Below are 117,807 nucleotides of genomic sequence, written 5' to 3' on the forward strand. Positions count from 1 at the left end.
ATCTATATCCATGAGCAAGAGCCAGATGTTCAAATTCACCTTTTGGTTTTGTTATTAAGGAGATTATTTTCATCCCTGCATATAACCTCAAGTTAAGTTCCTGGGCTCTGCTCCAATATACAAAATTCTTGTTTCTCTTTACCAAATCAAAGGAAAGAAATTTTTGTTAGATGAGAAATATAATACTAATTTCCAGTAGAGGGAATGGGCAATTACCTTTTGATCCTTATGTGTATGTTCAAGTTTGTACATTTAATTAAGATTAAAAAAATGTGGCAGTGTTTTTATCTGAAGCAAAAACCTCTGATTATCAGTTTGCCAGTTTGATGCTAATGGTTTGAGTAGCATGAAGGTGAGTGAAGATCACTAGCCAGTTATTTTGAAGAACATCCCTCAGGGATGGGTTTGCCTGCTATTTTCTTGTGATTAGTCTCACACTATATATTTTAGAAAGAATCTCACAGAAGTGATGGTGTTTTCTTACTGTATTGTATTAGGAGGTTCAAGATTTTAACTTGCCCCAACATTGGTGAGGTTAAACGTGATAACTTCAATAAAGTGGGATCTGCCAGATTTCTCCATTATAGTAATTCGTAATTACTATTTTGCAGAGATGTTCTGAGACTATGTAATTGGCCTGTTCCTCATCAAATTTCCACACATTAGCCAGGCATGGTGACACACGCCTGTAATCCCAGAGACTCGGGAGGCTGACAAGAGGATTTTGAGTTCAAAGCGAGTCTCAGTAAAAGCGAGGCACTAAGCAGCTCAGTGAGATGCTGTCTCTAAATAAAATACAAAATAGGCTGGAGATGTGGCTCAGTGGTCAAGTGCCCCAAGTTCAATCCCTGGTACCAAAACAGACAACAAAAAACAAACAAAAACTTCCAAAAAGTACTTTTGACATTAGTCAGTGTTTCTTGGCTGGATCAAGTAATGCTATGGTGCTTGTGAAGTTTTTCTAATGTCATTTTCACATTAATCAGCTGGTACTCAGCTATAAAAGAAGAGTTTTCTCCTTAAAAATTCTTTTATGGATTCCTATTTTGTTCAGTTATTATTGCTATTTTTAAAAATGTTTTTTAGTTGTAGTTGGACACATTTATTTTTTTTGTGGTGCTGAGGATCAAACCCAGGGCCTCGCACGTGCTAGGTGAGCACTCTACTGCTGAGCCACAACCCCAGCCCGTTATTTATTTTTGATGTTCAAATCATCCCAAGATTAGTTTGCAGGAGGCCCTTCAACATGTCTGCTGTGTTCATTTCACATCTCCCCATCAGTTTTTAATTCTTCCTTTCTTTTTGGCACATCAGGATCTTTCGGACCTATCTTGTACTGCCCTGCCCTAGTCCTGAAGTTGTTGTGGTGTATTTGAAAAAAATCACTGGGTCAGTCTTGAAGTTACAAGACATGGAACCTTTCTTTATTTGCTGTTGGGTTGAAGGGCAACAGACAAGTTGCCTCTGCAATCTTCAACCCCCTGCAGAAGGTAGAGTGTACTCTTCTTGCAAAAAACTGCAAGCCACCAGTAAGTCAAAACCATAGCAACATGGGGAATGGGTCAGAATGACCCAGTACAGTCAGTCCTTTGCCTAAGAAAAATGGAAACCCAAAAGAACAATTTTATATTGTACAAGAAGGGAAACACTTTCCCAAGGCTGTCCGTTTCTAAGTAGGGTGTGCTAAGCAGGATCAGGATGGCAGAGGCAGGGTTTTCTCATGGGAGAAGCATTTCTTACATGACATGTAGTCTCAGGGTAAAATGGAGTTTCTCTGGTCAAGGCATATAGTTTGGCCCACAACACTGTCAGCCACTTCTCTTGAGTCCTGGCTCCTGTTAGTGGGGAAGAATATTTAGGCACTCAGAGCTGGGTATACAGAGGTTATTACCACATCACTACTTCCAGGTTGTCTCAGTAGAAAGAGCTGGGAAGACGTACATACAGAAATCCACATCTGCATGTGGAACTGTACTTTGAGAACTATGAATTCACGTAGATAATCCCAATTCCAAATCTTTCAGGGTTTACTCTAGTTTTTTTCCCCTTCCCATATTTACAACCTCATCTTCAACAGTGGGATACCTAACTCCCATTATCCTCAATATATTTCCTTCTGTGATCCGCCCTTCTGCATGTAATCAAACTCCTGCCACTGCTGCTGTCCTTTCCATCTCCCATCTCACTCTGCATGCTGAGACGCCCCATGCCAGGTCACTGCTTCTCGTCTAACATGTTTTCACTCCACAGGTTTCAGACTAAATTGTAAATGAGTGAAGAAAAGAAGGGAGTCCTTCTGTTAATTTTTTGCTTCTCCATTGGTGGGGTACTTAAAAAAAAAAAACTTCCTCATCCCTTAGATACTTTTCTTTCCATCTAATTATCTGGAAATTTTACATTGTTTTAATATTACTAACATTTTCTTTAAGTACTTCTACAAATATAAAAGTAACTCACATCTTAACTTTTCAGTTCAAAAGTTTAAATAGCATGGGACACTGTATTATCCCAACCTATCTGGTTTTTAAGCTATGGAGGATATATAATGAATTTATATGAAATTTTTCATTAATCTATTTAGCCCTGGAGACCACATAGTGAAAGTTAAGATAGCAAGTGTTACTCATACCTACTTAAAATTACTTTTCAAATGAAGTCAAATTATCGGTAATACTTCCTAAATAGAAATGAGACTTTGTTTGCTCTTACTGCCATCTTTCCCTGAAGCCTTACCATATTTAGAAAATTTTTATCTATCACACCTCCCGTGGAAAGAATGTAGTAACGAGGGACTTAATATTGGAGTACCCTATGTGCTGAATACTTAACTCACAGCACCTTTCTAACCCCACTATGAGACAAATATTCTCAGAGATGCCTGCTCAACTAGCTGACATCACTCATGGAACAAGTGACAGAATGAGAAAGTCCAAGTCTATCCAGCTCCATTTTGCTCTGCAGTGAATATAAAATGCAGTAGCTACAAAATTGAAAGGCCCATAGGATGTATCCCTACTTCATTTCTTTTTATTGCTACATAATATTTCTACTGTATCGATATATGGAAAAAGACCTACGCAGATCTTTAAACTCATTTTAAAAAATTGAGGTTTATTGTTGAGCTTAAGAGTCTTTTTGTGTCCTTTATCAGATAGACTTGAGTTTTCTCCGATTCCATGGGTTATTTTTTTCATAGTTAGGAGTGTATTTTAAATCACAAGTGTTTCTAATTTTGATTGGTTCAATTTGCCTGTTTTTCTGTGGTTTTTATGCTATTGATGTCATTACCTGAGACTATTGCCTAATCTGACATCACAAAGATTTACCTCTGAATTTTGTTCTAGGAGTTTTTATTTAAATTTTGGCTCTTATATTTATTTATTATTTATTTAAAAATATTTTAGTTGTAGATGGACATAATACCTTTATTTATTTTATGTGTACACAATACATTTGTTTATGAGGATCAAACCCAGTGCCTCACACATGCTAGATGAACGCTCTACCACTGAGCCACAACCCCAGCCTGGCTCTTATATTTAGATTTTAAAAATCAACAGTGACACATGCCTATAATCCCAATGGCTCTGGAAGCTAAGGCAGGAGGACTGCAAGTTCAAAGTCAGACTCAGCGACTTAGTGAAATCCTGTCTCAACAAAGGGCTAGAGATGTCACCCAGTGGTTAAGAGCCCCTGGATTCAATCTCTGATACCAAAAACAAATATTTTGAGGTAATTTTTGTATATGCTATGAGAAGGAAGTCCAACTGAGTCCACCTTCATTTGCATGTGAATATCCAATTGTCGTATCATTGTTTATTGAAATGTAGAATTTGAAACCCTATTAAAACAAAAAACAAACAACAACAACAAAAAACTTTGCCTATTATGTTAGATATTTCACTCATGTATCATTTTAAAATGCAATTTGTGGGTCATTTGGAAAACACTGGTTATGCATTGGAAAATATTAGTTATGTGGATCTCCCAAATCTCATTTTACACTATTAAAAAATCTCATTTTACTATTAAAACAACAACAAACAAACACTGTTTTTAATACCAACAAATTTCTTTAGAAAGTAATTGGAAAGCTATCATGCTACTGGTGTTAAGAGGCAAGTTTTCCAAAATTCTAATTTTGTTTGAAATCTCAAATTTTAGCATTAGCAAAAAATAAGTCTTCTGCTAAATATTCAAGTCTGAATATGGTGGGTTTTTTCCCTGCCAGTCATTCTTTCAATCAACGATCAATCAATCAATGAGTAGTTCTGTTTGTAACTCATATAATTGCTTAAGTATGTGAGAGTAATCCAAGGCAATGACCATCCAAACATAAGTGGGTATTTATTGTGTAGTGAAGTATACTTGACCATCAATGAAGCATTCTTCATTGATATGCAGAAAACAGAGAAATAATAGCAAGATTCCAAATGTGGAAAACTTCTTAAATACATCAGTTCTTCCAAAAACAAACAGAAAAAAAGATGGAAGGGGAAATCTACATATTGGAGACTTTAAAAACAAATCAAGCAATTTCAATGTGTGAACCCTATCTGAATCCTAACTAAAATTATTTTTAAAAAATTGTTAAGAACAAAGACTATGTATCTGATGATAATAAGGAATTGTAAATTTTTTAGGTGCGATAATATAGTTCTTAATATTTTACGAACATATACTGAGATATTTATAATTCAAATGAGAGAAAAATTCCATAATGTAGGAAAGCATGGAAATTGCCTGGGAAAAACAAATGAAGGAATGCTAATGTTGGGTGGGGAGTGCCCTCTTGTTTGGTATTGTCCACTATCAGTGGACATGTGTAGCTTTTCTGAAGAATAATTATATCCTCTCCCATCTCCATGACCAACAAGACCCCAGGGAAAGAACTCTGCTTAAAGGAATTTCCAAAAAGCCTACAAAAGGAAAACATATTCTAGAGAGGATCAGAAGCTTGGCTTAGAATTTGCCTAAGAGAAAGCTAACATCATCTGGGACCTATAATACAGATGCCTTGTGTAAAAACAACAACAGATACAATAAATAAGGATGATTAAAAAATCTCTGCAGTGCAGACACACACTTTCCTGCAAATGATCTCTTTTTAAATAATAAGCAGCTGTTTATTGTGTACTCTTGCTTCAATTGTCTACTTAAATATGTAAGAGAGCATCATTGTGATCTTCCTTAAGAGAGGATGGTATTGTGAAAAAACATTTTTAACATTCATATTTTTTACTGTGCCTCCCACAAACTGTGTATCATGCAAGGGGTTAACTACCTGGTGAAAAATCTGAGGATCCTTTCTCTCTGTGAAGTGTGCAATCTACTGTGGTGAATACATAGACAGTAGCTATGAAAGCAACATAGTCTGACTTGAGGGTGAGAAAGATGTGTAATTTTCCTTTATATCTTTAAAATATTTTCTATGTCACAATAAATCAACATGCATTACTTCTAACAGAATAATGGTACACATGCATCAACAGATTGAAGAAGGCATATTATTAGAGAACATCTGCAGAAGAGAATTCCAAAAATTCAAAGAATTAATCTAGTAAAAGTGTTTCATTCTCTCCAGAGGATGAGATTAAGAAGAAAAAAATTTAGAGACTTAGCAAATGACAATTTCTGACCATGGAGTAATATAATGAGCAGTGATAATTTTTCTTTATGGTGAAAAATGCAACTTATAGATAAACTTTTACTGTCATGAATTAACCAAAAAAGTCACCCCATTAGCTCATTTAAGGAATACCTAAAAAACACAAATTGAAGGGCTGGGGATGTAGTTCAGTGGCAGAGTGTTTGCCTAGCACGTGCAAGGCCCTGGGTTCAAGCCCCAGCATCACAAACAAGCAAAATTCAAATTGTACAACAAATATATCAATCAAGGTAACTCTGAAATAAATGTTTTTTAGAGTTCTATTATTTTGAGAAAAGCAATAGGTAAATAGTAATAATATTCATTAAAGCTATTAATATTAACAAATTATATATAAGCTCTAAATTATTACTTCTGACCTATTTTAATGCACGTATATCAATTTCATTAAAATATTTTCAGAACTGAAAACTTGGGACTTAGTGGGTTAATGGAGAAGATCTGTTTCAGCAGAGTGAGCAGGAAATGGTACAGAAGCCATCAGTGATTAGGTGCTAACCACCTAGTCACTATGCTTGAGAGTCAATAAAACATGTGGCTTAAGAGCACAGAGGAAAGACAATCTGGCTGAGTTTGAATCTTAACTCTACTACATACTAAAGTACAAAAATCTCAGGAAAGCTACTTCACCTCTCTAGCACTTCGATTTTCTAATCTGCAACACAGGATAACAATCCTTAATACTTATTTAATAAAATCATTATAAGAATTAAATAAATTAATAAATACGAAATACTTAGAGCAATGCCTGACAAACAGTACAAACTAATTCTTAGCTATTATTATCTTGTGAAAATAAGCAACATGAAATTAAATGCGAACAGATAATCACCTTTTCTGATCAGCAAGAAACTTAAGGAAAAAAAAAAACAGTACAGGAAACAAGTGTCATTTAAACATCATACAAATAGGACATCAAAAAGCATAGGTGTATAAAAATGGTTCATTACTCTGAAAATAAACTGATATCCTGAAAATGTCAAATATTTTTAAAGAATGATTAAACTCACTAAACATCTGTAAACAAGAATAAATTTATTTAATTTCTTTTAAAGATTTAATGATATACAAAATGTATATAGTATAATATCTTTTAAGTAATACACTTTTTCTTTCTCCCCCCCCCATCAATATTAAACACTATTTAAACAGCTTATCTCTGCTTGCCTTGTCTGTATCTATGAGATACACTACTGAATACAAATAAGCTTTACATTGCTCCCTTCCAAATAATAATTAAAACTAGTACCTAGGAAACAACAAGAAAAAAAAAAAAAAAAGGAAAAAAATCAAAGCATAAAACTTTAGATGAAAAGCTTTTCTTGTTGTCGCTGAATATTCAAAAATATCTGGGGCAGTTAAATTACATTTTATTGGCATAGTTGCATTGCAATCTCCCGACATTACATAATGATGATCCAATTCATTTAATCTCTTAAATAAGTACCACAAACAACATTCATGTTCAGATGTTCCCACATAATTTTAAATAAAAGCAAGAGCTCACTTTTACATTCTGATTTGATATACTGGTCAATAACATCTTTGGGGAAGTATGTAACTTCCACTACAGACACAGATAGGGAAAAAGTAACTTTTCTCATTCCCTTGAAGAGCGAGTTAAATATCTCCTTTTACCATGGCTTTCTTCTGCTTAACAGTGGCTTGATAAGACAATGTTAAAAAACAAAACAAAACAAAACAAAACAAAAAACTAATACTTTTGCACAATTGGGCTCTAACAAAAAAATGGCTCTATCTTTAAATAAGGAGCCTAACCCTGATTCATAAATAAAGTCTTTCTTAGAAAATGGTCTTCAGCTGAGGCTTTTTATATTTCCATGAACCTAGAATTAGAAGTCACCTTTTTCATGTCCAACAAGCATCTAGTAGAGAGTTAGTGACATCACTGAACACAGCGAGGAAGACTTCTGACTGCCATTTAACCAAAGGCTAAGTGTTTTCTTCATTTCTCTAGCTGAATGGCAATAAACCAGCTGCCAATAAAATGTGCACAGACACCTAACTTTGGTTAATGGTATTGCACCACATAAGAGGGAATCATCACCCTCATCAGAACTAAGTAAAATGACACCCTCTGCTTAAGAGCCCTTCAAAATTTTTAAATATTAATTTTCCATTACCTTTAAAATTTCTTCAGCTGTCCACTGAATCCTATAGGGAGTTTCTAATTGACTAATTAGGTCAAAAGAATATTGACCTTTAAACTGTGCTGGGGTCAACAAATTCAATTTGCACACACCTTTTCTATATTAACAATTTCTTCCTGAAGGAAAGTGACATAGTAACATTGAGGGAAGTGTAGGCAAAACCAATGATTCAGTAATATTATAACATCAAACGAACAGAATTAGTTGATTCTGATTCTTTGGTGGAATTTCCAGGCTGAAGATTCAAATCTGAAGGTTCTTCCTGAGGAAATATAATCTTATCAGGTGTATAGTCATTCCTCTTCAGATCTACATTCACCAACCCGAACAACAACAACAAAAAAAAGTCAGTATTTCTTAGAAATGGAGAATTAAGAACATTTTATTAATAAATTTTCCTCTAAACATTAGACCTTATTTTCTGCAGTTATATATTTAATGATCACAAAATTTATATACATAAAAATGAAATCATTCATTGAACAAACACAATTATTACACACTGATCATTATTAATCAGCAGCCATTCATATAAATTTGGAAATATACAAACGAAAAGGCAGACAAGGTCCTTGTTCATGGAGCCTATATTATAGTGGATGATAGAAAATAAGCAAATTGAAAAACAATACAATTAGAAACAGTAACAAGTGCTTTGAAGAGAAGAATATGATGAAGTATGATAAGGGCCAGATGAGAGGGTGATTCTTTCAGACAGGGCTGGGCAGAAAAGCCTGAGGAAGAGACTCTCTTGAGTACAGACCTGAATATTGAGAAGTAAATTAAAATTCTAAAAGGAATGTTCTAGGAAGATAGAAGGTTAACTATAAAGACTAAGAAAGAATTAAGACTTGATATACTCTAACAGTGGCATGTAGACAGTGTGACTTATGTATAGCAAGTGAGAAGACTAGCAGAAAATGAGGTCAAGCAGCAGTTGATGGCCAAGCATTGTCAAACTATAACCTGTGGGCTAAATTTGGCCTGTTGCATATTTTTATAAATAATTTTGCTGCAATGCAGCCAAGTTCTTTGTTTATTGTCTACAACTGTTTCTGCACTGTGATGGTATAATTAGGTAGCTGAGACACAGACCGCATGGCCACAAAGTAGAAAACACTTACCTGTCCTTTATAAAAGTTCACCAACCCTTGATTTAGGGAATGTAAACTATGATGTATAACACAGATTAAAATAAATCTACTGGAAGGTTTTAAGCAGTCTCACGGGAGAACTATAATCTGATTTGTTTTAAATAAATATTCTAATGGACATGTGAAGTTAGGGGTAAATGGCAGCCATCCAAGAAACAAGATGGTGCCAATTAAAATGAAAAAGAAATGATGAATTTTAGGGGAGATTTCAGAATAAGAGTATATAGAACTTGATGGATTGGTCATGAAAAGTGAGGGAAAAGACACTGGATAGTTTTAATTTAGAGGTTGAGCAGCTAGCTGGGTCAGGCATTAGTGAAATGTAGAAGTGGAGACTTGTGTGTAGGGGTGGGAGATGAAAAATCAAGAGCTCTGGAATAGATATGTTACTATAAAGATACTTTAGGATATCAGAAACAGGAGCACAAGAAAGTAGTTAAGTCTTTAGATAAACTTGGTACAGTCAGTATGTAAAATGCATTTATAGCCATGAGACAGGATGAAATCACTTAACCCTTAAACCATCAAGTTCTAAGTTTTCAATTCTGTGAACATTTCAATGAAATTGACACAGGTGTATTAAAATAAGTTGGAAATATTGTATTTAAATATGTCAGAAATATAATCACATTATAATCATTAAAATATTCTTACTATAATCTATATCATATTATATATACTATATCCATGTTTTTATAAGTGTTCCACATTTGGGATAATGGGACAAAACAGGTTAAGGAGTTATGACAGATGAGAATAGAATTAGAAACCTTTATGCAGTAATATCAAATTTATAATTTAAATCAAGCATGGTCATGCTTACACTCTTGTACCTTTACATGAATATAAAAAAGAACTGATACTCAAAATATGAACTGTTATTTTAATCTGAAAAATAGTCTACATAAAATGACCCAAATACATGTTCACAACTACATGCATTTTTTTTTTTTAATTAAATTTTACTTCAAGACTATGCAGTATGGCCTTAGGGAATACAAACTAATATGTAGCTGTACTATACCAAGAATAGTAGAGAGATATGCAATTATAGCTCAGTTTTGATTGTGTTATTAACCAATGGGTGTAATCATAAGTAATCTCAACTAATTACACTATCTACAAAAGAAGGGAACTGGATTGGGTTGCTGCTGAGGTTGAAAAAATTAGAGACCATTAAATCAAATATTTGTACCTCTAGCCTTAGCCTTAACTTGGCCAAATTAGTTGGCTACCTAACCTTAGCCAAGTAGTTATTACTATTGGCTATTACTATTGTAGTAACTACCTTGGCTAACAATTTATGTACTATATTAAGACATTTTTTTACCTGGAAGTTTAAGCTTTCTACAGCAAGAATTACAGTGATGTTTTGCTCTAAAGTTTTTAATTGCATCTTCTCCTAGATTCGCTGGGCCAAAAACCATATCACAGGATCTGTGAAATTGATTAAAAAAAAAAAAAGAAAATTTATGCAAACAGAAATGTAGAATCTGAAAATATGCCTTAATGAAATTGTTAAAACTTATTACCTCTTTTCTTCTGCTTTTATCACAGATGGGTCAGTCAAATTTTCACCCACACCTTTATGTATATGTAAAAAAGACAAAAATTTTTATTACATAATTGATATTAACATTGACGTTTGCATAATAAAAGTCTAGAGGTTATTTTACCACATCATCCATCATTACAATGTTAAAATTATTCAAAGGAGTATAAGTTCTTCTCTCTTAATATTTCATAACTTGATTTATAACCTCGGCATCCCACCAGGAACAGACATAGATCCTGTGATGTGAATGAGAGTTAAATGTCAAAGTGAGAAAGTAGGCATGTAAGCTCCTATTGGTACCCAGTTTCTGATTCAACAGGGCCTTATGTGAAAGGTCTATACAGTCTGCCCTTGATCCACCTTAGTTATTAGCAAAGGACAATTTGGTACATAAAGAAGCATAAATCCATAGGACTTTTAAAAGAAACATTTTTGATTTAAGAAAAAAAAATCACATGTTAATATGTAATAAAATTATAAAGATATTCAGAACATAAAAAGTAAGATTATGAACATCTTCAGCTCTAGCCCCCTCCAGAGTTATTACAAGCATGGTTAAATCTTTCTAGTCTCTCATATTCATATATAAATACCACCTACTGACATTTTGAATAATCAGCAAATTTAACCTATTAGAATGAAACCTAATTAAATGGTTTATCCACAAAAGAAAAAAAACATCAGAATTAAAATGCAATACTCTTTTCCACCCAACAGATTGGCAAAGATAAGGAATATTCAACACTGGAGAGTCTGTAAAGAAATGGGCATTTGAATACAATGCTGAATATAAATTCAGCTTTCTATGGAGGTACTTTCAAAAACTGCTTTTTCTTTTTACTAAGCCCATTTAGGAACCTACTTTATGGAAATAAAAGTAGCAAGCAATGCATGTGTATGTTTGCAGCAGCACTGTTTATAGTGTCAATAAAGGCTATAAATGCTATACAGACTATCACAAAACTATTAAAAGAAATAACTTAGATTTAATAAATAACAACCTAAAATATATCCATGGTATATTGTTAGGTGGCAAAAACAAGTGAAAAAAAATATACATCTCCTGATCGCAGTTTTGGGAAAACCATCACAACACAACAAAATGATAAAAAATTAAGGAGGGGGTATTTTCATTTGTGTGTGTCTTTATGGAAGTAAAGAAACATTAAGGATGGGAACACTTTGTTGTTTATATTTTTAATGTTAAATTATATAGGAATCATCTAAAATATTCCTTCAAAAATGGCTTTATGGGGCTGGGGCTCAGTGGCAGAGCACTTGCCTGGCGTATGTGAAGCACTGGGTTCAATCCTCTGCACCACATAAAAATAAAGGTATTGTGTCCATCAAAAAAAAAAAAAAAGGCTTTATGAACACATTAATTATATAAAGAAAATCACAATTATAGATCACCTTTGAATGATGTAAGGGTAGGGGTACTGATTTCCTGTGCAGTCAAATATATGCACATAATATTTTCAAAAGTTTTTCCAGGTCTTTCTTTATTAACAAGTGCTTGCTGTTTGTTAACTTTAAAAAAAAAAAAAATTGCTGCAAACTTTCATTATAAGTTAAAAATGAGGTCCCTAAAAATCTTGACCAGATATGAGCAAGTTTTAAAAACCTTTAAAAGTGTATTGAGAAAAACTAGATCAAACAAAAACAAACATATTTCTTATTACCAAAAAGAGAAATCTTTTGGTAAAAATAAGAAAAGCCCCACACTGCATAGATAACGCAGATAGTTTTAGTTATCTGGGCAAAAGGCAAGCACTTATGGTACTCAGCTCCAATCTTTTTGTTTATTTTATTGCTGGAATTTCATATTCATTTCTTTGTGTTGAGGTGATGGTTGAGATGGTAAGCAGACATTTAATAAACCCTGTCCTGCTCAGTCTTGAAGGGAGCAAAATCTCATCTGATGGGTGAGCTGTCTCTTTGCCATCTTGTGATTTAAGATTTTTTGGGTGTCTGTGTGGGTAACCAAAATGGAAGCAGTACTGATGCTGAGATGGCTACTAACCTTGGGTCTCATCTCCTTGATTTTCCTTATCCTCTTTATTGCCGTCCTTTCTAGTATGTCTTTGGAGAGAAATCCCTGCTGAATCGTGGTCTATAACCCTGATACACATTCTGTCTCATGGGTCTACCTTGTACCCTGGTTGTCAGCACCCTCCATCACTTCTCCCTGTACAGGAGAATTGGAATACTGTGGTCGACGCATAGGGTCTCTGCATGTAATAAGGTGGGAATCTTCACCTGTAGAAGGACCAGCATTGTTGGAACTGGCCTTCAGAAATGCTCTCATATCCCTCATTCTTTTCCCACTATTTTGGTAAATCTGCTGGTAAATGCACAAAGACTATGACTGAATGGTTACGGTCTACTGTATATATTTTCCAGCCTTGAACTGGAACTCCACCAAGGACCATCACGTCTATTGCTTCTTTATCCTTTTCTCCTTTAATAACATTAAACTCCACCTTCACTCTTACACTGTAAAGGTACTTCCTTAGGTTATTCTTTATGGTAGTCTGGCATATAAATGTATCTTCCTTGATGTTATTCCTGTTAATAAAACTGTATCCATTTCTTACACTGAACCTTTATTTAACTGCTCCCAAAATTTTTCCTGTGATGAGATTCTTGTCTGCTTTTGTCTCGGCTGGTGGGTACCACTGATGTGAGGCTGCCTGCAACATGGCTCCATCTGTTATCCATGATGCCAGGCTTAGTGTTGGCAGTGACGAAGTTAGAGGCAAGGGCCAAGGCCTGCCACTCACTACCAATCAAACTCTGTGTGTGTGTATATATATATATATATATATATTTTTTTTTTTCTTTTTTGGGGTATTGATGATTGAACCCTGGGGCATTTTATAACAGCTACATCCCTAGTCCTTTTTATTTTGAGACACAATTTCATTAAGTTATTTACACCCTTGCTAAATTGCTGAAGCTGGCCTCAAATTTGCAATCCTCCTGCCTTAGCCTCCTGAATTGCTGGGATTACAGGCTCATGCCAATGCATTCAGCTTCTGTGTATAACTTCTGACTCTCCCAATACTTTAATTAATAACCTGCTGTTGACTGGAAGGCTTACTGAGAACATAGCTGATTAACATATATTATGTATTATACAGTGAAGAATATAGGAGAATGTCAAGAGATTACAATTTCTAAGATGAACTGCAGTACTCTATCTATCTATCTATCTATTGGGTGGTGGTGCTGGGGCTTGAACCAAGAGCCTCAAGCACAGTAGGCAAGTGCTCTATCACTAAGCTATACTCCCAGCCCTTTTATTTATTTTCTTATTTTGAGACATAGTCTATTAAGTTGCCCAGGCTGGTCTTGAACTTGCAATCCTCCTGAATCAGCTTCCTGAGTAGCTGGGATTATAGGTATATGTTGTCACACTAGGTCACACAGCATTTTAAATGGATGCTTGGAACATCTGAACTAGCAAGAGAAAGTGACTATAAAATTTTTATAGTAATACAATATGTGTTGTAGTTAATTTTATGCAGTTATGAGTTAATATCATGTCTTTACATTTATTAAAAATTTCTTACCTTCTTACCTTTTAAAAAATTTTTTATTTTTTTGGTACTGGGGATAGAACCTATGGCCTTGTGCAGCTAGGTAGATAAACACTACCACTGAGCTATATCCCCAGGCTGACAACTTCTTTACATTTGTTTACATTTCTCTTGACTGCAATGGCACCATGTGCACCCTGTATGCATAAATACTGATAAATTCTAGCTCTTTATCATAAATTTGAATATATTTTATGGTAGTAAAATGATAAAATAGACTATTTCCTACAGATATTTTATACATTCATGACATACCTAACATTTTCTTATTTTTTTGGTAACTCTACACTATATGGTTCATCTGTGAATTTTTAAAAATTATCACAAACCTGCAAAAAAGAAATCCATATTTAAGTAGATCTGTGTAGTTAAAATTCATGTTGTTTAAGGGTCAATTCAACTGTACTTTGCTCACTGAAAATAATTACCACCCTTTTAATTAAATAAAAATAAAGCAGGAAATTTTGTTTGGTCTCATTTACTTGCAACTTGAAGAAAATTAAGAGATACATACTGAAGAATCTTATTAGAATATTATAAGAATATAGCTGACCTAACTAATAAAAGAGCAAGTTTTTACTATATACTACACACCAAGTTAGTAAGGTACATAAAATGATGAACTACTGAAAAAGTTATATTTACACAAATTTTCACTGAGCTGAATCAATAAACTGTTTGCTTTTAAATAAATTTAAAAAAATATTTTTAGTTGTAGATGGACACAATGCTTTTATTTATTTACTTACTTAAAAAAAATATCTTTAGTTGAGGATGGACACAATGCCTTTATTTTATTTATTTTTTTTTTGTGGTGCTGAGGATCGAACCCAGTGCCTCACATCTGTGAGGCATAACCCCAGCCCCTTAAATAAATTTTTACATTGGTATCTGTAAGTTACTGAATGATAAACATTCTAGACAATTATTCTTATGTGACTTAAAAATATGATCTGAGTTTACATTTGAAATTAAGGCTGTTCTTTATGAAGAAAAATTATATATGAAAATATTATCCAAGCAGAGGGATGCTAATTGCCTATTTAACTTTCCTTTGACACTGTTGTAAAGCTGAAGAGACATGACTTCAAGCAAAGCTGTTTTCTCACAGCTACAATTTCTTTTTCTTCTTTCACATGTACATCAGAGTTATCTTCTAAAATGGTTGTAAAGAATTTTTTCAAAAATTTTTTTAGTTGTAGATGGACACAATATCTTTATTTTTATTTATTTATTTTTATGTGGTGCTGAGGATCGAACCCAGGGCCTCATATGTGCAAGGCAAGTGCTCTACCACTGATCTACAACCCCAGCGAGGAATTTTTCATACCCTGTTTATATACTGTTCTACCACCCACCAAGTGCTGGAATATATTTTCCTTCCCCTGAATCCTAGCTGCCCTTATAACCTGCCTTGAGTGCTGGACTTGGTGGTGCTTGCCTGTAATCTCAGTGACTTGGGAGGCGGAGGCAGGAGAATCTCCAAGCTCAAAACCAGCTTTAGCAACTTAGCAAGTACCTAAGCAACTTAGTGAGACCCTGCCTCAAAATAAGAAATAAAAAGGGCTGGAGATGTAGCTCAATGGTAAAATACTTCTGGGTTCAATCCCCAGTAATAAAAACAACAATAACAACAACAACAAAAGACTTGCCTTGACCAGGAAACATGTGAAGCAAGGAATGTGGGCCTAGCCCTAAGTATTTCTACTTTCTCCCTAACAGAAAACAATTGCCGTGTAAAAAGTCCAAATACCTGAAACTACCATGCTATGTGAGAAAGCCCAAGCTACTTAGCCATGTGGAGAGACCACTTGGGAAACTGAGAAATTCAGCTGATGAAATACTAAAGGCTGCATATGCTTATCAAAATGTTTTACCTTTACAACAATTAAGATAGCCAAATTTCATTATTCAAAGCCCTGATGGCCATATTCTACTGCTGATTGACTTATTTTATAGCTTCTATCAATCTAAGATTTTAAATTAGCAGATTCAATAACACATAAATAGGTAAGAACTTATTACACAATTTCACCATAGCAATATTTTAATAAACTTACCTTGTAAATCAAGTACCAGCAATTCCCCTCTGGTATATTCATAAGTCCAATGGCTAAAGGCTAGCATGATCTCTTCTAACGTATTAGTTGGAATAATCTCATCGCCATTATTATTGTTGTATTTTCTAAATTCTCCAGTCATACATTCTTCCACAGCAAACCACTGTCCTGCTGAATGGCAATACAGCAGGAAAACTTCAAGGAACCTTACGAAAAACAGTTACAGATATTACCACCAGTTTGGTTAAGAAAATTCTAATTGATCTGGATCATGAATAAATTATTTAACATTAATAATGAAGGTCAAGAAACTGCTAGCCACATAATTCTAAAATATTACAGAAAAATATCATAGAAAAATGTAAAGGTTTACCTTGGAGAATATGGTATGGATTTGGGTTTCATTTGATTGAAGGCAAATGTGAGTTTCTGTGCTGCTCTCTGTTGTTGAATTTCCTATAGAAGAAGGGAAATCCCTTGATTAATATTTAAACTAAAAATGGATTTTGCTTATTCACTCTAGAAGTGAAAAAACAAAGTTCTTACATTACACAGTTATATATTCACTGATACTTACTCTGAGACAGAGATGCAGAACTGTATCCTCTTTATAAATACTTGACCATGTGTTAACCACCTCAGGAAGAAAAGATTTAATAATATAAAGATGCCCTGATTTGAGGATATCATGTTCTGACCAGGTACACTGAACTTTAACAGCTCTTCGTAAACCTCCTCCCATCTCCTCTTTACTTAAAAACTCTATTTTGGCACAGAGGCCTAGTTGTGACCAAGAAGACATGCTGTTATTTAATATGCTGGGTGAACTCTCTTCCAATCGGTACACCGTGACAGGCTCACCTGCAATGTGAATGGACAGAGTTTAAAATCAAATTATGAGTCCTTAAAAATGACAAAGTAGAATAAAAATTTGCAGGTATCTTTGGGTAAGTAAGGAATAAATAGAAGATAAAATGAAAGAAGTATAGTTTTTTAGAAGTTTAGTATGATGAATGACAGGAAATCAATATTCTTCCTTAATATCTCTGAATTCATGTATAAAGACAAAACATTTTTGAAATAATGAACATTTTAAAGATAAACTTAGAGAAAGCAACTGAAATTCTAAACATCTCGGAGTTAAATTTTAGGAGGAAGTTAGAGCTATCTGTTCCACAGATCCTGTGATATAAATTTATCTATGCTTTTGTTATTAGGCAGAACTTTCCTGAATTACAGTACACCTTTCTTTGTGGGTATGCCAGTAATAGAGAAATTAAAAACTTCTAATTTTTTTTCTACTTAAGTATACCTCTCTTATGTAGTAGACTAATTAAGAATTTATATGAAATTGACATTTCTTAGTGATCCTTTTTCTTTTTGTCCCCACCCATGTTCTATGCTATAACTAAAAAATCAGTGAAAAATTTACTTTCCCTTTCATCTCCTTATTTTTGAGATTTACCTCTTGGAGGCACAGGTGTGAATGGAATGCTCTGGGATAATCTCATCAAGTTATTTCTTTCCACAGCTGCATAAAAATAAGAGAAATAATGAAATCTCTAAAAGTTCACAATATTACTAAATTTTGTCTTTTATATTACTGACCTGAATAATAATAATTTGTATCCATGACAGGCTTAAATGGAGAAGCAAGACCTAAAATGCAAATACACAAATGAGACTATTTTTAAAAGTACTAGTGCAACATTATTTTTTGTTCAGACATTTTCATATAATACCCTATATATCCTTTATGTAACCTCTCCTCATAAAAATAGAAAAAAATAAGTAAAGAAATACGACCATTATGTGCCTTATTTCCCCATTATGCCAGATTAGATGGTTACTATACACCAGACACCTGAAAGGGAAGAAGTGCGTGATGCTTCACATTCTCTTGCCACAAACCGTACTCTTCCAATTCCTCCCACTCAAAAAAGAGTTTTTATTTATGACTTTTGGGGTTTGAGGTATGTAACCATGTAACCATTTTAGCAAGTCCGTCATGAGAAGATGAACTTCAGGAATGTGAAATACATTTCTCCAGAGAGACACTCTCATCTCTAAATTTTCTGAAGTTTTCACTTTTAAATGGAACAAGAAGATGCAAAGGTATGAAAGTATTAAACTGAACACTACATTGGGAAATGATTTAATATGAACTGAACTAATTTATATTCATCACAATGACCATAAGTGTTTTAAATTCCTCAGTGGATACAGAGACCTTAGTCCAAATTATTTCTAATTCTGTAAGTATGTATCATCATGATTGATTCTCTACAAGTGATTTGAATATGCAGCCAAGATTACAAATTAATGAGCAAGAGTATAAGCATACCTGAAGGAGGTGAAGCTACAGAAGCAAGGAATATCAACTTGTTAAGAGCCTAATATGCCACACTAGAAAGCAAATAGATTTTATTGACTGACAGTGAGAAAAATATGGAGCAGAAGAATGACAAAATGAGATCTTTTAGAAAAAACATTTTGGTGAAGAACACAGGCTAGAAGTAAAACTAAAAGCAGGGAGCGGAAAATGGTATAACCATCTTGAAAACCTATTTGGCAGTAACCACTGAATATGAACATAGTACATACCCTACAACCCAGCAATTCCACCCCTAGGCATGTAACCAACAGAAAGGAGTACTTATGTTTACCAAACAATATGAACAAAAATGCTCATAATGACAGAAATCAGAAGAGCCATATACTGGGAGCTACTAAAATGCTCATCAAATATTAGAATGGATAAATTTAATATACTCACATAAGGAAATACATGAAGTACCAAGAATGTACAAATTACCACAATACACCCCTACATTGATAAATTTCATAAAAATAACTAGAAGCCAGACATACATAAATATTACATATTGTATGATTCCATATATATATATATACACACACACACAGCGTGCACGCGTGCACACACACACACACACACACACAACATGACTTCACTGTGTTAATACAGGGGTGTAATAAGAAGCCAGAAAAGAGCTGGGATATTGACAATATTCTGTTTTTTGGGGTGTTGATTACATGGGTATACTCTTTTTATGAGAATTCCCTGAGGGTTTATTGAATTATTCTTAATGTATATTTATACTAAAAATGATAGTCTAAACTGAAGACACAGTAGGATATACAGTAGAGGATGGATTCTAGAAATACTAAGAGGTAAATGCAATAGCACACGATTAGAAGTGCAAAGTCAAAGCAGTAAATTATAACTTCCTCAAGTTTCACATATCTGACTTAAAGAATTTACTAGAACAATGAACAGTAGAGAAGAAACAGTCTGAGCAATAGGGATAAAAGGGTGGCAGTGACAGAAAACAGATCATTGTTCATTGGTTTGTTTGCAAAACATCGGTATTAATGAGAAACTCCTGGGAAAAATTTTCTAGCTACCTTGGCTTTTTTGAACTTGGATATCTAAAATCTCTTGCTTAGGGTAAAAGGGTCACAAATGACTTTAATAGGTCATATATGATTTTCAAATTAAATTTACCACATAGACTCACCATTTAATGTTCCTTCCTCAGATGGCCTAAAAAAAAAAAAAAAAAAAAACAATAAAAAGCATAATATAAAGCTGTGTCACATTTTAGTTCTGGCTACTATTCAATTTTTCTATTTTACAGGACTATCATGAGTATTCTGACGTTTGGATTCACATTCATTTGAATATTTGCCATTTTCCCTTAGTCAACTATTAATTCATACATAGATATGTATAAATCCATATGCATCTACTATTTTATTGATTACTTGTTTTTTAAAATATATTTTTTACTTGTTATTAGTTATACATGATAGTAGAATGTATTCTGACATATTTTGTACATATATGGAGTATAACTTTTCTCATTCTTCTGGTTGTACATGATGTAGAATTACATTATTGTGTAATCATATATTCACATAGAATAGTAATGTCCAATTCATTCTATCTTTCCTGTTCTCATTCCCCCTCCCTTCCCTTCATTCCCCGTTGTCTAATCCAAAGTACTACTATTCTTCCTACCCCTTCCTTATTGTGAGTCAGTTTATTGATAAATTGTATCTTCAGTTTATTCCTATATAAACATCATTCCTAGTTTAGTGTCAAACTGAAAGTAAGATATTAACTAAGTAAAATATTTCATGACTTCTGTATTTGTAGGAGATTCATTACACTGTGATAACAATGTCTTGAAATGACTTTCCAGGATTCTAAAAATACTCCAATAGTACTGATGGGAAAGGAACTCAAGAGACCAGTAATAGATGTCATTCTGCAGAATTCAATTTCAAATGTCAATTTTTTGTACAATCTTCAAAATATTTTTAATAACAATGTCTATTTGCAACAAGTGGAAGTTCTTTTTTTTAAAAAAATATTTTTTAAATTATAGATGGACACCATACCTTTATTTATTTTTATGTGGTGCTGAGGATGGAACCCAGTACCTCACATGTGTGAGGCAGGCATTTTGCCACAGAGCCATAACCCCATCCCCATGTGGAAGTTCTTTTAATTTCAAGGATTCCAATGCAAAATAAGACACCCACATATAGTTGAAAGAAGAGTGGAATGAGAACAGAAAAATGGGTTCCAGGCTTTGCTCTACCCATATATACAGCTATGCAGCCTTGCTCAGGACTGAAAGGAAAAGATCCAAAAGGATCTTGGGAGTAAAGGGCTTATGGCAGCCTCTCTTTCCAGTTTTCATATTCCATCCAACCTTAAAGGTTGATTTTTACCTTAATAGCATATAACTATTCGCTTACAGGAATTATTTTGACACAAGCATTATCCCTTTGCCTGCTGCTAATAACCACTCTTTTTCTCAGCACTACAAAAGTCGAACTCCAACCTTTTGGATACTTCTCTGGGTCAACTGTGTTAGACAGCATTTCCTTATTAAGACACCAGAATTCAGATCAACTTCCAGTCACCTATTCTGTATTTATATCCTGTATCTTTGATTATAAAAGATAACAGTCCCTGAAGAGGTCTGAATGAAGGTAGGTCTTCTAAATGCCACTCAGGGCTAGGCTACTCAAACATTTTGAAGAGCTGCTTACCTATGTAGCACATGGTTTATTTTCTTCTCTATATATTCACAACCATTTCAGATTCTTACTGGAATGTATAATTTCTTCAAATTCTCAAGTGGTCTGTATCAGAGAGTTAACCCTCCATGCTTCCAGGATCAAATTAGTGTCAAAACAAGACTTTAAAAATTTGCTTAGAAAACCTAAAATACTACTTCCTAGTTAGGCACACAGAAGTTATCTTTGATTCTTTTTTATCCTTAAGTTTTATCTGTAGTAAAAAATTTCACTTTCCAAGGACAGTTATCTGTCAGGTTTCCTTTTGTTCCCACCTTTTGATTCTGGATTACCTATCAGTTTTTTAGTGAATCTTCCTATATACAGACTCTCTAATGTACACTGTGTATTACTGCTCTAATCATCAAAGTATTTTCCAAAAGAAACTGCAAAGTTTGATTAGAATGACGGACAGAGAAGTTAATCATATATAAAACTTAAGTACTGAACTTCAACAAATTTATTCAAGAAAAAGTTGGAAACAAGACTAAGTAATCATGGATGGTAGGGCACTTGCATAGCATGTATGAGGAGGCCCTGGGTCCAATCCTCAGTATTAAAAAAAAAAATCAAATCAAAATTGTTTCACTATTAGGAAGATTTAGTAGAATGTAATTATAAAGTATAACTATGTTTCCCAATCTCATCTATATAAAGATATGAGATGCTAGAATAATAATCACCTATAAATAAAGGAGCATTAAAGAGATAATGCAAAGAGCTGAAAAAAGGATTACTTACATTTCTCTGTTTGATGGCCTATCTTGTAACCAATCCTGTAGTTAAAAACAAACACAAACAAAAACTCAAAAACCAAAAATCTCTAGATGAAACATAAGTGCTTAACACTTTTGTTTCTTATAGTATGTTTCAAGAATGAGGGGTTAAAAATTCAATATGAAGTCCTTGTGTCATATAAATGAACTTATAAGACAATAAATGTATATAACTACCATAAGGTGGAATAAAGAATTTCAGAAGTCTTATTTCCCACAGCATAGTTTTTCTAGTTCTACAAATTGTTTGATGACAATCTTACTGTAACAAAATATACATTTGTTTCTATGATTCTAAAAATAATGTGCCCCTTGCCAAAAGAATATCAAAGTACAAACAGAAAAATTAAAATCATGCAAACAATGAAATTCAAAAACAATTGCTAATGATATATAGGCATTTTATCTTAGCCTTCTTTGTATATATAATGGTTTTTATCCAGCAGATTTGGTGATGTTTCTAGGTATAAATATTTTTATTTCTCTAGTTTGGATCCTGAATTTGAATTTTTACATATTCTAAGTCATTTATAGTTCTTCAAATTTTGTCTAATAGATACACTTCCCATGTATCTTCACATTCAACGTATTTTCCACCTATCCATTTTGTTTTCTGATGTATTCTGATGCAGTTTAGTAATCTCTTTGGATAAGAGATTATCTAACCCCTATTGAGTATTTATTTATTATTTGTGTCAGTGGTGCTTATTAACTACTAAGCCAAATCTCCAGACCTTTTTATGTTTTATTTTGAGACAGGGCCTTGCTAAGTTGCTGAGGCTGGCTTTGAACTTGTGATTTTCTTGCCCAAGCCACAGAAGCTGCTGGGATTATAGGGTGTGCCACCACACCCATTTTAATTCTTAATTTCTAGATTCTTTTCAAATTTGGCAGTCTTTTAGCACAGTATCTTTTTTCCTTTCCTCATGTCTTGAAATATGTTCCTTTATGCCTTTTAACCACTTTAGATGTAGTTATTTTATTATCTACAACCCAAAACACTACTATTGTTATTAGGTGTCTGATACTGTTAATATAAATTTCTAATTTGGCATTGTGAGGTCATCTTCAAGGGGACTTTGTTGCAATAGCATGCAGTTTAGGTTCAGGATGTATTTCTCCAAAAAGGAGGATCGGTTACTGTGAAAATCCATCGGCCAACTCCTTTTCATTGATGTAAATTTGTTTAATAACATGATTTTTAGCAACACAATCTATCAAGTTAATATTTTATATTAACACTGCTTTCTTCATATCTGACTATAAAAGAAATTTTTATTTCTCCTAAGCTATTTGTTTTGGATGTCAGATGTCTTACTTTTAAAGGGAATTTGCAAAATCAAATGGCTAGGAATAAGCTCATGAAATTATTTTTTTTAACTCAAACAAAAAGGTCCAGCCCTTCTTTCTTCTGCAAAAATTTTTCCTGACTATATACTACAAAAGAAATTTTCTCTATAACTGCCACTAAACATTGATTAAAGTTTTCAAAGGTAAATTTTTTTTGAAATTTTCATATAGAACAGCACCACCAATTAACTTTTCTTTAATAAATATGTATTCATTTACATGTATTTGTTTCATAGAAATCTACAAACCGGTAGTAAAGCTGCTTTGGAATCTACATCCTGAGTATCTTCTGTAGATGGTCTTCTACCACTGCTTTCTGCTGAAAGAAATTTAGAAAAGATAAAAACTCAAACAACTAAAATTTAAAAAAATATTGACTAATCAAATGAAAAGTGTTTCTAGGTATACTATATATAATCTTCATAAAATAATTTATTACCAACACTATGGAACACAAGAGTTGCACGAGGCTCAACAAACCCCCAAATTATTCAATTTATTTTGAGTATTCAAATTTATGTGTTGCAGGGCTGGGGATATAGCTCAATTGGTAGAGTCCTTGCCTTCCATGCACAAGGCCCTGGGTTCAATCTCCAGCACCACACATACACCAAACAAACAAAAAAAGTGTACAAATTTATGTGTTACAAAAAAAAGTATGAGTAAAAGTTGTTTCCCTCTTGTTCCTAGAGAAGTCAAGAAACTCCTACTAGTAGATATTTGGTCTGTTTCCAATTTCTTGCTATAACAAAGACTGTTCCACTGCCCCCCGCCCCCCGCCAAGTGAAGGCACCTAGAACTTGCCCATTTTCCCATGAGACAGAATGAAATAACTGAAGAGCAGATGCAAATAAAGGTGACGGTGGGAGAATGGTGAAGTTCAATAGTGGACAGAGACTTCGGATGGTTGAACAGGGTAAAACAAAGCACCCAGGATGGGAAGTGGGAGGATGGGTGAATGAGGCAGAGGCCCAGTGAGCACCATACTCAGGAATAGTCACCTGGTAGAAATACAGTCAATGCCCTTGGGATCTGCACGGCAAACTGGCTCTGGAAGTTCTCTACACTTCATAGCATATCCTCCTGGTGCTGTAATAGGTAGTCATCTTGAGAAGGTCTTATCTGAGCATACTGCTTAGTCAAAGACTCTTGCATTTTTCCGTCTTTAGGTCCCATGTCAATATTACTACAGTAGCTCAGTGGGGAGATGCCCTAAGTGTCAGTTTGGTCCAGGGACAGAGCCTCTGATATAAACTGTTTTGAGAATTCTATGCAGTGAAAAATTGGACTGCTATGCTTAAAGGACAGAGGAAACACAGGAGAACAAGATGTTTCCCCTTTAAAACTAGCACTTTGGGAAGCCAGCTGTAGGAATCTGGGGAACTTGATTTTGTTTGGGAGCTAGAGAGCCAAGTCTCAGGAACACCAGAGTTAAGGGCAGTGGACTACACTGAGTCCACTGTCTACTCCCCCAGCACAGAGAGCAAGATCTCCATAGACTCTCCCCATTCAAAAGAGTGCAGCACAAAAAGCGCCAGAGTCATCTGACATAATACAGAACCTGTCAGCACTGCCCTTGGAGTGCACAATGCAAAAGGCACCAGAGGGAACCTATGCCAGACGAATTTCACTCCATGCTCCATTGACATTCTATAACCTTGGCATCTGCCCCATTCTTGGAGTGTGCAACACAAGTAATTCCAGAGTAAATCTTTCCTGGGGAGGTCTGAGTTTCACCTTAGTTTATTTTAGTATGTAGGGTAGCTGAGAGATATTCCAACTGGCTCTTGTCAGAAACCATTCACACTGAAAGCCTGGCACCAAAAAGGAAAGGAGGAGACAAAAATTCTCAGACTGAAGTTCTTGCATAGGCTGCAGGTAATCCGCTCTTACCTGCACAATCTGTGCATACCAACAGGGAGGAAGTTATTAATGTTTTAACCACTATTTTTCCTTTGTGTATATATATTTTCTCTTTCTCTGTGTCTGGAACTGAAGATTCAACCCAGGGGTGCTTTACTACTGGGCTATATCTCCAGTCCTTTTTATTTTGGACAGGTTCTAAGCTGTCCAGGTTGGCCTTGAACTTGTGATCCTCCTGCATTATCCCCACCAAGTTGCTGAGACTACAAGCATGCACAGCATACCTAGCTTCTCTCTTTTTTTTCTTTTTAAGTTGTAGATGGACACAACACCTTCATTTCACCCACTTATTTCTTATGTGGTACTTAGAATCGAACACTAGTGCCTCATGTGTGGTAGTTCCACCACTGAGCTACAACCCCAGCCCTCTGTTCTCTTTAAAAATTTAATTTTTGTATTTTATTTTTTCCACTTATCTATATTTACCCTGCTTTCCTCTTTTCGCTTTAAACTTTTAGTTTTTCTTCTTTTTTCTTTTTTTAAATTAACTGTACTTAATTAATTTTAGTTTATTTGATAGTATTTTTGCCCCTTTTGTTTCTTGCTGTTGGTGCTATGGTTGTTTTTAATTTGGTTTTTACTTTATTTCTCTATTTTGTTGCTGTTGTCACTGTTACTTTCTTTTTTCCATGAAGTGCTAGGGATTAAATGTGGTACTTTTAGCATGTTGGGTGGGTGCTCTGCAGTTGAGCCACACTTCCAGCTCCGCTCAGAGAAACTGCACCTTACTCCTGCCATAACATAGTCCTGCTTGAACCTTGGTGGATCCTTCAACTTATTAAAAAAAAAGGCAGGGGGAGAAGACACCAGCGATTAATCCAGCTCCAAGTAGGTATGGCAGGGAGCTTGAAGTCCCACTCCTGATCATTCACCCCCATATCAAGAGCAGAGAGGAATAACACAATGGTTGTGGACAATGAATCTACAGGGAGCCTTCAGCATAACTCATCCCCATACCCTACCAGACCACACATTGCTGACAAGACTGAAGGAGTAACCAGGGGGCCCACCCCAATCATTCTGCTGTCTCCGTCGCACCTGCCTGAACTACTAGAGGGATCACAGGCTTGAGAGACCTACAAGAGAAAGCAGGTTATCTGAGGCTCTGTAACAGTACATATGTGTCAAAACCCACAAATCATAGCCAAGAAAGCTACAGGGAAACTAACCTATTAAGTCAAACTGGAATTAGACGCAAAACTGTAAAACCAACTGGTATCCCAGGGCACATTGTCCAGAGAAGGCTACTAATAAGAAGGCCCTCATATAAAAGTGGAAGAGACATCCATTCCAACGGAAAGGAAAAATCTCAACACAGAAACAAAAGAAAAGTATGAAAAAGTAAGGTAACATGACCCCTCGTAAAGTTATACTCTAGTAACTAATTCTAACAACAGCAAAGTGGACAAAGAACTCAAAAAGAATGATTTTTAAAAAGCTTGCTGGGCATGGTGGCACATGCCTATAATCCCAGTAACTTGGAAGGGTGAGGCAGGAAGATTGTGATTTCAAGGCCAACACTGGCAACTTAGCAAGACCCTGCTTTGAATTAAAAAATAAATAAATAAAAAGGGCTGAGAATGTAGTCCAGTGGAACAGCACTGTTGGCGCAATCTCCAGTATTGGGGGAAAAGAGCTCAATGAATTCTGAGAGGACATGAATAAACAGCTGAATGAACTAAGGAAGGCAATGCAAGATATGAATGTGCAAGTCAATACAATAGACAATTTGAAAAAGAACCAAACAAATAAATTGAAAGCACAAATTAAGTCAAATTAACTCAGTTGAAAGTATCACCAGCAGACCAGATCAAATGAAGAAAGAATACCAGAACCTGAAGACAGGTTGAAGAATTATCACATTCAGACAGTAATAAAGAGAAAAAAGAGGGAATGAAGGGAACATACAAGGTCTCTGGGACACTACTAAAAGACCAAACATGTATAACTAGAATAGACAAGGGAGAAGAACTATAAAGGCTGAAGGCCTGGAAAACCCATTTTGTGAGGGTTGTGGCTCAGAGGAAGAGCGCTCGCCTGGCACTGGGTTCAATCCTCAGCATCACATAAAAATAAAAGGTACTGTGTTCACCTACAACTGAAAAATGAATGTTAAAAAAAAAAAATCTTGTGAAATAACAATGGAAAATTTCCCAAAATCTTGGAAAACACATGGACATTCAGGTTCAGGAGGCATTTAGAACTCCAAATAGATACAACCAGAAAGAACTTTTGCACAATGTTATAAAATGTCAAAAGTACAGATCAAAGAAAGAATATTAAAAACTATAAAAGAGGAGTACCAAGTTACATTTCAAGGCAAACCCATTAGAATAACAGATTTCTCTGCAAAAATTCTAAAGGCTAGGAGAGCATGGAATGAGGTATTTTAAGTCATAAAAGAAAATAACTGCCAACTTAGATTTGTTATAACCAGAAAAGTTATCCTTCAGAATTGGATGAAAATAAAGATCTTCAATAATAAGCATAAACTAAGGGAATTCATGACTATTAAATCAGCATTACAGAATATACCTACACTCACAAGAGGAAGAAAGATAAACATGATCATGACAGCAGAGAAAGAATAAATCTTAGTAGCAGTGTAGATAAACAAATGAGAATTAGGAAAGAATAAAACATTACAAATATAGAAAACCCTCAAACAACTAAGATGAAAAAAGGAGGAAGATACAAACAAAATATTCAAAACAACCAGGAAAAAAAAATAAAACAACAAGAACAAGTTCGTGCCTTTCAATAATAACCACGAATGCAAGTGGTCTTAAATTCAATTAAAAGATGTAGACTGGCTGATTGGATTAAAAACCAAGGCCCAACAATTTGCCTGCAAGACACTCACCTTACTGGCAAAGACATACACAAACAGAAAGTGAAAGGACAAAAATGATTTTTAAATAAATGGAATTCTAAAAGAAGTAAGATGAGCAATACTCACATCTGACAAAACAGACTTTAAGCAAAAATCAGAAGAATCAAAGAAGGTCACTATGCACTGATAAAGGGAACAATTCATTAAAAAGAAATAATAATTATAAATGTGTGCACTGAACGCCAGAGCATTGATTTTTATAAAACAAACACCACTGGACATAAAGGTAGACATAGGAGGGATAGACAAAGTCCAGCACAATAATACAACAACAGTGGATGACTTCAATACCTTGCTCTTACCAACAGATATCCAAACAAAAAAAAAGTTAAATTCCACTAACGATCAAATTCTTTTTTTTTTTTTTTTAATATTTATTTTTTAGTTCTCGGCGGACACAACATCTTTGTTTGTATGTGGTGCTGAGGATCGAACCCGGGCCGCACGCATGCCAGGCGAGCGCGCTACCGCTTGAGCCACATCCCCAGCCCCGATGATCAAATTCTTAACTGACACCTCCAAAATACTTTATCCAACAGCTAAAACAGATCATATACTAGGCCATAAAGCAAGGCCTAACAAATTTGAAAAAATTAATAAATTTCTTGCAGCTTATTCATCATAATGGAATGAGACTTAAACAAAAAAAAAAAACCAAGAGATATTATAGAAACACATGGAGATTTAACAACATTTCTGAACAAACGGTGGGTCACTGAAGACAAGAAAATTTAAAAACCCTTTGAAGCATAGCTGGGGTGATGGGAGGCCCAGGCAGGAGGATGGCAAGTTTGAGGCCAAACTGGTCAACTTACTGAGACCTTGTCTCAAAATTAAAAAGGATAGGGACATAGTTCAGTGCTTGCCTGGCATGTGTAAGATTCTGGGCTCAACCTAGTAGTCTAAGGAAACAGAACAAATCAAAACAATACAACCCTAGAATATGCAGTACATAGCAAAAGCAGAATGAAAAGGAGTTCATTTAACTACATTAAGAGAGAGAGAGAGGGTGGATATATCAAATAAATAACCTAACCTAATGATATATCTCAAGGTCTTAGAAAAGCAGGAACAAACTAAACCCAAAATCAATAGAAAGAAATAATAAAGACCAGGACATAAATAAATAAACAGAAACTAAAACAACAATACAATGGGTAAATGAAACAAAGAGATGGTTCTTCAAAAAGAGCAACAAAATTGACAAATTCTTAGTTAAACTAATCAATGGAAGAAGACACAAATAGGGAGGGGGGGGGAGAGAAAGGGAGGGAGGGAGGGAGGGAGAGGGAGAGAGAGTGGGAGAGAGTATGTGTGAGTATGTGTATGTATATGTGTGTGTGTGTGTGTGTGTGTATGTCTCACACACACATTTTTTATGCCATTCTAGCGACAGAACCTAAGGACTCATGCATGCTAGGGAAGCATTCTACCACTGAGTTATATCCCCCAAGCTATACTCCCCGTCCCAGAAAAGGGGTATTAAAACAGATATTAATGAAATTCATAGGATCATTAGGGATTGTTTCAAAAATAATACATCAAAAAGACAGAAAATCTAGAGGAATGGGTAAATTTATGTACACATAAAACCTACCAAAATTGAACCAAGAGGATACAAAATTCCTCAACAGATCCATAACTACATCCACCTACTCTAGCCACACCCTACCCACCCAAGTAACCACCCATTTAACCCCTATCAGCATCTTAATACATTGATTAACTTAAGGCTCTCATAACCCAATTACTTCATCTATAAATTTTCTTGCATTGTCTCACACATGAGCTTTTAGGGGCCACCTCATATCTAAACAGTAACAAGAACCTAGAAATAAACTCATACAATAATAGCCAACTGATACTTGAAAAAGATGCAAACATACACTGGAGAAAGAGATAGCCTCTTCAACAAATGGTGTTAGGAAAACTGGATATCCACATACAAAAGACCAAAACTAGACTCTTATCTCTCATCCTGTACAAAAAACAACTCAAAATGGAACTAATATCTTAAAGTAAGATCTGAAACTCTCAAAAAATCAAAAACACTTCAAGATATTGGCATAGGCAACAATTTGCTGTATAGGACTCTAATGGCTAAGGGAACAAAATAAGAACTGACAAATGGTATTACATCATATTAACAAGCTTCTGTACAGCAAAGGAAAAAAAAATCACCAGAGTGATGAAATAATCTACAGAATGGGAGAAAATCTTTGCCAGTTATTCATCAGATAGAGGATTAATGTAAAACATACATAAAGAATGCAAAACAAAACAAAAGTGGGCTGGGATTTTGGATCAGTGGTAGAGCATTTGCCTAATATGTGTGGGGCACTGGGTTAGATTCTCAGCACCACATAAAAATAAATGAATAAAGTAAAGACATAATAATCAATGTCTAAAAAAAAATTAAAAACAAAAGTGATCCAGTCAACAAGCTAATTATCTGAGTAGACACTTCTCAAAAGAAATACAAATAAATGGTCAGTATATGAAACAATGCTATCTTTAACCACAAGGAAAACGTAAATCAAAACCACATTGAGATTCCATCTCACTTGTTATGATTAATATAAAAACAAAAAAAATGTTGGCAAGGATGTGGGGAAAAAGGAACCCTTATGCATGATGGGTGGGAATGTAAATTAGTACAGTCATTATGGAAAACAATATGGTGGCTCCTCAAAAAATTGAACTACCATTTGATCCAGCTATATCATTCCTGGGTGTCTGTCTCAAGGAAATAATGACAGCATATAAAAGAGGTATCTGGGATATGATATGTCAAGAAATTTGTAATGTTTTGAACAACCCACAATAAAAAATTAAAAAAAAAAAAAATAAATAAAAGAGGTATCTGGGGAGAAGGGGGAAAATGTGGCTGGCTGTGTTGCCACTATCTCCAATGGCCGTGTATTTTGCTGCCTGGGCCTTGGCCAGAGTCCCACATCCACCTTTTGTGAAACCTGCTCACAGGACTAGTGACACACAAATGAATGAATCCAGGTGTCGTGGGTGCGTGTGGACAAGATGAGGGGCTACGCTGAGGAGTTCATTGACTAGGGGAAGCTGAGATACACCAACAAATGAGCTATGAGCATGGCTGACTTCTGGCTCACAGAAAAGGACTTAATCCCAAAGCAGTTTCAAGTACTGACGCCTCAATTCCAAGATCAGAATGGGGGATACACAAGAATGCTGCAGATCCCAAACAGGATCAGGTCAAGATGGCAGTGATCGAATATAAAGGGAACTGCCTCTCACCCCTGCCTCTACCTCACAGAGACAGCAACCTTATAGACCTAAACCAGTTGCTTCAGGATCTGTAGCAGGACCTCTACCAGAACCAGGAAGCAAGCCTCAGCAGCTTCCAAACAGCTCAACTACCAAGGATCTAACTGGAGCAGGAAGGTCTGTGACTCTCTTCAGTGCCTGTGATCACAGGCCTTTGGAATTCTTTTAATGTATGAGAAGAACTGGAACTAGAATTGTAAAATGGACAGTCTTAATGGGGCCCAGAACCTTCTTCTGGGGAGCCACATAGCCCTCTCTTTACATAGTAGATAAAATTCCTTACATGAATATAGGTAAATTGGTCTTTCTGTCTTCCCCTAGGATTTCTAGAAAATAATAAGCTGTCATCTGGGATAATAAATTTATGGATAATTATAATAGCCAAGATATGGGGGCCATTAATAAATGAATGGATAAAGAATATATGGTATATATACACACAATGGAATATTTACTAAGCCAAAAAGAAGAATGGAAGTATGCTACTACAAGATATCAAGTTAATAAGCAAAATAAGCCAGACACAAAAAGACAAGTATCTAATGTTTACTCTCAAATGTCTCAGGTATATTAGAAGACTCAAGGCAAAACTTTTCAATATAGTGATAATGTCAGAATATATTATACTCTGAATAATTTGAAGAAATTTAGTAAAATACCAGAGAATCCAGGTTGTTGACTAACCAAAACTATGATATACTGGTTGGAAAGGGTAAAAGCATATTTGTATGATTTTGGGGAACAGATAATAGGAAAACAAAGTTCAGTCCTTGTCTTCTTTAGAACATCAATAGATGTGGCCTAAAACTGAAATGTGAGGATACAGCATTATAAGGATGCAAACTTTAGAAATAATATCCACTTAAAATACTATGGACACACTTACTTTTCCCCTCTTTACTTTTCTATCATTTGTTTTACTTGCTTTATTGCTCTCACTAGAATATAAAATATAAAAAGTAGCAGCCAGAATCTTTGTCTTGTTTTCCATTATGGGCTTTTAGTATTTCATTAAGAAATATGATGAATGGGATAAATTTTGCACATAACCTTTACTGACATTAAGAAAGTTCCTTCTATTTTTATGTTACCATGAATAGACAATGAATTTTATCAAATGGCTTTTTTGAAGCTCTTGATATGAGCTTATGACTTTCCTCCTTTTATCTACGATCATGCATCATAGTAATCATACTTCTGAATGTTAAATCAGCTTGCATTCCTGGAATAAACCCAATTTGGCCACGATATATACTGGTAAATTTAGTATATCAAAAAAGAATGAGCTAGGCATGGTGGTGCATGCTTGTAATCCCAGTGGCTTGGCTGAGACAGGAGGATCGCGGGTTCAAAGTCAGCCTCAGCAAAAGTGAAGCCCTAAGCAACTTAGTGAGACCCTGTCTCTAAATAAAATACTAAATAGGGCTGGGGATGTGGCTCAGTGGTTGAGTGTCCCTGAGTTCAATCCCTAGTCCACCCCCACTCCCCAAAAAAAAAAGTGATAAGGGGTAACTTTTATAATCATTCAACTTGTCAATTTTAGAGATACACACACACACAAAATTTTGACTCAAAAAATAACAGCTGTGTTGGACACAGTGGCATGTGCCAGTAGTCCCAGCTAGTTGGTAGGCTTCAGGAGGACTGCTTGAGCTCAGAAGTTTGAAGCCAGCCTATGCAACAATCATCTCCAAAAATATCAGAAATACCACCATGGTATAGAAAGTGCAAAACAAGTATGACAGGTTACCTTTTGTGTAAAATATGAGAGAAAAGATTTGTTATATATGACTACATAAGTATTAAATTCTAGACGCAGACAGAAATAATAGTGGCAGTACATGAGATTGGCATGAAAGGGAACTTTTCAAGTATGTATATTTTAATTTCAAATCAACAAATTTATTAGCTATTTTTAAAAGTTAAACAAAAAAATAGGTTGAATACATGATATTCAGTTTGTAAAAGCTAAAATCAGCAGATTTGTAAAGCTGAGTCTTTATATTGCATCTTTACAGACTAAACAATTTCTGAATAATATTAGAATGTTTAGGATTATATGACTTAATCTCAAGATTATAGTATGACTGGACTAGAATCTGTGTCTTCTGATTCCCAGACCATTCATTATTCAGGCATATGACAAACATACAATACATTTAAAGCTTAAATATGTTAGCTAACAACCCATCAAGTTAAACTACTCACCTTTTTCTGAATGAAGAGAAATGTTAGCCTTGTGACATTCCGTAAATCCAGCAAAAGAACTCACAGGTTTCAAAGTGTTTCCAGGAGGAATATCATTCTGTATATATTATACATGTATATAATTTTAAAATAATTGAACTGAATTTCAAGCCACTATTATAATATAAAAGAGTTTCTTGATCTACTTAGCTCAATATGCTTTATTCTACCTGGACAACAAATGTATATTTTAGATCATGATTATTTTCTTCAATGTCAAACTTCATGAAAACACCCTGCGCAATTGCTTACTGGTCATAAATTTATTTGAATGAATGCTTTCCATAGTAATACAAGTTCAAGAAAATTTTGGGAAAATTAAGAAAACTGTGGGGAAAAAAAATAAAGTCTTTATTGATTCATGGGAAGGAGAAGCTGCTGTCTTATATCAACATAGTGAAAATAGTGCTTTGGAGGAGGCCATTTCTTTTTAATGGGCTTAGTAGCTTTGTTACTGAATAAAGTATACTTGTATAAGCTATATATACCAAAGGATTTATCTTCTCATTTTTTATCAAACTTCAAATTTTCTTCAAATTTGTTCTGACTTATACAGATAATGACTTTTTAAAAAAATTTTTTAGTTATAGATGGATGAAATATCTTTATTTTTGTTTGTTTATTTTTATGTGGTGCTGACGATCAAACCCAGTGCCTCACATGTGCGAGGTAGGCGCTCCACCACTGAGCCAGAACCCCAGCCCCCAGATAAGATCTTTAAATGTCTTTACAATGTCCATTACTATTTTCTATTATTTATACATTTAGAAAATCCTGTTTGCTTTACTGACTTAAAAAATATTCCTATTTCCTTAAAATTTTTCTAAGCTTTCAATTTTTACATTTAACTCTAAAAATTCACCCAAGTTTATGATGTGATATGAGAACATAAGCAACTTTCCTGAATTTCCATCCAATTGTCCAAAGTCTTTCTCTCCTCATCAATTTCTAAGACAACATTCCTTATTAATTTTAATTTTTTGAAGGGTTATTTCTAGGTGAGATAAAATGTTTTGCTAAGTGTTCATGTTTTAACCATGCTAGCTGCAAAATATTTCAGTGTCTAACAGCTAATTCTCTTTCTTTTTTTAAATCACTTTTTCCCCCAGATGAACTCATAAATCACATTGAACAATTTGGGGAAGATCTCACACTTGCATACTATTTTGTTTTCTCAACTACAACAATACTAGGCAACCTTTAAAAAATTTCCAAACCTCTACCATCAGAAAGAGTGAATTTCAAAATGTTACTACTACAATAGAGTAGAGCTTTAATTAAATTAACTTGTATCTCAAGAAAAATCAAGCTTTTCTAGCTTTGCTCTTCACATGTAGCTAATGTATAAAAACAAGATAAAAAGTGCTGAATTACTTTCTATGGTTACAATACAGATTCTAATTTCCTTTCTGATTTGAGCTGTTTCTCCTGGAATCAGTTCAAGCTATTTCTTGTTTGCTTTATCTGTTTTAAACACTTTCTCTGATATACTCTTGGATACAATGACATATCAGTTTCCAGAACAATCTATGAAAAGGAATCCTAACCTGAAACTAATGCATAGGTTTTCAAGGCAACTGTAAAATCCTACTTTAATAGAAAAAGTATGTATCTGTGCTTTTTCTAGGAAAAGGGTCTGTAGTTTTCATCAGAAATCCACAAATGATCAAAATTGACCATCATGAGGTGAGTTCATTATTCTCTTATAGTTTTAGAAAATTACTCAAAATTGTTTAATTCAAAACATTTCAGTAGCTACCATCTTTCTACTAACTTACAGGACCTTACACTTTCTTCTTGCTTTTTCCAAGAAACCTGTCCACATGAGACTTTTTAGTGTACTCCTCTATTTTACATTTATTGTTAAAAGATAAAACCTGTTGGGAAACCTGTTGTTTCACTCTTTTCCATTAAGAGGTGTTCTTTAACTTTTTGTTCTATGTGTATCAATTGCTTTGCAACAGCAAAATGATGCCACCAGAGTGTGGTAATACAATAATAATTTGCAGATAGGAAAAAGAAGATATTATTTAAATAATTCCATATAATAAATAAACTAACTTTGATAGAGACTTATCTGTTCTACTTCTCATCTTTTCTCATTTCTTTCTCTTCTCATCATGTGTTAGCTAAGGGTAGCTACATGCACTTAATCCGTTTACTCAGCTCTTTCTTCCTAAATAATTACACATAATAGAAAATTCAGACCTTTAAAAATATGCCACAGAATTAAAATTGTTAGAAAACACTGCAAATTATGATTTTATGGTTAAGTCCACTGAAACCACACCTACATCCTATATCTAATTTTCTGACTCCCATGTATACTAATGAAACATTACCTGATATTTAGGCATCTCAGAATACTCCAAAATCGTGTTTTCAACATCATTCTGCTGTTCCTATTTGAGGCAAGAAAACTATATAACTATTTTCAAGCATAAAGGCAAATACAGAAAAAAAACCCCATAATTATTACATCTCAATTTGCATATAATCACCAACTAAATTCCAAGTTAACAATATCTAGTTAGTAGACATTATATTCAATATTTTAATCAGAATATATGTAATTAAAAATACAAATGTTAGTATAAATATCAAAGTGCATTTAAGTCTACCTTTTATATGTAAGGTAATATGTTCTGACAATTACACAATTAAGTTTGGATTATATAGGGAAGAATTACCTATAGAAACTCTAGGTTATGATTTTCTGGGGATAGCTTTAGGAAAAAAAAAAAAAAATGTTTTTGTGTGTAGTGCTGGGGATTGAACCCAGGACCTTATGCATGCAAGGCAAGCACTCTACCAACTGAACTATATCCCCAGCAGGGGAAAAAATATTTTTTTAAATTGTATTTGTCACCTGATCATTTCTACAATGTGAGTTCCTTAAGGGACTAAGAAGCATAATACTTTTCTAGGTCTTTTTAAATATCTTGGTATAGACACATTATTATTACTGGGAGGGGAGGGCAGGGATTGAATTTAGGGGCCCATGACCACTGAGCCACATCCCCAGCCCTATTTGTATTTTATTTAGAGACAGGGTCTCACTGAGTTGCATATCAACTCTTTGAACTCCTGCCTCAAGCCTCCTAAGCTGCTGGAATTATAGGTGGGTGCCACTATGCCCGGCTTAGCTACATTATTGCCCTTCAGTGTTAAAAGTAATTTGTGAAGGCAATATTAAGAAATAAAAAAACTGATTTCAGGCAGAAAACATACCCTCCTCTTTTTTCTTTTTCCCCAATTGTTCTATACATTTCAAAACTTAGAAACAAACATTTATTGAAAATCTAGCCTTTGTACATTACATATATCTCTTTATTTCTAGGCTATGGTTTTCCTTGAGCCAGGATCATGTTGTAAATAAACTTTGGGGCCAGGAAAAATTTTTGAGAAAAATGCTAAATGGGTGGTTTTTTGCTTTAATTTTACCTAATAAAAAATGCAAGCTATTTGTACATTTTTTTTCATGTTCCTCAACTGCTTCTACTTTCTTTCAAATTGTGTATAGTTTCAAATATGTGGGATTATCATGTTGGTGGTCTCTGCTAAAACTATGTATTTACTGAAAAAAAAAGTTTAATTCTACTTTGAACTAAGTATCAAAATTGTGAAATAAAAATAAATCATGCTCTTACAAGTATGTACTTACAGATAATAGTTCTTTTATTTTGTTTGATGTTTCTTTAAACCTCTGTAAATCCATGCTATCTCTGTGCCCTTTAACAGAAAAAAAAAAAAAAATCACAATAAAAAATTTTTGTTCTTCCTTATCAAGTAATGACATTGTCTAAAGTCTATAAAGGCAAATGAAGGTTGTTTTTCAAGTAATTTTGATGGCTTTGCAATTTCTTTTTGCATTTCTGCTAAATACTATTAAAATATTTGCCAACAACAACAAGTGCTGGCGAGGATGTGGGGAAAAGGGTACACTTGTACATTGCTGGTGGGACTGCAAATTGGTGCAGCCAATTTGGAAAGCACTATGGAGATTTCTTGGAAAGCTGGGAATGGAGCCACCATTTGACCCAGCTATTCCCCTTCTCCGTCTATTCCCTAAAGACCTAAAAAGAGCATGCTACAGGGACACTGCTACATCGATGTTCATAGCAGCACAATTCACAATAGCAAGACTGTGGAACCAACCTAGATGCCCTTCAATAGACGAATGGATAAAAAAAAATGTGGCATTTATACGCAATGGAGTATTACTCTGCATTAAAAAATGACAAAATCATAGAATTTGCAGGGAAATGGATGGCATTAGAGCAGATTATGCTAAGTGAAGCTAGCCAATCCCTAAAAAACAAATGCCAAATGTCTTCTTTGATATAAGGAGAGTAACTAAGAACAGAGTAGGGAGGAAGAGCAGGAGAAGAAGATTAACATTAAACAGGGATGAGAGGTGGGAGGGAAAGGGAGAGAGAAGGGAAATTGCATGGAAATGGAAGGAGACCCTCAAGGTTATACAAAAGTACATACAAGAGGAAGTGAGGGGAAAGGGAAAAATAATACAAGGGGGACAAATGAATGACGGTAGAGGGGGTAGAGAGAGAAGAGGGGAGGGGAGGGGAGGGGAGGGGGGATAGTAGAGGATAGGAAAGGCAGCAGAACACAACAGACACTAGTATGGCAATATGTAAATCAATGGATGTGTAACTGATGTGATTCTGCAATCTGTATATGGGGTAAAAATGGGAGTTCATAACCCACTTGAATCAAAGTGTAAAATATGATATATCAAGAACTATGTAATGTTTTGAACAACCAACAATAAAAAATTAAAAAAAAAATATTTGCCAAGAAGCTGATGAAGACTTGTAATTCAGTTTATATTAATAGCAAAAGTTCTTCAAACAGAACCCAACATGTTGATGTGAGTAAATAGCTTGAAATTTAAAAGAACAGGAGGAAACAATAATTCTTACTATGAATAATAAAATATAAAAACTAATTATACGTAGCCCCCACTGGTAATACATTATCAAACAGGACAAAATGTTTTTTAGGACCCTGGGTTTCATTCCCAGCACTGGAAAAAAATATTTTGTTTTAATACATTGGGATAAATTCTATGTAGGAAAAGTTATGTATCTATAACCCACAGCAAACTCCACATAGCCTAGCAGTACTAGTACATAGTACTAGTGTGTTGAGTACCTAGATAACCTTTCAGGCTGGACTTCGTATATTTTACAATGGTTTATTACACATTCCTTACACAATCATTACACATATTTCATGACTAGGTAAATTTCTATGCAGAGAAGGCTACAAAAAGTATTGAAGACAACGGTAGGAAACCACCTGATGGAAAAATAAAGGGCATTATTCATACCTTGGAACATTCTGGTTATACTCCAAACAACCCAAATTATTTACTAAAAATTCTCTGTTAAATACTTTAAAACACCATATTCTCCCAAATTACAGGAACTCGGCTAGGTCTATAAAGCATTCTCTACTCACTCACTCCCTTCCAAATGGCACACTGTCAGCATTTAAAGATGATTAAATCTCCCTTAACATTAAAAACAAAACATGATAAACACAAAAATCAAAGTCTCCCACAATCATTCCCTTTTTATTCTTTCCTCCATTTGCACTTTAATTTGGCTTTTCCTGTATCACTTCTTTATTGAAACAGTTTTCACCAAGGTCATTATGTTTTATCAACGCAAAAATAAAATATTTTTCTCTCTTCTTATCCTATTTAATCTATCATAGGTGTAAGAGTGACTCTTTCCTTTTTTAAGTGCTCTCATTTCTAGATTTATAAGATAGATCATAAACACAGACATGTATTTGGTTGGTGGGGAAGAAAGATGTGGCATGCTTAAACTGTCTAATTTTATATTTTTATTAACATTTTTAAGATTTCTCCCCATATCACCACAAAGTTTTAGCCAGTGATAGAATGCATATATAATGGTAGTCCCATAAGATTACAATGGAGCTAAAAAATGACTATTGCCTAAGTGATGTCCTATAACTCACAATTGGGGTAGTAAACAAACTTACTAAGCTGCCAATTGTATAAAAGCTTAGCAACGTGATTATATATAGTACATAATACTTGATAATAACTTTGTATCATTATGGTACATTCCTTCTATTTATAAAGTTTATTGTAGGGGCTGGGGATGTGGCTCAAGCGGTAGCGCGCTCGCTTGGCATGCGTGCGGCCCGGGTTCGATCCTCAGCACCACATACAAAGATGTTGTGTCCGCCGAGAACTAAAAAATAAATATTAAAAAATTCTCTCTCTAAAAAAAAAATAAATAAATAAAGTTTATTGTAAAACAGAATATCATTTTATGTCATCAATGACCTTATATATCATGTTTACTGTGTATCTAGGTTTGTGTAACCACACTCTTGATTTTCACATGATCAAAATGCCTAATGTATCCCATTGTTAACCAAGCTATGATTGTCTTGGTTTCACAAGTAGACTCCTGGTTTCCCAGTCAATATAATGTAATGATTAGCAATGTACCTTTCATTATAAAAACTGTCCTGGGGGAGCTGGGGTTGTGGTTCAGCAGTAGAGTTGTTGCCTAGCACGTGTGAGGCCCTGGGTTCAATCCTCAGAACCACATAAAAATAAATAAAAGGATTGTGTCCAACTACAAATAAAAAAAAAATTAAAAACTATCCTGGTTTGAATAAAAATAAAAATCATCCTATGTATATTGTTCTTTTTGCCTATTGTTTACAACTTCCCTGTACCTTCCTATTGTTCCCTATGTACCTTACATATATAAATGACTCAGGTTCTTCCAACAATTGACCAAATTCAATTAAAGATATATTCAAATTTGAAAGAGGCCAAATAATTTTTGTGTACATTGCTACTATAGTAAATTTTACTAAAGAAATATATGACAATATAACTCTTTTTTTAAATTTATTGAGTTGTAGATGAATGCATAGTATCTTTATTTATTTTTATGTGGTGCTGAGGATCGAACCCAGTGTCTCACACATGCAAAGCAAGTGTTCTACCACTGAGCTACAGCCCCATCCCTGACAATATAACTCTTAAAGCCCAAATCAACTTATTTTCCCCACTTCTAATTCCTTTAAAATGTTTAGAACTACACAAAAAACAGTCCACTTGTCCTATAATATTTTTATTAACTAGCTAATTATTTTCATTTCAAACTTACCTACAAATGCTCCAAATTCTATACTATCTCCTTCTGCAGCTTTAAAGCAAATACTTTCTTGATCTTTGGTTACAGTTTCCAAGTGGCTTTTGCAACTTGGCTGGGACGGTGTACTAACAGAGAATTTGGTTGGTGGGGATGACAGGCGTGGTGTGCTATTAGGTGAACTGCCTAATTTTTGACTTTTATTAAATAGTTTTAAAATTTCTACCCCATGTCGTCTCTGTCGCAGTTCTGGAGGAGAAACAGCACTTGGGAATAAGGCACCACAAGAGGAACCAGCCTCTGGAAAATTGAATTCTTTTCTCTGGGGTATTACAGGTAAATCTTGACCAAACATGTTACATTGGGGATCTTTTTCATCTTTCATGAAAATATTACAAAAAAAAGGATTATTACTTTCAAGATCACCTTGAGGAAGAGAGGAACTAAGTGTATTTACAACACTGTGCTTTTTCCATACAGAAGGTCTTACAGGACCATCATCAATAAGGTTCTGAGCCAAATGTTTGGATATACTCAATTCTCGTGTGATCTCGTTGTGAACTTTGCTAGCTTCTGAAGCTTTCTGGGCAGTGAGTGTTTTTAATGTATCAACTGTCAGGGCTGAAAGATCTTGCAAATGTCCAATCTGAGAATCTAATGACTGTAATGATCGTTTTATGTAGTTGACTCGATCTCCAACTTCTTTAATCTGAATGCACATCTGCTCCACTCTGTAGGGGAAAAACAGGCTTTTTATGAATATTAAAAATAAATGAAGAAATTCTCTTTGTAGTCTCAAATAAATGACAATACAAAGAAATTTTAAATGCACTGTTTTATAACAAACGAGGTAAGTTATGAAAATAAAGTCTGGCTATTTATTTATACAAGGCATTCTTTATGTTTAAGAAGAATCCAATGCTAATGATGTTATAATAAAACACAGGTTTCTAGAAATGCTTTGTTTTTTCCAATTTACTCTCCTAAATATAGATATACAGTTACATATCCAAAGATTACCATTACTGTAACTACAAAAACATCATATGCTTCCAGAATATAGCAAGGCCAATCAAAAGAAAGAAAGGCTTTAAAAATAGTGAAGATAGTTTTACTTTTCTCTCCAGAGTAGAAAAGAGCATTAACCCTGAAACTATAGTCAAAAAATTACAAGAAAGCTAGGAATGTAGCTCAAGAGGTAGAGTTCTTGCCTAGCATGTCTGAGACCCTGGGCTGGATCCCCAGCACCATTAAAAAACAACAAGGGATTGACTGAATTATATAAAGTACTAGAAGTAAAGAACTGAACTGTCTTTCCAATATATGATAAAAAGCTATTTGCTTGACAAAATAAATTAAACAATGACTAGGTATAAGATACATAACTAATATAATCAATTATAATTAAACATATTATCAATTATAATTAAACAACTTCTAAACCTTTCAAAAGTGACACGGATTCTCTCTTCACTTCCAGAATGGAATTTGTCATCTTTTTCATTAAAATACATCTCAACACACTGCTCTTCAAAGTCATGAAGTTTCTTTTGATCTTCCTCTGTTAAGAAAAGTTCTAAGGGAGGAAAGACAAAAACAAATCAATGAAGGGCTACTAGGTTTTCAAACTTAAGCTCCTAAGTCTTATAAATTATTGTGCAACTTTTTTCTCTTTTTAGTGCTGTGTTTCTGAAGCACTAGCCAACTGTCTTTCTTTTTCTTTTTTCCTCCTTCATAGTATGATATAAGTAAAATGGTTTCAGGTAAGTTATTCTCTTCTAATTTTCCTTTCCAACACTATTCGCCCTCTCTTAATCTTCCTCACATACCCAGTCAGAGGAATTTCAGAACTCAGCTAGTGGAATAGAAAGCCAATGTAAAATTTTAAGCACAATTTGACACAGTGATCAATTTCAGGTAGTTTAGATAATTGTCATGTTTCCAGAGCAGTAAAAAATGGTTTAGAAGAGCTAAAGTGTCATAATCTACATAATCCCCATTTTAATAAAAACAAACTGAGATGTCATCACCAAAGAGGAGTTTAATACTAAACCTCCTTTTATAGATCATCAAATTGCACCTAAAAATTCCTTTGGTCAGGCACATTTAACAAAAGCCTTCACAATAACATTAACCAATAATGTTAAATATTACATTGTATTGAGTAAAATCATTACTTAGTCTTCAAGGTGTTATTACATGAAGAAAACATTTGCCTTAGTTTATTTTACTTACTTGGTCCATCAGAAGTCTTATCTTTCTTTCTTCTTTTACATACACAGCAAAACAGAGAAACTACATGGCTAAGAATGATAAGTGGAGGAGGCAAAACTGGTTTCTCATGATAAGCCATAATAAAATGATAACGCTGATACTTCCATACAATATTGGAAATTGCCTTCACTTGTAAATACACATTGCTAGAATAACAAAGATTAAAAATAAACTTAGTTAATCTTATCTAAAAAAGTTTTAAATACTAAAGATTTTATTATAATTCTGGACTAAGTAAGGACAAGTACCCTTCAATAAACAAGACTAAAAAGTAAATGAAAAATTGCTGGGTACAGTAGCACATGCCCGTAATCCCAGTGACTAGAGAGGCTGAGGCAGGAGCAATTCAAGTCCAAAGCTAGCTTCAGCAACTTGGTGAGACCTGTCTCAAAATAAATAAAAAGGATTGGGAATGTGGCTCAGTGGTTAAGCACTCCTGGGTTCAATCCCTGGTACCAAAAAAAAAAAAGATCCTTTTATGTGCTATCAAATTGGCAACTATTGTGCTACGGTTGAGGCTCAGTGGCAGAACGCTTGCCTAGCACATGTGAGGCACTGGGTTCAATCCTCAGCACCACATAAAAATAAATAAATAAAATAAAGGTATTGAGTCCATCTACAACCAAAAGAAAAAAAATTTTTAAAAGGCAACCATTAAAAAATAATAATACCCAGAGTTGGCAAGAAGTTGAAGGATACACTATATTTTGACTTAAATGGGGAGAAAAAAAAAAAAAACAACTAAAAAAATCCACATACTGAACAGTTCTACTTTTAGAAAAACACTTTAAAGAAATACTTGGGTATTGTTCAAATCTCAATATGGTGTTTAAGACCAAAAAAGTACAATCTAATTGAGCAAAATAATATATTGGCTTAAAGTATTATAATTTGTATCATGGAGAATCAAGCAGTCATTAAAAATAGACTGGATAGGCACAGTGGCACATGCCTGTAATCTCAGCAATTCCTCAGGGGCTGAGGCAGAAAGATTCCAAGTTTGAGACCAGCCTCAGCAACTTAGCAAGACCCTGTCTTGAAATAAAAAAAATAAATAGGACTGAGGATGTAGCTTAGTAGTAAAGCACTTTTGATTTCAATCCCCAGTACCCACCCACTCAACACCCCCCGCAAAAATTGGAGAGAAATATTAATCAATTTGGATAATGTTCATGTTTTTCTTACTTAAAAATAGCATAGAAAATATAAGAATTTTTTTTTTCTTTTTTAGATGGGACTCTCACTGAATTGCCAAGGTTGGCCTCAAACTCATGATCCTCCTGCCTCAGTGTTCCAAGTAGCTAAGATTATAGGCCATGTATCACCACAAAATAACAAGAGTATTTTTTAAAAGAAAACATGGTTTATACATTCACTTAAAATAGATGTACCCCTAAATATTCAGAGTGGAATTAGCCAGGCATGGTGGTGCAAGCCTGTAACCCAGTGGCTTGCAATACAAAGCTAGCTTCAGCAATGGTAAGGAGCTAAGCAACTCAGTGAGACCCTGTCTCTAAATAAAATACAAAATAGGGCTGGGAATGTGGCTTACTGGTGGAGTCCCCGAGTTCAATCCCAGTACCTGTCCCCCAACCCCCACAAAAGAGTAGAATTATTGATGAATTTTATATTTGCCTTTCTGCTTTCTACATTGAAAATGCATTCCTTGGTAACATAGGAAAAATTCCAAATGAGGATCAAATTTATAAAAGAACTGTACATTGAAAGACAATAAAATCTACTTAGGTGCAGTGGCACATGCCTATAATCCCAGAGACTTGGGAGGCTGAGGCAGGAGGATTGCGAGTTCAAAGCCAGCCTCAGTAACTTAGTGAGGCCCTAAGCAACTCAGCGAGACCCTGTATCTAAATAAAATACAAAATAGGGTTGGGGTGTGGCTCAGAGGTTAAGCACCCCTGGGTTCAATCCCTGGTACCACCCCCCAAAAAAGGCAAAAAAATAATAAAATCTAAAATTTAGAATTTGAAAAAGCATGACTTCTTATATGTAATTTTTCTATGATTTGAGTACTTTACGCTGATAAAATTTTTAGATTTTAAATTCTATATATTTCCTTCAAAATGAGTAGAATGGCATATCATCAAATGATATCATAATAATACGCAATTGAATAAAATTCTTACTTGAAAAATGCAATAAGAAGATTCACCATAATGATATACTGTACAAAGAGGTAGACTGCTTGAAGAAATGGAGTCAACCATGTTCCAGGGCCACAGATTTCGGTGATAGTGGAATCATTTGCACACACTTTATGAAGAAAAAAAAAGAATTTTAAATATAGTTATCTGCCAGTAACTGCTATCAGTGTTTAATCTTTTTACTTCACTTAAAATAAGTTTTGATTACATATAAACCTGTCTCACAGATTCTAGCAGAGGACTCTGGAGAGGCAACCACAGAAACTCCAACTTAAAAGCATTCCAATATAGAGGATTTTTGTGAGGAGTGTGGACGCACTCTGTTCTACCACTCTTCCAGACAAGGAAGTATGTTTAGATATTATGTCTACTTTCAAGGCAGGGTTTGGCCTTAGAATCATTAAGGAGGATAGAAGTTTTGGACTGAGTCACGGTATAACATTATTATAAGGAAAATATTGGAATCTTAAAAGTATGGTAGACTCACAACAAAGCAAGTAAATTTATGAAAACAAGAATTATTGACTTCAATTTACAATCCCAAAAAGAGGAATGAAAAAGTTGCTAAAGTGCTTTTTAAATACATAGTGACTAGATTTTAATTCATGGCTTGTCATTATCCTCACCTACAAATGTTTCAGAAATCAGAACATAGCTAAATACAAACATGGGAGGTAATAATGTTAATACCCATCAGAGAGTCACAAGGAATACCATAAATTAATTTAGGAGGGTAAAGAGTAGAATTAAATAATCATGAATTAGTGACAATTCCTATGCAAATACTTACAGTACACTTAGCAATTCATATTTGTTATTTAAATTAGTATTACTTAAGTAAATTATTAATTAATTAACTAAAATTAGTAATTGTCTTTTCAGTGTCTTAATCATTGAGATTCTCATAATGGCTGTATTATTCCTTAAAATGATTTTAGAGGAAAATTGTGATAAAGTCCTTTTACTTTTAAACAGTTTTATAAATCAACTTCCATTCCATTCAGGTTAGTATGGGGAAGCAAATATACAAGAAAGAGATGCAGGAAACCAAAAACCATACCCAATGCTTTATTAACAACTGCCCAACTAGAGATAACATCATTAGAAAAATAGCAGACAACAAATGCCTTAAACTGAACCAAACAGGTAGCCATTAAACTCAAAATTTTACCAGATTAGTAAAAGTTACTTTTATAAATATCTGAGAATGACTATTGACCATAATCTTTGATTTAACCATCCACTAACCTAATTACAATCTTCTCTTTCTGGGCAGCCCCTGACCTAATCACCCATAAATAGATGGAAAAAAAGCAACACAGGTATGAGGCAAAGGAAGAGTGACAGAAGAAGGAAGAGAAAGAGTAAGAGAAAACTAATAAGGATTACAATTCAAATGTGGAGGTCAGCAGAAGAGTACCCCTGAAAACCGATGGTATCATCTATGTTCACAAATTATCTAGGTCATTATTTATAATCATAGGAGTCAAATGTGAATGGTAACAAAACTGTGCAACAGACAATCTTTTAATTAAGAATGGGTTGAATAGGTAGAGGTTAACTCATATATTTGCCTTACCTAGAGACAATACTCACAAATTTGATAGAATCCTAAAAACTGTTATCCCCTATATAACAACATGCTCTAAGCTCTTCAAGGTTTCCAAATGATATTATTTTTGTCATTTACTATTGAGCCGGCTCTTCAATATTCAATCCATCCTGATTGGTCTAAACTAATCATTGTACTCCCACCCCACTTGCTAGTAACCCTTTTAGAGATGGAAAGGCTGAAGTCAAGTTGAGCTAACAAGATAAAAACAAAGGTTCAAAGTGAATTTCTATAAAAGGAATTGTTTCCCTCTAAAAACAGTCAAGGATTAACAGTGTCTTTCTGTTGCTGTGACAGTCTTACACTGCGCTAAGGGAAATCTGTATGATAAACAACCCTAAAAATCATTCCACCTCTGAACTTTCTGTCCTGTGAGCTCATAATTAACTAGTCTCACTTTGTACAACAATTTGGGCCAGATTTCCACTGCTTGTAGCTAAAAAAAGATTAAAACCTTTTTCAATTACTTTTTCCCCCAGGATTAAGTAATGTATTATGCGAGGCTTACGTTATAAATCTGACTTTGAAAAATAGGCAATATAACTGATATAATATTGATTTAAAACAAATAAATTCTTACCATCAATTTCATATGCGTAAACTTCACCAAAAATCATCCAGTATGGATGAAAAACTATATCTTTAGCAAGAGTCCAAGATGGTGCTTCATGAGGATAAAGTATTGCCTTTCTAGGAACACCAAAACTAAGTAATACAAGAGCCATAATCACTACAATGTAGAACATATTGGCTACCTGTTAAAAAAAAAAAAAAAAAAAAAAAAAGCTGTTAAAATACAAGGGAATTTAAATACAATAAAAAAATTTTCATTTAAAAATGTATTTCTAAACTCTAATTGAGAAATATAATTTCTGTTTACTCCTAATAACTACATTAAAGCAAATCTTATCACTACATAAACCTTAACATCAAGGAGACTTTAAAAAAAAAAAAGAGGGCTAGGAATTTGGCTCACTGTTGGACCATCTGCCTGATAACGTATGAGGGCTTGGATTCAATCCCCAGTACCTCAAAGAAAACAAAAACAAAAGAAAATGTGAAGCTAAGAAAGTCGTAACCATCTTTATCTCTAAAATGAACTATATCACTGGTTCAAACTAGAGGCTGCCCATCTTTAGGGTCCACAAAGATCTTATAAACATGGGTAGATTTAGGGAGTCAATTTCCCTAAGAATCCTTTCCTAAAGCTTTTCCACTCTTACAATGGAGGTACAGAGTCTCTTTTCCATTCTGCCTTTGGTAAGAATCTTAGGCTCATTTTCAATAGTATGGCATTATTTCCCACCTATTCTGAACCCTACCCTCTTTTGTCTAGGAGTCAAAAACTCCCCAAACTGAATAATTAGTATGGATGCTGAAAAAATAAGTGATACCAATGTCTGGACAACAAATACTTTCACAAGTAGGATAGTGTGTAACACTTTAATTTCAACAAAATTGAAAAAGAGCCTGAGTTATCATCTATTAAATCATTGCAAAATAAATGTGGTTAAGTCACAACATGAATTTTTATGTTTTTGAAGTAATTCAAAGAATGATGTAAAATGATAATCTAATTACTATCGCTAATTGCTACTATTTACTTAAGAATACAGTTACTTTCTAAAGAGTTCAGATTACCCAATTTTCAATGTCCTATAAAATCCAGGTTAAACGTTGTCTATTCAACTGACTGCCAACTAGCTACTCTTTATTATAAAAGAAACTATAGTCAGACTACCTTTTTATTTACATCTTATGCTTTCAAACAACTCCATATCCCATTACTTTGTAAGAAAATTCTCAACAGAATGATCTTTTTCCATGAATGCCCACGTTTGGAATTCATGAATTTAATCAATAAACTATGTTGTTAGGTAAAAATCTCATAATTTCCTGAAATATTTTATATACTACAGGCTCCTCAAGTTAATTACAAAATTATAAAAAATAATTACAGGATTGGTAAAATAAAATAAAGAAATGTGGTTTCATAAAGTCTGGGGGCAATCCTGATGCTTGCTACATTGTCCTATACAGTGCGAAATAATAAACAATAAAAAGATACTTGGTTAATAACTGGAAATTTATAAAATTTATAATCTGCTGCTAAGAACATAAAAATAAGAGAAAAAAATCTTAACAAAACTATCAAAATAGTGATTGGTCATGTGTGTGTATGCATGCATTTCAATCAGCACTGGGGACTGAACCTTGGGTGCTCCACCACTGAGTCCACATCCCCACATCCCCAGCCCTTTTCATTCTTGAGACAGAATCTCACCAAGTTGTCCAGCCTGGCCTCAAACATGAGATTCTGCTGCCTCAACATCTTAAGTAGATGGGATTACACATGTACTGCTGCACCCAGTTAATGTTCAGTAATTTTTATGTAATTTCTTCCTACTTGTAATTACTTTATTCATCCAACCAACAAATACTTATTAAGGAGAGCATAGTATGTGAAGGTACTATAATAAGTACTAGAGAAATAAAAATGATCAAAGCCAGACATGATTCCTACCATAAGGAGTTTAGTCTTCTAAAGAAAAAGATAAATAATTTAGTAAGAATGTAGTTTAAAATACAGACACAGACAAAAATATTATGAAAGGAAAGAACATGTGTCCCAGAAGGATATAAAGCAAATAAACTTGATCCAGCTAGGAGGAACCAAAAAATCCTTCCCTGAAAAATACGGTGTTGGAGCAGAGATATGAAGGATAAACTCAGGTTTGTAAAAAACAACAAAATAAAGACAAAACTAAGGGTATGAATGTAGAGGACAGTGTAGTTCCAGGTAGAAAGAAGAACATGAATTATGCTATTCTACAGGGGCTGTGTTAAAAGAAAGAAGAGAAAAAAAAACTTTTTTTTTTTTGAGACAGGGTCTTGGTATGTTGCCCAAGCTGGTCTTGAACTCCTGGACTCTAGATAGACTCCCAAGCCAGATGCCCAAGTAGCTGTGACTCTAGGCCTACAACATCCTGCCTGGCTTAAAAAGAACATTTTAAAAAGCTGATGTGACTAGAGTACAGATACGAGATCAAGAATATCTAAGGTTTAGGGGCTGGGAATGTGGCTCAAGTGGTAGCACGCTTCCCTGGCATGCTAGAGGTACTGTGTTCTATTATCAGCACCACATAAAAATAAAATATTTTTTTTTAAAAAATCTAAGGTTTAGTAGTGAAGCAGAAGATGTTACCTTTGGAGGAAACAAGATAAAGGGTATAAAGGATTCTATTTCTTACAATTTCATGTGAATCTATCATTATTAACAAAATTACATTAATAACAAAATTTAAAAAGGGGAGGGTGGGGAAAAGGAAGAGAGGGAGGGGTGGAAAGGGAGATATAGAAAGAGGATTTTTAATTAAGTACACTGATCTCTTGGAGCAATGTAAACCCATTAAAATTCTTCAAGATGAGGAAGTGACATATACAAATTTGCATTTTTAAATAATCATTCTAGTTATGATGTGGATCAAAGACAAGCCAAACTGGTTGTGAGGAAACAGATCACTAGACTACTGAAGGTGCCTGATGATGTGGTTTGATATAAAATAGTAGCAGTAAAGATGAAAAGAAATATACAGATTAAAGTTATGAGTTCATATTCTTCATTGTCATGCCAAATATTCCTAGGAAGAAATATTTAAAAGTTACAAAGCATTTCAAGGAAACACAAAGTATGTTCTTTCTAACCTTATTTTATTATTTATTTATTTTTTAATGTTTTCTTTTTTTTTAGATGTAAATGTACACAATACCTTTATTTTATTTATTTATTTTTATGTGGTGCTGAGAATCAAACCCAGGGCCTCGCATGTGCTAGGTGAGCGCTCTACCACTGAGCCCCAGCCCCAGCCCCTAACCTTATTTACTGAATATTTTTTCAAAGGTTAATAAAATATCCTTAAAGAATGATAGATCTGGAGGAAGTATGAGGCAATTCATTCACTGGTTCAAATGAAACTATTTTATAACACACATTTTTATAACTTTTAAGAAATAATAAAACCCAGGAGTATTAGCAGATGTATATCAACTTACCATTTTTCCAATCATCATTACATAAGGTCCTGCCTGTTGATTTACAGCGAGAAAATCTAGCAAACGCACATACCAAAATATTATATTAAGACAGTATATTAATCTTCCAGCCACAAAAACATGATTATCATATGCATTCTCAAAGTTCCACTTGGCTCCAAATCTTAGTCCAAATCCAATGAAGAAAGAAATTATGGCAATTGTATCACTGATATTGAAATAATCACTAAACCACACTTTAATCTTCTGGCTTATTTTCCCAGCTTCAGACATAAAGATCTAAAGGTTCAACAAGAACAAAAAAGTTTAATGAATTTCTTCATATTCAAACATATACAGCACTGAATTATAACACCACAAAGGAATTTTAGTCATATTTTAATGTTTCAAAGTGCTTTTAATCTGTTATCTTTGCATTTAATAATGTACTTAATTACCAAAATAGTAAGCTGGTAAGAGATAATATGTCTTATAAATAAATGACCTGCTCAACCAAGGTCATCCAACTAAGAGGCTAAAAATCTTAAATTATAACAAAGTTCTCTAGATCTGGATGGAATGTGCAATGTTTTGGAAAAGTTGTTTTATATCATACTAAAGTCCTACTTGGGATATACTGGTAGTATCTTCCAAAGATGCCTTAGTCACAGAAATTAAATAATTCAATGGTTTAAGTAGCTGTATTTCTCTAAATTATCTAAAACATACTGCTTCTCTTGAATATGATGAATATTAGAATTAAAAAAACAACTTTTGAGAGGAATGGTATTACATTCACAACTTCAAAATGAAGTGAATTCTAAATACTGAAAAGTCTCTTGGTTCATCTCTCTTAGTCAATTAATTACTGTAGTCACTGGAGGCAACCAGAATTACTGTCATCTCATGAATCCTTGTAGACCTCTTTAACGAATACATATTTTTTTTATCATTCAACAACTTAATTTCTTCAAACACACTGGTAAGATTTTTATAAACATATGAGCCACAGCATTTAAAAATGCATGTTATTTAATAAGATAAATTTCTATATTTAAATGAGAAGTACTATACCTTCTTATTACTTTTGCAATTTCATGTGTTCTCTAAATATATAACAGAGTCATGAAATAATTCAAAAGTACTGATGCAAGTGTTATAAAACATTTATGTGGGGGGCTGGGGATGTGGCTCAAGCGGTAGCGCGCTCGCCTGGCATGCGTGCGGCCCGGGTTCGATTCTCAGCACCACATACAAACAGGGATGTTGTGTCTGCCAAATACTAAAAAATAAATGTTAAACAAAAAAAAAAAAAAAAAAAAAAAAAAAAAAAAAAACATTTATGTGGTTTTGAGTTTAAACAGAAAGTGTACAAATTTATTTAAGGAAAAAACATTTTTTCAAAATCAGGATGTTAGAAAATTATAATTTAACCTAGACAGGTTTAATGTAACTGACAGCTGGATATAAATCTAAATAATGATTTGGTGGGAAATACATATACTTTAGAGGGTAGTATAAGAAAACAGCAAAATGAAAATCTATTTATAATTTACCTACCTAATTGGATATATAAATATATGTGATACCTTTTGAGAGTAAGAGCATAAATATAAATATTGAGAAAAAAACAAAAAAATCTATGCTAAGTTTCAGAGACATATCATTGTATTTGTAATGTGACAAAGTGAACAGCATATTCACTGATTTCTATTTTTTTTTTGCCATTATTTTAAGAACAGTAAAAATAAACATGTTCTATACTTCCATAATGTTATCTCCCATTGAATTAACACACACATACACACATGCACATCTCATACAAAACAAAAAATCTTCCATGCACATAGTAAGCTACCCAGTAGGAAAAACTAAAGACATACCTCACGGACTTTCTCAATGGCATAGGTAAAAATATAAGCAATAACAATCCATTCTTGAACTGAAGGTAACCGTTCCATTTGTACAAGAACTACAAATGTATAAAGCATCAGAAATCCTAAGTATGCCAACTAATAAAAAAGAAACAAAAGTTATACGAATAAAATTGATTACAAAATAAAACATTATGGACAGTTTTATGTATATAAAAATAATTATTTGAGCTAAGGCAGCCTAGGGAAATAAAATGCAATACAAAAAAAAAAAAAAAAAAAAAGGAGAAATTTATTTGGTCACCTGGATTCTCTGTTTTTAAGTAGCCATTCACATGAATACAAATGTAAAAAAACTTACATTCTGGGGAAAGAATTCAGGGATTAGATAAATGAGATTTGTATTACCAGTGTCTAGGAGGGAAGAACAAAACATTTTCACATTGAGAAGGAAATATAGTAAATTAGTCTCGAGTTAGAAGGTATGGGTGTCAATAAAAAAAGCAATGGTTGAAAGAACAAGTTCTCAAATATTCATCTTAGCACAAAGGCATTTGTAGACTTTGGCAAGTGTCTGATAATTGATGAAAAGAACAAAATAAAAAAAAAAGTTTTCCTAGGAAGGAGAGTGTAAACTTATTTATTCAGATTCAGACGCTGGTTAAAAGTAGGGGCTGGGGCTGGGGTAGCAGCTCAGTGGTAGAGTGCTTGACTAGCATGTGTGAGGAAACGGTTCAATTTTCAGCACCATATATAAATAAATAAAGAGATATCAGCAAGAAGACCAACTAGAAGTTTCCAGAGCTCATTTGCTCTTCCCCTAACTAGAAAACCAAAACAATGAATAAGCTACTGTGCTTCAACAGTTGAGACCATATTGCTAAGGACATATGCTCTATAAACTATTAGTAAAATCCATTTTTCCATGAAGCAAGAGAAAAGCCAAGTGTACAGGTAACTAAGCACATAATTAAAGAAATAAGTCACTGATAAATAAAACCATATCAATGATCTGGATTACTCTTTATCATCACTGATTAACATAGCAAGCAGGGTCATTTCTAAACTTTTGTGTATTATCTATAAATCCTAGAGCACAAGGATTGTATCAGTTTTTTGGTTAATATTTTACTATCAGTTTCACTAGATGATCTGTATTTATTACCCACTTATACAACCAATGGTCACAACACATACGTGTTTAGTATATTTTTATTTCCAATTAGAATTAAAATTTGTTAGTGTTATCATTCCAGATGCTGGCAATTGGGATAATCTAAATTAAATGTATTGTTCTTTAAAGCGGACATACTTTCCAATGATATAAGTTAAATCAAGGTTACTATGGGATTCCAGACCAAAGGTTCCCTAAAACATATCTTCTTAAAACATTATGTCTGGGCTGGGATTGTGGCTTAGCAATAGAGTGCTCACTTAGCATGTGCGAGGCGCTGGGTTCGATCCTCAGCACAACATAAAAATAAATAAAATAAAGGTATTGTGTCCAACTACAACTAAAAATAAATTTTAAAAATTAAAAAACAAACAAAACAGAGCTGGGATTGTGGCTCAGAGGTAGAGCACTTGCCTACCATGCAGGAGGCACTGGGTTTCATCCTCAGCACTACATAAAAGTAAAATAAAGATATTGTGTCCACCTATAACTAAAAAATAAATATAAAACAAACAAACAAACAAACAAAAAACTCCCCAAAACACAACATCATGTTCTCCCTTGGGAGGGAGCGAGGGAGGGAGGGAGGGAGGGAGGGAGGGAGGGAGGGAAGGAAGGAAGGAAGGAAGGAAGGAAGGAAGGAAGGAAGGAAGGAAGGAAGGAAGGAAGGATAGATTCATGCAAATACTATTTAAAAACATACCGTATTAAACCAGAACTTTACAATTGGTGCATGATAAAAGGCATAAAATTTTCGTGTGATTGGAAGCTTTTTTGATTTTATATGCATCTCCATTTCACTCTTTCCTTCATTACTGTCCAAAATTCTTACTTCTTTAAATACTTCCTAAAATTTAAAAAAAAATTATTGTACTTTTATTCACAACAAACTTATATTACTTCAATTTTTTTTTTCTTCCTTACCATAGGGATCTCTTCTGTTATGTTTTGAAAGTTGTTTTCACTATCTTCCATTGTCATCTGATGAGCATCTTGAGATTGTGGAATATGGGACATTTCAGCCTTTGTTTTATATTCTAGCATTAATATGGCAGGTGGAACTAAAATGCTTAATATCACCTAAAATTTTTAAAGACATATAAGTTTGCATTTTAAAATCAAACTTTTAAGAATATTTAAAAAATAGCAAAGAGACATTAGATATCTTATAATTGTTAGCCATTTTGCTCCTAGAAATACAGAAAAAATAAAAATTCATTTTTTAAATGCTGTATTTAAAGAGGCCCAGGTTGAACTGTTTTAGGGAATAAAAAACATTTGGATATTATGATAATGAGCATGTTGAAGAGATTTAATAATCATTATAGACCTGTCTTTTAAATACAATCAAGTTACAATTTATACAGAAAATATATTTTTGTTTAATCAAAATTCAAGCATTATGAGGTGCTATGTGCTTAATTTTATCTTAAATCTCTTTGCAAGTGTTCCATGTCATAACGTGATTACTCAGCTTGTGCCTCTATAAACAAAAAGGCTTATTTCTAAACTTTTTCATATTACTTGCAAAATCCTAAAGCATGTAGAAATTATAATTGTACAAGAGGTTTTCTGTTAGTTAATCCTTCAACATTATTTTTAGTAGATGATTAATATTTGTTATCCACTATGGATAAAACTACTTGCCTGATTTCTGCCTTCTACTTTCTGTACCTTATTAAAAAGATATAAAAGAATAAAAATGGAAGTTTAAAGCAATATCTCACTATGACAAAACTGAAAGGACCAGCCATTTCCCCCAAATTATTAACCTTAAAAACTGGATATATGAATATACTTATTCATAAACATCAACTAGGTAAATGGATATACTTGTCCAATACACTTAAAGTAATTTAAAAGTAACAAAAAAAATTAATAGCTAGGTCCAGAATTTTGGAATTTGGAAATCAGCCTTTCACAAAGCAGCAAATCTTTTAATGGCTGGCTGTTTAGGAGTGTAAATGCCAATATTCCTCATTTGTTGTCCTTGCTGCTATCTCAGAGGGGCAATAATCATATCCACCTGAAAAAAAATTCAAGACTAAAGAACAGGAGTAAAAAAAAAACGTAGTTATGCCACTTTGAATAAAATGCCAACCACCCTTTCCCCTTCTTGCAGTCCCTCCCTCTATTATCACCCTCACAAATCAAAGCATTTTATCACATATCTAGTCTAATTTCTCTGTTCTAACTATAAACTTTAAATCCAATTATTTTTAAGGTATACCTTGTACCAAGAATTTTTTCTCATGTTCAGCCTTCCCATCCACATATCAGATAACAACATTTGTGTACAGGTGTGAGCTACAAAAGGTCTAAGTCTTGAAGAAACTGCTAATTTAAGGCAGGTTGAATTACTCCAGTTTTTCAGTTCATAAGTGAGTAATTTCATAGCCATGGTTTCATCTTGTCTGAAGGATTGCTCTAGTAATTCAACTGCCAGTTGGCCAAAATCACTACAAAAAGATAAAAGCCAAAATAAGCAGAAAAGTTTCTTTCCAAGTCTTTAAAAATATCTACATTTAAAAAATAATTTTCTTAATTATATCAATAAAATTACACACATACATTTTTCTCCATTAAGTGCTTAACACTGTAACATCCAAACACTGTATTTTGTATTTAAAATGTTTTCCAAGGATAAAATGCCACTTACTTGGAATATTGTTTCAGTTCTTCTGAAGTATCATCTACCAGGTCACTCTGCTTTGCTTCATAGGCCATTGAACGATAGATTTTACAGGCAACTAATGCTTTAGCCATTGATTCTTCACCATGCTGCCATAAAAACCGTGCCATAACCTGCCTCTTCATAAGGCAAGCCCAAATTAACAATTCATTAAGCGGATAAGGAAAGCGCTTGGTTTCTGGATCATCAATATCTACAATTTCATCTTTGGTTCTTTTTTTCTTTCCTTCTTCCATAGCTGTATCAATCTTCAATAGAAAATAAATGTTACAATGCTCATTATAATGCATGACATTCATATTAGTGAAAAATTTTATAAAATATTTTTGTTCTACTCTTCAACTTCATAACTGCCCCAAGCAAAACAGTAAAAATTTTATAAACTTTATTATTGCTTATAATTCATTTTATAAGAATTTCATTTCAACAAAAATGTCTGTAATAAGTTATCTACAACTGAAGAAAGGGCATAATATCTCAACTAGTAAAACTTTGAAAAATACATTTGTTGTACATATTAATCAAATAAAAATGGAATAAAGAACTGAAGCTATAGCTCAGTGGTATGGCACTTGCCTAGAGTATTTGAAGACCTAGGTAGGTAGGATACCCAGCTTTGCAAAGGGCAGGGAGGAGATAATGGAATAAAATGATTAAAAATTTTTAAAATTTGGTTATTACAGATAAATGTGAGAAAGCAACAAAAACATTAATTGACAATGAATATATTTATGTATGGGAAAATAGACTCAAAGTTATAAAATATCCAAAACCAAAAGATAATTCTCACTAAAACAAATAGTTTTTATTTAATAATACTAAGTAATTAAGAAAGAATAAAATCAAAATCCAGAAAGGATAATATTTACATTAAGTACCTATGGTGAACTAAATAAACATATTTTCTTTAACCAATAAACAAACCTTTGGTCTATAGGGCTGTGCTGTTTTAATGAAATGATTATGTCTCGTTTTTTCCTTTTTATCTGCTCTATTGCCAAAAGATTCGTGACTCTTTCTCAATTGAGGAGTACTGCTGGAGGTATTTCGGCCAGATCTCTGAAAATGAAAGCTCATTAACTTTTGCAGATTTAAATATTATGTTGTAAAAAATTCAACACTATTTTTATACATGCAAATATATATGTATGAACACAAACAAAATGATTGATTTAGGATTACAATTATAAATATTGCTTTCATGTTTTTTTGATATGGGGTCTTGCTATGTTGCCTTGTCTGTTCTGAAATTCAACGACTCCAATAATCTACCCACATCAGCCTCCCAAGAAGCTGGGACTACTGGTATGTACCACCATGCACAGCTTATAAAATTTCTACTTATCCTTACTTGAAATCTTATATTTTTAAAGACAATGTTACTTTCACCATTCGAATGTAACTAATTCTTAACTTAAAAAATTTGTTAATTTTTAAATACATATATAAAATTCCTGACAAATATCACATACCCGACTATTTCCACCAAGACTATTATATATTAACCGAAAACGTTTCCGAGTATAGGTGCATCTGTAGGTTCCTCCCATGAGATATTCAATAACAAGTCCTATATCAATTAGAGTGATCTTATATCCTGGAGGAAGATTTCCCTAAAACATAAAACATTAAATAGAATGTTATTTCTTAATATTGCCATGTCATGCCTATGACTAGGCCCTCTCCCCAAAATGAGAAATATTTACTCGTTTCAGGAAACTAGAGTAGCCAGCGGCTGTCTTTATAGGAGAAGAGAATGACTTATTTCTCTATTTCCTTTTATGAGAAGAGGGAATTCCAAAGTTTTAAGGTCTCAAAGGCGTGGATTAGAACAGGAATATGGCCTAAAGCAGGAAGATAACAATTTGATGCCTCTGCTGTCCTAAAAAACACAGAGGCAATGGAACTACTAGAGCCAAGTGTTTTGTTTTCATGATTATACATAGCAATTTTCCTACAAAATAATGTTATAGGTTAATTATGTTTCCAGACTGGTCCAGAAATATTTATTTATGATAAAAATCATATTGGCTCTAGTAAAGATTACATAAAGTTTTTATATCCTTATTCAGGATTCAACTACATTTATAACACTATTTAGAGCTAAGATTTCGCTTTCACGCTTTAATAGGAAACATTTTAAACTAAGGAAAATAAGGTGAGTTGTCTTAAAAAAAAAAAGTCATGTTAAACAATTTCTCAAGCTCACAAAACTCAACATAATTAATATGAACCAGAAAATAATTACTGAATTTTATTGTTTACCACTTATGGAAATAAAACAATTTAGCTTATTATCATAGCCGTCCATGTAACAATGTTAATATTTGTTTCCATAACTAAGTGTTGGGGATTTGGTGCTGGGGACTGAACAAGAGCATTCCACATGTAAGGAACATGCTGTACCACTGAGCAAGGCTCCCCACTCCTTGCCCAGTTCTGTATTTCTTGTGCTGACCTATGTAAGGAAACCATAATGCAAATGTTTTATAAACTCCTGGTCTGAAGGTTATTCAAGCTTCAGGGGAGGGGAGTTTTAATTACTAAAAGGAAAAAAAAAAAAAATCAAATCAATGGGAACTGTCCAAAATAAGCAAATTCTTATATTAATAGTTGCCTAGGGAGGAGGCAGAGATGAGGAGTAGAAAAGGAACAGAAAAAGGAGTGACTGCTAATAAGTACAGGGTCACTTTTTGAAGTATTATAATGCTCTCAAATTAAGACTATGGCAATAAGTACCATATTAAAATAGTAAGTCAAAGAGATATACACGTGAAGTGAATAAATTTTACCATGTTGTCAAATATACTTCAATAAAGTTAGAAAAGCTCATGCAAAAAATCAAAGTAAAGCAAAATTTCTTACATATAATAAGGTTTAAGTTCTTCTTATGGAATACAAATTTAGTATTAAATAAGTTACAAGGGGCTGGGGTTATGGCTCAATGGTAGAGCACCTGTCTCGCATATGTGAGGCACTGGGCTCAATCCTCAACACCATGTAAATCAATAAATAAAACAAAAGTATTGTGTTGTGTACAACTAAAAAAAAAAAAAATTTAAAAGTTACAAACCACATAATGTTTTGGCTTTTTTGATAGTGCACACAGAAAGTAAAAGTTCAAAAGAATGAGGAATTTTAGAAACTTCACAATGTTTTTCTTAATGTAATATGAGTACCATTTGAAAAAAAAAAAATAATGAGTCAATTTAGTCACTATAGAATGAGGTTAGCCCATATAACAGTGTATTTAGTTACCACCAAAAATGAATCTTATTTTATAAAGGTGAGAGAGAATTTCACTTTTTTTTTTCCTAGTCATTAAGAGTACCACTTAGTATATCTCTTAATACCCACATTTTATGACCTTTATATTAGGAAAGATTTCTAAGAAACAAATTTCTAATGAACACAGAGAAAGCTGACACATTCTATCAATGATTTTTATTTTACAGACCAAAAGCATTATAAAGTTCAACACACTGTTGCATAACCAGAGAAGTTCAGGAAACTGTTCTTAATTTCATAAACTTCCCTTTTTCTTGGTTTCTGGTACATTATCCTCTTTTATCACAAATTTAGCACTAATTTTATCTTGTCATTTCATTGCAGTTTTAAAAATGTACTTATGTACATTTTTGGAAATACATAAAGTACAAATGATATTTTTTAAATAACATTTTCAAAAACAATCTCTTACCTGTTTGACATCTCGAACAAGGTGAAATAGCATTGGATTGGTTGGACCTTGTTTCTTTAAGGAGAAAAAAAAGAACAGCAAACTATTATTTTCTTCTAAAAGAAATTTTTTGTTATTTATAGAACTTATAAGGATCTTCTTAAACAAATTATACTATTTTGGAGTTATTTCTTTAAAATTAGAACAAATATAGGACATAACCATTTTATAGTGTTATATTTAAAATTATCAAAAAGGTGAATAATTATCGGGCTGGAGTTGTAGCTCAGTGGTAGAGCGATTGTCTCCTACATGTGAGGCACTGTGTTTGATTCCCAGCACAACATATAAATAAATAAATAGATAGATAGATAGATAAATAAATAAATAAATACAGGGCCATCAACAACTAAAAAATATTTTTTTAAAAAAAGATGAATAATCACAGAGTATCACTAAAGTGATATTTTTGTTTAATAAGTCACAACAACATTATCTTTTTTTTTTTTCTTTAGTTGTAGATGGACAAAGTACTTTATTTTTACGTGGTGACTGAGGATCGAACCCAGTGATTCACACGTGCCAGGTGAGCACTCTACCATAGAACCACAACTCCCAGCCCCATTAATTAATTATACCTTAAATTTACATTTCTTTAATTGATGGCAGGGCTGTAAATTCCCTTCTTGTTAAAATGTCTGTTCCTTCTAATCATTAAGTTGTATGAGTATTTTAAATAGTTTGGGTAACAAACCTTTAACATTTATATTAATAATCATTTCCCCATTATCCTCTCTTTGTGTATACTGTGTATTAAAGTAGACTAGATACAAGTTTTATCTTTACAGTAATCTTAATTTAAGGACATTCGATATTTTGAAAAAGTGTTCAGGAATATATCCCCACGAAGACTGAGGTAAATGGATCAAAGTGTCTTCTCTAAACATTTTACGCAGAGCTCTGACTCCTGTGAAATTTATTGCAATAAATTCTATGTGGTACAAATAAAAAAAAAAACTTAGTATTTTAAATATTGTTTAAAAGAATTATCAAATGGAGAGTTTTATTCAGCCATAAAGAAATGAAATTATGCCATTTGCAGCAAAATGAATGCAACTTGAGAACATAATGTTAAGTGAAATAAGTCAAACTCAGAAGACTGTCAAATGTTTAGAGAGGAAAAAGGAAAAGAAAGTGGGGAGAGGATCTCATGAAAATCAAAGGGAGATCAGTAGAACAGAGAAGATGGACTATGGGGAGACAATATGAGAGGGAAAGGGGAAATACTGGGGAATGATACTGGCCAAATTATATTGTTATATTGTGTGCACACATGAATATGTAACAACAAACCACTACTATGCACAACTATGACACACACACTTAAAAATGTGGGGGGAAAAGTATTCCTAGTTTACATGATTATAAAGTTTCTTAGGTTTAAATCTCCAAAAGTAGAATTATTAATTTAAAAATATACACATACATAATGTAAGGATGTATATATTAAAGTTAGAACAACAATGAAGCCAACTGAAAGAAAAAAAATTTATCAAATGAGATTTAATCTCATCATGTTATTAATTTTTTAATTATTAATAAGGTTCTTAGAATAATCAATCAATCTACTTTTCCATTTTGATCATATCTCCTTGGGAATACAATTTCAAATCCAGATACACAGACCCCTCTTTCTTTGGAAAAAAATTATTTTCCTACATGTTCATGGTTTTTAAATTCCATACAATATTTAAGATTACCATAATTGATACTGCATATAACTATATTCTATCTTATTTGTTCTGTTCTCCTTTTCCTTCTTTTTTCTGGAAGTTGAACCCAGGGGTACTCTACCACTGAGCTACATCCCTAAGCCCCCTTTAAAAAATTGATTTTAAAAAAATTTGATTTTCAAGAAAGTTCCTAAGGTTGACCTCAAACCCCTTCCTGCTTTAGCCTCCTGAGTTGATGGGATTACAGACATGTGCCACTGCATCCGGCTTACTGTCTACTAGGTTATCTCTGCCTATTTTTTCTTATACATAACTTTTTAAAATAAACATGTCAGGGGCTGGGGATGTGGCTCAAGCGGTAGCGCGCTCGCCTGGCATGCGTGCGGCCCGGGTTCGATCCCAGCACCACATACAAAGATGTTGTGTCCGCCGAAAAAACTAAAAAATAAATATTAAAATTCTCTCTTTATAAAAAATAAAATAAACATGTCTTCTTAGTTAAATGAAGTATTTTAGATGATTTTAGAATACTATGAAGTTTCACTATATTTGTCTAACAGTATATAATCACAAAGAAATACACTTAATACTGTGGGGCGCGGTACTAGAGAGTGAACCAGGGGTGGTCTACCACTGAGCTATATATACCGTAGTCCTTTCCTATCACTGAACTACACTCCAGGTCTATTTTATTTTTGAGATAGGGTAAGCTAAGTTGCCAAGGATATGCGTTAAGACACCAGACATCAAAATGTATCTGGAAATACCTGAATCCCCTTACACTTCTTTTTGAGGTCCGTAGGTCAAAAGGTCAAAACTATTTTTATAATCATATTAAGATTATACATGCATTGTTGTTTCACTTTCAGGTCTTAAATGTTCAGTGGAATTTTTCAAAAATTTTTTTAAAAAGTGTGTGTGTGTATACATATATGTTGTTGCTAGTTCTTTATTTATTTATACATGGTGTTGAGAATGGAACCCATTGCCTCACACATGCCAGGCAAGTGCGCTACCGCTAAGCCGTAGTCCCAACCCTTTTCAGAGGCTTTTTGACCCGTGATATTATAAGACTAAATTCAGAAGCAAACATGAGAATCCACACTGCTTTTATGAGGTCATGCATTAAAGAGGTTTGTAAAATATAAAATTGTTTTCTTACTAATTTTCTTTAAAAATAAGCTATTGGTTGGGGATGTAGCTCTATGGTAGAATTTGTGAATTTGCATGCATTCAATCCCTAGACAGACACACAATAATTTTATGTTAACATGTATTGAGTTTATTATTGTTACATTAGTATAAATTGAGAAATGTTTGAAAATCAGTTTCACATTCTAATATTTACCAATACACATAAGTAAAATCTCTTTAGAACAGCACTTTAAAGTCCTCAATAATTCTTATGTAGAAGAACCTTGACACCAAAAGTTTGATGTTTTAACTTTTCATGTTATAAATACTCAAACTTTTGAAAATCTTTTCAATAACTGAAGCTTATAGTATCTTAACTCTTTAAGTTACACAATTTTCTAAAAATTTCATGCCTTGCTAATGAGATCAATTTTAATTTTTATTATTTTATATTTGCTTTACACTTCAGGGAGAAACCTTACTTCGCAATGAATAACCCTTTTAATTTTTATATCTAAATTAGAAAACAACAGAAAAACAACAAAATTTAAGGTAACTGTACTGGACCCCATGAAAGGGAAGGGGAATGGTTGGAAATAAAAGCATAAACCCTACTCAAAAAAAAAAAATTACAATCTACAGGAGAAAACATAAGTTTTCTTAACTATGTTAATAGGACTGGCTAGTACTCGCATGGCATTTGAACTAAGTTTTTAAACAATGAATAAAATTCTAATAAATCAGTAGAGGAAAACAAACCAGCACTATTTAAACAGAAAATGCTTTTTTAAAAAGTTTTTTGTTGTTTTTTTTTAAGAAAGTAGCAGGTAGACAATATAATTGGAACACCCAGTATTTGGAGGTAGGAGTAGGCAAGGGTTGAAGTAGGGGGGAAAGATAAAGTAAGAAATATCTAGAGCAAAATGTCAAGATTTTTGAAAATCAAGCTAAAGGTATGAGTACTATTATACACACATCAGGTGGCCATCACAGGTTTCCAAACTGCAGAAAGATATAGTAAAATGTCACTATAAAAATAAAGAACTGATTTGAGGAAAGATTAAATAAACAGATAAAGAGAAATGATTACTGAAGTAGTTGAAGTGAAGTAGACAAGCAATGATTGAGTAGTACAAAGACATTGGGAATGAAAAGGAGAGAAATAGGTGGAAACTAATGAATGTCAAATGGTTTTGTAGAGAAGTCAACATTATGAAATAAGGATGTGGTCATAGTGCTTCACAAAGCATAGCTCAGTTAAATTCATACTGGTACCATACAAAACCACAAAAAGGGTAGTATTTAATGTTAGGGATATGAAATTTGAAATAAAACGAGAAAGGGCTTTATTACAACTAAAAAGTTTTCAGGAGCCTTTTATAAGAAAAATGAAAAACTAAAAGAGGGACATAAAATCAAATCCATGAATGTAAAAACCAAAAAGAGGAAAAATAATATGTAATTTATCCATTAGACAAAAGAGTCAAAAGAAACATAACCAGACTCAAAGCAGTTCATCCTCTAGGAGATAGTTATTAAATCTGCATTACTTTCATATGTGGCTATGGAGATAGGGAAAAGCTGGTAAAACAGGAAAAACATTAAGAGTATCATACAACAATCCATACTAAGACTGGCTGTATGTTTTTCCATATAACCAGCAAGACACTGAAGGCTTTATCAATAGGAATGGACATGTTCAGGTAAAATGAAATTTCCCAAAGATGATAAAACAACAATATGTAATTCATAATAAAGAATTTGATCATAGACTTACAGTGTTGTAAAGTTCTTCCAGTCTTGGAATGGTAAGGAATTTATGCATGCTTACTCCATTTTCAATAAGAAGTTTTACAAATGCAACTCTATCCATTACAAGAGCATCAAGCATAGCTTGTTCCAAGGATCCAACCTAAGAGAGTATCAAAATTAATAAATACATTTCACATGTACTAATTATCATGACTTCTTAAAAATTTAAGTCCTTAGAATTTATACTTATTTGTTCTCAAACAGTTTTAAAACACAATTGGACAGATACAAAATAGTGAAAGGCTAGGAAGAAATAAGGTATTTAGAGACAGATAAAAAAACCTCTCTTGAAGAAAAAAGACTTTTCCAAAAGAATATTCCATAAAAGCTATTTCTGTAAGAGATCAAGTGTTACATAAGGAAAAAAAAAAAAAAACCACAAAGTACATTATCAATTAAATCTGGAGTGGAAATATCTTAGAGCAATGGTTCTCAATGTTTAGGAAAGTTTTTGAATGAGTCATTTCTCTAAGTCGGGGCCATTACTAACTTTTAAGGAGAGGACCAAGGGATACCAGAAATCACGTGATATGATGAACAATATCAAACAAATAGGAACTGTATCACATCATAAAACATTATATGCCCTGTTAGATGCTCATGAGTAAAAAATTAAAGACTTCTATTTTATATATGAACAAAATATTCTGTCTTAATTTTTGTACAATAAATAGTTCAAAAATACAATTACAAGTCAGACAAGATTGTACTTAATCTTCTTCATAATTTTAATAGAAATTATTCACCTTTAGGGGAAAAATCACATTTTTTGACAGCAATACAACCTGTGACATTTCAGCTTAATACAGATCTATCAGTCAGCATATCAGCTGTTACTTTTATAAGCCTATTTTACAAACTTCGACAGACTTCCCTATCAAATACTAACACATTAGTGAAGGCACATGATGTATAGAGATTTTATTGAGTATCATTAATAAAAGTTTTAGTAACATCTCCTATAACTGCTTTATATTTTTAGTATTGTGGCACTATATGATAAAAAGTCTTTGTAACAAAATCAGTTTCAAAATTCATTGTTTCTTCACCTGTCTTTTTTTTTTTTTTTTTAAATATTTTTTAGTTGTTGATGGACCTTTACTTTATTTATTTATGTGGTGCTGAGAATTGAACCCACTGCCTCACAAATGCTAGGCAAGAGCTCTGCCACTGAGCCACAACCCCAGCCCTTCACCTGTTATTTTTAAATCATATTCTGTCTTCAGAAATTTACCACATAACTACACAATTTCTCTACAGCAGCTTATATTTTTATTTATTTCCCCAGTCTACTTCAATTTCCATAACCTAGCAAAGGATAGGTCTCTATAAGATCTTTTTAAGTATATACTAATGAAATGAGTGTTAATGATGAAAATTCATGATGGAAGGTACGTTTTCTATGATTTTTTTCACCACTCCATTCTAACATGAAAAAATTTTATATTATCCTTAAAAATAAGACCAATTTATTATGAGAATACTTCAATTTTCTCTACATAATAGACTATAATTTGCCATGGTGTGTTTATTCCTATTTTATTTAACATTATTTCCTCTTTCTATCTATCACATATAAATTATTCTGATTTGTTATTGCTCTTTCTAGCATTATCATTTAAAATTACTCTAGTGCCCACTTGGTTCTCTCTGTTCTTTCCTTATCCTATACTTACAAGGGATATTTTTCTGTTCCCCAATGGTACTTAAATCACATAATAATAACATACACAAGTAATAACATACTTGTATGACTTCATATGCATGATTACAACGTTGACACTGATTCTTTTATAGTAAGTGCAAGTATCTAACTTATGTCTTTAAAATGCTGCCTTTCTTGAATATTTCTGTACTGATCACTTTTCTCTGACTTATTAAAATCAGGGCATCATATTTGTTTTTAAAAAATTTATTTATTATTTCTGAAATTTCATTTTGGTATAATAAAATAGGCCTAATAAAATTCTTGTTTTTATTCTTTTTGGTAGTATTAGGGACTAAATCCAGGGCCCCACACATGCTAAGCAGGCACTCTACCCATAAGCTATATTCTTAATCCTTAAACATTGTTTTTTAAAAAATGAAACATTCTATCTAATTGAGTTTATCACTATTATCCCAGAACAACGTAAGAGCTTGGCTAAATTTTCACATGAGGGAAAAAAGATGCAGTTTAAAAAAAAAAAAAAATCTATCTGCTTTGTAAGCAGCAGTTCCTCAATGTATACTAAATAATTAAAAAAAAAAATAAAACAACTGACATGTAAACTCTTAAGTAAGGAGCACAAAATAAAATAAATCTAACATTATGGAGGACAAATCCATGAGACATATGGATTTATATATGAACATATATATGCAAGACAAACACTTTATCTAATCATTTATATGTGAGGAAACTAAAAAATCCAATGAAATAAATAAAAAGTTAGTTTACAACTTTTGAGTTTTACTGCAAGAGATTAACATGAATTTCTTTCTCTACAGTCCTCCAAGGGGGAAAGTAACTAGTTTCTTTATTACTATACAGAAATTACTATACACTCATATGGTTTTTCTAAAAAAAAAATCAAACAAAACAAAACTTATCTTCTGCTAGCCTTCATCTCTTCAGCCATATTCCACTACTAGATCTAAAATTCTAAGGGGCTGAGCTTATAGCTCAGTGGTAAAGCACTTTTCAAATATGCTTGAAGCCTTGAGTTTGATCCCCAGTACTACCAAAAACAAAAAATAGAAATGCTACCATGACAGTACATGTAGAGAGGCACAGATGTTTGTGTATTCATAAAGAGAATTTGCCACAATTACAATCATATGATGCATACTTTTCTGCAATTTGCTGTTTCTATTATATAGATGAAAGAGATCTGGCTTATCCTCTCTATTATGAAGGCTGATAATACAGTTGAACATTTCATCCCCCTCCTAGGGACTCAGACAAGTATTAAGAATTTGTCAAGTGCTCATTATTTTACAAGGTTGTGTACATAGCAGTAAACAAAACTGAAAGATACACTTGCCCTAGTAAAATTTACTTTCTAGGAGTAAAAAGATAAACCATAAATAAATAGATAGCTAATTTATATGTTTTTTTCAGACGGTGATAAATGCTAGAGGGTTTAAAAAAAGAAAAAAAGGCAAGGAAGAACACAGGAAATGCTGACATAAGGGAATACTACCAAAATAGAGTAGACAGAGAAAGTTTAACTGGAGACATTTGGTTACAGTCCAAAAAGAGATGAGGAAGTAAACCCAGGTGCATATCTAGGGGAGAATGTTCCAGACAGAAGAACAGCAACAAAAGCCTAGAGATATGAGTATGCTTAGTGTGTTCAAAAACAATACCAAGAAGGCCAACAAAGCTATAAAAGAGAGCAAAAGGAACAGTGGTAGTATGTAAGAGAGGTAGTAATAGAACAAATGATACAAAGTTTTATAGGTCATCATAAAGGCTCTGGATTGTGCTCCGAATAAATGGGATGTGATCCATCTTCTGTCTGTAAAATGACAGGAAGAATAAAAGCAGGAAAATCAAAAGGAGTACTACTGAAATAACAAAGGGATGATAAGAGATTCAATCAGGATGATAAAAATTGATATTTTGAAAGAGTTGTGTGTGTGTGTGTGTATAAAGATTTCTTGATGGAACTAGATTGGAGTATATGAGAAAGAGAAAAGTAAAAGATGACACCAAAGTTTCTCATCTCAGAAGCTGCAAAATTATCGTTCCCATTTCGTTGAATGGAGAGGCTGTGGAAAGAACAGATATAAACATCCAATGAAATATTATGTATATAGAGTAAAAGTTCCAAGGCTCTTCAATTCTAGAATTTTTAGATACCAACATACCCTATAAAATGCAAGATTATCAAGAGGCAAACATAACTTTTAAAACCTAAATAGATCTGGATATTGTAGAAATGTTTAGCTAAATGAACTCTGCACCTGTGGCAAAAAGGTAAAATGTGAGGTTACGTCACAGTTTCATCAAATACTTTGTTATTATAGTTGTTCCTTATTGTTTGTGAAGGGTTGATTCCAGGACCCCTTGGCTACTGAAATTCATGGATGCTCACATTATTTATGTAAAATTAAATGCATATAACATACACATACCCTCCTGTATACTTTAATTATCTCTAAATTACTTATACCTAACATAATGTAAATATTACGCAAATAGTTGTTATGCTATACTGTTTAGGAATAACGACAAGGGAAAAAAGTGTGTACGTATTCAGTACAGATGCCATCATTGTCGGACTAACCACATAGTACACAATCTGTGGTTAGTTGAATCCCTAGTTGTGGAACTTATGGATACAGAAAACCTGTAGTACTGAGTTTAATTATATGTGTATATAGATTATTTACGTACCAGCCACTGCTGTCCATAAACAAATACATGATTTTTGGCAATGTCAACTCTATCCCATGCCAATGTAAGGATAAGCTGGTCAAATGCAGATGCATTAGTACCTATTGGAATAAAAAAAAAAGTTTGCAAGTTTATCTCCATTAATATATTAACACTTAAGAAATCTCCCTACCACCCTTTAATTAACTTACACATCTGGTGTCAGACATTGCTCAGAAATACCTGCCCCAGAGAGGTAAGAATAACCTCAGTATGGAAGCTTTTATTTTCCAACTACAGAAACTACACAGCCTCATTCATTGTAAACAATTCAGAAAGCAGAAAAGTAAGAAGAAAATGTTGATGATCTATCTCTATTACAGAGACAGTGCTGGCCGTTAAGATTCTGAAAAAATATCCTTTCATGTCCTTTTCTGTAAATATATAAGTGCATTCATATACTTCTGTTTATCTGAAAATGGGATATTATGCAAAGTGTTCAGTATTGTGTTTTGAGTACCTTACTATGTATGATATCTTAGTTTCTCAACAGTATACACATACACATATCTACTCGAGTACCTTACTATGTATGATATCTTACCAAATATATTTTAGTATATGTTTGATTACTTATATAGGATGATTTTCTAGGAACCAAATTGATGAACACAGCATACACACTTTAAGGTTTTTTTTATATACTCCCCAAATGTTTCAGAAAGCTTATATCATCCACCAAGAGCACAAGAATTTAAAATTTATTTTTACTTTCATACTATAATGTTGACCATCTTTCTTCCAAGTATTTGAATTCTTCCTCCAGTATCATTTACATAAATTTTGACTCATTTTTCCCATAAGGTATTCATCTTTTTCTTAACAATTTTGAAAAGCTCTTTGAGATTCCTCCACTTTAAAATTTCTGCTCCTTACTTTCCTCATTTATAAAATGAGAAACATAAAAGGAAATGTATCCTTTGGGGATACTATAGGGATAAAACAAGATGAGCAATATAAACCACTGAAGAACAGTGGTCAGCACACAGAAAGTATATGGCAAATACGACATGCAGATGAGGCTCTCTTTTTACCTGAATTTTGTTTTTTTATCATTCTAATTACTCTTCTTTCATGGTTTCGAGTTTTCCTGTCACTTATGATCTTTTGATCCCAAGATGATATAAATTATGGTATTTTTTTAAATACTATCACCTTTAAATACTTAATTTTAATGGGATAATTAAAATTCTGCAGGCATACACCTTGCTATAAACAATAATAATTCTACAAGATCAAAACAAAAGCTAACTTACTGCCAACAAAAACCAAGATTGTGTCTTTCACAAAGAAAAATTACTGAAAAATTTACTTTCCAAGCATTTAACCAAATTTTTAAAATCCTACCTTATATAAATAGGCTATATTTTCAAGATATTAAAGATAAAATTTTTAAAATCTTACCTTTTAGTAGTGCAGTAAGTATTGCTACATCTATATCCTGATGTTCCTCTGATCCAATGTGGAACACAGTGATCTATTTAAATATTAATTCATAATATTATGTCTTTATATTTTTAAATGTAAGACATCATAAAACAAAGTAATTTTAAGGTGTACTGTGGTGGGGGTTGAGGGGTAGGTAGGCAGGTTGATATTTGTGGGGAGGAGGCAAGAAAAACATCAATCAACCCTCAAAAAAAAAAATCCAAAAAATTAAGACTTATCATTTATTATTTACCAAAAACAATAGCAAATATATTGAAAATATTTGGTTTCATACTGTTTTTTTTAACCTATCTTATGTCAGTTATCAGAATAAGAAACTTTAGAGTGAGTCTACAGTTTACTTGTAAGAATAAATCCTGCTATTTGTTATACAGAGCAAAAACCCATTCAAGTAATACATGAATTCTTAAATGATGAGTATTTGTTTAGTTTAATTCTTTTATTGAAAATGCCTACAGATTTCCTAAAATGTAACACCATGTTATCTAAAGATATTTTTCATAAAATAAAAGATTATTTTAACCCAAATACAAATTTTTAACTGACTTCATTTCAGTGTATAAAACCTACCATGGAAGTAGACAGCAAATCAAAGGTTATCATCTATTTATAGACTATTCAAAATTTTTATCTCTAAAAACTTAAACATGATTAAAACTAAGTAGCACTGATATTTAACATACCACATTCTTAAGCACTCCCTCAGAATAAAATTGTTTAAAAATTTTTTTCACTTATTGTTAGAAAAGCCATCAAGAAGTATTTACAGTTATTTATATATACATGTATACACACACACACACACACACACACACACACACACATATTGAAAATAATCTGTTGAGACCCAGTTAAGAAACTTTTTCTAAAAGAAACATGGAAATATACTGTTTAAATACCATATAAAAAACTACAGTCCTTCTTTATCACTATGTTATCTGAAAAGACTAATAAATGAATGACATTTTACTTGGTTAAAGAAGATTTAAAAATTTAAAATCCAAATTAGAAACAAAAGTATCTCACTAATTTAGAATGTGCTTTGGAAGAAACAAAAAGCCTTATTCTGCTGAAATATACTTACAAGCTCTTTTTTCTTCATGCACTCCATCAGTGTTTGAAATAAATGAACTGCTTCACTTTGGCCAAAGTTAAATGTTTTCTTGATGGTTGAAATGATATCAACCTCTGCTGCATCAGGAAGACTTCTAGTATAAGAGGAAATATAACTTAATGCACTAGTTTCATATTCTATTGTTTATGAGATTATTACTATTAAATAGCTGACATGGGCAGAATTATTTTCTCTTCATGAGACATCCACTATAAGTCTTAAGGGAAAAAAAGAGAAATGGAGTTATTTTTCTCTTTGAATTAGTGTGTGTGTGGTATGTGTTTCTGTGTGTATGGCGGGGTGGGAAGTACCCAGGGATTGAACTCAGGGATTGACTGAGCTACAATCCCAGCCCTTTTTATATTCTATTTTATTTAAGATGGTCTAAGTTGCTTAAGGCCTTGAGAAATTGCTGAGGCTGGCTTTGAACTAGGGATCTTCCTGCATCAGCCTTCCAAGCTGTTTACATTATAGGCATGCATCACTGCATCTGGCTAGTTTATAATTTTTAAAATACAATATAAGCTGCAATCAGTACTTACATTTTATAAGATAATATGTGAAGATAATTTTAAAATATTATGGTGTATAAAGTAATATTTTGCCAAGATGTCTTGAATGTATTTACATTTTTCTTTTTATGAATAGGTTAATACATGTATATGGCCAAAAATAGAGAAAACATAAAAATATGAAAACTCATAGCAAGTGCTCTACCACTGTGCTACAAATATCTTTCATCCTTTCCACTATCTTTCATCTTCCCAATTCCATCTCAGCCCTTTACTATTACTATTGATTATGATTAGCTTGTACGACTTTCCAAGATCTCTTTTTATATATACAAATAATTAGCACCTCTTTCTCTACATAAGGAATGGCACAATTGGGATGGGGTTGTGGCTCAAAGGTGAAGCGCTCGCCTACCACGTGTGAGGCACTGAGTTCGATCCTCAGCACCATATAAAAATAAAATAAAGATATTGTATCCACCTATAACTAAAAAATAAATATTTTAAAAAAAGAGTGGCACAATTTATACACTGCTCTACATCTTCTTTTTTTCTAGGTAGACATTTTGATAATATTCATAAATCTAGCAAAAAGTACCATCTTTATTCAGCTATAAACTGCCCATTTTGTAGATATCCCACAATTTACTTATCTAGTCTTTTTCTGATGGATGTTCTACTTTATTCCAATCTCTTACTCATACAAATAACCCTATAACAGCTGAACATCTGTAGAAACAATTCCCAGATATAAACTATTGGATCAGAAGATGTGTGCTTCTATAGCCAACAACTTTCTTCTATTAATACAAAAAAAACCATATTTTACTTCATTCCAATAATGTATGAGTAGGCTATTTCCTCAAGCCTTAACAAAATGTTGTGTTGAACTCAAGATTTTCATATTCATAAACCATTAAAAGTAACCTAATACTCTAAAGACCACAAGACTCTTCAATCAGGTTATTAAAATTTGCTATACAAATATACTTACCCTCCTTCTTCTGTTTGTTTGTGAATATAAGCTAGCAAATCTGCAGCTCTGCCTGTTCCTTCACAAACAACTACAGGAACAGGGGGACTTTCTTGAAGGTATTCTAGAACTGTGAGTATAACATTTGGCCCACCCTCAAATATCAGAGCCACTACAGGAACACCTTGGCCAATTCCTAAAAGAGTAAAAGTTTAATTAGAAAATCAGATAAAATTCAGTAATTTTAGCTTTTTTTTTTTTTTTTTAAATGCAAAGTTAAAAGTCAGGACATAATTTCTTGTCAAACTGTGTTGACTTCACTTTACTCAATGTAATATCAGTCTCACATAAATAAAGTACTAAATATATTACTTTATCACCAACTGAAAATCTGTTCTAAAGACAAAATTAGAAAATCTAATATATAATTTAGTATACATTAATACAGAAATTAATGAGTCATAATTATTTAAGTGGCACTGACTGATAAAATTCTAAGACTTCTGTAAGAGTAAAAGAAAAAAGTTAGTGAAGACCAATTTTTGTTTTTACAACATGCAGTGTTGGTAACTGCGACTTATACAACATTTCTAATTTTTGTAAATGTTCTGCCTCCACCATAATCTTAATACACTGTTCAGTAATTGTGTATTTCTATTTCATTTTGTCATAGAGTTCACCTTGGTGTCCCAGGGTTACAAAATTTCTTCTAGTTGTAATAAAATTTAGATGCTGAACCAGAAGGTTCAGCCATGATTGGAAAGGAAAATTCATCACAATACAGATTTTTAAGACACACTTACCAAAGAGTGACATCTAATCATTTTATGAACTTTAAACAAGCTTATTCTTACTTTATAACAAAGTGGCTTTATTCCATTTTACTTTTCAATCTTAACTTCCAAAGCTAAGTCTTGGATATATAAGACATTAAGAATACTTGTAAATTCCTTTGGCAGCAATGACAAACAATAGCTACAAAGCTTCTAATGAGCCTTTTTGTCTTTGGCCTTGAAGCCTGAGTACCCTATTTGGCCTGGGAGATCTTCTAGGTCTTAAAATTGTCTAAGATCTGCCATTTTGGGTTGTTTTGTAGATTTCTTGCTACATAAGGAAAAGGGTACTTGACATTCAACTTTTCTAGAACATCACTAGCTTTTAATACAGCTCAAAATAACTTCCATAATAAAATTTTGGGAATTCTCTTACTAGCATGAATTCTTTGCTGATTAATAGTTTTTTCAAGTTCTCTTCTTAGTCTGACTTCTGCGCCATACTTTCCAACTGTGCCATCATCCACCAATATGAAATGGGAATGGAGATTATTCAGGACATTCAATTTGCTCAGGGGGTTCAATAAGGTTTGATAAGGAGCAACGACCTAAAAAATAGCAAACATAACAGTTAGTGGGTAGGATTAAATGTAACAGAATGTAAAATAAATTTTGAAATAATCTGTAAAGAGGTAAAATTCTATTTCACATTTAGAAATAAACAGTGAGAAAGAATACATCAAAAAACAAAAGCTAGGGACTGGGGTTGTGGCTCAGTGGTAGAGCGTTTGCTTAACGTGTGAATCCCTGGGTTAGATACTCAGCACCACATATGAATAAACAAATAAAGTAAAAAATCCATTGGCAACTAAAAAATATTAAAAAAAAAACCACAAAAGACTAATCAATTTGCAGAATTATATATTTCATTATCACACGCAAAAGGAGAAACAGTAAATAAATATACAGTGCTAAGAAACTATTATGAGATTGAGTAAACTGTAAGATATAAAGGATTTTTTTAAAAAGCAATGTCACACTGTAATTTTTCTAGCCATAAAGAAGATATTTAAAATTGATATTAGAAACTTAATAACACTTGAAAATGATTTCTTTTCAATAATCTCAATTAATATTCATATCTTTAGCCTATAGAAATAAAACATTAGCATTTGATTCCTCCTCTGAGTGACAAGATACTTTTTTTTTTCTTAATGCTTCTTCTTCTTCTTTTTTAATGGACAGAGTGCCTTTATTTTATTTGTTTATTTTATGTGGTTCTAAGGATCGAACCCAGTGCCTCACACATGCTAGGCAAGTGCTCTTCCACTGAGCTACAGCTCCAACCCCAATAAGATTAATTCCTAACGTCATAGATTCATTAAAAATGTAATTAATGGCATGATATGAAAGACATTTATCATTTATATTTATGAATGTATTTTCCAGAAGATGAGAAGAAAATCACAGGAAAATGCTTTTTAAACTTCATTTGAAAAATGTGGTATGATCATGAATATTTTAGGTTGACTTGCTCCATTTTTGCTATAATTCTGTTTATAAGTAAGTGCAAATATGAGAAACTTTAAAAACATTCTTACATCTCTCCCAACAAGATCATTTCTGTTTTCTATCACTCCCCATGGAGCTATTCCAATAGTGCAAATCTTTCGAGATGATCTGGAAGCATGTTCTTTGAGGGCATCACCAACATGTTTTGCCACACCTGTTCATGCAAAATTTTATTCATTTTAGTTCAAAGTTTTCATTATGTTAGGAACAATCCTGTGCTTAATTTTTAACATTACAATTCATGATACATTTCTTTACACATATAAGATATAAAGCAATGACGTCCAAAGCCAAGCTTTCAAAGGAATAATCTGACCAAAATGGAATGAAAAAGCAAAACACCACAACATCAAATCACTACAACTGCCTAAAACACATGAGAACTACATTCTACCATGCTCCTATAAGGCCAAGTCCTTTCTTGGACTTGTAAGTAATTTAATTTTTTGTTTTTCTATACATCATCTAGAATAAATTAAGAATATGACTCAGTGGCACAGGACCATAAGCACAACAAACACACATACAATGAACAAAAGCTGTCAAATTGAATCAAAAACATGGGGAAATGGTAGGAAAAAAAAAAACTCCAGAGAATATATACAGTAGTTCCCCCTTACCTGTGGGGGACATGATCCAAGACCCCCAGTAGATGTTGGAAACTGTGTAGTATAGAACCCTATATGTAAATATTGTGATACTATAATAGTACATCTGATGGATAATCAATCTGATAACCAAGATGGCTACCAAGTGACTAATGAGGTAGGTAATATACCAAGTATGGATATGCTGTACAAAGGGATGACTTAATCCCAGTCAAGATGGAGTGAGATGGCATGACATTTCACCATGCTACTCAGAACACAGCACAATTCAAAAACTTATAAATTGTTTCTGGAATTTTCCATTTAATATTTTCAGACCATTCACTGTTAAATACAAGTAACTGAAAACATGGATAGGAGGGCACTACTGTAACTTCTCATTACAATTTATTATGTGTCCCCTCAAATTCACATGTTGAAACTCTAATCCTGACACCTCAAAAATATGGCTCTATTTAGAGACAAGATACTTAGAGGTGATTAAGTTAAAGTGAGGCCTTGTAGAGAAAGCTCTAATCCAACTGGCTGGTGTCCTTATAAGAGGAAATATAAGCACAAAGAGATGTCAGGAATGCCTACACACAGAAAAAGGACACAGTAAGAAGGGGTCCACCTGAAAGACAAGGAGAGAGGCCTTGCAGTCAGCCAAACCTGCTGACACATTAATCTTGGACTTAGCCTCCAAAACCATAAGGAAATAATTATCTGCTGTTTAAGCCACCCCTTCTGTAGTATTTTTGTTATGGCACCTCTGACTATATCACTGTTTGCTTTTTAAAATACACTAGATCTTATCCCTCACCTGGATTATGGAAACAGCATCTTCATCTTGCTCACTGAGTCTATTTTCAAAACATTATCCATTATCTTTGCTTTTGTCAATGCCTACTTAAATCCTTCCTTTCTCATTTAGAGTAAAAGAAAAAGTTCTTTTAATAGCCCAGAAGTTCTCAGATAATTATCTATTAGCCCTGCTATTCAATATGATTTCCTGCCACTATACAACTTCTGACCCCATCATCTACCATTCCTTATTTCCCCTCAAGCTACTATAGAGCTTTCTTACTCTTTTTGTAATAGACTAGTCATTCCCCCACTTTTAATGCCCTGCCCCATGCCTTTCTTGTATTTTGCTCTCTCCTATCCTTCTATCGCTCCTCATTTGTTACCCCCTCAGTCAAATTCTCCATAACTATATACAAAATTTTATGATAATCCCTCCATCACTTCTCACTATCCACCTCTTATTCCATGGTGCTTGCATAGCACTTACACTTATCATCTAATATATTATACATTACTGAGTTATCTCTTTGTTGCCTGTATCTCTCTCACTTCACACAAGGTAACTATCTTGCCTCTGTTTTGTGAAATGATATAAACTCAGCAGCCCAAAGGACGTCTGACAGACAACGAGGCTCAAAAAATAGTTGCTGATAATGAATAAATTATATGTTTTCAAATTGATGGATGTAAATCACTATGGCTGATAATGAATAAATTAGATGTTTTCAAGTTATTGATGTAAATCACTGTTTTACTTTAGTCATTGAAATTAATTTGCACTCCTTAAAGTCAAGCTGTACACATGAAAGGAAAGACTTGGGATGAAAGGTGATAACATTAAAAATTAATATATGAAAGCTACTTTTTACCACTGCTGAGGCAATGAACTACCAATCTTCTACCAATTTACCAGTTGTCAGAAAATGATAAAAATTAATGCTCTGTAATAGGGTCAGCAAATATTTTTTAAAGGGCCAAACAGTAAATATTTTAGGCTTTGCAGGGCATTTGCCAGTCTTTGCCATAACAATTAGCTTCTGTTATTGCAGCAAAAAAATCAAACCAAACCAAAACAAAACATAAAAAAAACCCAGCCATACACAATACATAAATAAATGAGTGGATTTGTGTTCAAATAAACTTTACTCACAAAAACAAGGATTAGGCTGGCTTTGGCACATGGGCTGTAGTTTGCCAATCCCTGCTCGAAAGTGTATTACTTTTTTAAAGCCTAAATGACAACCAAACAGATTCAGTTATTTTTATCTAGGAATTGTAGACTCTTTATTAGAAGAACTGAATATATTTATACTTGGTATTGGCTATTATTTCAAATATCTAATTGATACTATGAAAAATCTCCAAACACACTAAAAATAATTAACACAATCATCTTATTACCTGTGTTTACCCCTCCTGTTAAAATCCAGGCTCCAGTTGTAACTGCAGCTTTAATAAGACCTTTTCCAAGCAACTGCTTGATTCGTGGGTGTAGCTCAAATTTCTGCATGCCCCCATGAACGGAGATAACAAGTTTGGGTAATTCCATTTGCCATTCTTTAAGCAGAAGTTGCAGAATGATTTCAGGTTTGGTGTCATATGATAGCCTCACATACTAAAATAAAAAATATTTTAAAAGGACAAAATATTTGAATGCGATCACAGATTTCATAATGCAACACTGTCTCATTTTAGAAAAAAATCACTTGAATCAGGTTATGTAAAAAGAGATTTCAAAGGCAATTTTCAATGTTTACATTCATAGGAATAAACAACAGTAATAGGTTTTAGATATTAGATGGATATTAGATCTTAGAAGCAGATACAAAAGTTACTTTCTTTATATTCAATTAACAATCCAATTTGCAACTCTATCCACAGTATTAACTTCTTTAAGTATGTACAGTTTGTGAGAAAGAAGCATTAAGAATGGATAAGATGATGGTAAAGGGGGAACTAAAAATTATATTAAAAATAGAGGGGCTGGGGTTGTAGCTCAGTGGTAAAGTGCTTGCCTCACATGTATGAGGCACTGGGTTTGATCCTCAGCACCACATAAGTAAATAAAAAGAATAAAAGTATTCATTTATCTACAACTAAAATATATATATATATATATATATATATATATATATATATTTTTTTTTTTTTTTTTAAAAGAGGCTTTAATCAAAGACTTGCTCCTATTAGGGACAAACACTTTCTATTTGAAAGCTTTGTCAGTAATCTGGAGACTATTTATAACAGAATTGTAAATACACTGTAAATTTTCAAAGGTATTTTAACTATTTTTCCCTTCACTGGAAGGGACTGGATTTTATCAAGTTGAGAAACAATCAGAAAATCTTAAGATTACAGGAGCTCCAGATGTAGTTCAGTGTAAAGTGTGCACAGGCCCTGAGTTTGATCCGTGGCACCACATTAAGCAGGATGATCGTGAGTTCAAAGCCAGCCTCAAGTAAAAGTAAGGCACTAAGCAACTCAGTGAAAACCTGTCTTTAAATAAAATACAAAATATGGCCAGAAATTTGGCTCAGTAGTCAAGAACTCCTGAGTTTAATCCCTGGTACAAAAAAAGTAATAGAGGGGATGTGGAGGCGGTTATAGCTCAGCAATAGAACATTTGCCTAGCATGTGTAAGGCTATGGGTTCAATCTACAGTACAGTAAAACAATAATAACAATAATAATAGAAAATAAGCTATCACATCTATGAAAAACTTCCTCTGCTTTGATTTAAAAATCTTTTGTTGAATTAACATCACAAAACATATTTGCAAGGACCATTTTAAATCATTCTCTTTGTCCAAAGCACATATATGAATTATTAGTTCATAAGAAACCTGAAATAGGGCTGGGACTGTAGCTCAGCAGCAGAGTGCCTGCCCTCACACGTGTGAGGCACTGGGTTCTATCCTCAACACCACATAAAAATAAGTGAGTAAAGATATCGTGTTCATGGACAACTAAAATAAAAAAAAAAAGAAAGAAAGAAACCTGAAATAGTCAAACATTGGAAAATACAATTTTTTAGACATCTCTAGAATAGGCTCTCTACAAAACAATATACTACCTGTTCCTTTACAAAGATTAAAAAAAGTCACTCATGTTAGCACAGATCTGTAATCCCAGCAATTTGGGAGGCTGAGGCAGGAGGATTGAAAGTTCAGGGCAGCCTCAGCAACTTAGTGATGTAGCAACTTAGCAAGCCCCTGTCTCAAAATGTTTTAAAAAGGGTTGATATGTATGTAGCTCAGTGGTAAAGCACCCCTGGGTTCAATTTCCAGAACAAAGTGGTAGGCTGGGCATGGGACGGGAGACACAATGGAAAATTTCTGTAACAGTATATGAAGCCCAAAGTACCAGAATTCTACATGACTAAGTACAAGACTTAAGTCCCTTAAGAATTGTTCCATACTGTCTTTTTGCATTAGTTTTATAGAAATCATTATTACACTTGAATATATAAAGAAGTGTTTGGAAGCAGTCTAAAGTTAAATTAAAAATTTGTAAAAAAGACTTGGTTAGGAATAAGTGAGGGATTTCACATCCAGTAATGATGAACTAGGTTGTTTTTATATGGTACTAAGGATTGAACCGAACCCAGAGTACTCTACCACTGGGCTATATCCCCCAGTCCTTTCTGTTTTGAGATAAGGTATCACTAAATTGCCCAGGCTATCCTCAAACTTGTGATTCTCTTGCCTCAGCCTCCAGAGTCACTGGGATTACAGGTATGCACTACTATGCCCAGCTTGACTAGGATTTTTTGGACTACTCTTCTTCGGGCAACTATAGAAACTAGAAAAAGGGTAAATAAAATGTGTTTAAGGAATCAAAGAGCAACAAAGGCAGTGAAAACTTCTGGGATTGATTCAGGAGAAAAAGAAAAGTTGTAGAGAGAATGAGCCCGCCACTTTCCAATGCTTTTCTCATCAGGTGAGGAGGTAGGCAGAACAAGGGAACATTTATAATGTTTAAATCTAAATGATAAATAATTATGTTGTAGAGGTTTAAAATACACAGAATTAAAATTCCTACAGAAGTCACAGGGGAAATAGACGCAGTTACAAATATTCTAGAAGTTCTTGGATTTTAGAAGTGGTAAAAGTATTAACTCATGATAGATAACAAGTTAAAAATGTATTTTGTAGTATTTACTATAAAGTTACAGAACAGAAAAAAAAATCATATGAATAGCATACCAATAAAAAAGGAAATAATTTTAAAAACACTTAATCCAAAAAAATACAAGAAAGGGAAAAAGAAAAAATAAATGACACAACTTGGTAACTAATACTATAAACTTAAATATAAAACATTAAATTTTTTAAAAAAAAGATATACCGCTAAAAAGACATCTCTTTCATTTGTTTGGTTTTTGAGACAGCATCTTGGTATGCTGCCCAGGCTGGTTTTAAAAGGATTCAAGTAACACACTGCCTTGGCCTTGCAGGTAGGACTACAGGCTTGCACCACCATGCTCACAAAAGACACCTCTTAACATAAGAAAAAGTTAAAAGTGAAAAAGGAGACTTGTCAAGACTAATTACAATAAAGACATTTTATAATGATAAAAAGTTCAATCCACTAAAGATCTAACAATTCTGTATTTCTAAGAGCTTAACTTTTATATATTTGAAGAAATTATTGGGACTAACTTTCTGTTAGATAATACATGTTTATTCTTTATATAACAAAGAAAATAAAGTAAAAAAAGAAAACAAAAATCAAGTACATGACACACCTTAGCTCTGTAGGAATGAGAACCCCCTTGAAAATTGATGAGTCCATAAGCATCCGTTGGGCTCTGTTCTGTATGCTTTTCCACAGACCACTCTTCTATTGCCTGATTAAAATGGTCACCCAATTTCACATCTGAGTATTTCATGGCAAGACTTGCAGTGAAACAAGCATGTTGCTTGACCAAGCGACCACAAAAACACCTAAAAGGAAAAAGTGAGATTATAAACAGACTTTTTAAAAAATTGAGTCAATGAAAAACTGAATTAAAATGAATGAACCAATAAAGATAAAGAAAATAGTATGACTCTTTGATTTTAGAATATCAGTAAATAAATGCCTTCATCAAAGTACTGAAGTAGGGTGATGATGATGTTATAACCTAAATTTCCTGTGGGGCATCCTCAAAAAGTGGTGTAGGTATATTACACAAACAATGTTTCAGCAACAGAATGAAACAAACCACCAATAGAACAATATAGATTAATCTGAAAGATCATGTTGAGCGACAGAAGTCAGGTATCAAAGATACATATTTACATGATTCTATGTGTACAGAATTCAAGAAAATGCAAACTAATCTATATAGTGACCAAAAGGTGATCAATGGTTGCCTGAGGCCAGGGATATAAAGAAGGACAGAATTCTACCTAGAACATCATGCTGGACCACAATGTAAGAAGCAAGAATCTAATAAAGCCAGAGAGTCTCACTGATTTGATATGATCTTAAAATTAGAGTTTGAGGAAATCAGAAAGCTAGAGTTTTTAGGGTAAAAAACAAAACAAAACAAAAAGGAAAGAGTTACAAAGATAAGAGTCCCAAATATCTGCAGAAGGGTCCTTCTTATTTAAAAAAAAAAAAAAAACAACAAATTACTCAAGGCAAAGGTAAGAACCACTAGATGGTAGAAGGCCAAACAATTCCTTAAGCTCATGAAGGACAGAACCCATCAACCAGAGTTATCTTTTAACACATATAGCCTAAGATAGAATTTTCAGAAAAGTTTTATCTAATTAGGATTCAATGAGACCTAGACAACATGCTTCTTGATAAAATGTAAAAGCAAGACCTGAAAGGATCAAAACAATCCAAAGTAACCTAACTGCATGCTAAAATAAGTCCAAAAGTCCCTAATTGAATATAATAAAATCCAGCACTCAAACACATAAAATTCATAATGTGAAGCACCCATTAAAAATTCTCAGACAGGGCTGGAGTTGTGGCTCAGTGGTAGTGTGCTTGCCTAGCATGCATGAGGCACTGGGTTCGATTCTCAGCACATAAAAATAAAGACAATAAAGTCCATCAACAACTAAAAAAATATAAAAAGACAATTTCATTAAATGAAGACTAAAATGACAGAAATGATGCAATCACCAGAAAATGACACTAAAACCACTATTATAAATAATCTCCATCTATTAAGTATATGCTCAGAAAAGCAGACGAAAATGTGATGAAGAAAAAAGTTAGAAGATATTTAGAAAAAAAATTTTTTTTTTTACCTGTCGGAGATTTTATTGGCAGGACTGTAGCGGCCAGTCGCAGAAGAGGGGGGTGGGGGGAGAGAGAGAGAGAGAAGAGAAGAGAAGAGGAGAGGAGAGGAGAAGAGAGGGAGAGGGAGAAGAGGGGGGGAGAGGAGAGGGGGGAGAGGGAGAAGGGGGGGGAGAGCGGAGAGGGGGGAGAGAGAAGAAGGGGGAGAGAGAGTAAGAGAGAGGGGGAGGGGGAAAGTAAGACAGGAGAAAGACAGGGTGAGAGGAGGAGAGAGAGTAAGAGTAAAAGCTAAAATTTTTTGAAAAGACACAAATAGACTATCTAGGGACAATATAATAGATAAGATGGAAGTCAAGGGAAGGGTTTTATAATGTATTGGACCCTGGGGGAGGGGGAGAGAGAGAGAAGTTGGGGGGAAGAGAGAGAGGGGAGTTAGTTCAATAAACTCAAAGATGTAGCAACAGAATCTATTCATAATGAAACCAAAAGAGAAAAAACTGTAACCTCTGGAATATCTATCATCTCAGAGCTACATGTAAATTCAAATCTCAAAAGGAATGGAAGTAAAAATTTGAAAACATGTTAGGAAAAAATTACCCAAATTTGAAAACTGTTGGATCCACAAATTTGAGAAGCTCAACAAAACATAAACAAACCAAGTATAAATAAATTACACTACGGCACTGCTGTAAGTCAATAATATAGAGGAAATCTGAAAAGCAGCCACAGTACAAAGGTTACGTTATATGCAGAAGAAAAAAGATAAGAATGATAGCAGGAATCTTCAACAACCATGCAAGCCTAAAGTTAATGGAACAATATCTTAAGAACTTAAAGGAAAAAGAAGCTAGAATTCTATATGACTTAAAACTATTAGCCAACCAAAGTGATCTAATAGATGTTTTCATGTACAGAATAAAAACCTTCTTTGAATACATGTGAAGTACTCATTAAGACTGATATATTTTGGCCTATAAAATAGGTCTCAATAAACCAATATGGAAAAAATACAAATTATATTCTCTGAACACAATGAAATTCAACTAGAAAACAGTAAGAGAAACATGGGAAATACTGAAGTATTTGGAAACTAATGACACACTTAATTTTTGAATCATAAGAAAGTCACAAAAAAAAGAAAATATTTAGAACAAAATGAAAATAAACATCAAAATCTGTGGGATACAATTAAAGCATCATATAGAAGAAAATTAGTGTTTGTGTAAATAGGTATGCTTTATACAGTACATAGCAATAAAAAATTGTGGTATATAAAGTTTAAACAGAGAACATTTGAAAACAAAAAGTAGCCTAAATTCTACCTTAAAAACTAAAAAGAACAAATTAAACCAAAAATTAAACCCAAAGTAAACAGAAGGGAAAGAAATTATAAAGACAATGAAATATAAAAAAGAGAATAACCAATGGAAAAGCAAATAAAAGAAAAAGCCTATTACTGAAAGAGCAAGAAAATTATCAGACACATAAAGCGAAAAAATTGAATAGGGAATTAAAGTTTGTTTTGAGACAAGGTCATGCTATGTTGACCAGAACTAGCTTTGAATAAGGAAATAATCTCAATTCTACATACACTCTACATAATCTCAATTCTAAAATGAAATAATCTCTATTCTACATACACTCTTCCATAAAATATAACAAGAAACATTCACCAATTCATTTCATGAGGTCAGATTCATCCTAGTTAAAAAAAAAAAAAAAAAAAAAAAGACAAAAGCATTGTAAAAACTATGAAACCCTCACTAGGATAAACTCAAAACTTTCTTAAGAAAATATTAGGAAAAAGAATCCTCTGTTATATCAAAAAAAAAAAAAAAAAAAAAAAACCATCAATTTCAAGTGAGGTTCATTCTGGGAATATAAGGTTACTCCAAAATTCCTAAAACCATTCATCAACAGGCTAAGAGAGAAAAATCTCTCAGTCATGCCAATAGATAAAGAAAAAGTATTAGATGAAATTTAACATCTATTCCTTATAGACAGAGAAAGGAGGAAACTTCCTCAACACAGTGTAGATCTTATCAATGAGTATTGTGATTCACTCTCGCTAATCACTGAACCTACGGGTGGTCTTGGAAACTACGGACAAAAAAGTGGACAAAATATATGAGATAAATGCTTTCAGGCACTGAACAAGAGGAAGCATTAAGCCCTATTTCATGCGCTAAATGAGAGTAAAACATAAAGTAACCCCCCATGACTACATAGACTAGGCACTTTCTCAACCCCTGTGCATAAAGGTGATGCTCAGGCAGAAAATGGCAAAGTTGCTGAGTTAGGCAAGGAAACAGAACAGAAATAGTTGGAATTTGTAGCAAGATACCAGAGAAAAGGGATTCCAGAGGATATAAAGAAACTTGAACGGAGATTCACAATGGGTCCTTGGCCATGGTCTAAGATTTATTTATGTCAGACAAGATTCTGTAATGCCTAGCAGAAATCTCCTTCTGTGGATGTCAGAACTGGGTCATAAGGTCTGAAAGACATTGTGCTTTTAGTTCAGAGTAAAAAGAGACCGTCAAGCATCTTAAGCATTTAGTTGAAACCCCAAAAAGGCTATACCTTAAGAGTAAAAATTTCAAAATAGGAACAGAACTGCCCTAACAAGAAAATCAAACCTCGAAGAACCAAAGAATAGCCAATAATTCAATCATCTGTCAGACTGAAATTGAATACCCTTTAAAGGAAGATAACCCAATCCAGAACTCCTAGGAGATTTTCTATAATGTCCAACCTACAATTAAAATTACTAGATACATGAAAAAACAAGAAAGTATGATTCATTATCAAGAAAAAAAGAGAAGAAATCAATAGAAAGAGACCCTAACTGATGTATATGTTGAAATTAATAAATAAAAAACTGAATACAGACTTTATAAATAAATATATTTGAGAACTTATAGGAATAGATGCTCATAATGAGGGCTGAGGTAGTGTATCTCTGTAGTGAAATGGAAACTTTAAAAAAGAATCAAATAAATTTTAAAATAAATGTACAGTAAATTTTGAAGCATACTGGCAACTGTAGAAATAAGGGTTATAAGCACAGATCAACAGAAATTATCCAATTTGATAAATAGAAAAAAGCTAAATTACAATAAAATAAAGTCACAGCAAACTGTAGAAGGTATCAGGAGTTTCAGAGGGAAGAGAGAAAAAAAAATGGGGCAGTAAAGTATTTTAAGAACAATGGCCCAAATCTTCCCAATTAGGTGAAAAGTTTGAACTTGCAGACATTTCTATAAACTGAGTAAGTACAAAGAGAATCAATATCACAGACATGTTGCTGAAAACCAAAGGTATGAAGAGAAAAACATCATCTTTAAAGTAGCCCCGAGAAAAAAGACCCATTACAAACTGGGAACAATTACACTAGTGACTGGCATCTCACTAGAAACAACAGCCAGAATATAAAATGACATCCCGTTAAGTGCTGCAATGAGAAAACTCAACTCAGAAATCTATATCCAGTGAAAATATCCTCTAAATATGAAAATAAAATATTTTCAAATATATCTGTATTTAAAAAATGCTAAAAGAAGTTCTTCAACCTGAAGGGAGAAAAGGCTGATAGAATTTCCCATCTGTAAGATGAATACCACTGGAGGAGGTAAAAATAAGGGCAAATGTAAAAGATTGTGAGTTGTTTTTTGCTGACTTTATTGACTGGGAAAAAAAATTCAATATACCTAAAAGAAACTCACTCTATACACTTGTTTCTAGCCTACCAGAGACATTATCTTCTTTCCCTACTAAACGTTACCATTTATTCAACTGCCTAACTAGGAAATAAGTCTTCCCTTTCCCTTATATCAAAAAATCTATTGCATTTACTTACTTCATAAATCCCTTCAAATGTATCTACTTCCCTTTATAATCAGAGGACTCTTAATTCAGGTTGTCATTTTTTGCCATAATTATTCCAAAACTTTCAGAACTGGCCTTTTCTCTTTATCCAATCTCCTCAAAATGCCAACTGTTAGAATGGACAGAGGGAAAAGGGAAAAACAATCTAACATATTATTCACCTATATAATACTCTTCTAATGCAAAGTCAAAAGCATGTGGCAGGGGCCAGGGTTATAGCTCAGTGGTAGAGCGGTTGCCTAGCATGCATGAGGCACTGGGTTCAATCCCCAGCACCACATAAAAATAAACAAATAAAATAAAGGCATTGTGTCCATCTACAACTAAAAATGTATTTTTTAAAAAAGCATAGTATACATGCTTATACGTGGCATAGTATACATAAAATTTAAATGACCTGGCCCATACTTATTTCTCCAGGCTTAGATCTCTCCAATCTCCACCTTACATTAAGTAGTCTCCTAAAAGAACTATGATGTCCTTAACTGTCAGGCCTTCCCTTGACCTGTTTTTTTCTGCCCAAAACCCCTTTCCTTTATTCTTTGCCCAACTAACTCACACTCAACTAATTTAGGACTCTGTTCAGGTAGCTTTAGCTGAGTTTCAAACAGCAGTGCCTGATCCTTCACCTCAAGTCTGGATAAAACATAATTAAAATACAATAGCATCCAAGTTTTACTGTCCTGTATTCTAACTCATATATCTAATACATTAGTTTTGTTTATTTTTCAAATTTTGTGCAATTATGTTAAACTTACCTGACAAGTTGCTGACAAATCTGACATCCTGGAAGGCATCTACAAAACATAAAAAAGTTAAATAACCCATAATCTCAATGGAAAACTTTTTAATTTTAAACTGAACTACATAAACCCACACAAAAGTATGAAACAAAGGTAAATAACGTATTTAGTTTTTCAATAGATATCATAGATTATGTGTACATTGACTTGTATGTAAGTTAACATTTTAAATTCACATAGCTTCCTTATTTTAAATGAAATCAGTTTTGATATAAAATCTACAAAGCATAAGAGAAAAAACACTGACAGATTTAAATACACAAAAACATATTCATACATGGCAAAAATTTGCCACTAATAAAGTCTAAAGACAAACTGAGAAAAACAATTTTGCAAAGGCCTAGTTTTCCAATATATAATTTCCTCATATCAATTTTTAAATCTAATATCAAAAAGAAAAAGTACATGGTTCACAGTAAAAGCATATATATGAAGAGATTTGATTAGCAAAGATTTTAAAACAATATTTGAGGACAATGTCTTAGTAAGAAAATAGAAAAACTGTTGCATCTATCTGGTGGGAGTTGTATACTGATATCATCTCTATGGAAGGCAATTTTGACAACACTCATCAAAATAAAAGATACAGTTTCCTCTTCACACTCTAATGCCAGTTCTAAGATCATGGATCAAAAAAGACCTGTGTATGAAACAAGACATATATAACATAATACAATGCAGCATTTTTTTCCTTATAGCAAAGAGAAAAACTGAAAATAGCCAAAATGTTCATCAATAAGGGACTACTAAAACAAATGATTCAGACATAAAATTATAACAATGTGTCACAATTAAAAACAAAGTGGTGGTCTCCAAGACAAGTAATAAACACAATAGGCTAAACAGTATATATCTTAAAGGAGGGAAGAGAATATATAAATATTTGCAAAGACATTCAAAGACTGTATCTATTTCTGGAGAGTATTTTAAGGAACGGACTGACACCAGATTATTATTATTATTTTTCAGTTTCCGGTGGACACAACATCTTTATTTTATTTTTATGTGGTGCTGAGGATCGAACCCAGCGCCCCGCGCATGCCAGGCGAGCACGCTACCGCTTGATCCACATCCCCAGCCCGACACCAGATTATTTTGGTAAGGAGAAAGCTAAAGCACAGTAGTGGAAAGGGAATTTTGATTGAAAACATTTGGTAACTTGCAAACCTTGAATCAGGTGCATGAACTACTTAGTAATATAAAATTAATTTAAAATTCCTACTAGTGTAGAAAGAATCAACCAGCTAACTGTTTGAAAGTTACATCTCATGGTTAATTTCAGCTGAAGATACTTACTAACAGCTTGAGGGGGTTTTTCCTGCTACTGGGGATTGAACCCAGGAGTGCTCTACCTCTGAGCTACAAGTTCTAGCCATATATGTATGCGTGTGTGTGTGTGTGTGTGTTTATTTATTTCTTATTCATCTATCTATCTATCTATTTATTTTGAGACAGAGTCTTCTTATTAAATTTGCCTAGGCTGGCCTCAAATTTGTAATCCACTGCCTTAGCCTCCCAAGCACCTGGGATTACAGGCATGTGCCACCACACCTGGCCATGAAGTTTTCTTTAACACCTGACAAGTGTTTTTCTTATTTGTTCTGCAAGTGAAATAAATTATAGAAAATAAACTCCTTACTGATAATATAATCTATTTTTTAATTAAGCAAAATTACAACTTCTTCAGTTTTATTTGAAAACTGGCAGACTGACCTAAGGAGACCTAAATTCTAATACCATTTTTATAATTACTAACCATGTGACCTGGTGATGTAATCATATCTTTAAAAGCAGTAAAAAAAAATCAGAATTGTACAATCTAATGATTGAATAAGACATTAATGTTATCTAATGATCTTAAAGAGTTAATCAAAATATTTACAGAATTTACTTTAAAATGGAAGGATATTGGGGCTGGGTTTATAGCTCAGCGGTAGAGTGCTCACCTAGGATGGGCAAGGTGCTGGGTCCGATCCTCAGCACCACATAAAAATAAATAAATAATAAAGGTATACAAAATGGAAGGATATTTAAATAACATACTTAACAGTAATCAAATAAGTGGAAATTTAAAACATACAATTATTGTTGATTAAAAACAAAATTTCAAGGCCAGTCTGGGCAACAAAGTGATATCCCCTCTTTAAAAAAAGGTGGGGTAAGGGGAGAAACAGGAAAAAATAAAATAAAATAATAAAAGATAGTCTATTTATTATTTATCACCTTTTCTTGAAGACAACAGAATATGTTACTTTAGTCAGGCATTCCTACTCACTACCAGTAATAATATATATTGCTTTAATCCCTTAAGAAAGTATTTGGCATTATATAAACTAAGGAAAGTGAGACATTAAACACACACAAAATAGTTTTATCCACAAAAATCTTAATTATGGCCTAAGGTTAATCTATAAAGGCCACAAACTGAAAACAACTTAAATGCCTTGTAATATAAATAGGCAAATAAACATAAACTATGGTAAATACACTAATAGAATATTAACTATCATTTTAATAAAATCTGTAATATAAAAATATTTAACATGTTTAAAACCAGATACATTTTATATAGACAGAATGGAGCAATATTTTAAAACAAAAACTAAGTGCTGAGGAAAAACTAAAAATAAATCCACCAAATTATTATTAACAATAGCTGTCTTAATGTACTGAAATTGAGTATAGCGCCAACTTTTTGCTTCTCAAGTTTTCAAAAGAAATGTGTTCATTTTAAGCAAAAAAATCATTCAAAATTAGGATCTTAACTGCTAAAATAAAGAAAAATGTTCAATCCAAATGGCAGGCTTATGTAATGTAAACAATGAAAGGCTTTATTTAGTTTGGAAATTCTATTCAACAAAGACTTACCTAGTACTCATTATGGGCAAAAACTTGTACTATAAGAGTTTGACAGTTAATAAAAATTATCTCATTTTAGCTATTTTTCATAAGAGTCACATACTTAATGGAATTAAAAGTTGCAGAGAAGGTAATCTGATAAACAGGGTTTGACAAGAGACAGAAAAAGAAAATGCAAAAATATTGTCAATGCCTTTGTCAATTTTTTTCTAAATGCTTGAGAAGAGAGGTACTATATAAAGTAAGGAAATAATCATATCTTTGATTTGCCTTTAAGCTTTTTCTATTTTTAGGTAACAGGAAAAAAATTAGCAAAAATGTTTCTTAATGTATATATCACAAAGTCAACCTTTTCTTGAATTATAGCTAATATCCTTTACTTTCAACTTTTTTCTATTATCAAACCCATTTTAAAAAAACAAAAAGACAATCAGAGATACCCACAGTCTCTGATAATAGGTTTAAAAGGTTTTCCAATAAATATTGATTTATATCCATATAATGTCAAACAAAAAAGTGACAGAGGCTGGGGGTCTAGATTACTAGTAGAATACTTGCCTCACATATGTGAAGCCTTGGGTTCATTCCCCATCAATGTCCACCCTTTGCCCCCAAAAAAGTGACTAGTAGGTCTATATTGGTTTCTTCAGCATGAACCATAGTACTGGGCATTCAGTAGATGCCCAATAAGTAGATGTACAAACATGTTTTAAGTTCTCAAGATCAGTGAATGAATAAGTTTAAGAGAGAAAGAGAGGCGTTACCTACCTATCTTTGTAATACACTAGCATAATTTGAGTTTGGAGATGGGGGAACACTTTGAGGAAAAAGTTTTATGCTGTAAATGTCATTAAGAACTCTTCCAATATCTTGTTAATCCTATCTCCTTTTCCCATTCCCAAAAGAATATTAACAATAACTACAAAAATTAACAGTGACTACAAATATTTAATAATTTTTGTTTTCAATAAATAAATAGCAATATAATTCATATCTAAATTCCTAGAAGATCCCAAAAGAAACAAAGGTATGCTTACCTGTGAGGGTCCTTGGAACTTGGTATAATGTATACACATTCCCTCTTGGTCAAAGTGCTTTCTATCCAGGATTTCTGGGACTAAAGTTTTAAAGGAAGGTTTGTAAATTAACTCATTAATACAAGAAAGAAATAATTCCATGACAAATACACAAAAATATATTTCTAAACTATTTAATTTTGTTTTAATCCACTAATTAGTGTACTCTTAATAATGATAGCACACTTAAAACATTAGAATAATTCCATTTAAATCCAATGTGATTTAACAGTGCAGTGCTGAACTGAGATTCTGACTGAGCCAAAAACTCCAGAAGGACCAGTGTGATCCTGGGATATGGACCATTTATAAACAATTAAAAGTGACTGTCAGATTGATTGATTTTTTGAGGTGTTAGGGATCAAACCCAGGGCCTCCCACATGCTAGGCAAGTGCTCTAACCCTGAATTATATCTCCAGCCCTTTTTATTTTATTTAGAGATAGGGTCTTGCTCAAAAGCATAGGCTCACTGTCAGATTTAATTTAAAAACAAGGCCCAGCTAAGATACTAGGTATTTCTAAAACAAATATCTAAATCATAAAAGCATGTAACAGTTAATGGCACAGGGGTAGAAAAGACATAAAGCAAAATTCTAAACAAAAGAAAGATAATATTTTTTAAAAAGATGCTAAACATCAATAGGGACAGAATGGGTTATTACAAGATTATAAATATTCAGTCTACCAAAACTGGAAACAAGTAAAATTAAACAAATATAAGAGCCTTAAAATACATAAAGCAAAAATTCAAGAATTAGACAAATACAGGACACAATAGATGATTAACACATTTGTCTTAATTACCAAAAAATCCATTAAACAAACAAAAATCAGGAAAGGTTTAGAAGGTTTTAACAAGCCGGACTTAATGAGTATAGCTTATTTCTGCATATAACAAACAAAAGACCCACATTTTTCTCAAGCACACATGAGGCATTTATAAAAATTGATCATGTACTTTACCATAAAGCAAACTTCAATACATTATCAGACAATAGATACCTTTCAGAAAATATTAACTTATCACAGTGCAATTAACAAAGTGTAAATAAAAAATTTTAATCTCTCAGTATCTGAAACTACTTAAATACTTTGCAAATCAAAGAAAAAGATAACTTAAAATTTAAAACTCTTAGAAGTGAAGAGTAAAAATCCTATGCATTTCAAAACCTGAGCAATGCAGTATAAATGTTGCTTGAGGGGAAATTATAGCCTTAAGGGATTATATTAGAAAACAAAGGCTGAAAGTTATTGAGCCAAGTCCATAATATTAAAAATATATTGAAAAAATATATTTAAAAAAGGAAAGAGATAAAAAGTAAAAAGTAAATGAAATTTAAAAAACAATAAAGCAAGATAAGTGAAGATCAAAGTTCTTAGGTAAAAGCTCTATTAAAGTTGAATAAGACAGGGCATAAGTAACAGTAAAAGTGAAAAGATACAATATAAAGAAAGAATAGAAAATAACAGGCCACTATCAACAACATTTAAACACATGTGAAATACACATATCCTACGGAAAGTATACAGTGCAGAAAAAAAAAGGATTATACACACACACACAAAGAGAAAGTAGTATACTAGAAAATCTTGAAGAGTTTGCAAGTATTTTTCATACTATATTTTCAATCTTCCCATAAATCTGAAATTAATTTCAACTTTTGAAATTTGATTTTTTTTAAAAAAATGAGTTCTTGATGGACCTTTATTTTATTCAGTTATTTATATCTAGTACTGAGACTCAAACTCAGTGCCTCACACATGCTAAGAAAGTGTTTCCATCACTGAGCCAGCCACAAGCTCAGTCCCTTTTTTTTTTTTAAGAGAGAGAGAAAGAGAGAATTTTTTAATATTTATTTTTTAGTTTTCGGTGGACACAACATCTTTATTTTATTTTTATGTGGCGCTGAGGATCGAACCCTGGCTCAAGCTCAGTCCTTTAACCTTTTGTTAGTTAGGCTTCTGCTTCAATCCAACTACTGATGACTGACTAGAAAGAATCATCATGATATAAAGTATCACATACTGAGAGTAAGAAAAATTCTACAAAATTGAGTAGATTAATTTTAGGTTTCGTCCTCCTCCTCTAGGCCACCAGGATAGTACAAAAAGAATTTATTTACTAAATAAATGAAACCTATGAGAAAAGAGACATTCTGGAGAAAATTATGATGAATTAAGTTTTGCAGGAGATTTTCTTGAGTCTGCATCAGGCACCCTTTTGATAAATCTTAGAAGTTATCCCCAACATTCTACTTCTGTTTTCAAAATTTTGTGTTTCCTTACTTCAATCAAAATGTCCATTTCCTAGGTAAAAAGTTCTCCTTTATGTAGGCTCACTCAGGTAGGAGCAAATTACACCATAATGCTCCAACTATCAAGAAAAAAAAAAATCAATGGATGCCCTCTAGAACTCAGGTCTCTTAATCAGCAAAATTTTCTATTTAAGAGCATGTGACATTGACATAATCTCTCCAGCACCTTCTTACTCTAAAATCTGCTTATTTCCTAAGAAGCTCCTTCTTTACATCCCTTGTCAGGTTGTGGGGGAGATCACTTTAACTTCATTATAATAGAAGTCAATTTGCTCCTGATGTACACATAGCAAATCCAATTTTGATTCAATCCAGTTCCCCACCCACTCTATGACTGCATGTATACCGCAGAGAAAACGCAATACCTGGCTGGTTTCACTTTAAAACTCTTGACCATGAACCTCAAATGCCTTTTAACAATCCCCCACCCACCCATCACCCCCTGCCAAAAAAAAAATTAACACTATTAACCAGCTTCCCTGGTCCATCTTCTCACTCTCACGGATGATTTTTTTACCATCTCTTCTCCTGAAACTTCCAACCCTCCTCCATCATTCTCATTCTTACTTTCCACTTCACTGAAGCAAACAGACAACTCTTCTACAAACTTTTATCACATCTATCCACCAATGAGTACATTCACATATTCTGCCTTCCCTTGTATAACTATCTATGCTCTAACAACCAATTCTCTTCTCATATTTTCCTTCTTTTACAGATCATTCCCATCAGCATGCAGCATGCTATTATTCTCCAAGTATTTAAAAATAAAAGGCAATCTTTTTTCTCATTTCACGACTCCCTAGGCTATCTACTCCATGTTTCTGTCTACACCTACAGTAAAGAACATGAAGAAAAGGGTTTGGGTTTTTTTTTTTTTTTTTGGGGGGGGGAGGTTGTTATTGGTTCCCCCACCCCTTTCTTCTCCTTTCATACTTTCTAAAGAACCCAGATCAGACTTTCAAGTCAACTACTCTTCTGAAATAATTTTTTGCAAAACTATCAATGATATTTCTTTAATGTCAATGAAAAACCAATTTTCAGGCCTTATCTTCAGCAGCAACTTTAACAAAGTTGATCATTACTAATTTTTCTAGTTTTTCAAACATAAAGAGGTGCTGTATTTTGTTAAATTAAAAATGTGTATTAGTGGGCTGGGGCTGTAGCTCAGTGGATAGATGAATAGATTTAAAAAATGTGGCATATAAACACAATGGAATATTACTCAGCAATAAAAAAGAATAAAATCATGATATTTGCAGGTAAATAGATGGAGTTAGAGAAGATAATGCTAAGTGAAGTTAGCTAATTCCAAAAAACCAAATGCCAAATGTTTTCTTTGATATAAGGAGGATGATTCATAGTGGGATAGGGAGAGGGAACATGGGAGGAATAGACGAACTCTAGATAGGGCAGAGGGGTTCAAGGGGAAGGGAGAGGGCATGGAGTTATAAATGATGGTGGAATGTGATGATCATTATTATCCAAAGTGCATGTATGAAGACATGAATTGGTGTGAATATACTATGTATAGAACCAGAGATATGAAAAATCGTGCTCTATATGTGTAACACGAATTGTAATGCATTCCACTGTTGTATGAAAATAAAAAAATAAAAAGATAGATTAGTGATCATACTTATTCCTTCATTTTTACTGGCTGCTTTTTCATTAATTAATGAAATTTAGATCTAGATAGTATAAAATAAGATCTGTTTGGACTTTCTCCTTTTACACTATTCAGAGACAACTAGCTAGGACCTCAGTTCAGTCCCAACTGGATTTTAATAAAGAAGCCCATACCTAGACATAATATTGGTGAAACTTTACTACATGAAGATAAAACCAAAAAATAAAAAATAAACCTTAAGGGGGCTGGTGTTGTGGCTCAGAGGTAGAATACTTGCCTAACATGCGTGAGGCACTGGGTTCTATCCTCACACCACATAACGTAAAATAAAGACACTGTGTCCACCTATAACTAACTAATAAATAAATAATTTAAAAAAAAATAAATAAACCTTAAGGGGCTGGGGTTGTGGCACAGTTTTAGAGCACTCACCTAGCAAGTGCAGGGTGCTGGGTTCAATTCTCAGCACCACATAAAAATAAAATAAAGGTATTGTGTCCAGCTACAACTAAAAAACAAAATATTTTTTAAAAAACAAACCTTAAATAGTTAATTTAGAATAAGTCAAGAGCTAAGGTATTCCATATGTGCTCTTCAGTTTCAGCTGTAAGTTACATGTAAAACACCTTAAGCCTTATGCTGCTTTCATACATGTAAAATTTCTGAAGATAGTGTTTTTTTATAAACTGCTTTATGCAACAAATGAAGGTCCTGGGACTACAAAAGCCCTCTAGGGAATCTTTTCGGGCTCAATCAAGAACAAAGACTCCCAAAATACCATAGGTTGCCCTTGGTATGGCCTCTTAGAAAAAGAGATTAAGGGTCAAAGATTGCCAACAATACAGGAAATGTTCTTCTTTGTCTCACTGTGGCACATGGTGGCACATTTCTGTAATCCCAGTGACTAAGGAGGATGAGATAAGCAGGATAACCACTTTGAAGCCAGCCAAGCAACTTAGCAAGACCCTGTCTCAAAATAATAATAATAATAATAATAATAAATAATAATAATAAAAATGGTAGAGTGTCCCTAGGTTCAATTCCCAATACTGCAAAAAATGAAAGAAAAAATTCCTCTTTGGTAAGAGTTCTTGGATCAACCATGTAGCAGACCACTTGAGTTCAAGGTAACAAGATACACATTGAGTAGATAAGTACAGATTTACCCTTGCCTCATGACCACCAAAAACCATTATTATGAATACCATAGAACGTATTCAACCTTGAAAAAAAGAAAGAGAAAGAAATACAAAATAGGACTAGAGATGTGCCTCAGGGGTCGAGTGCCCTTGAGTTTAAAACCCAGTAAATCCACCCCCCCAAGTTCCCAAAAAGAAGAGATCCTGCCATTTGCAACAACATGAATGAAACTATAAAGCCATTATCTCTTCTAACAACCTAAAAGATTCCAAAGGTCACTACAAGAGATAAGTCCAATTACAGGACTCACTGCACACAGGGAAATCCAAAGTCTCCTTTATTACTAGATATTTAGTTTCCCAATTCACAAACAGTTTACCCACAAGCAACATTAAAAATGTTGCCTAAAATCATAGTTGACACTAATATATCCTTTCAAAGTTGTCAAAGAAATAGAGTGTTAATCAAAGGTCAGTTAGTTTTGTTAACCCTTTGCTCAAAGTGAATATAACAAGAAAATAATTAGCAGATACAATATGGTTATCAGGCATTGTTCTAAACATTTTAAGTGCATTTATATGCCTTTACTCATTCTGTGCTCACAATCCTATGAAGTGGATGCTATTAATACTCCCACATTAAAGATAAGACTTAGTTAGACACAGAATTTAAAAAACTGTCCAAAGCCACACAGTTAATAGAATAGTTTGTCCTAACTTTTAGGAGATATTTAAAATAAACATTTCAAAATCACTTGAAGATATGCTTTAAATATACCACCTTTCTTACATCTTTTCTTAAATTGATGGGTAGAAATAGAATTACTTTCAAAATGAAAATTCTATAGTGATCACTCTATATATAACTTTCTGAACACAGAAAATACAAAAAAGAACAGAATGGCTAACATACTTTCCTAAACAGTGGTGTTAAATACCAACAACTGCAAACCAGCATTAAGCCTTTCTCCTTTTCTGCCTCTCAGCAATTATCTGCCTGAGCATCTCTGACTGCAATTACTCAAGCTAGGGTGGACATAGGTATGGGGAAATTTAATCAACAGACTTCAAAAATAGACTAATACCAGTAAATCACAGGTTCTAAATAGAAGCTTGCAAACTTCTGAATATTAATTAATTGAAAAATTCTTTCCAATTATCCAATGAATCAGACACACATTTTTCATAATTAATATCTTCCTAGTAACAGTAAATAAAAATATTTTCATTGACATTTTCACTTAAGACAGAGTTATATAGCAGAGAAAAATAAATTCCAAGTAGTATTTGACATAAAAATAATCAGAGTTCTCTTTATAAAGATTAGTGTGGGGCTGGGGATGTGGCTCAAGCGGTAGTGCGCTTGCCTGGCAGGCGTGAGGTCCGGGTTCAATCCTTAGCACCACATACAAACAAAGATGTTGTGTCCGCCAAAAGCTAAAAAATAATAAAATATTTTTTTTAAAAAAAAAGATTAGTGTGTAAGGAGACAACTAAAAGAATAGTTTCTAATTAGCAAATCCATCCAAAATTTTAGCAAAACTATTTGCTAAGTCACTTAAATTATGTCACTTTCATGACCACAAATTTTTACTAAATTTTGTGCCCTCAGGGACACACAACTTTAGCAAGTTTTAAGACCCTCTCCTACCACTCCTTTTACTTTATACATCAGTTTTGTATATTTCAAGAATTTACTCTCAGTGTATATAATGGCCAAATGTAAATATATTCCCCCCACACATAGTATTTTCTTCCTTCACTAGTTACAGTAGGACTGACTTCATATACCCAATATTCACACATCCCAGTTGAAAGATGTAAATCCCACCCAACGATAAATCAGTTTTATGGTTTCTGAAATTCTAAGTTTCTGTTCTGCCATTAGTTACCCAATCCATCCTGGATTACAAACACATACATAAATTCTTAATTTTCTATTTTTTTCTTCTTTTGCTAGGGTGCATTACTGAATTATACCAAGAGGTGGCAAACTACAAACACAAATCTGAAAATTCCTAAACTTCTATGTTCCAAGTAATGTAAAAACTAACTACAGGTTGAATATCCCTTATCCAAAATGCATGGGACCATACATGTCTTGAATTTTGCATTTTTTTCAGATTATAGAATATGTGAATATACATAAAGAGATACCTTAGAGAGCAAATCCAAGTCTAAACAAAAAATTTATTTGTGTTCCGCAGATACCTTAGGCACACAGAGTAAAGGCATTTTATAAACTATATCTAGTATGCCTGCATTTTGACTATGACTTAAGTCAAGTGTGAAATTTTCCAATTGTGTTATATCGACCCTTAAAAAGTTTTGAGTTCTGGGGCTAGGGACATAGCTCTGTGAGAAAGCAATTGCCTATCAGGCACAATGCCATGGGTTTGATCCCCAGCACTGAAGAAAAAAATGAAAAGAAAGAAGAGTTTGGGGTTTCGGAGCATATAAGATTTTTAAATTAGGCCATGTTCAACCTGAACATCCACAGAATGTTAGCACAGGAAGGAATCTTAAAGATTTCTTATGATCTTCAGTGGTTAAAGAGTACAGTTTCTGGAGCTGGATTAATCTGAGTTATCATCGCTATTGTTTACTTATGTGTGCAACCTTGCACAAGTTTCTGAACTGTTTCCCTACCAGTAAAATACACCAGTATCTTCCTCACAATACCCAGATTAAACAAAATAATCAGTACAAAATGGCACATAGTTAAATTCTGACCACGTTGATTATCACTTAAAATTCCATAATTTAGCCAGATGTGGTGGTGCACACCTGTAATCCCAGCAGCTTGGGAGGCTGAGGCAGGAGAATCAAAAGTTCAAAGCCAGCCTCAGCAACTTAGTGAGGCCCTAAAAACTCAGCAAGACCCTGTCTTAAAATAAGGACATGGGGCTGGGATTGTGGCTCAGTGGTAGAGCACTTGCCTAGCACATGTGAGGCCCTGGGTTCAATTCTCAGCACCATGTATAAATAAATAAAATAAATGCCCATTGACAACTAAAAAAATAAAAACATAAAAGGGCTGGGGATGTGGCCCAGTGCTTAACTCCCTGGGTTTAATCCCTAGTACGTACACACACACACACACACACACACAAAATCCATAAATTATAAATTTTTCATATCAGTCTACCAACAATAAGGGGGCACACATACAATAAATAAACCTTCTAACCACATCCTATACTCCAAACAATTTAATACTAGCACATCCTTCTACTGTGCAGATGCTGCTAGCAGCAGCATATAGCCCACTATAGGAAAAACAGAATTTGGAGTTCAGGTATACTCAAGTTAATTAATGACTATTCTAGTCTGCTTGGACTACAATGCATTTGCTTAAAAAAATTAAATGACACTAAAGACTTAGAAATTGAGTTGAGATAAATTTGTACATGGATCAATATGCCTGAAAGGATGACACAAATAATGAAAGATAAAAATAAGGTTTACCTAAATCAAAACACTAAAACACACTGGCACTCTCTGACTTCTCCTATCAGAGTTCAATTCATTTGATTCTTCTCTCACTCTTATGGGCCTAACTATAGAATTCCACTTAGTCTTAACTGCATGTGAACCCTATGAGAGAGTTTTTAAGGTATTATGAAAAAGAATCTGCAGAATGACAGTTAGCAGAAAAATTATATATATAGCAGGGCACAGTGGCACACACTTGTAATCCCAGCTACTCAAGAGGCTATGAGGCATGAGGATCAAAAGTTCAAGGTTAGGGGCTGGGGTTGTGGCTCAGAGCTTAGGCTCCTGCCGGGGTGCTAGGCTTGACCCTCAGCACCACATTAAAAAAAAAGATATTGTGTCCAACTAAAAAACAAAAAACAAGCAAACAAACAAAAAAGTCAAGGCTAGCCTCAGCAACTTAGTAAGATCCTATCTCAAAATAAAAAATGAAAAAGACTGGAGATGTAGCTCAATGGTTAAAGCACCCTAGAGCTCAATCCCCAGGGAAGAAGGGGGGAGTCGTATATACCAAAGAAACTAAACTGAATCAAATCCAGACCATGACTTTCTTGTAAAAAGGCTCCTACACCTATTTTCTGTTCGCTTTGCTTTTCTTACTGATTTCTCCAAGGAATTGCTACCCTGATTGTTTATAGACCAATAATGCCCCAGATTTGTGGGGTATAAAATGTATGATAAAGAGAACCATGAGCAGTTGCTGTTATGCCATACAGTGGGCTCCAAGATATGAAATAATTAAGTCTGGGAATAACTACATCTACAAAGTAATCAACCTCAATTTAGCCCAAACAATAATAATTTTTCCTCAGTTAGTCAACAGAAAATCTTGCCTAAAATAATTCATTTTAACATGAAAAAATTATTAGGAGAAAGAAAAGGAATTAAAAACATCTTTTAGGATAAAAAGCTAAGTATAATGGCAGAAAAAAAAATCAAACATTTTAAATTTCTTATACTAAGTCAATAAATTTTGCCTATACGTGTAAGATTGCTAAAAATCAAAACAAACAGTTGCAGGAAAGCAAATTTATTTAGAAACAAATCCACATTTAAGGAAATTTGGTGATGGAGACAGCAAAATAAATCAGTGAAAATATGAACTGCTCCAATATATGTACATGAACCACCACACTTTTTTTAAAATTTTTTAGTTGTAATTGGACACAATATCTTTATTTTATTTTTATGTGGTGCTGAGTATCGAACCCAGGGTCTCGCACATGCTAGGCAAGCGCTCTACCACTGAGCCACAATCTCAGCCCCACCACACTAAATTTTTAAAAAATTAGTACCTGGGGCTGGGGATGTGGCTCAAGGGGTAGTGCGCTCGTCTGGCATGCGTGCGGCCCGGGTTCGATCCTCAGCACCACATACAAACAAAGATGTTGTGTCCGCCGATAACTAAAAAATAAATATTAAAAAAAAAAAATTCTCTGTCTCTATCTCTCTCTCTTAAAAAAAAAAAATTAGTCACTGTAATTGTTCATGAGGACTTTGTTTTGAACCAACCATGCACATGTTAGTTGGCTTTAAAAAAAAAAAAAAAATTAGTACCAGATGGATTAAAGTCAAAATATGAAAAGCGAAACTTTAAAACTTCTACTAAAAAAAAAAAAAAAAAGATGAAGAACTTTATGACCAAAAATCACATAAAGAAAATACTGATATATGATCACACTAAAATATAGAATCAGGGTTAAGAATGGTGGTACATGTCTGCAGTCACCATTACTCAGGAGATTGAAGCAGGAAGATCCTAAATTCCATGCAACCCTTGGCAATTTAGTAAGACTCTGTAAAAAAAAAAAAAAGTGCTGGTGTTGAAGCTCAGTGGAAAAGGAACCCTACATTCGATTTCCAGTACGGCATTAAAAAAGAAATTTAAAAACTAAGGAATAGGGACATCACTAGATGGTAGAGTGCCAGCTTAGTAGGTATAAGGCCCTGGGTGTAATATCCAGCACCATGGGGGGGGGGGGGGGAGACAGTGAGCATCAACAACCCAAATAAATTAACAAATTTACCAAAGAGTAAAAAAAAAAAAAAAGGAAAACTTAGATGTACAGTTCATAAAACAAAAAAGTTAGCATTGGGGTATAAAATAGAAAACTGAAAAAGGTTAGGAAAAGGGGAGGTAACCATAGCCAAACTAAGTATGACAGTTATGTCTACAAAAGTGGAAAATATAATGGGATTTTAACACAGGAAATTTCAATTTTATCTATACTATTTCATTTCTTAAATTTGTATGTGAGTTATATTATAATCTGCCTATTGTTTATTTATATATCTGAATTCCCTAATAAAAAGCAACTACCAGGCCTGGAGTTGTAGCTCAGTGGTAAACACTTGCCTAGCATATGTGAGGCACTGGGTTTAATCCTCAGCACCACATAAAAACAAATAAATAAAATAAAGGTATTTGTCCATCTACAACTAAAAATATATTTTTAAAAAACCAACCACCAAAAAACTCAATTATATATGTTTACTTTTAAATATTATGGAATGGAAGTCAAATGATACAATTTAAATTCATTTTGTTCCTGGCTCCTGGTTCCCTGATAAAATGAGTTTTTCCCCCCTGCCAAAGCAATAAAATCTATTGAACTAAATGGATCAACAGCCACCAAAAATTTTCAGGTGATAACACAAAAATAAATCTGAAAAAGAAAAATCTAAAGAAAATATTAGGGCAATCTCTATTTAAAAACTTGGATCTTCATACAGTCAATAAGGCAATATCAACCCAGTATCTATTCCTGCCATGTGATGATACTTTACTGATACATTAATGGACAGGTTTTCACAGTTACAAATGAAGAATTCTATCCTTACAGAAATCTATTTAGTTAATGACTTCCAATCTATAAAGGATTCCCTCAACTAGTAAGTCTACACTTTAACAAAACAAAATGTATATAAGTAAGTTGCAAATAATCTATCCTAAGAACATATATACCCCTGAATATTAAGATGCATCTCCAAGTTTATATAGTTTGGCAGTTCAACACCCAGTCTGACACTTATTAGCTTTGTGACCTTAATAAATAATGGGGGATAGTGTCAACTTCTTAGAATATTCTTGAGGGGACTAGGGGTTTGGCTCAAGGCCCTGGGTTTGATCCCCAGGACCACACACACACACACACACACACACACACACACACACACGGAATTCTCTTGAAGGATTGATATATGTAAAGCATTTAGAACAAAGACCACAGTTAAATGCTAATACCTGTGAGGTAATCCTATAAAAATTTATCTAAGGCCTACTATAGACTTTTCTTGTACAAGAGTGCCTTTTGTATATTGTATATGGTAAACTATATTCTTAAAGAAAAGAAAGTATGGATTCATATACTGAAGAGTAAGGTCAAGCTTTGTAAGTCTAATTAATGTTTCTCTAGTCTCCTTATAATAAAGAATCTGCTTCTAGCTGATGCAGTGGCACATGCCTGTAATCCCAGAGGCTCAGAAGGCTGAGGCAGGAGGATCAAGAGTTCAAAGCCAGCCTCAGCAAAAGCGAGGTGCTAAGCAACTCAGTGAGACCCTATCTCTAAATAATATATAAAACAAGGCTGGGGATGTGGCTCAGTGGTCGAGTGCCCTGAGTTCGATCTCCAGTACCCCTCACCCCCAAAATCTGCTTCTTGGATCTTTCCTTCTATCATTTCTAGTGTGCTACCAAGTTGTCAGAGAAAAAAAGGTAAATAAGCCTGTTAAATTTCACTTTGCACACACTTTTCAACCACTGAACCTGGTTCTCAAGGTTGTTAGGCTCCTCATATGGCTTGGCTCAAGAGCTTTTTCTTACTTTGCATTAGGAGCTGGGTTTCCAAAAAGTATGGCAGGTGCATAGTTAACGTGTTATGTTATTAACATGTCTACATGATAGCAGGAAAGACAAAGAGTGTTTTACAGATTTTAATCCTATTATTGCTCCTGAGGTCAAGCAGAAGTAAAATCATCATATGTAGACAGAAAAGTTAACAGCGATGCTCATCAACAATCCTGACTTCAAGCCAGGCATTGTGGTGCACACCTGCAGTGAGGCTATTAGGGAGGCTGAAGCAGGAGGAATACTTGAGCCCAGAAGTTTGAGGCCACATAGTGAGACCCTTTCTTAAAACTGAAAGGGGGGGGGGTGATACTGTGACCTGGCAAAGACACTTAGGTCAAGAGACAAGTCTACCAACCTCAAAGAACTGCTTGCCTCCACATACCAAAATTCTTTAATAGGATTCTAAAATTTCTAAGTGGTAGAAAAGTAAACACAATTCACCAAAAACAGGTTAAACAGATTCAGAACAATTTTTAATTCCAAATGAACTGAACCAAGACTTAATAAAATCTCTAAAAGTAGTTATTTTAGAGCCAATCATTTTTATAAGATAAACTAGAAGAGGTCCAATTCTCCAAGTCAAACACTTCAGTCAGATTCAAATAACTGCAAAGAGCCTTCTAAAAATCCCTCCATTATTGCCATATCAATCCACACTCCACTCATTCCAAACTACATATGGTAGTTTTATATTAAAGCTCCCAGAAGAAGTAAGAAGTGATACCCATCTAAGTTCTTTTCATGGGTTCACATAAATGACAGTTAAAATCCCTATAGTCAAATGATACTTATAATCTACACTAATCTCAAACATTTTAAATTTTGGTCCCACTTAAGTTTGGTCAAATTTAAAACAGATATTTAGTGGGGAATCACTTAAGAAAAAAAAAAAAGACTGAGCAATTTATATGCTGAAAAGTTCCTCAAAGCAAAAGGTGAAAGAGGACACAAAATTGAAATAATGTATAGCTGGCAAAAATTAATGTCTCCTACTGAAAGCATTATGTGAATGACTGAAGAGATCTTCACAACTGAGAGAATAGGTGGTGAACAATAAGAATCTCCCAATCTAAAAAATTAAGGAAAAAAAAAAAAAAGGACTGGGGTTCAATGATAGAGTGGTTTGCCTAACTTTGGGTACAATCCCTAGCACAGGAAAAAAAAAAAAAAAAGTGCCTCTTAATATGATGCAGTAGAAAGTACAGAATACTACTTATTAAACCTATTAAGTAATCTTGCCAAAATATGAAACTAGAATCTGATCAAGTCTTGAGATTTACCAACAGTTTATAGTAAATACAGAGAAGAAACATGCTGCATGAAACTACGGGGATGCATTCAACAAAATCCAAAGTGTGGGAAATTTTATAGGGCAAATAATTATTCTGTTAAATATTTGACAAATGACAAGACCAAAACAAAAAAAGGGGTACCAGTGATTGAAAGAGTTATCAACCAAATGCTGAGTGTAGAATTCTTAATCCTGAATGAAACGTATCAAGGGAATAAAACATGAGATAATCAGGGATATTCATTGATTGTTCAACAATCCTAAGGAATTATTACTTTTTAGGCAAGCAAATGGTACTGTGGTTAGGAGTCCCTGTCTTTTTAGGTATACACACAATTAAGTATTTATAAATAACATGTTTATGATTTCCTTTAAAATTATCTAGTTGAGCTGGGTATAGTGGAACATGCCTATAATCCCAGCAATTTAGGAGGCTGAGGCAGGAGGATAACAAGTTCGAGGTCACCTTGGGCAACTCAGCAAGATCCTATCTCAAAATAAAAACTAAAATGGGATGGGGATGTGGCTCCGTAGTACAGTGCCCCTGGGTTCCATTTCCAATGCCACCAAACAAAAAACTATCCAGTTAAGGAGGAAAAGGAGGGATAATGTAACAAACAAAAGTCACATGCCAGTTGAAACTTGTCAAAGGATTCACGGTGGTTTGTTTTACTATATACACAATCTTTATGTTTAAAATCTCCCATGTTAGAATGTTAGAAAATCAGAGAATTAAATCAAAAAATCTATAATTGGTAGGGCTCTCCAACTGAAATTTCATAAGTGCTTGATTCAATAGTCCATTTTTAAAAAAATTTACTTGTATTAATTTAAGTACTGTTTTCAACTATAACATCTACATCCTTTAAGTAATAACTTCAATTATTATATGTTTTCATTTTATGGCTGATTACTATGAACATTATACCCACAAATTAGAGATATTATTCCACAAAAGTGACCAACTTCTCTTAACTCCTGAAGGGCAAAATCTCTTCCTTCTACCAATTATTTCAGGCCCTCAATATTTTTTCAAGAGTCTTAAAATTGCCTCCTCTATGAGTGTCTTTTACGTTCATCAATTCATCCTCCATAGTGTTGCCTAAAGTGGCAACATTTTTTTAAAAATCCAGAAAAAAAAATCCAAAACCCTATGCATGATACATATCACCTTCAGAAATCTGGTCTTGCCTATCTGTAATAGCATTACCGGTACCCCACATCTTCCCTTACTTCACTCATGTACAGTTTTGTACAAGAGTTCCCAGAAAAAAATAAATAAATAAGGATGCTCTGTTCTTGTAAAGGTCAGTTTTCTGACACATCTATTTTTAGGTTAATTTCTACTTTTTATTAACTCTTTTTAAGACTCACCTCTACCACTAGTTCCTTTTGCAAGTGTACTCAGACTTTTCCTTTCCCTGATTACCCTGTCCCAGTAATTCAAGCAAAAGTATCATATTCTTTTGTTTTTGCATATTTATATTGCCTTTCAAGATTACTAAGTATCACAATACCTGAAACACAGTAGATACTAAATATGTGCTTTATGAAGTAATGATCCATCTTCCATCAGACAACAAGTTGATCTTTTACAAATTTCTAGAATGTAAGCTGTTTAAAAGTTGTCTTGTCTAACATATCTTTCCCACTCCAGTGCCTTTCACAGTGTTTGGACTATATTATTAAATAAGTGATTTGTTGCCAACTGAATAAAACAAAAATTGGGGGTTAGTTTTCCACAAAATCTGATTCCACTACAGTTTTGTTGTTGTTTGTGGTACTGGGAATTTAACCCAGGGCTTCACACATGTTAGGCAAGCACTATAGACACTAAACTACATCTCCAATCCCCCAACTTTTAAAAAATTTTAAGTCAGGGTCCTATTATCATTGTCTAGGCCAGCCTGGAACTTGTGATCCTCCTGTCTCAGCTTCCCAAGTACCTGGGATTGTAGGTGTGCACGTGCACCACCACTCCCAACTTCTACTCCATCTTTTCCAACTTGTGTTTCTTGGTATTTTGTTTGTTTTCTATTATTGTTCAGTCAGTTGGCTTTTTAAAACCCAGAAAACATTTTTTTATGTATTTTTTTAATTTATAAGTGACAGCAGAATGCATTACAATTCTTATTACACATATACAGCACAATTTTTTATATCTCTGGTTGCATACATAGTATATTCACACCAATTCATGTCTTCATACATGTACTTTGGATAGTAATGATAATCACATTCCACCATCATTAATTACCCCATGCATCTTCCCTTCCCCTCCAACCCCTCTGTCCTATCTAGAGTTCATCTATTCCTCCCATGCTCCTTCTCCCTATCCTATTATGAATCAGCCTCCTTATATCAAAGAAAACATTTGGCATTTGGTTTCTGGGGATTGGCTAACTTCTCTTAGCATTATCTTCTCTAACTCCACCCATTTACCTGCAAATGCCATGATTTTATTCTCTTTTATTGCTGAGCAATATTCCATTGTGTATATATGCCACATTTTTAATCTACTCATCTACTGAAGGGCATCTAGGTTGGTAAAACCCAGAAAATATTTATACAATTTTTTTGGTGTCCAAGTAGAAACTGATTACCAGAAGCAAATGCCTTAAATAACTGTTTAGAATTATACATTGTAGGTACAATGTATTTAATGGACTTTTACATTCAAGTGTTGATCAAAAAGTTGAGGAAGCTAAACAAATTATCATCATTGAATAAAGAACCCCAGTTTGAGGTTATCCTCTGGTTCCATCCTAACTTAACTGGAAACAGTACCAAAAATCCCATAATTCAACCACGCCCGGTGGCTCAAGCCTGTAATCCCAGCAGCTGGGAGGCTGAGGCAGGAGTATCATGAGTTCAAAGCCAGCCTCAGCAAAAGCCAGGCTCTAAGCAACTCAGTGAGACCCTGTCTCTAAATAAAATACAAAATAGGGCTAGGGATGTGGCTCAGTGGTTCAGTACCCTGAGTTCAATCCCCAGAACCACCCCCCAACCCAAAAAATTCCATAACTCAATAGCAGTCAAGACTTAAGTAGTGTAAAAAATAAAATCAAATTCAATTTAAATTTTAAAGTGAGACTGTTTTTCCTGCAGAATCAATAGGTTTATTAACAGCATGTTCAACCAATACTAACTTCATACTATGTGCCATATATGTTGAATAATCTATGTAAACAAATCATTTGGGGGAGCTTATCTGCTAATAAAAAGAACCTAAACAGAAAGACAGGAGAAACTTGGAGACCACATCTTAGTTTCTAAAGGCTAAGTTTTGAAGTACATAGGTAGCAGGACATTAAGGTGAAAGACTGGATTTAAGGGGCTGGGGTTGTGGCTCAAGTGGCATCGGGCTCACATGGCATGTGTGAGGCACTGGGTTCCATCCTCAGCACCACATAAAAATAAAATAAAGATATTGTGTCCACCTAAAACAAAAAAATAAATTTTAAAAAAGACTGGATTTAAGAAAGGTACTTGAGATAAAACAAAGAAATTATAGACTTTCAATAGAAATAAGTCTTTCAGAAAAGAATGAATGGCTTTGTAGATGAAGCATCTTCATTTCTATTTTCTAACATATCTTGAATACACGAAATATTTTAAAATACTAAGCTAATAGGTTCAAATCTGTGCTATTTACCATCTAAGATAGAAAACTAGATATGTCACTTAATAGTATTAACAACTTGCTATTTTTAAACAAATCCCTTTGATTCAACTCCCTCCCTAAAAGACTCCCTTAAATCCTTTTAAGTAGTAAATTCAAAATTTTAGTTCAGGTAAAGGGATTTAAACCCTTCTTTTAAGAAACAGGAAAAGGGTGAGATGACGTTTTTATTGGCTTTACACTATCAAAGACGGTGGAACATAGTGAAAGACGCACTATTTGTTCACAGTAGAACTAAACTCGTGCTATAAGCAAAAACCTGGTTTAACTTTGATAAGCCACTTGAAATTTGCTGCTAGAGCAAAGAAAACCTGCCAGACTTCAGCAGTGGAAGAACTGTTTGCATAAAGCCTATCAAGTTAAAAGAACTGACCAGAAATCCCTACCCTGCTGTTCAAGTCCCTCATCTGAAAGACTTTCTTTGTAAGAAATCTTCGAATTCGGTTCCTGGTCTTAACAAAAAAGCTTAATCAAAAGCTACAATGCACCGCCTGCCTCTCTCCCTCCCTCCACTATGCCCCTTCAGCCTAGACCCTTCTCTAGGGCAACAGATTAGATAGTTCAACTTAAATCCTAACAGCACACTGCCTCAGTCCCCACAGTAGCGTTCCCCACCCTGGAGACCTTTAATTCTTGCTAAAGAATATTCTAAGCCAAATGTACAGTCAACAGCGTCAACCCTCTGGCTCCAAAATACAAAATGTACCTGTAGAGTATCCACTGCACAGCAAACAAGGCACAGCTCCAAACTCGTGTCTTCTACCCTTTTTGTTCCCTCCCAGCCCTCCCTCCTTTTCCATGTTGAACTTTAGCAGAGCTTTTGGCTCCCTTATCTGCCAGCAACTGGCGCCAGGAGGACCGCGCTCCCGGGAGATGCGGAGCTTGGCGGCAGACCGCTGCGTCTGGCGCGCTGCGGCCGCTGAGCTCACTCCAGCTCAGAGCCGCTCAGAGCAGCTCAGCGCGGCCAGGTAGTCCCCGGATCGCGCCTCTGTCGCCTCGAGAGGCCCTCGCGGGAGCCGGCCTCACCTCAGGGGATTCCCTCGATGAGGAGTCGCGCCAGACCTTGCTACCTTGCCTCCCGCCCCTCACCCTCGAACGAACAACACAGCAGTCCTGCCTGGGCAACTCCGAAGCCTCGCGGCAATTCGAGGGTCCTTCGCCCCAGGGAACGCGGCTCCCCCACACACTTGCCCGCCAGGTCCTTCCCTTCCCTTCCCCACCCGGGCCTGAGTGGGTCCAGTACCATTCTCCTCACGGGGCAGACTCCGGAAGGGCAGCAACTCCACCTCCTCCTCCTCCGCGGCCTGTAGCCATCTATCGGGAAGCGTCTCCGGAGGCGGCAGCAGAGGCCGCCGGACAAGGACAGCCCAGGGAAACCTTCTCAGAACTAACTCAGCTCCAGCGCTAGCAGCAGAAGTCGAGTCTTTCATAATTGTGCGACCAACTCCGCCGGATGACTGGCCACAGGGACGCGCCCGCGCCCGCCTCCGCCGGCGACGGGGCTGAAGACAGACTACGTGAGGGGCGCGTCGTGTGCGTCGCCGCCCGCGGGTCGGGTCACGTGAAGGGCGCGCGCTCCCGCGTTCCCAGGCCCCCTCCCTGCGCGGAGCGCGCGCTCCGGGCGCGAGCACCGTCAGCCTCACCGCCCGTGGTCTCCTGGCTCCGGGAGCTTTGCTCCCTAGCTCTCCAGTAGGTGCGTCGGCGGATTTGCCCTAGCTCCCGGGTTGGAATTTGAGGAAGCACGTTAAGGTTCCAGGCCTCCCCGGGATCCAACCTGGAGCTGCGGAGTGGTGTCACCTCCAGGAACCCACCTGGCTTCTGCCTGCACGCTCAAGCAAACTAAAGCTTCCCGAACCCCTCTCTGTGCCTCAGAAAGGGTCAAGGTTTCGGATACTACTTTCTCTTCGTCCAAAATGCAAAATCATCTTTCCCTAAATCACATTCTTTCTCTAGATTTCCCTATAAGAATTTTTTCGGGATTAATTATGGGGCCATCCGTTTCCCTCCCAAAGATATCACCCACAGACAGGCATACACCACACACCTTCCCAAGCAGAGACTGTAGGTTGTTACCCGGTTTGATACAAGCCTGTCTTTCCATTTCCTTTGCTATCTCACCAGTCTGCTTTGGTTATTATTGATCGCTTACTAAATGCTATTCTTCCCTATCCACTAGGAAGACCACAATCAGTTTGATTTCCTTAAAACTGCTTTACACACTTCGACTTTCTGCTCCCAGAGACTTAAGGGGTTCCTCAATATGACCCTCATCCCTCTCTGTCTTATCTCTTTCTTCCTTCCTTCCTTCCTTCATTCCTTTCTCTCTTTTTTTTTTTTTTTTTTTTTGTACCAGGAGTTGAACCCAGGAGCACTTAACCACTGAGCCACAACTCCATCCCTTTTTAATTTTTTTGAGACATGGTCTTGCTAAGTTGCTTAAGGCATTGGTAAATTGTTAAGGCTGGCCTCAAACTTGTGATCCTCCTGCCTCAGGCTCTGGAACCGCTGGGAATTACAGACCTGCCCAACCAGGCCTGGTTTATCTCTTTTTAAAAAAGTTTTATTGAAGAATGATTGACAAGATAATCTAAACATATTTAAATATACAATTTGATAAGTTTTGACCTATGTATACACCCATGAGATAAACCATTACCCCAATCAAAATAGTGAACATATTCATCATCATCCTCAAGTTTCCGGCCACTTTTTGTAACCATTTCATCCTGTCACTCCCTATCAAGGCCCTTAGCAATTGGAGTTGTCTCTTGGTGCCCTCTGGACTTTGATTTCAGGATTCCCCCTACCCATACTAAAATCAGCAGATGTCAAGTCCCTTATAAAATGGTGTAGTTTTTGCATATAACATACACACGTTCACATATACTTTATTTTTTAAACTCTTTTTTAATATTTATTTTTTAGTTATAGACAAACACAATATTTTTTATTTTTATGTGGTGCTGAGGATCGAACCCAGTGCCTCACACATGGTAGGTGAGTGCTCTACCTCTGAGCCACGACCCCTGTCCTCATATATACTTTAAATTATCCCTAATCTATTATGTAGTAGAATGTAAATGTTGTTTTAATAATTGTTAAACTGTATTTCTTAGAGAATAGTAATAAGATTTTTTCTTATTAGTCTCTACATGTTCAATACAGATGTGATTTTTTCCCTCAAGTATTTTTCATTCTCTGGTTAAATACACAGATGTTGAACTCATGGATAGGGAGGACCAATTGCACTGACCTGTTTTCAGTCACCACAGATTAGTTAGCACACGTTCAAGTTTTATATACTGGCGTCACACAATGCACATGTTTGTTGGGGGGGTCTGGTTTTTTCCATGCTGCATAATTATTACCTCTGAAACATTATGACGTACTGTTCACTATAGCAGGATCTTTTCTCCAACAAAACTGATCCAACCACTGTTTCCCTAGCAAGCTTTGACTGTGCTTGTAAACAATCTTCTGGCAATCTTCAGGTATCGGGTATTCCTTTTTCATCTGGCAGGTCTAGCAGAACCAAGGCTTTAAAATGTTTTAATATATGTGTCACATTAGATTGCCAGCCCCTTGGGGCAAGGATCTTGACTAATTAAACATGCATTCAATAAATGTTTATCTTCCAGATTTCAACCAGGCCTACACATTTCCTGTCTTTAGGGATTTATAATCTAGAAGGTGGAGACAACCAAACCAGAAAATCAAAATACAATAAGGGGGGAGGGGCTGGAGTTGTGGCTCAGTGGCACAGTGCTGGCCTAGCATGTGTGAGGCACTGGGTTCAATTCTCAGCACCATATATAAATAAACAAAATAAAAGTCCATTGACAACTAAAAAACATTTTTAAAAAAATACAATAAGAGTACTTTGTTTCCCTGGAACTTTATAACTCTTGACTTTTTTGTGCCTACAAAAAATGCTTCACTCCTGTCTTGAATGATGTAGAAGTGAAACAAGGTGAGCTCCTTGACAGTTTCCAGAACTCTGATAAATTGTAGGGTTTAAAATTGGAAATGAGGAACAGGATTTATCCATAATTGAACTAATCCAAATAAATTTCCTAATTTTCAGGTAAGCAGATAGTCTTTAAGTTTATGTGTTGGCCAGCAATCATTCTGAAGAATGAATTTATTCACAAAAAAATATGTATCCAGTGCCTAAGGATATGTTAGGAACAGTTATAGTCAATGTTCAGTGACAAACTGATAAATTCAGTATTTCAGAAAATGTTTATTAAATGTTTTAATAAAATGTTTATTCTTTTCTCACAATTCTTTGCCCTTGGGGCTCTATTTCCATTTTGTCAACAACATGTCTATTTTCCACTCTCCTTGTATCACATACTCATTCTCCTTCCTGTCCTTGCCCAATTATTTACAATACAGCTCAAGAAACACTTACTACTGTCTTCTGGTTAAAGCCCTAAGAAAAGTGTTGTGAGAATAAAGAGATGGAAAGGCATGGTACAGAATCAACTGTCTTGGATTTTTAACTCTCAGTCTAGTACATGAATTCTCAACCTCAAAGGGGTGGTACTACACTCAAGGAAGTAAAAATAATATCACTCTAAACATATAAAACACAGATAGACACATAGTACATAAGCAAACATACAGTATACAAACATACAGGGTTGGATGTGGTTTGTCCCCCAACGGTCTGTGTGTTGGGAAACAAAGTATTTTTGTACTCTTGGTCCTTAGAGTGGCAATATTGATAGGTGGAACCTTTAAGAGATGGAGCCTAGGGTTGTATCTCAATAGTAGAGTGCTTACCTAGCATGTGTAAGGCACTATGTTCACTCCTCAGCACCACATAAAAATAAACAATTAAAATGAAGGTATTGTGTTCATCTACAACTAAGAAAAAAAAAATTGAAAAGAGATGGAGCCTAGTTGCGGGTTCTTAGGTCACTGGGGACACTGCCTTCAGGGACTACTGGTTTCCTGGAATGAGTTATTGAAAGAGGGAATTGTTATAAAAGCCCAAGTGCAACTCCTGAGTTGATCTCTCTGGCTTCCTCTGTGTTATATCTTGATTCTGAATGTGCTTCTGCTTTTGTCATCTGCCATGATGTGATGCAGTTAAAAAAAGTCCCTTACCAGAGTAGAGCTAATGCCAGTGCCCTGACCTTGAATCTGCAAGACTGACCCAAGGGCTAGGAGTATAGCTCAATGGTAGAATGCATGCTTAGCATGTACAAAGCTCTGGTTCAATCTCTAGCACCAAAATCAAAGCAAAACAAAAAGTTGTGAGCTAAATAAAACTTTTTCCTCATAAGTAGGATGATTCATGTATCCTTACAGCAATGAACAACTGACTAATACACAGTGGCATTAAAATTTCATGGGGTAGATTTCAATTAGGAATAACACATCTAAAAATACTTCATGGGTGGGGGCAATAGTAAAAAAAAAAAAAAGATAAAGGACTGATTTAGGGCTGGGGATGTGGCTCATAGAGGTAGCGCAATCGCCTGGCATGCTGCGTGCAGCCCAGGTTCGATCCTCAACACCACATACAAAAACAAAGATGTTGTGTCCGCCAATAACTAAAAAATAAATATTAAAATTCTCTCTCTCTCTCTCTCTCTCTCTCTCTCTCTCTCTCTCTCTCTCTCTTCTCTCTCTCTCTTCCCCCTCTCTCTCTTAAAAAAAAAAGGACTGATTTAGTGGGATAGAGATAGATGCAAGTTTAACTCATAATGAAGATGAATGTTATAATTACTATTTGCCGGTCTCTTTAGGACTCTCAGTGTTTCTTACAGGTGGTACCCTCACTTTGATTTAGACACTTTCACAATGAATAGATTTGACCTGTGTAGTTGGGATATTGTAGAAATGACAATGTATAACTTATTTTTCTTTTATTCATGTTTTTATTGGTACATTATGGTTGTATATAGTGGTAGCATTTGTTGTTACATATTCATGCATGCCCACAATATAACAATATAAATTGGCCAGTACTATTACCCTTTTCCCCATTTATTAACTCTTGCATCATTTCCTGAGCTTCTAGAGTCCTATTGAGGGAGTCATTGCCTGTCATATCTCTCACCTTTATCCTTTCCTCTACTCTGGTGATCTCCCTTCAATTTTCATGAGATGCCCCCTCACCTTTCTTTTCCTTTTTCCTCTTCTTTTCCTTTCCTTGTGTGAAAGAAAATATATTGGGACTGAGATTGTGGCTCAGTGGTAGAGCGTGCTCGCCTAGCATGTGTGAGGCCCTGGGTTCGATCCTCAGCACCACATAAATATAAATAAATAAAATAAAGATATTGTGTCCAACTACAACTAAAAAATAGATATAAAAAAGAAAACATATGACCTTAGACCTTCTGAATTTGACTTATTTTGCTTAACATAATGTTCTCGAGTTCCATCCATTTTTCTGCAAATTACATAATTTTATTCTTTTTTATGGCTGAACAAAACTCCATTGTGTATATATACCACATTTTATTTATCCATTCATCCACTAACAGACACTTAGATTGGTTCCATAGTTTGGCTACTGTGGATTGTGCTGCTATAAACATGGGTATGCATATATCACTGTAGCCTGATGACTTTAATTCATTAGGATAAATACCCAAGCTGGGTCATTGTGGTTCCATACCTAGTCTTTTGGTGAACCTCCATACTGATTTTCATTTTAGTTGTATTAATTTAGAATCTTCCCAACCGTGTAAAAGTGTTCTTCTTTTTCCATACCCTCTTCACATCTTTTCTCCACAACTTTGTGTTCTTGATGGCTGTCATTCTGGCTGTTGATGGCTGTCATTCTGGCTGGAATGAAATGAAATCTCAGTGTAGTTTTTATCTGCATTTCCCTAGTTGCTAATGATGTTGAATACTTTCTCATATATTTGTTGGCTATTTGTATTTCTTATTTTGAGTGTCTCTTTAGTTCATTTGCCCATGTATTAATCGAATTATTTGTTTTCTTGTTGTTAAATTTTTTGAGTTCTTTATGTATTCTGAATATTAATCCTCTGTCAGAAGAGTAGCTATCAAAGGTTTCCTCCTATTCTCTAGGTTCTCTCTTCACATTCCTAATTTCTTCCTTTGCTGTGCAGAAGCTTTTTAATTTGATGCCATCCCATTTATTAACTCTTGGCATCATTTCCTGAGCTTCGGGAGTCCTATTGAGAGACTCATTGCCTGTACCTCTATGTTGGAGTTTTGAGCCTATGATTTCTTCTAAGATTTGCATAGTTTCTGGTCTAATTCCTATGTCTTTGATCCATTCTGAGTTTTGTGCAAGGTGAGAGATAAAGGTCTAGTTTCATTCATTTATATATGGATAACTAATTTTCCCAGTACTATTTGTTTAAAAGGCTGTCTTTTCTCCAGTGTATGCTTTTGGCATCTTTGTCAAAGATCAGATGACTTTATCTGTATATGTTTGTCTCTGTGTCTTCTATTCTGTTCCATTGGTCTATATGCCTGTTTTTATGCCAGTACCATGCAGGTTTTGTTATTATAGTTCTATAGTATAATTTGAAGTCATGTATTATGATCCCTCCAGCATTGCTTTTGGCTTAGAATTGCTTTGGTTATTCTGGATCTTTTATTGTTCCAAATGAATTTTAGGACCATTTTTTCTAGCTCCATGAAGAATGTCATTGGTATTTTAATAGGAATTGCATTGATTCATCCATGAACATGGGAGGCCGTTCCATCTTCTTGTGTCTTCTCCAGTTTTTTCCTTCAATGTTCTAAGTTTTCATAATAGTGGTCTTTTACTTCCTTGGTTAGATTTATTCCTAGGTGGGTTTATTTTATTTTATTTTATTTTGAGATTATTGTGAAAAGAATTCTTTTCCTGATTTCTTTCTCAGCAGATTCATTGTTGGTTTATATGGAAACTATTGATTTTTGTATGTTGATTTTGTAACCTGCTACTTTGGAAAATTTGTTTATTAGCTCTAACAGTCTTTTGGTGGAGCTTTTTGTATCTTCTAAGTATAGGATCATATCACAGCAAACAGTGATTGTTTGATTTCTTCCTCTCCTATTTTTATCCCTTTTACTTCCTTCTTTTGCCTAATTGCTCAGCTAGAATTTCTAGTACTGTTTTAAATTTTAGATAGCAACAGTAAGAGTGGACATCCTTGTCTTATTCCAGATTATAAAGGAAATGCTTTCAGTTT

At 33.9% G+C, this 117,807-nt stretch overlaps 1 protein-coding gene and 2 pseudogenes across 7 annotated transcripts; 1 reads left to right on the top strand and 2 right to left on the bottom strand.

The window, feature by feature from the left end:
- Window positions 1-6,686: 6,686 nt before the first annotated feature.
- On the bottom strand, window positions 6,687-110,958 carry Trpm7 (transient receptor potential cation channel subfamily M member 7). 7 transcript variants are annotated; one of them, XM_071608253.1, is made up of 41 exons: window positions 110,880-110,958; window positions 92,195-92,274; window positions 88,254-88,292; window positions 82,115-82,313; window positions 78,770-78,983; window positions 76,004-76,128; window positions 74,839-75,010; window positions 73,651-73,825; window positions 72,115-72,235; window positions 70,986-71,058; window positions 69,543-69,643; window positions 65,124-65,258; window positions 60,501-60,554; window positions 58,273-58,413; window positions 57,725-57,859; window positions 56,768-57,048; window positions 56,339-56,567; window positions 55,756-55,782; window positions 55,033-55,188; window positions 54,812-54,955; window positions 52,944-53,072; window positions 51,082-51,360; window positions 47,609-47,783; window positions 45,399-45,525; window positions 43,216-43,400; window positions 42,424-42,556; window positions 40,996-41,711; window positions 37,476-37,543; window positions 36,154-36,213; window positions 33,773-33,869; window positions 23,697-23,767; window positions 22,064-22,098; window positions 19,750-19,775; window positions 17,819-17,869; window positions 17,676-17,741; window positions 16,788-17,071; window positions 16,584-16,666; window positions 16,211-16,416; window positions 10,526-10,577; window positions 10,324-10,430; window positions 6,687-8,148 (listed from the first exon to the last, which is right to left on the bottom strand). In XM_071608253.1, the coding sequence occupies exons 1-41, from the start codon at window positions 110,880-110,882 to the stop codon at window positions 8,018-8,020; spliced, it is 5,685 nt and encodes a 1,894-aa protein (XP_071464354.1). In that variant the 5' UTR covers window positions 110,883-110,958; the 3' UTR covers window positions 6,687-8,017. The 7 variants fall into 7 exon arrangements, with proteins under 7 accessions (XP_071464354.1, XP_071464355.1, XP_071464353.1 ...); XM_071608254.1 differs by having other exon boundaries at window positions 55,756-55,776; window positions 72,115-72,238; XM_071608252.1 differs by having other exon boundaries at window positions 23,697-23,764; window positions 72,115-72,238.
- LOC139704724 (Y-box-binding protein 1 pseudogene) lies at window positions 10,587-16,204 on the bottom strand (annotated as a pseudogene).
- On the top strand, window positions 26,275-31,668 carry LOC114081696 (large ribosomal subunit protein bL17m pseudogene; annotated as a pseudogene).
- Window positions 110,959-117,807: the final 6,849 nt, after the last annotated feature.

Source organism: Marmota flaviventris, chromosome 2 (genome assembly GCF_047511675.1).
Source record: "Marmota flaviventris isolate mMarFla1 chromosome 2, mMarFla1.hap1, whole genome shotgun sequence".
Classification (NCBI taxonomy): Eukaryota; Metazoa; Chordata; class Mammalia; order Rodentia; family Sciuridae; genus Marmota; species Marmota flaviventris.

Coding starts and splice junctions, on each gene's coding strand:
- Trpm7 (XM_071608251.1), bottom strand. Junction 73,826..74,838: donor TCAGCAAAGAATTCATGCTA/GTAAGAGAATTC, acceptor TTACTCTTTTAG/GAATTGGCCAAGGTGTTCCT. Junction 17,072..17,675: donor CACACCTGTGCCTCCAAGAG/GTAAATCTCAAA, acceptor TTCACATTGCAG/GTGAGCCTGTCACGGTGTAC.